Source organism: Pecten maximus, chromosome 5 (assembly GCF_902652985.1).
Source record: "Pecten maximus chromosome 5, xPecMax1.1, whole genome shotgun sequence".
Lineage (NCBI taxonomy): Eukaryota > Metazoa > Mollusca > Bivalvia > Pectinida > Pectinidae > Pecten > Pecten maximus.
The window spans coordinates 16677280-16821458 of record NC_047019.1 but is presented as its reverse complement, the minus strand read 5'-3'; the positions used below and the strand labels follow the sequence as shown (position 1 = coordinate 16821458).

General features: G+C 36.0%; 5 protein-coding genes and 1 long non-coding RNA gene across 8 annotated transcripts in view; 4 read left to right on the top strand and 2 right to left on the bottom strand.

Annotated features, from left to right (window-relative positions):
• Positions 1–2875, top strand: part of LOC117327334 (copine-3-like) — a gene marked incomplete at its 5' end in the record, with an annotated part of 25179 nt that extends 22304 nt beyond the window's left edge. For all 3 annotated transcript variants that reach the window (XM_033884265.1, XM_033884264.1, XM_033884263.1), the window contains 3 exon segments: positions 74–199; positions 432–633; positions 2677–2875. In XM_033884265.1, the coding sequence (XP_033740156.1) occupies positions 74–199; positions 432–633; positions 2677–2804 (456 nt within the window).
• Positions 2876–37474: 34599 nt separating this feature from the next.
• LOC117327333 (potassium voltage-gated channel subfamily KQT member 1-like) lies at positions 37475–90411 on the top strand. Its single transcript, XM_033884262.1, has 16 exons — positions 37475–37777; positions 59351–59896; positions 62084–62487; positions 73090–73180; positions 73902–74028; positions 75051–75129; positions 81517–81613; positions 82991–83119; positions 83656–83766; positions 84047–84142; positions 85026–85248; positions 87214–87343; positions 88298–88373; positions 88739–88833; positions 89435–89537; positions 89758–90411. Exons 3-16 carry the CDS (start codon positions 62168–62170, stop codon positions 89857–89859), a joined length of 1779 nt encoding a protein of 592 aa, XP_033740153.1. The 5' UTR covers positions 37475–37777; positions 59351–59896; positions 62084–62167; the 3' UTR covers positions 89860–90411.
• Positions 39763–40173, bottom strand: LOC117328328 (PE-PGRS family protein PE_PGRS16-like). Its single transcript, XM_033885854.1, has one exon. It carries the CDS (start codon positions 40171–40173, stop codon positions 39763–39765), a length of 411 nt encoding a protein of 136 aa, XP_033741745.1.
• An 11322-nt stretch (positions 90412–101733) lies between the features above and the next one.
• On the top strand, positions 101734–110054 carry LOC117327332. The gene is made up of 5 exons (XR_004532617.1): positions 101734–102080; positions 102829–102991; positions 106882–106982; positions 109068–109144; positions 109714–110054. It is a non-coding gene; the product is annotated as an uncharacterized LOC117327332 (long non-coding RNA).
• A 3326-nt stretch (positions 110055–113380) lies between these two features.
• On the bottom strand, positions 113381–130029 carry LOC117327331 (kinesin-like protein KIF25). Its single transcript, XM_033884261.1, has 13 exons — positions 129885–130029; positions 125942–126130; positions 125282–125524; positions 124853–124941; positions 124487–124529; positions 124126–124178; positions 123116–123190; positions 122550–122699; positions 121928–122089; positions 120463–120632; positions 116961–117122; positions 116069–116224; positions 113381–114400 (listed from the first exon to the last, which is right to left on the bottom strand). Exons 1-13 carry the CDS (start codon positions 129951–129953, stop codon positions 114207–114209), a joined length of 1755 nt encoding a protein of 584 aa, XP_033740152.1. The 5' UTR covers positions 129954–130029; the 3' UTR covers positions 113381–114206.
• On the top strand, positions 125451–143141 carry LOC117327330 (tubulin--tyrosine ligase-like protein 12). The gene is made up of 15 exons (XM_033884260.1): positions 125451–125556; positions 130320–130482; positions 133816–133979; positions 134281–134445; positions 134847–134883; positions 135165–135324; positions 135922–136055; positions 136677–136867; positions 137510–137728; positions 138513–138624; positions 139814–139965; positions 140922–141006; positions 141320–141388; positions 142221–142359; positions 142603–143141. The coding sequence occupies exons 1-15, from the start codon at positions 125540–125542 to the stop codon at positions 142752–142754; spliced, it is 1959 nt and encodes a 652-aa protein (XP_033740151.1). The 5' UTR covers positions 125451–125539; the 3' UTR covers positions 142755–143141.
• Positions 143142–144179: the final 1038 nt, after the last annotated feature.

The window sequence follows — 144179 nt, the reverse complement described above, 5'->3', positions numbered from 1 at the left end:
TTTAAGCCAATGAAAATGATTAAAACAGGCAAGATTAAGTTTTTTTAAATATAAATTGTTCAAAATTCAACAGGATTATTTCAGTGATAGTGCTGGTCTACTCAAGCTCGAGAAAACGGGAAGAAGTTCTGAGCGTCAAAACACACATTTCTTACCATATGTGAAGGAGGTCGGAGACACTGATGGGGACAAAATCTTGGTACGTGTTGATGCATTCTATTTCGCCTGTCCCAACAGACATGTTATGGTAGCGTTTTTATGACATATAACTTTTAACATGTATTGATGTTACATTTCTTTACCTAAGGTGTAATATTTTGTCCGCATTTACTTCTTACGTTACACACTTTGCGTTGGTCAACATATAATATAATATACAGTGCACGAATTATTCTACGACCTTTCATACATGCTTGTTTGTTTGGCTTTAGAAACGTGACGTCATGACTGTGCTGTCCAAACATGTTCTACAGTTTTATAAAAATGTGGAGCCCAACAAGCCGAAGATTCGACGTCACGATCAACTCAACTCTGTTCCATGGGAGGCAATTTTATCAACGCCGACCGTGGAGACAGACGATCAATTAGCAAGATCAAAGTCCAGGATCAGCGCCATGTCTGTCAAACATACGAGTAAGGCGTTCATAACATAGTAAACAAGAGTAAGGCGTTCATAACATAGTAAACAATAGTAAGGCGTTTATAACATAGTAAACACGATTGAGGCGTTCATAACAAAGAAATCAAGAGTAAGGCGTTCATAACATAGTAAACACGATTGAGGCGTTCATAACATAGTAAACACGATTGAGGCGTTCATAACAAAGTAATCAAGAGTAAGGCGTTCATAACATAGTAAACAAGAGTAAGGCGTTCATAACATAGTAAACAAGAGTAAGGCGTTCATAACATAGTAAACACGATTGAGGCGTTCATAACAAAGTAATCAAGAGTAAGGCGTTCATAACATAGTAAACAAGAGTAAGGCGTTCATAACATAGTAAACAAGAGTAAGGCGTTCATAACATAGTAAACAAGAGTAAGGCGTTCATAACAAAGTAAACAAGAGTAAGGCGTTCATAACATAGTTAACACGATTGAGGCGTTCATAACAAAGAAATCAAGAGTAAGGCGTTCATAACATAGTAAACAAGAGTAAGTCGTTTATAACATAGTAAACACGAGTAAGGCGAGAAATGCACTCATAACAAATAGTTAACACTACAATTTAACGTTTAGTATGTATTCGGTGTTTGTATTACTATAAAATAAAATATAAATTCTAGTATATATAAGTATAGTTCTCACATACGCACTCACCACACGCATGCATGTCGCACGCACGGGAGGCCGTCCTTAAATGACCTTAGCTGTTAATAGGACGTTAAACAAAATAAACCAAACCAAACCAAATCAATAGAAGACTCCACTGTAAATGAGATGTACCTTTAGATGGTACGTCAGCCTGTGTTCGATATGTCCACTTGATATATTGAGTGATCATTGACAGTTCAACTTCAAAGTTATTAATCCGAAGCTCAATTACCATGAAAGCTCAGACAAGTTTGATAACAGTAATATTCGCCTATTCCGTTTGGTGCTATGACCCATTTTCTATACTTGACTAATTATTGAAGATTAACATCAAAGACTGTAGTGCATTTAATCAACAAGAAATACCTTACAAGTTTGATAAGCCTTATTATCGTGCTACCCATCTGGAGAATATAGAACATGAGACGGTCGTTATCATATTTCCTTTTAAATTATATTGTAATTATGTATACAAAGACAAAAACAGAGAAACAAAACGTCACTTGCTACATCTGAAATGAATAATAGAATCTTTCCCTGCCTTGGGGGTGTGACAAAGCAATCTCAAGCCGATGGGGAATACATGAATGTCCAACCCGAGGCTTGCCGACGGTTTGACATTCATGAATTTCCCCAATGGTTGATATTTCTTTGTCACACTCCCTAGGTAGGGAATGCTTATTTTTCTGTGACCACTTTAAATAATTACATATCAAATCGGCGGTCAAGGTATGTTAGTAAATATCCTCATTTGAAGAAGTACTCATCACAACCCAAAAAATGCATCCCAATATCATTGCACAAGAAAACAAAGGTAAACAAATTCACAATATTCATTCAAACAGACACTGAAATAAGGCATCAATGATACAATTCTGATGTTAACAACAGTACATATTGTCATTCCATTAAAACTCTGTGTCTCATACACATATTTAACATTAAATGATAACGCGGGAACTGCTAGTGATGTCACTCAAAAAATACTTCCGTAAGTACTTCCGGTTCAGAAGGTTAGCTCATTGACGACTATTCATCTGAATTATAAACACATTATATACTGGTTGGCTGTGTATGTACCACGAAGTATATATCGATAAAGCGTTACCATCGTTATCTAATTTTGTTTGATTTGATTTGTATTGTTTAGATGTCCTCTAAAATCCTTCGGACGGTAACCATTGAGTGCGAGGTGCATGCGTGTAGTGTCTTCTATGTGTGTGTGTGTGTGGGGTGTGTGTGTGGGGGGGGGGGGGGGGGGGGGGGGGGGGGCTTTAGTTTTAGTCTTATAAATTCAGAAACTTAGTGATTCCTATTCATTCCATTCTGGTTGTTACATATTGACTTGAATTTCACTTGTAGAGCCTATGTGTCCCACATGTGGTGCTGCCATCGACGTCAGCAAGACCGGAAAGCCCCACGCCATCCACAACTCAACAGAGCGACACAGCATGTTCAACTCCACATTTTCGCTTGGTGGTACAATCTAACCCAGGAAAGTGATGAAATAGTATTACGATTTATAACAAGATAGAGGGAAAGGAAACTGGTATACAGACAGGAAAAAAAGGAAAAGATTAAAAGCGGAAGTAACGGAAATGCACGATCCAATACAAGACAGAAAGAGGGGGAAATAAAAAAAAATATTTCAAATAATCATGAACTCTTGCACTATTCTCCATCGTGCACTCAGAACTACAACGCATTCATCCGCCTTATTTCTGTGTTTTAGGGTGAAATAAAAATTTTATAGCAAGCGTATTTGCCACATGTATGCATTTGCCGCTCTTCGATGATAGGAAATATAATCTCATTGCCAAGAAAAAGCCTTATACCAGAATCTCCATGACGTAATTGACATCTACTTAATATTTCTTGTCCAATAATGCATTGATATTGCATTTTAAGTAATATCATCATTTTTGCTAGGGACTAGTTGTATGCAATAAGTTATAATTTATAAAACAGAGGTAACTGGAATGTCATCTCTTCTCTTTTGAAAGACATGTAGCGGGTTAATACAGTATAATCATTTGTATAAGTAAATCTGCTGTTAATTTGATATCTACATGTATGTGACTTTGATATTCGACATTTTGTCTGATATTGTAAAATATGAAAAATATAAATTAATCTTTCAGCTACTAATTCTATTTGAATATTTTTGTACATATTTCATATTTTTCATATATATTTGTGTTTTATTAAATTTGTATGCCAATAAATAAAACCTAAAGCTTATGGTTGTTACCTTGATGTTATTGAAAATACAATATTTTTCTCCGTCAATATGAAGCGTAGTGTAATATTGTAGATAGTATTGATTACGAGTGGTAACTTGGTCACTTCCCATACTCAGTTAAGAGCATTAGCTTGGATTTGGCCTAGATCTACATGGCAGGTACCCATGCAGGAGTTGGGAAAGCATATACCTGCTGCATATCACTGCATGTAGTAAGAGACAACTAAATGAGGACTCCCAGAAGAATCGGGGATTTTCTGCCGTGCCTTTTATTTAGGGGACATTGAAGAGAGGAACATGTATTTTCTGTCCCCATTGCAACACTTGGGATCTTAAATCTTTCCTCTCTTTCCTCTATTCTGTCTTTTTTCTTTGACACTCGTCCTCATATGGTCCTGGCTGTTGGTTTCCCATTTACATTCGTCCTCATGTGGCCCTTGCTGTTGGTGTCTCATTGACACTCGTCCTCATATGGCCCTGGCTGTTGGTGTCTCATTGACACTCGTCCTCATATGGCCCTGGCTGTTGGTATCTCATTGACACTCGTCCTCATATGGCCATTGCTGTTGGTGTCTCATTGACACTCGTCCTCATATGGCCATTGCTGTTGGTGTCTCATTGGCACTCGTCCTCATATGGCCCTGGCTGTTGGTGTCTCATTGACACTCGTCCTCATATGGCCCTGGCTGTTGGTGTCTCATTGACACTCGTCCTCATATGGACATTGCTGTTGGTGTCTCATTGACACTCGTCCTCATATGGCCCTGGCTGATGGTGTCTCATTGACACTCGTCCTCATATGGCCCTGGCTGTTGGTGTCTCATTGACACTCGTCCTCATATGGCCCTGGCCGTTGGTGTCTCATTGACACTCGTCCTCATATGGCCCTGGCTGTTGGTGTCCCATTGACACTCGTCCTCATATTGCCCTGGCTGTTGGTGTCTCATTGACACTCGTCCTCATATGGCCCTGGCTGTTGGTGTCACATTGACACTCGTCCTCATATGGCCCTGGCTGTTGGTGTCCCATTGACACTCGTCCTCATATGGCCCTGGCTGTTGGTGTCTCATTGACACTTGTCCTCATATGGCCCTGGCTGTTGGTGTCTCATTCTCATTGACACTTGTACAGATATGGCCCTGGTGATGACGTTAAACAGCCCCTTAAACAAACAAACATGACAGTTGTCGTCGATGAAGCAGATTACGCTGAACTTCCGGAATACCTGATTTAAGTTTCCTCGATTTTCCCACGAATTGTTCTCGTGCTTTTATATTTCCACAAAAATATTTCGTAGTTTGAATTTTCAGAGATGATTGAGACAAAATGAGTCGAAACCCGGCAAGTTGGGGAAATCGTAAAAAATATTATGAAGGAGAGATAAACCAAATTTGCAATTTGATAGGCATTGGAATCAGGTATATGGCAAATATAGAGGACTTCAAAAAGACACTTGCATGAGATAACACCGGACAATCCGATCACAGCTAAGTCAATTTAAACATGTACTTATAAATAGAAGAATATAGGCTGAATACTTGATAAAACAATAAATATCTTCCCCTCTTCAACTCTGCCCCTTCTTCTCGTCCCCTCTGCATTTCTTGCCCTCTTCCTGTAGTGAGGCGAGAGACAACATTATATAAACCAAATAATGTTGTTTTGTTGTTGTCTTATAAAACACCAGATACTATGTACGTTTCACAACTCTGATGGATCATCACATAAAACTCCTGATGGTGTCTTGGTATCGGATAATATCGTAGCATGAAATAGGTCAAGCTTTTTCTACTCTGCTAAAGTGATATTGGTTCTGGCCACACCGAGTCGTGCAGTTTAAGAAACACTGTCAATGTCAACATCCTCCGTTAACCGTATTGACAGACACAATCATATACTCATTCTGTTAGAATGTCGTGACTCTGAACCAGTTTTGGATGATGAGCAAAACATAGAAAATCGAGAATTATTGGACGAAGATATCTCAACTAGCTATGCTAGCAATTACAGCATTACTGTTTTACTTGGAGTTTGATGACGCCTCCACATCGAGGTAATAGTAACTTTATATTACCACAACGAAATGATTGGCTTATCAGGATGCTCATACAATTTGCTAGAAATTATACATAAGCTTTTGCTCTTCATGTTATCATAACATTCTTTTCTAAACGACACTGAAAGTTAAATAAAGGTGACATGCTATATATTGTGTTTTCATATCAACTGGATTGCTTCCTATCCAGTCCTTGCATAAGGAAGCTGTTGAATCTTTAATTGAAACTGATAACCTTATATGATGCATCGTCACAGATACAACAGATACAGTTATACATTATCGGTTGCACAGATGCTGAGGTCGCCTAGGCTCACATTTAAAGTTCCACGTCACCAACAACATTGAAATACATGTTTGTTTGCATGACGTTAAGCGTCCCCGCAACATCCAATTGATGGACATTAGACGGAAATGTCATTAAAAATACTGTAGTTTTGTTATGCTGTGTACATTTGATGTAAGGTTTGCTATTTCTATTTGCCTCTCCCCGATTACAGTTCATGGTAATAATTCCCGTGGGCATTTTTATGGCCGACATCAGATTTTAATGTGAAATATCCCATTTCCCTTCTGTAATAGGAAGTTAGATATATTCGTTTCTCGTTGCTATGTCTGGTGGTTCTGTTGTCACTACCCTAACTCTAATTTTGAGGACATGACATAACCTTATTTTACGTAAATATACATGTCGGGTGTCTTCGATGAAGCAGGAGAACCATTCCAAAATGCATGACCTTATTCTCCTTGTACGTTTTAAAGGGTGGCAGTGGCTATCTATATTTTGTTAATATCTTGTCCTCGCCTTGCAGATTTTGAGTTAGATTTACTCTGTTAAACATAACAACAGTGCAATGGTAAAGCAACTTGATTTGCTAACTGATATCAATTAGGCCTCAATATACTGGACTGTTGGAGTTCGTAACTAGATCACCCGGATACATCTTTTCTGCAGATTGGCCAATGATTGTAGAGAGGAGAGATTCTGAACCCTTAGAACGGAAATATTCCAGAGATTTATCAGTAATACACGGAAGGTTGGCCGCCTGACGGGAAACGTAATTGTTCAATTTACTATTGAGGAGAACGAGAGATTAGAAACTCTTAATCTTACTTGATTCCTGTCACCGGAAACACTCTAATCGGTCCAGACTGCAAGCGATTAGAACCAAACAAACAGAAGAAAACAGCTGAAGTAGAGGTTTGAAGTATGAACTTAAAGTACACATCTGAAGTATGAAGTTAAAGTACACATCTGAAGGTTGAACTTTAAAGTACACAGCTGAAGTAAAGATCTGAAGTACCAAGCTGGAATATAGACCCGAAGTTAACAGCCTGGAGTATGAACTTAAATTACACATCTAAAGTATGCACCTGAAGTACACGTCTGAAGTAGAGGCCTGAAGTATACATCTGGAAAAGAGGCCTGACGTACACATCTCAAGTAGAGGCCTGAAGTACACACCTCAAGTAGAGTCCTGAAGAACACATCTGAAGTAGAGGCTTGAAGTACACATGTCAAGTAGAGGCTTGAAGTACACATGTCCAGTAGAGGCTTGAAGTACACATCTAAAGTATAGGCCTGACGTACACATGTCAAGTAGAGGCTTGAAGAAAGCATCTCAAGTAGAGGCCTTAAGTACACATGTTAATTAGATACTTGAAGCACATATTTCAAGTAGAGGCTTGAAGTACACATCTGGAGTAGAGACCTTAAGAAAATATCTGAATTTTGATGTACATATCTGAAGTATGGACGTGAAGTACACAGCTGGAGTATGGACCAGATGTACATAGTCGAAACTATTTCAACGGATGCGGACATTTAATTATGTTACTTAATACGGCGAAATTTCAACTTGTGCATCAGTAGTAATGCTACCAGGATATTGACCTGGGTTGTCTGCATGACCTCGGACATGGAACGGAAATTTGATATCACAAAGGGGTCGTTAAAACGTTTGACTTGCTGGTGATCAGTCAGGTACGCCATGGTATCCTGGGGTGAATGAAATACATTTGTGTATGCCAAGTAGAAATTACAACTAACGAGTATAATCATTAGGTTGTGTGGATCGTCGTCTTTATCAAGCAATTTTAATTTAAAATTCTTAGCTTGAAATCCTTTTAATACTTCCAAAGATGGAAACACCAATACGTCACGTTAGCATGAATGACAAGAAAATGCGACAGCAAATGCCACGACGAAAGCCTGTAGGATATCTGTTACCATGTTGAGTTTCCCTTTTGTGCTTTCTTCATCGTTTTTTAATATGGTTAGCATGCGTACTAATATAACAGCCATAGAGTACCGTATCGTCGTAGTTTGAAGAGCATGACTTTTTCTATCGTTTTTTTTCATTACCATAAATCAATCTGTATATGTGTCATTTTGGGAGAAATGTCAGACGGACAATTTATGAACTGAGGAAAACTTGAAACATCATCTCTACATCTCGAAACAGTAACCGTTTTGAATCAAACTGAAGAAAATTGCAGTGATGCAAATAATGTACATATATATTTTGTAATTTGTATCAAATAATGTACATGTATCTTTTGAAATTTGTATCAAATAATGTACACGTATCTTTTGTAATTTGTATAAAAAAATGTACATGTATCTTTTGTATTTTGTATCAATTGTTTTAAGAAATATGAATAAAGTATTTCAGTCAAGCCTGCCTTAGAAACCCATTGCGACTTCCGTCTTATCCGACCTATTCAGATTCCCCAACGATTTCCACGACATTCTCCGTAACTGTATAAGCAAGTAACGACCTTGATTTCCAATACCACTTGGCTTTGATGTCTTTATCAAAAGGCAATCATTGCGTTGTTAATCCATTTTCCCGTGTCGATTTTCATGTCGAGAAACATGATATATGTAGTATGTTGATTTGAAAAAAAAACATTCATGTTGCAGAAAATGGAACCAATTAGGTTTCCATGCAAGTTTGTACATATCATAATATGAGAACATAGGTCTCACAACCTTGGAGATAGTAAGGTTAATAAGGGTATAGAGACGTCAAAATGATTATTGGTTTAGGTTCCTGTAAATAAGGCTGTGTTCATTTGAGGACAGTCGTATGGAATTGATTGGGCTTTTTCTTGGGTTCTTGCAATAGTCAGGGTCATACGAGGTCATCAGGTGTTCCAACATGATTACATTAATGTGTATAGTTCCTGTAAAACATTTGATCATCTGTTTTTCTGACCATGATGGTTGGATGATGTCCATTCGACCATGACATACACCAGATACGTATAAACATATCAGAAACCTGAGTCAGGGTCTAGGAATCGAAAACAGAAAATACAATTTGGTTAATGTCATGTGAGAGGTATCTGTTTACGTTGTTCTTGGAATTCTTAGAAATTGATGAGTACTTTTTATCTGAATTGTTTTCCCACTTTTTTGGAATAGTACTGACTTGATCGATAATGTTACCCTAAATGTCCTTATAATAATGACCCTGATCTACGGTGTCTGTCATGACAGGAGTTGGAAATGATAATCAAAATAATTGCCGAACAGTGTTAAGAAAACATTAAGTATCTAGACTTATAACATGATTGATAGTTTTCATTCACTTATATGTATATTAATATGGTTTAAGCACCGTGGATATTTATTGCTATTTGATTCGGGTTTAATCAAAATGTATATGAAGCAATTAAGACATGAAATTTGAAATTTGATATCGACATCCCAAAACGTTCGAATAAACCGTATTCAGTTTGAATAGTGTACAAGTATTCAAACATTTTAATGTATTCAATAAAGTCGACGGTAAAAGATTTGAGATAGCAATTTGTTTGCCCCTTTCTTACTGAATAACCATTTTCAAAAAAGATATCACAGACTTATGGTCAGCTGCTAAAGCACGTGCAAAAACATATGGCTATCTGTTATGCAACTTCCTCCATTTATGGAAAACATGAAACAAATCTTCTCTTATGGGTTATTACCCAAATAATTGCAACATTTCATGCATTGTATTGTTTTACGGTCCATCGACAACAATCTGAGTCTTTTAGGGCAAAACGTATCATGTCAATCCTTTGGTTTGTTTTTGGTTTGTTTTTGTTTAACGTCCTATTAACAGCCAGGGTCATTTAAGGACGGGCCAGGTTTGGAGATGGAGGAAAGCCGGAGAAAAACCACTGGCCTACGGTCAGTACCCGGCAACTGCCCCACGTAGGTTTCGAACTCGCAACCCAGAGGTGGAGGGCTAGTATTAAAGTGTGGGGACACCTTAACCACTCGGCCACCGCGGCCCCAAATCCATGAGAGGGCTACAAGTAATAAAATCTTACACAACTGCCAAAGATGTGTAGATGATTAGTACTAGCTAAAGATTTTGATTACTGTTAATGTACATATATTAGCGTTGATCTTATTTTAGCGATTGAAGCATTAAGCTAAATTATCATTGCGCCAATTGCACTTTCTTTACACCGTTTTTATATAAAAATGATTTTGGCGAGTCAATTTATCAAGGCGCTAACCTATTAAAAATACATGATGATATAGGACGACGAATATGCCTGACGTGTGCTTCCTTTTTCAAACGCTGTAGGGATTATGACTGGCGTTTCGCATTGATTAAGATTGATAACTGGCTCTATCAAAGGAAAAATGACATCACAAAGTAAATTTATTCCGTGCCATATATGATACACGGCACGTGACTGTTTTTTTTGGTTTTGTGGATATAGTATCTATGGATTTGATAGTTGGCATAAGCTATTTTGCTATCAATCATTGAACACAAAGGGCTGCACTCAAGGTCAGCAATGAATTATTTCAATGTCTGATTTTAGATCACTAGTAACTGTTCTTGTTTTCTGCACGCTAACAATCTGCTTTTGATCTATGACAAAAGAGATAGTATGTCTTAAAAGGTCAAGGCCGACTACACATCATTTCACTTACCAAGATACAGTACCTTCCTCTTCACAAGAAAGGAGAGTATCGTATTGAACATCCTTGGTAAGCGAAGAGTACCCTGCATGGGTCATCTCTGGGAGTTGCACCAACTCTAAGGAATCTCTTTCGATGCCAACGTTTAGATTTGGGTTCATTGTCTTGGCTTAACGGTTCTGAACATGGATCTTGAGCAAATTTCGTGGTCTAATAAATAAAAAAAACATCCGAGATGGATTATACATGTAGATAGTGCATTATATGTGTGTTTATTACTCTGGTAACTGGATATCAACAAATTTTGAATTTCTAGATGCTGTCAAAATGGAGATACACAACTGATGATTTAGCATGCGTGGCTGGGGGTAATCATTTAAAACACATTGATAGACTTCCGTACAAAAGGGCCTTATTTTAAGATAGTTTTTATCATCTGAAAAATAATCAAATTAGAAAATTGCAACAATACTCATACTCCTAACAAAAACGTTATCATGACCGAATTAATAAGTTTTACAATATATTCAAAACATTTGTTGATGAACAATTCTTCCTAACAGCATCCGTTACTGGCCCATCACGCGTGAGCACCATCTTCATGTTACCTTATGAGCTGTTTGGAGGACGCAAGCAAACCAAGCAACCTGTTCAAACGAAATTGCAACCAGAAGTAAAGAAGAAATATATCAAAATTTCAAACCTTGTCGTTAAACAGTTTAAGCTAAATACACAAGGATTTACGAACTTATGAGAGGGGTCACACACAAACGACCTAGAAACAGTGCAAAGATGTGCAATCATTTAAAGTTGAATGCAATATATAATACTTAAGGTGTTTTGGTTTTTTATCCAGAGACACATCTGCTTTTATTCTAGAATGTCTAGATGACTTCCATGTGAAATAAATCATCTCATAACTATATATTTACTCAACGACAATAATATGGATAAATCAAACGTCTGTCAGAAAACAAGAATCATTGTAATTCTATTACAAATGGCCCTAACGCCAGTCTGGGATGTAAAGTCGGCCAGACATGTCAGTTTCAGGGAAGCCATAGGAATACAAATCGCAGGCGTCTTCCTGACGAACAAATGTTTCTATACCGTATTGTTGGTGAATCAACATAAGTCTTCGTGGGTAATTTTCTTGGAAAGTGAGAAGGGCATGTTTACACTCTATTTCTCCGTGGACATGTGTACCTTCCCCAGTGTGTATGGTAGATATTCAGACGTGTTTTGGGGACAACATTACAATTCGGTAAAAATAAACCTCCAGTGTTTATTATGCATCTTAGTTTACTCTAACTCCTAAAAACACCTGAAAATGTGCTATACACACTAAAGAAGGTCCAAATATTCAAGGACTGCAACGAATTATCTGGTCCCTGCATTTTGAGACACAATATCGTAACATAAGCAGTAATCTTCATTTTGTATCAGGGATTGGAAGAGCAGTCGTAAATCTCGAACGAAAACAGTTTATGAAGAGATGACTTTTTGAATATCTTCATTACTATTACAACCATCTCCATTTGATATCAGCTACAGTATAACGTGTTATAAAGTCCACGTTCGTGTGATCTTTATTCCGAAGGCGACCATATCATTATTATATTATCTCCATGAAGAGACCACTTTCTAAGGATCTTGAGCGAGCGTCAGTCTCGAACAAAAACACCCTACATCGGTACGATATTGAACACTTTTGAACTGATAATGATATGGTCATATTTTAGAATTTTTTAAGATCTGAAGTTGATTGACAAATCCAGAAATAACCATTATCGTACAAAATACGAGTGAGGAGACGGCATGGCAGTTTCTTTAAACTTGGTATGTCAGAGAAAGACGTATGGCGAAGGATAGCCCTCTTACACGAGGACATTGATGTATATGTTTGCGACTTCGAAAAATAAAATTTATTTGACCCAAAAATAAAAAAAATATGTACAGTGCATATATTTTTATAATATATTTGCAATATAAACTTTACTTATGATCCTACTGGAGAAATTTTCAATTTCAAGCCAAAATTTGCTTTACAATGTCGGAAAATGGCTTTATCAGTCGATAATTATCATGATTCAGCTAAACTCTTGCATTATTTTGTAAAGACATGTTGGTCTCATTTAACTGATACACGTTGTAATCATTATACGACTGAATCGAATAGGAAACATCGTAAAACTTCGAATCGAGTCGAGTCGGCGAACACGAGATTTTATTTGAGCTTATGATAGTACCCTGTACGATGTTGCTATAGTTTTAAAAGGGTGCGGAATGAAGTGCGATTTAGTGCAAAAGACATTTTGGCTCACACCATGTTATTTCATGAAGAAATTGACGCACTCGCGCAAGTTTTTGTCCACGGGATAAAAAGTGCAGGTGGACTTTAACACAACCACGAGGGCATGATCTTGTTGGAGTATGTATACTTCTCTCAGTCAGCGTGTGCACCAAAATCTCAGAACCACTCCCTGCCTGGCTTCCCGTCGACGCACTATTAAACGGATAAAAAATATAGAGAGTACCCCTAGACGTGTGTATGGTTGAGAAGTGTAGTGGTCTATGGATGATTACGTACACACAAGTCAAACGAGGTAAAGAAAAATACAACAACTTTCAAATATATCTTATGAAGCTTCCAATTATTTAAGCAAAGGGATTTGGTGCCAGTTATTTCAATTTATTGAAGACATTCTTCAAAACAAACATAACCAATGTGACAGTGGCAATGCATATTATATTACACATTATGTAGACAAACAATAGGTAGACCTCTGGCAGAAAGACAAAGGAAATGAAAGGAGGAAAAATATAACAAAAAAAACCCCATTCCCAATCTTATATCATAATAGCATATATATTGGCACACGCATGAGTACTTCCTGACACTATCTATCTAAACACGCCCACCACATCATCTGATCAAAGTGAATATCAAACAATAGTTGTTTATATATCACGCTATGAAGTTTATCAACGTGCGCCCAAGAAATTTAATATTGCGAAATCATAAATATCGCTTTAATATATTACAATTATTGTTAATATCATCATTGTATTTTTGTTATTAATTTCACGAGTTATAGACTTGTTATACCTATGCAGACACGTGTAATGCGACCACAGTTATAACTTCTACATTGTAAAATTTTCCTCTCTGCAATACACAGTAGTGTGGGATCCGCGGGGTCACCAAGGCTTCAGCGAACGTTGATGTGTTGAAGGCATGCCGTAGTCTATAGCTCCACTAAAACACTGAGATTCGTTCTTCGCATTTCAAGTTACTGCACCCGTAATCAGGGAATTCATATTTAGGTAGCCGACAGTAGGTAAAATACATATTGTTGTTTACTCAAAGCACGTGACTAAAATAACGTGCAAAGCGGAAGTGGGACCGCCGTAATCCTCTCATTAATGACCAAAATCCAATTACGTCTGATATCTCTCTCATGAAAAGATTAATTACAACGTCGATGGTGCCATGTGAATGGCGAGATGTCTCTTGGAATGAAGTCCTGTAAATGGATGTCGTCCAGTATTGACCCAAAGCGAGCATTAGGCCTTGAGTGTCCGGTATATTGGTTCCTTGTGTGCGACACATGTCAAATGTGACCCTTTGTAACACCTACTTCCCAGACAGGCCTTCTACCGGTCTCAAAGTAGGACGACCATATTGGTCAGTAAAACATATCGTTTATTTTATTGCCGAAATATAATTACGTTGCACGAGACGCTCTCCATTTACCGCATCACGCCCTAAACGGAAGTAACGGGCCAACGGATTAGTGCTTATTTATATTATTCATTTTTAAAAACAAATAATAGGATTTGGTTATATGATGGAGTATATTACTAATGGAAGGCTTAGACATGGAAATAAGAAAAAAACAAAATGTTTGAACGACATTGTTTAAGCAATTGCTTTAGTTTAAACATAGTTTATTGACATAATCTAACAAAGGGATGAGTCAGTAAGTTTTCCTACTTATTATTAACTTCGCATTATTTAATCGAGATAACGTATGTAAGGATTGTATAAAATGCACACAAGATCAAGAACCGTTCAAGGTCATTGAGAGCTAGATACAGACGCGCCATAATTCAATTAATCTGCATCATACTGCTGTTTCGTCCTTCTTGGACTCGTCAATGATGCTAGGGGCACCATACAGCTGTTTCGTCAGTCTAAGAGTCGTCGGTGATACCAAGGAGATCATACAACTGGTCAGTGATGTTAGGGGCATGAGAAAGCTATTGCGTCCGTCTAGGACTGGTCAGTGATGTTAGGGGCATGATAAAGCTATTTCGTCCGTCTAGGACTGGTCAGTGATGTTAGGGACATCATAAAACTCTTTCGTCCGTCTTAAAGGAAGGACTGGTCAGTGATGTTAGGGGCATGATCAAGCTATTTCATCCGTCGAGGACTAGTCAGTGATGTTAGGGTCATCATAGAACTATTTCGTCCTTCTAGGACTGATCAGTGATGCTAGGACATCATAGAGCTGTTTCATCCTTATAGAACTCGTCAGTGATGCTATGGACACCACACAGCTGTTTCATCCTGGACACCATATTCCTGTTAACTGTTTCATCCTTATAGAACTCGTCAGTGATGCTAGGGACACCACACAGTTGTTTCACTCTTATTAAACCCGACAGTGGTGCTATGGACACCATACAGCTATTTCATCCTGGACACCATATAGCTGTTCCACACTTACAGGACTCGTCAGTGATGTTAGGGACACCATACAGCTATTTCATCCTGGACACCATATAGCTGTTCCACACTTACAGGACTCGTCAGTGATGTTAGGGACACCATACAGCTATTTCATCCTGGACACCATATAGCTGTTCCACACTTACAGGACTCGTCAGTGATGTTAGGGACACCATACAGCTATTTCATCCTGGACACCATATAGCTGTTCCACACTTACAGGACTCGTCAGTGATGTTAGGGACACCATACAGCTATTTCATCCTGGACACCATATAGCTGTTTCACACTTACAGGACTCGTCAGTGATGTTAGGGACACCATACAGCTATTTCATCCTGGACACCATATAGCTGTTACACTCGTATAGGACTCGTCAGTGATGCTTAGGGCATATAGTTCTTGTATCCAGGAGGTGACCAAAAAAAGCTCAAAATAGGTCGAAAGAAATATAAAACATAGTATGGGAAGAACGTATAATTGAATCCTATAATTAATTCAATAAGAATAATTTTCAATATTTGATTTTAAATGAACGTTAAGTACATGTGTTTATTCTGAATCGTGTAACAAATAAAATGAATCAAAACATGACAAGTAGGGTACGATAATCCTCGAGGACTAAAAAGTCCACCAGTAGTTTCTACTAACTGTGATATCAAAGGATTGTACAAAATCATTTAATTAAGTCCCTCGGGGACTAAAAAGTCCACAGTAGTTCCTACCAACTGTGATATCAAAGGATTGTACAAAAGACACAGTAGAAACAACAACACCATATACCCAAACATCATCACTGAGCCAGACATCACTTAGGCTATTCACTTACATATATTTACCATTGTATGGCACTGCCACTTTATAACCCTACCAATTCAGTTGCGAGTTCACCAGCTTATGAACTGCCAACTAAAATTTGAATTTGAAAATTTCAAAAAAAAATCGCACAACAAATGAAAAATCGCAGATGGTAAATATAAGCATTGAACGGCTTTCAGTTGGCATTCATAGTCAATATGAATGCCAACTGAAAGCCGTTCAATGCTTAAATATACAGGCATCTCATTTATTGATGACATACATCATGCTTTGACTTATTTGTTTGATAAAATTATCAATCGTTGTTCAGGATGTAGCGTGCTTAATAATCAGAGATATTATAATCATTGTCCAAACACACGAATTGAAATGGTTTAAACATAGAAGCTTCAATTACTAAAACGTTTTTATGTCTTCATATAAAAGTCGGCTGCATTTTTACTTCTCAAGAACGGCTGTAGTGATGAAGTCCAATCTATATACATTCTATTTTTATGAAGCTGATACCATGTCTTCTTTACTTTCGTGTAAAACCGACAATATAAAATGGCCTTGGCCATGCTCATATCCGGCCTTGAATATGATTATAGCGAAAGACTTAAAACTTTGGAACTGATTTTCCTGTATAGCGTTCAGACCATCGCCAGGACAGACCGCGGTTATGCCATTTCGACCACTTACAACATTTATCGACTTCCTCTTTAAAATACCATTAATACATCTGTAACTGTACGATGATCTACGCAACACAGCCCATAAGGTCGTATTAACGGGAGGTGTACGACGGTAGATTAATTACACAATAGAGTGTCACTGTTCCCCTCAAGCCTTTATTGTTATTAAAAGGATTGTGTTTGTTGTCCATACTATTTTATTGACTGAAACACAATCCAATTTTGCCAGGGGATTAATTACGAATATTATCGAGCGAGAGGGAAAAAACGTTTTACAGATCAACATGTGAGAGCGAACCAGCAATCATGGGCGGGTAGGGTTCCATTGTCGGCTAGTACTGCCACAAATCGGCAGTTAATCGACAAGCACGATATTATATTACTGAAGAAAAAAAAGAAATAGCATTGTTTTTTGCTTTTGTTTTTTTCTACTTTGTACCTTACTAGATAGAAATGTACTAGTAGCCATGGAGCAAACTGTTATGTTCATACACAATCGGAAAAAAACTGTTATATTTGAAAACAAAAAACGACAATAGGATCGGGATTCGATGAGGCATGGAAGGACAGAATCACGACAGCATGTGTATAGCGGGCATGCTTCATCATTGTTTGATACAATATGGTGTTTTTCTCGTGTATCTATATAAAAAAATCAAGTTCTGATATTTGATGTGAACCAGACACCTTTTTTTATTGAATAAAGAGCAAAAGTGTATTGCTTCCATTGCTTTTCATTCATATCAAATAATTGGCCTCGACAGGGGAAAAGTGTAATGGAACTTGAGAGGAAAACACGAGGTTTTCGTTTAAGATTATAAAGTACAGCATCGAAAACAGCGATCGGCTTAAGGTAATACCTTGAGAAGCGTTCAAAATATCTACTAACGCATCCGTTGAATACATAATCGTGTTGCATGGAAAAAGACAGAATTTATTCCTTGTGTTATGTTTATTCCATTCAATTATTGACGTTTCTGCCTTTAATGTTTGGTCCAGTGATTCAATGTGTCTGGAAAATCTACAAACCACGAGCTCCGTCCAATGTTAGCTGTACATATCCGTCCAGTTGATGGAAGACCGCATTCCATTGTCGCCTCTTTCCTCGTTAGTAATGTAAACTTCCGTTAAACTGGCTACATGCTGGCTGCCTCCATTGAAGTCTTATCTATATGATGGAAAGTTCTTATACGTTAATGAAGTTGCACGCACTCAAGCATTCAAGAGCGATGTCAAACTGACAGAGTTCTAGGATATGCGTCGTAGTTCCAATGACTTATATAACCCGAGTAAGGGTTCAGATGGCTTTCTCCGGTATCGTAGGGGGGCGCAAAACGCAGCTTGAAGATGGTCGTCCCATTTATCTTAACGCGTAGCTGCAATACACGGTGGTCATGTTTTCGAGAAATGAACGTGCTTCCGCATTGCTGAACACCATTTGTATAGAATGAAATTAATGTATATGGTCTGTACTATGTATTTCATTTGTATGACTGATGCTCTGTAGTATTCAGGTGACATCAGGAACCATCACAAGACATGTCCGTAGTAGGGGGACCGTTATTACATTAACTTATGATTCATCCTCACAGCTGAGGAGGATCCTTCATGTAGTGGTGCTATCCCGAAATGATACAAGGCTTAGATTGAAAATACATTCTAAATCTCAAAATTTAATAATAAACATAATAAATAAACCCTTCGCTTTGGGGGGAAAACGAGGAGTATCCTCTTCAGTTTAAGTAACACATTGGTGGTTGTATTTTACGGTCAGGATTTAGAAACGAGAGAGATTATACCAATTGGTGATTAGGTTGTCCACCAAAACGTAACCAGATATTGTTTTATAGAGCAGCTGTTGCCTAGTTTCCTCTCACAGTCGAAATAATCAGCACTTTTATCCTGAATGTTATTTTGGTAAAGCTTGCTGATCACGATTTTGTAGACTTGTATAGCTAGAAATACAATATGTTACAAAGGCTATTCCTGTTATGTGGTGATCACACGGAGCCCGACATTTCTGTCCCTTCCACTACGGGCAGTGATGCCTGCTTCCTGTCTGCCTGTGCGTCTACAGCACTGTTTCTGGTGACTTTTCCATCTCTCTTTCATGTTCCTCCATATCTATCACGATTCTACTCCTTGTTTCCTTGCTGTCCTTACCAATTTCTTCATATCTGCTTTTACGACACCTGGCAGTGGTAACAATGATTGACCAGTAAAGTACAGGACACTTATTTTCCAAATAATGGCAGATCGAGTTGATTTTTTTTATTTACTGTAGCTACTCTTGTCACTTGGTTATATTTATTTACTACTACATATAAAAGAAAGATTCTAGAATATAAACATCAATCAATACATGTCATGGGTAAGTAAGCTCTTTGCAGCTTTGATTTGCCTGTGTTATATCACCAACGAATCGGACACAGAGTTGAAGATAAGCTGTACCATGTCTGGCTTTACTGAAACATGCCAATATACAAATATCAACGACAGATATCATTGGGGATAACTACGTCATACAACTTTTCTTAAATAATAATCACACGGACATAGCTATATATGACTAGACATGTCCCTGTATACCAATGTAAGATAATAATACCGGAAGTGCAATGTCTATGTCTACTCAAACGTCAACGACGGACAAATAAACTGGAAATGTATCGTCGGTGTTTCCCAAACGTCGACGACTGGTATTGTCTCTGTAACTGTACCGGAAATGTGTCGCCCGTGTCCGCTCCAGTGATTGATAGCGAAATAATAGTATCAAATTGGTATTACTATTTGGTACCGATGGTGTGAAAATGTGACTTCCTATCTGACCCGAGTAAGACCAAGCCAATGTCACGTGTTTGGCTGTCACGTTTAGCACCGATCGAATAACTCGGATGTACGTGTTTTACCTGTCATAATTCACATCTGAGAAGCTTTTACTGCGTTTAGAAATATCTAAAACAAGACAGAATGGTTAAACTAGAGCACGTTAATGCAGAGCCTTATAAACACCTGCAGTGTCATTACCTAATCATTTCATTGATACTGCACCAATTTGCTATGGCTATGTGACCATTTTGAATTAGTAATATCACTGTTGGTAACATCGTCATAATGAATTGATGAAATCACTATATAATGAATTGGTGGTATCTTTTCAATCGTTTTAATACCAGCAGTTGAAGGATAATGTTACTATCTTTACCATCAAAGTTATTTCGTCCGCGAAACATAATAAAAGCCATCAATGCTTCTGACAGATACATCAACTTGATGCAAAGTACAAAAATACATATTACAGTGAACAACACTTTTATAAGCGGAACGAAGTGAGCAGTATCTTCAATGAAGAGAAGCAATACTGAAGCAATGTGACATTAAGCGGAGTAAAGATAACAACGGACCGAGGCGAAGTGCTTTTAAGCGGAATGAGGGGAGACAACACTATAAGTGGATTTACACAATGTAATATGAGATATCGGGCTGGGAACAGAAAAATTAAGCTGACCACAGTTAGACAACATGAAGTGGAAAATATGGAATTTGGTAATCGAGTACCAATGCAATCTGCAGCAGGGCGGAACGGACCTGAAATCTAAGTTCGTTTATCGGAAAATTCGGTATCATTTTTATCGGGTATGGTAAACCGAATTTCAGGCGACATGTGTTAATGATGTGCTGGACGAATGTGTTACTAACTACTAAAATAACTTTGATGATCAATTTCAGAGCCTCACAGGAACGACAGGCATTATTTCATTCCTCCCTGGGGTTCTCATTAAATAGCCGATCCCGTAGGCTTTTTAATCCGCATAATCAAGGAATGAAGACAAATTCCTTATATGAAAATAATTGAGGAATATTGCTAATCACAGCTGAAGGTGATGACTTTGATGCTATTTAAAATTGTTGATCAGGAGAAAAAATATCTTCAAAGTTCATTTCGTGCGGTTGATGGTCATGATCATTGCAACAAAATGAGATTGATGTTTTTGATTGCGGGCAGAATCGCAGTCATTTATTGCTGACTGACGTTCTCACCAAAATGATAAAAATGAATTGGCAATCAACGAGCTTGTCATTGAAGTTCGAATTACATCCCCATCAAACCGAATATAACAAATTTGAATTCAACCATAGGTAAAATGTCAATCTTAACATTTAATTGCTGAAATAAACATAAAAACACAGTCCATGTCGGAGATGTTTCATGTCTGAAGAATCTTCATTTTTGATAACTGAAGAAAATATCTACACACTTATTTCTCGAATCGTGAGGACACGTGATATAAAAACCGCATTCTGGGTCAGATAATAACCGGTAACATTGAGTCAGTACTTTCGGATATCGAGAAAATATATCGTGATGTTGTCTTGTCATTCGGCTAACCTCCGCCGATTCCGGTACCATCAAACGAGGTTTGACGGAATCGGCCGAGATGTGACTGGTGGTTGTCTTGTTCACGGAAAGTGCCGACTGTTGCCGTCACATATCACAAACTGCCAATCGTGCCGCCAATATTTAAATGTCTAACGACACTAAGCTACATGTACGGATAAACTGGTCAACATAAATAATTAGTTTTAAATTGTACCCCTGCTGAATGAGTTTGTGTGTTTTACGTCTCATGGACAATTAGTCATTTAAGGTCAAGCTCCTCTATAAAATAACATTAATTTATCTCTACATAATCATAATCTTTGCTCTTCCTGAAGCGTACAAAGCTTGTTTAGTGACCTCATAACACACTTTGTCACATACTCTATTCTATACACCGACTGATCGAAGGATGATAAATGAGTCGGATCATCATGCTGCTCTTCCAAACCAACCACCTCCATTCGACTCCCAGGTGGTGCTTCATTTTTCTCTACAGAGGCGTCTTCATTTCCTGATTTAGCTATTGACCAAATTGACAAACACAGCATTAGAAGAGCATTTATATGCTCAGATTCACTGTCTGTTCTTCAAAGTATAAAATTCCGTGATATCAAGAATCGAATGCTCAGATATCAAATATATTCGTGACAAATACTTCCAAGTTACAAAGAGAACTTGTTCTCCACTATATATGGCATTGGATCGAATCTTTTTATTACATCGCAATCATCACCGGAGATCTTCCAATTGAGCATCTGTTTTTTGTTTTGATATCGTATCTGCACTGTTTTAACCACCATTAAGTGATTTTAACTCCAATCACCCCAACCATATTAAAATCTCATATACCCCAACTCAATATTGTTTGGACCAAAATGGCCATAACTGTCGACGGGCCGTTAAACAGTCCGTCAATCAAATCAACCTCTATATAACTTGAGACCATCGTTGTTGTTTGTCAAGAAAGTTTCACATCCATATTGTACCGATCATGTCTTCAATAAAATATTTATATATATATTCATCCAGCCTTGGGATGAGACACTTGTCTCATAACAATAGAAAACAGCGACATACAAATTAACCGATAAAATCGATAAAACAACAGAAAAAAAAAAAGAAGAATTTTTTTTCTTCATGGAGACACTTCAAGTACACGCGTCTATAATCATGGGAATCTAGGGTTACGTCACATTCTCGAAATAAGATCTAGATGGTGAGAGCGGAACTACTAGGGCATATCATGATCGACATTGAACATGTCTGACTTCATAACGCACAAAGAAATAAAACATTTCCAAATGAGATCTCTTGGAACCTTGTGTTGTTAATATGACCGTCTGTAGCCGACATGTCATGGAAATCGTGATAATGAGGGTAGAATTGATTAAGTTTTATTTTCCTTTTATTTCAAACAGGCAAAAATATATCAAAACACGAAAAGACAGGAAAGTGACAAAGCGTATTAATGAAAACATGTAAAAGTGACCAAGCGAAATAAGGAGTAAAACAAAATTGTAATTTACGAAACAACCTATTCTAATGGCGAAATATTCAATATGCGCCGTCAGCCAATGCGCATGCATATAACTTAGCACGCGCTTCCCGTCCAAAACAAGCATGCGCATACAGTTTGTACGTACGCTTGTGTGGGCATGAACATGGAAGGAAGATGGACCAGGCTTGAAAATATGAAATATACCGTGTTGTGAGTATAGATAGACATCATTACTATTAATTTTAGAGGTATGAATGTGTAATAGCTAAAACTACAATATCCATACATATTCTAAAACTTAAAAAAAAGGCGGGGAATCGTTGTATGGTAATGACAATTGGGGAGATTATAGGTTTCCTCGCCAGCTGTCTGTCTGTCCATCCTTCCACTCAGTTTTCCGCACTTTTCTTGGTCATGCTTCAAGGTATGTTAGTGAAAATCCGGTATATAACTTCAGTGTGAGTAGCTGCAGATCAAGTTCGAGGTTCACAGTGCTTGGCTGGCCCGAAAAAAATTTTTTGGGCGACTAGAAAATAATTTTCACTGGCCCAAAATGAATATTGGAAGCCCAATTTTCTGTTTATCTGGATATCCCTTCAATAGAAAACATAACTTCTGAAGAATGTTCAGTATAGCTTTATTTTCATTCCTCAATCAATCCCTCTCTGCACATTGCCAAATACACCCTCCTTTCATTCCCATAGTCTTCATCATCACTGTATTCGTCATCACCCACATTTCCAGCTCTCCTGCAGCTTTCTTTTACCTCTATTTTGTTCATACCTTCAAATAAAAGTAATTTCATATTTTACTAACACACTGGTAGCAGCTTTTGTACTTTATTACAGTACGACCATGATAAAATAAAGTCTGGTTTGTTTTATTATTGATCAATGAAAGACTGAACTTGGTTATTATTTTTGTGATATAAATTTATTTAACTGACTTACAGTCAAACAAACTTCGTGATTACTTTTAAGTCAGTAAATCACAACATGACGACCTATAAATCCATCATTATTGATGAGAGAAAGTCGGAGTAATTATAATTATTATATAATTTTTGGGATGCTTAAACTTTTTTGAACAGATGTACATTTGACAAAACGTAAGTACACGAACGCAAATCCAACAAAATGTAAACAACGCCGTGGTTGTGTCCCAGTCGGTAAACTACAACATGACAACATACAAAATGCGTCGTATTAAAACCAGTTGTCGCTATACAAACTAAATTATGAACATGCTTTACTTACTTGGCCGATTTAGCGGGTTTTTTATCTGTCGATGTTGACGGGGGTCGTTTAAAAAAAAAAACAAGCGTCAGCCATGGTTCTCGTTAAGCGTGACTAATGCATACCGCTACAAACAGCTTTCCGATTGGTTGAGATGATTAGCTTCTATCCAATCACGGCGCGGCGCAGTCAGCATTATCTCCCTTTACATGCGTTGATGCAATTATGTAAAACGGACTTGGCTTTGAGTCTTATGATCGCGTAATCAATGAAATCTGAATACTCGTTGGAATCTGATTTCGAATAGTATTTGCAATGGCAACATCGAACGTAGTACTCGCCCAAACATTTTATTTTGGGCTTGTAAATTAATCATTATTGCATTTTTTCATGGCCCAACTAAGGTTTTGATCACTATTACTAATTTTAGTGGGGGCTGGTAGGGTACATCAATTACTGCTTTAGTAATGCCTAGCATGGTTGTTTCTCAAAGAAAAAATCCTGTTTTCAGTTTAAAAACATACTACATTTAAGTTCTCTGCTGATTGAATGGGTCTAGCATGATTTAATGAAAGGAACACAAACTGTGACCTTGTTTTAAGATTTGAAAGATTAGGAAATTTTAACTTAGCTTTCTATAATTATACCATCTCAGATTGGTAGCTTTCTATAACTATACCATCTGAGATTGGTAACTTTCTATAACTACTGTTGGTATACCATCTCAGATTGGTAACTTTCTATAACTATACCATCTGAGATTGGTAACTTTCTATAACTATACCATCTCAGATTGGTAACTTTCTATAACTATACCATCTCAGATTGGTAGCTTTCTATAACTATACCATCTGAGATTGGTAACTTTATATAACTCTACCATCTCCGATCAGTAGCAGTACAGTGGATGTAGATGAATTTTAGTTTCACAACACATTGGAGAGCAGTAAATATACTGGAATTGATTCAATGATAAAACCAGAGGAAACCAATATTAAACATTATAGATCCCAGGAGATGGAGCTGAAATAAATTTACTGCTTGGAGAAGGATGCAGATTACACATTCTGTCAAAACTTCAGACTTCTTATCAAGGAAGTCGGGCAATTTACAAAAACAAAATTTATATCATAACTGAATGAACCTTGTATGATTTGATCATAAGATGTACATGGTATTATATCAATATTACAGTGTATCTTATAATACATATTTATAGTAATACTTCAGTATCATAATACTTCAGTATCATAATAAAAAAATAATACTACAGTATCATGATACATAATAAGTACTACAGTATCATAAAACATAATACTACAGTATCATAAAACATAATACTACAGTATCATGATACATAATAAGTACTACAGTATCATAAAACATAATTCTACAGTATCATAAAACATAATACTACAGTATCATAATACATAATACTACAGTATCATAATACATAATTTATACTACAGTATCATAATACATAATAAATGCTACAGTATCATAATACATAATACTACAGTATTATAATACATAATTAATACTAGTATCATAATACATAATTGATACTACTGTAGCATAATATAGTACTACATTATCATAATATTTCATGTGAATTTCACCTTTTTGCCCTTTTCACATGAAATTCACATGCAAATTTTCATGTGAAATTCATGCGAATTTCATGTGAAGGAATTTTGCCCGTGTACCAGGCAGCTAGTGGAGATGAATATCTGGTGTTCTTGCTACCATTGGTTTAACTTTGTACTGTACGTGTTAGATTGGTTGTCAATTAATCACAGAAAGGAATTTATTTAAAGATGTTGTTCTTTCAAATGAATACACTGGTGAAAAAAAAGATGTATTCATTTAAAAAAAGACAGAGTTTAACATATGCTGATACAAAGTTTAATATAGGTAAATACATCTATAACACTTGCTAGATTGTATTTATTGTCACTATAATGCAATCTGGCTGACAGATTGTTAAGTAGAAGCTACAATGTAACAAAAATATCTGGTGGTTCTTGCCTATCAATAGAAGCTAACAAAAATATTGGGTGGTTCTTGCCTATCAAAAGAAGCTAACAAAAATATCTGGTGGTTCTTACCTATCAATAGAAGTTAACAAGAATATTGGGTGGTTCTTGCCTATCAATAGAAGCTAACAAAAATATCTGGTGGTTCTTGCCTATCAAAAGAAGCTAACAAAAATATCTGGTGGTTCCTGCCTATCAATAGAAGCTAACAAAATATCTGGTGGTTCTTGCCTATCAAAAGAAGCTAACAAAAATATCTGGTGGTTCTTACCTATCAATAGAAGTTAACAAGAATATCTGGTGGTTCTTGCCTATCAATAGAAGCTGATAAAATATCTGGTGGTTCTTGCCTATCTAGAGAAGCTAACAAAAATATCTGGTGGTTCTTGCCTATCAATAGAAGCTAACAAAAATATCTGGTGGTTCTTGCCTATCAATAGAAGCTAACCAAACAATAAAGCACCATCACAGATTTAGACATCAGCAATGACCCGCAGTGTAAACATTCAGCCATTAATTCCAGGATAAAATCTTTTACATGTGTTGTCAGTATGTAAACTAGATACAGATCAGTTTGGGGAGATACCCAGACAACCTGTATGTAAATATACAATTCAACTCTGTACACATGTATCAATTTACGGTTCTATACTCATTGATTGGGATAACGAGTTTTCTCTCTGTTTCCTGCCCGACAGGTAAAAAGCTTAGGTGATTGTCGCAGTACTGTTACGGGTATTGACCCATGTTTTAACTAACAACCTATAATAGCCGGTACCTACACCACTAGGTGCTAAGGATATTGGATACCTACTGTGGATCCCAACGTCGGAGTCTGATTCTGATTCCAGTCAATTTCCCAGCGGTCTATGGCTGAATGAACAGAAACTAAATCACAGATCAGGAAATTAGGATTCATGTTAACAGACTCTGGATGGCTTGTTTTAATCCATGACAACAGTCTGCAAGACGGCTCTGACTCTCAGTAAATGGACATTTTCCTGCTAATTAAGAGATCAAGATAATCTTCAAAGGAAATACATTGCATGAAAAGAATAGGTAAGTACACAATGTTTAATTGATGTACATTATGTATCAGTTCAAATTGCCATAGATCTAGACTCATATTATGTAATATGTATAAAAATGGTTTAGAGTGGCTCAATATTGCCACAAACTTTAAGTCATTTCATGTATTTCAATGGTAGTAAAAAAATATTTGATCAAGCTATATTGTGCTGGTAGTTGATAATGTGTTATGGCAGGAGGCTGGGCAATTTTACAACTCAGTCTGTACATATTTTCATAAGTCTGAGTTCACATGTTTTAATAGTTCATTGTTTGAAGTTTGAGATTTCCAGCAAAAACAATGGAAAAATCCCTGAATCTCACTTCAAAATTATACTTGTCACAAAGGGTTATCAAACTTGTTAAGTTGAAATAATTTAACTTGGCCTCTATACAGAGTTTGAATTAAACTGTTAAGTCTTGGAATATTTGACTTCTTTTAAAGAATACGGATAAAGACAAAAGACTGATACATGTATCATTATTTATTTCATTATCAGTCAATTTCCGTGCTGGACAGAGTCTAAGAAAACAGCTTGAGAGATCTATAAATAGTCTGAAGACTACTACTCCTGCAATGTTTGCTGGATTTTGAGGAAATCTAACTTCTAATATACCATTAAGGCAAAAAAAAAAAAAAATGCTGTCTTTTCACTAACATGCCCCCCAAAAAAGAGTAGGTAGGTTGAAAATACTTTTTATTTCTTTCACTTTTTTTTTTAATCTTAACTTTGATTACCAGGTAAGTAAACACTTTAATATGATGGTATATTTGCATAATATAACATGTAAATGTACATAAAATGATATTTTAAAGACCGTGATTGTTTTACATGATTTATTAAGTAACTAAAGACACTTGAATCACATATGGGTCGTTTTGTACAAGGAAAGCATCTAGGTGATGCTTTTACTGGCATTGCCTAAATCTCTCAAATAGGATCCGCATTTCAGACCGATTCATTTTTTCTATTTTTAGTCAATAAAGACTACAGGATTGGGGGTTAAAATAGGGAGGATCAGGTACTGGGAAATAAATCTATTTTTTCTAGGTCTTAGGACACTAGTTGTGTTTTCAATTAATAGACAGAGAGGTTTATCTTAAAGGATGCAAGAATACTGTCCATGAATGAATTTAAGATTTTATTCATAATTCTTGTGATATTTTGGAGATACATTGTACTATGATTTATGATATGAAAGCTTTGGCCCTCCAGAATAAATGTATGTGAGTACTTAATCAAATGTATACAACAGTCCCAAGACAGAAGAAACTTCTCTAACATTTGAAATACTAATTAAGTATTGTTTTGAGAGATTTCAACCAAATTTGTATGAGTACCTGTATTGATGAGCTGACAGTGGAATATGGAGGCATGTTATAAGAATGAAATCTGAGTCACCTACAAAAACCTGTTGTGCCTTGAGATTGCTTAAGAACTGAATCACAAAATAATCACTGATCATTTTAAGGGCCATCCTACTTCCGCAGTGCTGCACACAATCACCATAATGTCAAAGGATAATTAGGATAATTCATGAAAATCCCCACTCATTCAGCAGTAAATAATGATGGTATTCATTTCACTAACAATTACGATAATGATTTGGCTGACAATGGTGTTACCTGTAAGTTTGATCAGGTGGCATCATTTGTGTCTCCTGTCAATGTTAGTCAAGGAATAGTCCTCAGAAGCTAATGGAGAGACAAAACTAGCTAGCAAGTAACTAAATGCTCATCGCTGCAGGTAAAAATATAGGTTTTGTTAGTTTGATTTCTATATTTCACTGGCAAAAATGCAATAAATCAGAATCATTCACAATCATATGGAGGAATTAGCATACTTTATAGCATATACTTTCCTGATCTCCTATATGTATAATTGCTAGGAAAGTATTTGGTCACATTGTCAAACCTGGAAAAAAAAAACACTGCTCGTGACAAACCATTAAATATATCTTGATTATTTTTTTTATATGGTAAACATTTATTAATGCTACTGTTTCAATGTTGAAAGCCGAATGTCTGAACCACTGGGAAGCGACACTTTATGCAGTTTTGCAGACATTTCATAACAGCAGGTATATATGTCTTGTGAGGGAACACAGCAGGAATTAGATTAGAGTAATTGCAAGTTCAGAGATGGTGACATTTGGATACAACATCTTCTGTAATTACTTTCTAACTTAAGCCCATTGTGTCGGGTGATTCTCCTGTCATACATATTGGTAAATTCTGATGAAAATTTCAAGACGAAATAAATCTAGATTTTTTTTATAGCAAAAACACAATGATATTAATTAGAAAGTATTGCTTTCTGCTGATTGTTTATTATGAAAAGTCCATTTGTTGAAGTTTCGTGATGATGAAGCTGATGAGAGCCGGTGTTTAATATCGCAAAATCTGTATCTGATGGGACTGGTGGCTGATTATATCAAGGAAGAGATAGCACCACAATTGTTAATGAACATGGAGTGGTTGCTAGGGAATGGTATCTGTTTCCAGGTCTATATCAATCCTATTGACTGATTTTATTAGGCCAGTCTAAAACAAATATATATATTGTCAAACTCCCATCATAAGGGATTTTAACTTCCATTTATATGTTATGAAGGTAGTGTGATAATGTAGAGATCAGTATTTCCGTGCACGCATATTAATTACCAGGAAATTCAGCATCCGGTAGGAGCCGTTATATGTGACAGACATTTCACCAACTAATTAAGTAAAAAAGTCAGTGAGGTTCAGTGCAGGTCATTATAGGATAGTGCTAAAAACGACAAAGGTATCTAAAATTTATTTTTGAGCATTACACAAAAACAAAATATTCATGATATTTGACATGCTACTGAAATTGGTTTAATTTTTCACATCAATGAATCCATTTTAGATACACTATCTGGTGATATGGTATTGTAAACAACTTTGTGAGTCGTTACGGAGTACCTGTGCATTATATAACCAGTAGCTAAGGGGGTCCTGTTACTTATCCAGTAGCATGCATATGTTAGAATAAAGGATTATTGTAGGTTTTCTTGCAAATTACAATTGATTCTAAATGTTATCTCAAGTCAATGGGGCCATGAAGGAACTTCAAGACTTTATTATGTGAAAGTAATTGAGAATATATCTTATATAGCATTTTACTTTTTGCATATATGTGCAGCAGCCAATACAGATTTGTTAATTAATTACTATGTCCCCAATAGCTCTGGAGATTTCATATTAGGTTGACAATACTGAACACTGTATTAAAAACACTTTTCATGACAAAAGGCCATTATGTAAAGCAACATAAAAAATCTAGAAATTGCATGCTATAATGTATATATAAATATATGATATTTTCTATTTTGAAGTTAAACTCATTTATTTGAAAAAGCAATTTCATTTCAGAATATTTTATTGTGTACAACAGAAATTAAGCAAAAGGTCCTGGATTGCTTCTACAGAAAGAATTTATTGTTGTAACTTTACAGCTTGTTAAAGATAGGAATCACAAGAAAACAGTATAGTTTCTGTATTGAATAAAGAGGCAAACTATGTTTCATGTCAGAAGGTCTCCTAGTTCATGTAAACTTGTAAGTATTGCATGCCAATGGCTATAATTTTATACTATGATAAAAATGGAAAAAAAAAAAGATAATGATAAAAAACTACGGAAGTAAATGAGACAGGAGAATGTTTCATGATACAATCACAGAGATATGCTTTTTATAAAAATACTTTGGAACAAGAGAGAGGTCCAATTTGTTATAATTTTTACCATGATGTATATCCGTAAGTGGTTGGATCTTCCTCATCAGTAAGATGAAAATCACATCCTCTCCAGGGAGATAACTAGCATCCTTATTTATTGATATAGCTGTTTTATGGGGAGAAATAATTAGGACAGGCTGTGTGGAGATTACGAATGCAATGGAGAGTGGGGCAAGGGAGGGGGAGAAATGGGTTACTGAAAGGAGGAGGACGTCCCAGCAGGAAAGGGAGGGGTCAAGCAAAGGTATTTATACAAGTTACACAAAAGTGCATAATTATGACATAAATAAATGTAATAAATCATAATTTATTCTAATCATTTAGAATGAGAGCCAGGGTCATCAGGTATAGTCTTAGGTGGGTCTGAGTAAAGAAAAGGTGGTCAAACATATGGGAGGGGTTGGGGGTGGAGGTGGTTATTAAATTTCATCAAGGGAGCCTAGGGAAAGGGGTTCCATAATGGGTAGTAATATAGCTGCGTGGGGAGGAGCATCAGTTAAAGACACACAGGCAGGAATCTGGTAAAAGAGGTGGAGGTGGAAGCATACTGGCTGGTAATTCATGAAGGGATCCTGTGGGAGGGGGGAGGGGGGAGGGAGAGAATATAGTTTTATATAACCGGAGTAGAGAGCGCTATGTCAGTTGAGAGTAGAAGACAGAGTGCAGACCTAGCTCTATCACAGGTGTATCTACAAATAAAATTGAGCTTTATAATTTGGTCTCTTGGATATAATATAATTATGTTCAATTCTAGAACCCAGCTTTCAAACTAGGGGGAGATAATCTAGTGCTGGACTTATAAAAATTATGGCTTGTGGCCAGTTTATTTAAAGACATGAATTTATAATCACATCTATAAAGACATTTAAGCATTGAACTGCTTTCAGTCGGAAGTTATGGGCTGATGAATGCCAAATGAACAAAGGCAAAATGAAGGGCACTATTGCTTCATGTTGAATTTGCCTTAATGTCCAGTTGGCATTCATCAGCCCATAACTTTCAACTGAAAGCAGTTCAATGCTTATATTTACATTTGACAACAATTTTTAAAGACTTTATCTAGGAATTTCGCTCCTACGATGAATAAACAAATTATCGTCAAAGACGGAACAGCCTTTTCAACAGCCATCTTTCGTTATCGCCGACATGACAATTATGACGTCACTATAATAATGACCTCATAATAAAGATTTGGAAGTTATTGACTCTTAACCTTCAAGTGATCTTGATAAAGTTATATAGTGGGGCTGCAGTGTAAATGTAAATATTTTTCAATGATCATGATTAGTATTGATTACCTTACACTTGATATACCAGTATTACTGAGTAAGTGATAGATTTGATATTGGAATTGTGGAGCTTAGGATATTTGAAGATATATTTTCACATTAAAATCTGCATTAGTGTGAAATATGAAAGCAAGCTAGAAAATTTTATTGATACCCTTAAAATCTCTAAAGAATCAATGCCATGATTTTTCCAGATTCAGTGTGATAATTTTATGAGATACGCACAGCTGCTCAAACCACTGATTACATTTACTTTCTGTCATTAATAATTAATACTGAAGCCAAACAGATAATATCACGAACATTATTTTTGTCATATAGAGCATTGATTAATTATGAAGCCAGTTATATTGAGATCGAGATATGTTGCTATGGCTACTATAACACCACTTGGATTCACAAATGATTGCAACTGGTCAGTTAACATTGTCCATGTTTGTCCTCTGTTTTCAGTTAATGGAGGTCCTAGTTGTCCTATTTATGATCTGTTCCATCTTAGTGAGGTCCATGTTTTTAGATCACCTGCCTGTAGGGCAACGTAAGCTTATATTGTGGCATGTCGCCTGTCTTTTTAGGTCACCTGAAACGAGGTATCAAGTGACCTATATTCCAATCGCCTTTTGGCCTTCTTCATCTGTCATCCGTCCTGCGTCCGTAAACAATTAATACTTTCAACTTCTTCCCCAAAACCACTGAACCTAATTCAATGAAATTTACTGTGGGATGTCGTCTGTCTTTTGTCCTCCCGGGGTCATTTATTTTTTAAAACAACTTCTTCTCAATAACCAAAAGCCTCTGGTTCTGATATTAGGACTGTAGCTTGCTGGGATGAAGGGCTATCATGTTTGTTCAAATGAATGACCATGACTTACAAGGTCACATTGGGCATACAGGGCTAAACAATTTAATTGACTACTTCTCAATAACCATGATACCCAGAGATCTGATATTGGGCCAGTAGCTGACTGGGATGAAGGGCTACCAAGTTTGTTCAAATGAATGACCTTGACTTACATTCAAGTCAAATGGGTCATACAGGTTTAATTTTTTTTTTTTTACTTCTTCTTCAGTAACCAAGAAGCCAATAGACCTGATATTGGGCTTATAGCTGGCTGGGATGAAGGGCTACCAAATTTGTTCATATGAAAGAGTAATGACCATGACTTACATTCATGGTCGTAGGGGTCATATTTGAATGAAGTGGTTATTAATTAGCTTAGCACTTGCATAAATGACCTAGAACATGCATGCAACCTCAGAGCAGAAGCAGGTGAGTGATACAGGTCCATTGGGCCTCATGTTTGCCATGAAGTCAAGATTTCGAACAATTTATATTCAAAATTAATTGGTAAAGCAATGGTTGTTTACACTTCCTTACAACAGCTCAGAACAGTTGGGGGCGGGGGAAGGACTGCCGGGGCTGACCAGACAGATTTATTTTAATTTAGGTATTAACTCGGACATACACTGGGCATCAGCTATAAAATTGAAGACTCTCATACTATTTGCTCAGTTTATGCCATTACACAGCATTCATTCTCCTTCATCTGTCTGGTGTTCATCAACATTTCATTTCAATTGCTACTACTCCTGAAAGACTGATTGGATTTTGATCAAATTCAGTCTGGAGCATTATTAGAAGGAGACTCAAAGTTGTGTAACAGAGGATCTGACTACCTTAAGGGCAGAGGGGCAGAACCAAAAGGGGAAATTTAGTGATGAATGTTAAAATTGCTTTGTAAAAATTACATGGAAATTGAAGTGTAGGCCCTATGGGTCTTTTGTTTATTTTGTAAAATGAAAAAACCAAAGCATAATGAATGTTGCATATATTCAAAAAACTCCATACCCATGTTGCTCAACTGTGTACAGGTTATATTTTATATTTATGCTGAATATTATCTTTTACTAAATCTCATAGAATGTTCTGACACTGAACAGGATAATGATGTTTAATTTGCTTAACAAGTAAATATAAAGTTGTGTAATCCTTCATAGTGAGTAAGTGTTATACAATCCTCGATTATTGTTGCTATTGTAATGTCTCTGGCTCTGAATTATTTCTTTGCTGCCAAGTTACATTGTTGCCTTAGTTTTATTTGGCAATCAGTTATGTTGATTCTGGAAACTCCCAAAGAAAATATGTATTGTTGTACACCTTGTAATGTACTTAGATTAGTTTGTATAGGGTCATCACTAATCAGTAAAATTACGTCATTAGGTCATCATATCATGTGTATCAAACAGCAATGACATCAGCACTTCATGTGTAATCTAATCAGTAATTAGGTCATCATATCATGTGTATCAAACAGTAATGACATCAGCACTTCATGTGTAATCTAATCAGTAATTGGGTCATCAACATTTCATGTATAGTCAATATGTTTATATGAATAACCAATATATATAGTATATTAATCTGAGATCTGTGGTCAACTGATCACTGATCATGCCCCCCCCCCCCCCCCCCCCCCCCTCCCCTCCCTGACACACACTCCCTCTCCCTCCCACCTTTCCTCCACTGCACGTTATAGAAGATCCAATTAAATAAATGAGTCATCCTATTTCTGAAATAGATTGTCTTATTAAAATCACAACTGCATAGGACATTATGCCAAACACTTTTTAAAACAAAAGTTGAATTCATAATGATTATGAAACCTTTTTGCACTAGAAAATGTACACTGATACACCACAGGTCCATTAGATCCCTGGGTTATTGCTTTATCAGCACAGGATACACCCTAATGTTGTTTCATCCACATCTTTTAAGACTTGTATGGTATTTGTCTTCATTTACTTTGTCAGAGAAGAATGAGAGCCTTGTCGTTTGACTGAACTATAGTGGAACTTATAATGATACCACACTGCTTGGACGACAATCCAATGACAAGCATTCAGGATGAAGCTTTGTAGGGCCACTATACAGGTGATTTTGTAGGGGCCACCACAGTCAATTTTGATTGACGAACTAATTAGACGTCCCACAATCGTTTATCTTCATTGAAAAAATGTCTCTATACATACAGTTCTTAAAATACTTATTACGATGCTTCTCATTGAACAAAATTATAGTGTTATAGATTTCTGTAGAAATATACCACAATCAGGGGACACAGGTAATTCAGTAAAAAATCAACATTATAAGAAATGATTTCAGAATTCTTAATCACTCAAGATCATAAGCTAATTGTTTACATACAATTTTTTTATCAAGAAATGTCTTTAATTGTTAATCATATTATTTTTATTTCCACAGAGATCTGTCGAGGTCTATAGATATATATCCTAGCCTTTGTAGCACTGGTAATTAATTATGTCATTCTAATAATATTTCCACAGAGGTCTGAGGTCTATAGATAAAATTATATTCTAGCCTTTGTAGTACTGGTAATTACTTATGTCATTTTTATTTCCACAGAGGTCTGAGATCTATATATATATCCTAGCCTTTGTAGTACTGGTAATTTTCTCATTGTGTATCTCTCTGGTCTGTTGTCCTGAACACCATTGTCTCATTAAACGATGCCAAAGTGGTCCATATCTCCTGGATATATTACTGTGATGGCTAGCCCTAGCTTGTCTGGAAGTTTTGTAGATGAAGTGATTGAGTATAAATATTTAGAACTCACTCCATAAACAGACAAGGAGTTCATCCTCCATCTGTGTAAAGTCGAGGATTTGAAGTGAATAGCAGCTCTCCACATGTTTAGTCTCTAAAAGACCCTTATTATCCAATTTTTGAACCTCTGGATGAAAATTCCCATCTGAAAAGATTTATTTTGATAACAATTTAATGTGTGGTTTAAACACAGCAGGAGATGAAATACAAATGAGAGGGTTTGACTTTATACTCTTTAAATATACAGGTGCCCTATATATATATACCCATGGTGTCCATAGCCAGTTTGTTGGTACTTAGCTATAGAGATTATCTCCAAATCCAGAAGGCCTTCACAGGGTGATACACTGTTATGTGCAGATGTGCAATAGGAATTTGAAAAGTTTCTGAGGTCAAAATCAAGGTTACTGATGTTACTAAAAATAGAAATATGTACATAACAGTCTTTAGATGATTTAAAAAGTTCCTATAAAGGTCAAGGTTGTTATTACTGAAAATAAAACCAGCAATATCCTGTGATTAAATCTCATAATACAGAAAGCCAAAATGTCAGAGATTTCAGGTGAATATAAACCATGTTACATTCCTAAATCCAAAATGATCGCTTTAGGTTTTGTTGGTGCGTATAGGTGAGATTCACATTCTCGGGCAATCAGCCGGGGCTTTTCTTGACCCGTCAGCACTCAAGTCGGACCAGATGATTCTGTGATTAAACCTAATGATATGTATAAAATATGTACTCGTGTCATGCTGCCTTCCCTTATAAATTTCCGATAGTTATTGCTGACATAGTGAGGTAGTCATTAATTACTTGTTGTAAGGATCTATATGTCATTGGGTGCTGACAGGACAACATCAGGCCATAACGTCTCAAGTCTGCTATCCTATCCTGATTCTATTGAATGATGAAAATACAAAAAAAAAATTATGAAACAGTTTTCCATTAAGAGAACTTTTATTGTGTATGTAGATGTTTTAAAATACCTGGTTTCAATTCATTTTCCAAATCAGCTGATCAGAGTCAATGACACAGGTGACCAATGCAATACCATCTGTTTTTTTTTTGTTATTTGTAATATGTAGTTTCTTGGTCTGAAAGAGGGAAATTTGGTGTAAATCAAAGGTAATACTCCTCCAGTGCCATGCAGTTATATAGATTGATGGACAGGTCGCAAAACTGATATTGATTTCAATAGAATACGAATCATAGGTGTTTTAACAATGTTTTCATAAGTGAGGCAAGGGTTTCCAAGATGCTGTAATAAGCAGTTTAGGCACACATGTTGAAAATTTAGGTATATTGTGTACTTCAATAGGGGCCGTGGTGGTTAAGTGGTTAAGGTGTCCCAGCACTTTAACACTAGCCCTCCACTTCTTGGTTGCGAGTTTGAAACCCATGTGGGGCAGTTGCCTGGTACTGACCGTAGGTTGGTGGTCCGCTTAAAACCTATACCTTCAAAACCTGAGGCACGTCCTTAAATGACCCTGGCTGTTAATAGGACATTTAACGAAATAAACCAAATAAATCAAAGTGTACAAGTAATTCAAATTGTCACTAATGTTTCATTTCTGTAAGTTTCAGAAAATAAAATAATCGGTGAGTGGTACAGGCCACATGGGACTTTTGTGCAAATGGTGCTAACTACATGGTAAAAATAATATACTGAACATGACATACATGTAGAAGCATCTAATGAATGACATTTTATCATGTTATATACAGAACAACATAGCACTCTCCATATTGGCTCTCTCTAATATCATTTGGTACTGTCAGTCCAGTGACTCTTCCTTCACATAGGCACTGAGCAGTGGATGTCTGGTAGTGTTAGCAGGGTGGTGGATTTAGGTCTGCAAAATTTATCTACATGATTCAGAGTGTGACAAAGTAAAGATATTCAGGCTCATCATGCATTTGCTGCATTGTACGAAGTAGATAGATGAGTCAATGGAGATGCTTGCTGTCTATGTAATGTGAGGTATTGTCACAAGGGAACATGTGTCCACATGGAACTGATTGATCAGTGAAGGTTGGACCGCAATACTCGTTTACAGTGTGCTGTGTTTACTAGTGTTAACGCTGGCATAGGTTGGGGACGTCAGATTCAGCATCAGGTAAGTTCATTACCTATTCTTGTCAGCATATCTTACGTAAAGGCATTTTAGCACTTACTTTGACGGATATACATGCCAGAATTATTTGCGTCCAGAAAGCAGTTTACTAGATCATTAATATATATCATAACTGATAGTCGATACAAGATCTAGTGTAATATGATACTTATGGTTTATTTTAGTACATATATATATAGCTGCACATCAGATAAGTACCTGTATACCGAAGTTTAACCCCTAATCAGCTCTTGTAGATATACCTATTATTGTTTATATATTATTTATTGTCTCCATCTCTGGAACTCTCAGTCCATCCATTATCAACTTTCCATCTTTCTTACCTCTGTCATTCCCCTACTGTTCCTCCATGTCCACCTTTGTCTGTCCATATCCACCTGTCTGTCCTTCCCCTACTTTTCCTCCATATTCATCTGTCTGTCCATCCCCTTCTGTTTCTCCATGTCCTTCTGTCTGTCCATATCCTTCTGCCTGTCCATCCCCTAATCACCTGCCTGTCCATCCTCTACTGTTTCTCCATATCCACCTCTGTCTGTCCATCCCCTACTGTTTCCCCTTTCCACTTCTGTCTGTCCATCCCCGACTGTTCCTCCATATCCACCTCTGTCTGTCCATCCTCTACTGTTCCTCCATATCCACCTCTGTTTGTCCCTCCCCTACTGTTCCTCCATATCCACCTCTGTCTGTCCATCCTCTACTGTTCCTCCATATCCACCTCTCTGTCCATCCCCTACTGTTTCCCCTTTCCACTTCTGTCTGTCCATCCCCGACTGTTCCTCCATATCCACCTCTGTCTGTCCATCCCCTACTGTTCCTCCATATCCACCTATGTTTGTCCATCCCGACTGTTCCTCCATATCCACCTCTGTCTGTCCATCCTCTACTGTTCCTCCATATCCACCTCTGTCTGTCCATCCCCTACTGTTCCTCCATATCCACTTCTGCCTGTCCATCCCCCACTGTTCCTCCATATCCACGTGTCTGTCCATCTCCTACTATTCCTCCATATCCTCCTCTGTCTGTTCATCCCTTACTGTTCCTCCATATCCACCTCTGCCTGTCCTTCCCCTACTGTTCCTCCATATCCACCTATGTTTGTCCATCCCGACTGTTCCTCCATATCCACCTCTGTCATTCCCCTCCTGTTCCCCCATATCCACCTCTGTCTGTCCATCCCCTACTGTTCCTCGATATCCACCTGTCTGTCCATCTCCTACTATTCCTCCATATCCTCCTCTGTCTGTTCATCCCTTACTGTTCCTCCATATCCACCTCTATCTGTCCTTCCCCTACTGTTCCTCCATATCCACCTATGTTTGTCCATCCCCTACTGTTCCTTCATATCCACCTCTGCCTGTCCATCCCCCACTGTTCCTCCATATCCACATCTGTTTGTCAATCCCCTACTGTTCCTCCATATCCACCTGTCTTTTCATATCCACCTCTGTCTGTCCATCCCCCACTTTTCCTCCATATCCACTTCTGTCTGTCCATCCCCCACTGTTTCTCCATATACACCTCTGTCTGTCCACCTCCACCTCTATCTGTCCAGCCCCTACTGTTCCTCGATATCCACTTCTGTCTGTCCATCCCCCACTGTTTCTCCATATCCACCTCTGTTTGTCCATCCCCTACTATTCTTCCATATCCACTTCTGTCTGTCCATCCCCCACTGTTTCTCCATATCCACCTCTGTTTGTCCATCCCCTAATGTTCCTCCATATCCTCCTCTGTCTGTTCATCCCCTACTGTTCCTCCATATCCACCTTTGTCTGTCCATCCCCTACTGTTCCTCCATATCCACCTGTCTGTCCATCCCCTACTGTTCCTCCATATCCACCTGTCTGTCCATCCCCTACTGTTCCTCCATATCCATCTCTGTCTGTCTATCCCCCACTATTCCTCCATATCCACCTGTCTGTCCATCTCCTACTATTCCTCCATATCCTCCTCTGTCTGTCCATCCCCTACTGTTCCTCCATATCCACCTCTGCCTGTCCATCCCCCACTGTTCCTCCATATCCACATCTGTTTGTCCATCCCCTACTGTTCCTCCATATCCACCTCTGTCTGTCCATATCCAAGTCTGTCTGTCCATCCCCTACTGTTCCTCCATATCCACCTGTCTTTTCATATCCACCTGTCTGTCCATCCCCTACTATTCTTCCATATCCACCTCTGTCTGTCCATCCCCTACTTTTCCTCCATATCCACTTCTGTCTGTCCATATCCACCTCTGTCTGTCCAGCCCCTACTGTTCCTCCATATCCACCTCTGTTTTCATATCCACCTGTCTGTCCATCCCCTACTGTTCCTCCATATCCACCTCTGCCTGTCCATCCCCCACTGTTCCTCCATATCCACATCTGTTTGTCCATCCCCTACTGTTCCTCCATATCCACCTCTGTCTGTCCATATCCACGTCTGTCTGTCCAGCCCCTACTGTTCCTCCATATCCTCCTCTGTCTGTTCATCCCCGACTGTTCCTCCATATCCACCTGTCTGTCAATCCCCTACTGTTCCTCCATATCCACCTGTCTGTCCATCCCCTACTGTTCCTCCATATCCACCTGTCTGTCCATCCCCTACTGTTCCTCCATATCCATCTCTGTCTGTCTATCCCCCACTACTCCTCCATATCCACCTGTCTGTCCATCTCCTACTATTCCTCCATATCCTCCTCTGTCTGTCCATCCCCTACTGTTCCTCCATATCCACCTCTGCCTGTCCATCCCCCACTGTTCCTCCATATCCACCTCTGTCTGTCCATCCCCTACTTTTCCTCCATATCCACTTCTGTCTGTCCATATCCACCTCTGCCTGTCCACCCCCCACTGTTCCTCCATATCCACCTCTGTCTGTCCATCCCCTACTTTTCCTCCATATCCACTTCTGTCTGTCCATATCCACCTCTGTCTGTCCAGCCCCTACTGTTCCTCCATATCCACCTCTGTTTTCATATCCACCTGTCTGTCCATCCCCTACTATTCTTCCATATCCACCTCTGTCTGTCCATCCCCTACTGTTCCTCCATATCCACCTATCTGTCCATCCCCTACTGTTCCTCCATATCCACCTCTGCCTGTCCATCCCCCACTGTTCCTCCATATCCACATCTGTTTGTCCATCCCCTACTGTTCCTCCATATCCACCTGTCTGTCCATATCCACGTCTGTCTGTCCAGCCCCTACTGTTCCTCCATATCCACCTGTCTTTTCATATCCACCTGTCTGTCCATCCCCTACTATTCTTCCATATCCACCTCTGTCTGTCCACCCCCCACTTTTCCTCCATATCCACTTCTGTCTGTCCATCCCCCACTGTTCCTCCATATCCACCTCTGTCTGTCCATATCCACCTCTGTTTGTCCAGCCCCTACTGTTCCTCCATATCCACTTCTGTCTGTCCATCCCCCGTTGTTTCTCCATATCCACCTCTGTTTGTCCATCCCCTACTATTCTTCCATATCCACTTCTGTCTGTCCATCCCCCACCTTTCCTCCATATCCTCCTCTGTCTGTTCATCCCCTACTGTTCCTCCATATCCTCCTTTGTCTGTCCATCCCCTACTGTTCCTCCATATCCACCTGTCTGTCCAGCCCCTACTGTTCCTCCATATATGCCTCTGTCTGTCCATCTCCACCTCTATCTGTCCAGCCCCTACTGTTCCTCCATCTTCACCTCTATCTGTCCAGCCCCTACTGTTCCTCCATCTCCACCTTTATCTGTCCATCCCCTACTGTTCCTCCATATCCACCTGTTTGTCCATCCTCTACTGTTCCTCCATATCCACCTGTCTGTCCATCCCCCACCTTTCCTCCATATCCTCCTCTGTCTGTTCATCCCCTACTGTTCCTCCATATCCACCTCTATCTGTCTATCCCCCACTGTTCCTCCATATCCACCTGTCTGTCCATCTCCTACTATTCCTCCATATCCATCTCTGTCTGTTCAATCCCTACTGTTCCTCAATATCCACCTTTGTCTGTCCATCCCCTACTGTTGCTCCATATCGAACTCTGCCTGTCCATCCCCCACTGTTCCTCCATATCCACCTCTGTTTGTTCATCTGCTATTGTTCCTCCATATCCACCTCTGTCTGTCCATATCCACCTCTGTCTGATCAGCCCCTACTGTTCCTCCATATCCACCTCTGTCTGTCCATATCCACCTCTGTCTGATCAGCCCCTACTGTTCCTCCATATCCACTTCTGTCTGTCCATCCCCCACTGTTTCTCCATATCCATCTCTGTCTGTCTATCCCCCACTATTCCTCCATATCCACCTGTCTGTCCATCTCCTACTATTCCTCCATATCCTCCTCTGTCTGTCCATCCCCTACTGTTCCTCCATATCCACCTCTGCCTGTCCATCCCCCACTGTTCCTCCATATCCACCTCTGTCTGTCCATCCCCTACTTTTCCTCCATATCCACTTCTGTCTGTCCATATCCACCTCTGCCTGTCCATCCCCCACTGTTCCTCCATATCCACCTCTGTCTGTCCATCCCCTACTTTTCCTCCATATCCACTTCTGTCTGTCCATATCCACCTCTGTCTGTCCAGCCCCTACTGTTCCTCCATATCCACCTCTGTTTTCATATCCACCTGTCTGTCCATCCCCTACTATTCTTCCATATCCACCTCTGTCTGTCCATCCCCTACTGTTCCTCCATATCCACCTATCTGTCCATCCCCTACTGTTCCTCCATATCCACCTCTGCCTGTCCATCCCCCACTGTTCCTCCATATCCACATCTGTTTGTCCATCCCCTACTGTTCCTCCATATCCACCTCTGTCTGTCCATATCCACGTCTGTCTGTCCAGCCCCTACTGTTCCTCCATATCCACCTCTGTCTTTTCATATCCACTTGTCTGTCCATCCCCTACTATTCTTCCATATCCACCTCTGTCTGTCCATCCCCCACTTTTCCTCCATATCCACTTCTGTCTGTCCATCCCCCACTGTTCCTCCATATCCACCTCTGTCTGTCCATATCCACCTCTGTTTGTCCAGCCCCTACTGTTCCTCCATATCCACTTCTGTCTGTCCATCCCCCGTTGTTTCTCCATATCCACCTCTGTTTGTCCATCCCCTACTATTCTTCCATATCCACTTCTGTCTGTCCATCCCCCACCTTTCCTCCATATCCTCCTCTGTCTGTTCATCCCCTACTGTTCCTCCATATCCTCCTTTGTCTGTCCATCCCCTACTGTTCCTCCATATCCACCTGTCTGTCCAGCCCCTACTGTTCCTCCATATATGCCTCTGTCTGTCCATCTCCACCTCTATCTGTCCAGCCCCTACTGTTCCTCCATCTTCACCTCTATCTGTCCAGCCCCTACTGTTCCTCCATCTCCACCTTTATCTTTCCATCCCCTACTGTTCCTCCATATCCACCTCTGTTTGTCCATCCTCTACTGTTCCTCCATATCCACCTGTCTGTCCATCCCCCACCTTTCCTCCATATCCTCCTCTGTCTGTTCATCCCCTACTGTTCCTCCATATCCACCTCTATCTGTCTATCCCCCACTGTTCCTCCATATCCACCTGTCTGTCCATCTCCTACTATTCCTCCATATCCATCTCTGTCTGTTCAATCCCTACTGTTCCTCAATATCCACCTTTGTCTGTCCATCCCCTACTGTTGCTCCATATCGAACTCTGCCTGTCCATCCCCCACTGTTCCTCCATATCCACCTCTGTTTGTTCATCCGCTATTGTTCCTCCGTATCCACCTCTGTCTGTCCATATCCACCTCTGTCTGATCAGCCCCTACTGTTCCTCCATATCCACCTCTGTCTGTCCATATCCACCTCTGTCTGATCAGCCCCTACTGTTCCTCCATATCCACTTCTGTCTGTCCATCCCCCACTGTTTCTCCATATCCATCTCTGTCTGTCTATCCCCCACTATTCCTCCATATCCACCTGTCTGTCCATCTCCTACTATTCCTCCATATCCTCCTCTGTCTGTCCATCCCCTACTGTTCCTCCATATCCACCTCTGTCTGTCCATCCCCCACTGTTCCTCCATATCCACCTCTGTCTGTCCATCCCCTACTTTTCCTCCATATCCACTTCTGTCTGTCCATATCCACCTCTGTCTGTCCAGCCCCTACTGTTCCTCCATATCCACCTCTGTTTTCATATCCACCTGTCTGTCCATCCCCTACTATTCTTCCATATCCACCTCTGTCTGTCCATCCCCTACTGTTCCTCCATATCCACCTATCTGTCCATCCCCTACTGTTCCTCCATATCCACCTCTGCCTGTCCATCCCCCACTGTTCCTCCATATCCACATCTGTTTGTCCATCCCCTACTGTTCCTCCATATCCACCTCTGTCTGTCCATATCCACGTCTGTCTGTCCAGCCCCTACTGTTCCTCCATATCCACCTCTGTCTTTTCATATCCACCTGTCTGTCCATCCCCTACTATTCTTCCATATCCACCTCTGTCTGTCCATCCCCCACTTTTCCTCCATATCCACTTCTGTCTGTCCATCCCCCACTGTTCCTCCATATCCACCTCTGTCTGTCCATATCCACCTCTGTTTGTCCAGCCCCCACTGTTCCTCCATATCCACTTCTGTCTGTCCATCCCCCGTTGTTTCTCCATATCCACCTCTGTTTGTCCATCCCCTACTATTCTTCCATATCCACTTCTGTCTGTCCATCCCCCACCTTTCCTCCATATCCTCCTCTGTCTGTTCATCCCCTACTGTTCCTCCATATCCTCCTTTGTCTGTCCATCCCCTACTGTTCCTCCATATCCACCTGTCTGTCCAGCCCCTACTGTTCCTCCATATATGCCTCTGTCTGTCCATCTCCACCTCTATCTGTCCAGCCCCTACTGTTCCTCCATCTTCACCTCTATCTGTCCATCCCCTACTGTTCCTCCATATCCACCTCTGTTTGTCCATCCTCTACTGTTCCTCCATATCCACCTGTCTGTCCATCCCCCACCTTTCCTCCATATCCTCCTCTGTCTGTTCATCCCCTACTGTTCCTCCATATCCACCTCTATCTGTCTATCCCCCACTGTTCCTCCAAATCCACCTGTCTGTCCATCTCCTACTATTCCTCCATATCCATCTCTGTCTGTTCAATCCCTACTGTTCCTCAATATCCACCTTTGTCTGTCCATCCCCTACTGTTGCTCCATATCGAACTCTGCCTGTCCATCCCCCACTGTTCCTCCATATCCACCTCTGTTTGTTCATCCGCTATTGTTCCTCCATATCTACCTCTGTCTGTCCATATCCACCTCTGTCTGATCAGCCCCTACTGTTCCTCCATATCCACCTCTGTCTGTCCATATCCACCTCTGTCTGATCAGCCCCTACTGTTCCTCCATATCCACTTCTGTCTGTCCATCCCCCACTGTTTCTCCATATCCATCTCTGTCTGTCCATCCCCTACTGTTCTTCCATATCCACCTCTGTCTGTCCATCCCCCACCTTTCCGCCATATCCTCCTCTGTCTGTTCATCCCCCACCTTTCCGCCATATCCACCTCTGTCTGTCCATATCCACCTCTGTCTGATCAGCCCCCACTGTTCCTCCATATCCACCTGTCTGTCCATCTCCTACTGTTCCTCCATATCCACCTCTGTCTGTCCATCCCCTACTGTTCCTCCATATCCACCTCTGTCTGTCCATCCCCCACCTTTCCGCCATATCCTCCTCTGTCTGTTCATCCCCTACTGTTCCTTCATATCCACCTGTCTGTCCATCCTCTACTGTTTCCCCTTTCCACTTCTGTCTGTCCATCCCCTAATGTTCCTCCATATCAACCTCTGTCTGTCCATCCTGTACTGTTCCTCCATATCCATCTCTGTCTGTCCATATCCACCTCTGTTTGTCCATCCCCTACTGTTCCTCCATATCCTCCTCTGTCTGTCCATCCCCTACTGTTCCTCCATATCCACCTCTGTCTGTCCATCCCCTACTGTTCCTCCATATCCACCTCTGTCTGTCCATCCCCTTCAACTTGATATATTAAAAAATTTCACAATATTTGAACTTCAAATGAGTGATTAAAGGGATGGAGTCAATGGTTGTAGCATATAGTGAAATAAATAGTTGTGTGAGACCTATAACCTTGGCCTTTAAGGACAGGGTTAAGGCAATTATCAATAAATATCTTCTTATGAATCATAAGACCTGCCCAATGGGTGATTGTAGATGTATGGATTTATTGGTGACATTCTTGCCCATTAGTCACTGGTGTAAGTTATGTTGATCAGGTGAAACATCTTCCATATCGCCTAAAATAATGGTTCTGATACTGTTATTGCATACCTTGGTGATGTGATGTATGGCTGCCGTATGTATAGATTCTTGATGGATGATATTGGCAATTCTCAGCCTGAGCAAGTATATTTAGCCAGCTTCAGTTACTAAACAGTTGAGTGATACAGGCCATATAGGCCTTTTGTGCTAATTAAGCTCTTGAGATGTTTATTCAAAGTTCTCAATTACAGAGGAAGAATTGATTGATAAATAGGTGTCCTGACCTTGTTCGTGCAAGTATGTGCCGAAGAATTCATATAAATACAACTTGAGGTCTTGTTGAGGAAGACTTTATATATAAATAGAAGCCTTAATTATACAGGATCATACAGACTGAACTGTGAGAGGGACATTGTGAGGAGAAGATGGACATAGGAATTGATTATCATTCATGGAATAAAAGAGTTAGGTAAAGAGTAATGGGTGTGATTATAGGAATTAGTTAAATGTACAGAAGGGAACAATGAGACATGGGGAAGGCTGGGAACTTATAGGAGGAGAAGGGGTACATGTAAGTGACATGGGGAAGAATAGGAACTTATAGGAGGAGTAAGGGGCAAGTGACATGGGGAAGTATAGGAACTTATAGGAGGAGAAGGGGTAAGTGACATGGGGAAGTATAGGAACTTATAGGAGGAGAAGGGGTAAGTGACATGGCGAAGTATAGGAACTTATAGGAGGAGAAGGGGTAAGTGACATGGGGAAGTATAGGAACTTATAGGAGGAGAAGGGGTAAGTGACATGGGGAAGGCTGGGAACTTATAGGAGGAGAAGGGGTAAGTGACATGGGGAAGGCTGGGAACTTATAGGAGGAGAAGGGGTAAGTGACATGGGGAAGTATAGGAACTTATAGGAGGAGAAGGGGTAAGTGACATGGCGAAGTATAGGAACTTATAGGAGGAGAAGGGGTAAGTGACATGGGGAAGTATAGGAACTTATAGTAGGAGAAGGGGTTAGTGACATGGCGAAGTATAGGAACTTATAGGAGGAGAAGGGGTAAGTGACATGGCGAAGTATAGGAACTTATAGGAGGAGAAGGGGTAAGTGACATGGGGAAGGCTGGGAACTTATAGGAGGAGAAGGGGTAAGTGACATGGGGAAGTATAGGAACTTATAGGAGGAGAAGGGGTAAGTGACATGGGGAAGTATAGGAACTTATAGGAGGAGAAGGGGTAAGTGACATGGGGAAGTATAGGAACTTATAGGAGGAGAAGGGGTAAGTGACATGGGGAAGTATAGGAACTTATAGGAGAAGGGGTAAGTGACATGGGGAAGTATAGGAACTTATAGGAGGAGAAAGGGTAAGTGACAGTGGGAATGCTGGGAACTTATAGGAGTAGGGGTAAGTGACATGGGGAAGGCTGGGAACTTATAAGAGGAGTAGGGGCAAGTGACATGGGGAAGGCTGGGAACTTATAGGAGGAGAAGGGGTAAGTGACATGGGGAAGTATAGAAACTTATAGGAGTAGAAGGGGTAAGTGACATGGGGAAGTATAGGAACTTATAGGAGGAGAAAGGGTAAGTGACATGGGGAAGGCTGGGAACTTATAGGAGGAGAAGGGGTAAGTGACATGGGGAAGTATAGGAACTTATAGGAGGAGAAGGGGTAAGTGACATGGGGAAGTATAGGAACTTATAGGAGGAGAAAGGGTAAGTGACATGGGGAAGGCTGGGAACTTTTAGGAGGAGAAGGGGTAAGTGACATGGGGAAGTATAGGAACTTATAGGAGGAGAAGGGGTAAGTGACATGGGGAAGGCTGGGAACTTATAGGAGTAGGTGTAAGTGACATGGGGAAGTATAGGAACTTATAGGAGTAGGGGCAGGTGACATAAGGAAGGCTGGGAGTTAGGGTAAGTGACATGGCGGCACTTGCTGGGAATAGGAGGAGTTAGGGGCAAAAGACCTAGGGAATGCTGGGAACTTATACGAGTAGGGGTAAGTGATATTGGGAAGGCTGGGAACTCATAGGAGTAGGGGCAAGTGACATACAGAAGGCTCTAGGAAGTCTCCATGGGGTCAACAGGATCAGATATGTATACATGTTCCATTTTAATTATTCCCATTCAGATGTCTATACAAAATTTCGTAGAATTTGTATTCATCTTTTGGTGAACAATATTGACTGAAAAAGTCAATGTTTTATTAATTTATTAACTTTTTGAAAATTTGAAAACTAGGTGAAAACAAGAAATATCTTTAAAAAAGATAAACGGCATAGTAATGCTGGTGGTTATAAACGAACTAATTAATAAATGCGCAGTTTCAGCACGGATAACAAAATTATATCATTTTGAATCATTTTTGGTGATAATAAGACTGCATTTGAATCAGGAATATGATTTTATTAATGTGTCATTTGAATAGATATATCCACTTATTCAGCTTGCATTCAATCTTAATTTTTTTTTCGTCTTTAACTGCATATCTGCATATCTGCATTTTGCATTTACCGCTACATTGACCAATCACATACTTCATGTTGACCAGTAACGCCACCTGTCGCGTCATATCTGGGGCCAAAAGAATATTAGACAGCTATGCCGAAAAAGTGAAATTCTAGCTGTACATGAAGCTGACAATGGTGTGAAATTGAAGGTTACTCTATGTCCGTTGTGTATATTGTATAACCAGGGTGTTCTGGAGATAAGCACTGTGTAAGTGTTATACCACTCTCTCTTGATAGGTTCTACAGAGCCATAGCCACTACAGCTGCCTGGGTATAGTCTGGGCTACTGACTGATCAGCCACATACAGCAAACACCATAATCAAAATTTCTCAAATTCAAATGATTTAACTTTAAATGGAAGAATGCTATTTAATTTAAGTGGTTTGGATGCTTACAATACACACAAGATATAAACCATGCCAAAGTTTATTCATGAGCAATGCTTGAAATATTTTTGTAGATTTTTGTTTTACAAGCTGACAAAGAAAGAACTTGTTTTAGAAATGCAATTGGTTTGTTTAAATGTGACTAGCACCCACAATAAAATCATAACTCTGTCCAACTCATGAAGAATCTAATGCTTTTGTTCCATTAACTTGAATTATATGCTTCATAATGGAGCTATATACAATAGCACAAAAAATAAAACATGATCTTTAAATAAACTGTGAAGTAGACTTAGAAGAAAGTTGTGTGGAAAATCAAATGTATAGAAAGTCTGCTCTAGTTTTGTTCTTTCTTCAGGAAAATTGATTTTATCTGCAGGTTCACACTTAAGTTAGTAAGTGTAACTAATAATCACTTTGTGGGTCCATGTGTCCACCTGTTTATGCAAAAGCTTTAATGTACAAAATGTATTTTGTACTTGGACAGATTTCTGGACGGATTTAGTTCTTAACCACACCATATGATAAGATTCGGTGATCATATGTCAGAGTTACAACACAAAATTTACCACTTTCAAAATGAAAACAAAAAACAAAAAAACTTGTGTACAAGCTTTGATAATGTCATGAACTGCAGGTTAGATTTATTTTATTGACAGAGTGGTTTGGGTAAATCTAAGTGAGCCCCTGCTCACTTTAGCTTTTATTTAGGTATATACAACTGTGTTGTGATTAATCATGAAATGTTTATTTAGGAGGCTGAGATGGCATTTCAGTGGTACATCGGATGCTAATGTTAGTCTCTGAGGTTGATAAAAGGTGTTCTCTTTAATCCTGGCTCAATGTAGAACAACATCTATAAAAGTAAATTCCATCTTGTAATTAAGTCTTGCAGAACTTGAGGACTGCTCTGGCTAATTGGAAGTCTGATGGTAGCTAGCTGTCTGACAACATGAATATTGACAGCAAAACATGCAGGGTTTAATGTTGTTATGTTGTACTTTTCATCCATTAACATGTTCTGCAGTCGCTATCAATACTCTTCTACAGAATTGCTTTCATGATTTTGACTTCTATTTGGTTGTTCATTGGTAACCTTGGTTAATACTAGCCACAGTATACCATGCCCTCAGCTAAACAGGACACCAGCCCATTGAGTGTAATCAAGACTAGTAAGCCAGAAGTGCAGGGTTTGATTCCTTTAGAGGAGGCATTGAAAGAAATATATAATTGGTTGGAGTCCATGGATCCCAAATTTGAGTCTGGCCTGTCTGGTCATTGCTCTCCAGTTACATTTGGTGCTAGTAATTGGTCAAGATGTGCGGTCAAACATGATTTGGTTCAAAACTCTTTATCTGACATGCCAGGGTACAATAGAATGGAACTTAACATGTTCTATTTTTTGTGTAAATGTATTAGACAAATTTGAGGACTATTGTGGATCTAAATTGGGTACTATAGTGAGTGGCACATCTTAATTTCTGTTCTTAGGGCATGCTCTGTACTTGTTCTAAATATTAGGACACTAAGAAGATTGTTACCATGTTCAAGAATAACAGCGTTCTTCTTGTCCAAAAAAACCCTTCATCTGTACCTGTAAAATAATGAGGGGACTTCTCGTCAAGGCAACCAGGGCATTGAATGCTCTATGGTAACCCTTGTTAATATTAGTCACAGTACTATCTTTAATTAGCAATCATTAATCCCCTACCAGTAAAACTGAGGGACTATATATAGGTTTCGTCCTGTTCATCTGGCAATGTCTGTCTGTTGGTCTGTCCACTCAGTTTTCCAAACTTTTCTCAGCAAATGTTGGTGAAAGTTGGTATTTCACTTCAGTATGAGTAGCTACAGATCAAGTTCCAGTTTCAGGTTTTTGGGTCAAGGTCAAGGTTACTGTTACTATTTTAAGCAGGGGCTGGTGGGGACATGTTTTGCTTTAGCAATACATTGTACTCTTAGAATGCTTGTTTTTAATTAAGAATTAAATTATAAGAATCTAATTGATGTTAACAACAATTGATAGAAGAACACACAGTTCTTACTGTTTTCAGTGGTGATACAGGCTCAATGGTTATGTGGTTTTCAATTACAAGGTACAATTAGTATAGCTATAGCTTTTCACAGAAGAGATGTGTGCTAAACAGTTAAACAGCAAGGATTAACTGTTTAACTTTAACCATTACTAATTCAGAAAAGCATTGCTTTTGTAGACGGAAATGAAACATAAATCAACAGAAAAAAAATGACACATTAATTAAAACGCATTCACAGTTTACACAGCGTCCATTATAATACATTGGTGCCTGTAATCGCACTCGCAGATGGAAAGAAATTCAATTGTATTATGTAAATGATCCCATTCACTGGAATGTTTGCTAAGATTTTATTTCCAATATCGATACTGACACTGAGAGTGAATTATGCAGTCAATCCATTTTAGGTTGTGAAAATTTGTTGATTCTGTGATATTTGTATTTCGTGACATGTTCTATCAGGAGTTGATGTTTTTCATCTGAAATGGTAAATACGTTTTAAAGTGGGACATAGCATCCCTAAAAATGGGACATAGCATCTCTGTATCATCAATGGATAATCTTATTGCTCCATAATATATACCCTCCAATTTGAGTCTGAATTTCGATGCCCATGTTAATTACTTCCGAATGTGGTTTTATTTTTCCCAATGAATCAAGTTATCAGAATTACTTAAATCTTTAAAATCTCATACTTTCTAAAAGTAAAGACATAAAATCAAGTAAGCTATCAGGAATTAATCTAGCTTTTAATTAAGGGAACAAACAGTTTTAGAAAAATCATGGAAATATTGTTGCCGTAAAAAATGTATAAATTAGGAATAAATATGGAGGAAAAAATCATGCATTTTTCTGTTAATAAATAAATGCTACTTGAATATAATCTTGTAAGTTTCCGTTTTCTTTGATACTTGAATTTTTCATTTTTTTCAATCCATTAGCGTAAAATAGGTAGACAAACTATGCCCCTTGAAATTCTGCTGCTTTCCAGAATGTCTTTTGTGACACTTGACCATCTATTTTTTTATTTTAAGAATAAGCTTTGATTTTTTGGCATTATCTTATTTTCATCAAGCATAGTTTTTAATAGCATCAATGATTGAATATTGAATAAATAAGAATGGTCTGAGTTCTGTAACCTGATGTTGGTTCCTTCATTAGAACACAAGCATCATGGCCGAGGAAATGCTTCATACTGCCGACTTTTTGGGGAACTTCAAGTTGAAAATAGGTGAATTTCTGTCCTTTTTTGCAGAGGGGAATTTAGTGCTGTTAAATGGTCATAAAATAGACCTAGATTCAAGGTCTCTGCCTATACTCCTCAAATATTGAGAAACTAATACGTGTAATGATGTTTTATAACTGTTGTCAAAGGTATTATATATAGCAGCACAGTTTTATCTCTTTATCCTACATTTCTTGTCGAGATGCTACAGTAATCTAAGAAGGAAAAGGTCCAATAATAGGACGTTCACTTCAACCATATAAGGCTATGTAATTTTGCTAAGGAGAGAACCTTGTTGTTTTCTTCAGTGGTGAATGAATTCAAGGTCATTGTCACTCAATATGTGAATTACTTTCAAATTGAATTTTCTTTTCCAGATGCTTATTACTGTAAGCACAAACATGATTACACAAAGCTATAAGATAAAGATAACTGAATCTTTTTTAAATGAATTCAATCAAATGTCAAGGTCACCTGAAATGGAATTTTTTGGAATGAATTGTCTCTCCCCATGCTAAACTAATATAGATTTTGCACAAAGCATAAACTTGGTCTGTACATGTAGGTTACTTAATGAGAAGTCAGGAACTGCCCTATTGATGTTAGGAATAAGGTTCATCAAAGGTCAAGGTTACAAGAAGATACCAATTACTAAAAATAGAATTTTCTGTTTAGTTCCCTAACTTTTGAGCAAATATTATTCCAAACCAACTTTATGTGATTGAAACAAAAGTATCGATGAAATTCACGAATACAAATTTGGAAAGTAATTGAAATGAGGAATAAAAACCTCTAGCCCTACAAGGGAACTTTTCACTAACCTGAGCTAATAAGGTAGCAATATACTCCCACTTTTATACAGGGCTACCATTTCTACATTATGTGTTATCAATATAAAAATGGTATCTATGTGGGCGGAAAATTGTTTTTAGTTTTTTAGTTTTATGAATGCTCTGTTGATCGATACACCATACAGAGATATGTTTGGTTAATTAGTTATCAAACCCATGGCATTGAGAGACAATTCAAAATTCTACAGAATTTTTTCTTGCTCTTTGAACAACTCATAAAATCCATTGTCATGATTTCAAGATTTTATTGGTTCTTGGTTCTCTCAAACACTAAAATATGAGTAACACAAAGACATCAATACCAAGTACAAAAATAATCATGACAAGATTGAAAGTACACACAATGCATTGAAATAACAAAATACATAAGATAAGTTTGAAAAACTAAATTCAAATCAATATCACAATTTTTCTCCATGCATGATAGTATATATCTTTGACAGAAGGATTTGTAATCTGCGGACATACAGCAGCCTTATATGGAAACCTGACAATGGAGACCGCAAAATTTAGTGGCTTTGCTGCTGGTGCTGTGACAAACATGGATTTCTTTCTAACTGAAATCGTATAGAGTGCTTTCCTGACAAAAACAGCTCTCTTCTAGCTCGGAAAGAAATTGAATTATCAATGGGATATATTTGACCGATTTCCCTTGTCGATATTAAACAGGGTGAATATGGCCCTGCTGCGAAATTTTAAACAGTGAAGAGAGTGTTAGGATAGTGAAGACAATTACAGAATGTGATGATGAATTTTGATCGGTAGTGTTGACTGGATATAATAATTGGATGTGGTGTACATTATCAGACTCATATGGATGAGAAAATTTATTTGGGGTAAAACTTGTTATATGACATTAAGCTATGTCATCTTGTCCTATCTCAGGCTGCTGACGACATCATTCTCTCTCTGACAGGTTATTTTCTTCAAGTAGATTGATGTTATTTCCCATGAAGGCATTTCTGCTGATTTAGTATGACATTTCTTTCATCTGCATTCAATATAGCTAGCAAAATGTGTTTGCCATTTTCTATCATCTGTGTGGAAAATTAAATCAAAATGACTCCATTATGCATTTTTTTTTGTCTAGAGGTCTCATTTCTCTTTTGTGATAATTTTTTGTTTTTGTTTTTGTTTTTTTGAAAATTTATCCTGGTCATCCCCTGCGAAATGTAATTTATGAACTCAGGAACGTTCATGAACTGTTCATGAATTGGAGATGGAAAGTTCATGAGATAGTTCATGAATAGTTCATGAAACTACAGTACTGACTCTGTTACGAGAAGGACTATTTTGCTCATGCTCAGGAGCTAAAACTAGGGACATTAACAGCTTTTTAACAACTTTTTAAAAGAGTTATTGCCCTTGACAGCATTTGTCTTTGCAGAGATCTGTATGATCCTCATTCTGTTTTTTGAACAGGTTATCAATTATGATATGAATAATTCTGCCTTCTAAAGTAATATTTTGTTCTGATATGATTCTTGTTACATTTCCATATTGTTATGCATGTTGATTCCAGTATGTTTGACATAACAAGGTTTTCATATATGGTGCTGCCCAACTTAATTGGGATTTCCTATTACACCATCATTTTTGGAGTTGGTGGCTGTAGCTGTGCCCATTCTATGTATTGTGTATTGATAAATATATATCAAACTTTATTAAGATACTCTAATTACCTCAAGATCATTTACAATTTTGTTAACCAGTGTTCATTTTAGATTTGTTAAAAGGGGGGCCATTGGGCCCCCTTGGGTTGAAAAACTGGGGTCATTGGCCAAAAAAGTAGGGCCAAGGTAAAATAACATGAAAAATAATCATCCTTACCACTGTTATAAATTGTTTTGTTTTGTTTTTCTTCTAAATCTTCACATGCACATCAAAAATTCAAACGTCAGGCAATATCACTTCAAGAAACATTTAATAAAAGTAATTTAGCATTACCAGTATAATTTTTTTTTCTTAATCTTCACATTCACATCAAAATTCACACAATATCAGTCAATTTCACATCCAGGAACAATGAACTCATCAAAAAGAGAAAGCCATTTGCTCTGAAACACTCGGCCCGATGTCGATGATTCTGTTTGGTCAACCAGCTTAGATTCAGTAACTTCAATGTCGGATTGCTCCGTATTTTTTGCTGAAGCACCGCCCGATTGCTTTGTGGAATCATTGATCGTTCCGTCATTGTTACTATCTGACCGTTGACTCACCGAAAAATAGTGTAATACAGTTCGTTTTTTACTTTTCACGGACCCCTCACACGGCGTTTTTCTTTTTCCCGAAGACATTTTTGTTATGTTTACTTCTGAAACAACCGAACCAATCAAAATCATTGTTAGGTTACATGTCTCTATCGACCAATCAAATACATTGTGTTTCACTCGAGGCGCGTTTGGCATGAAAACCAAGAAAACAACAGTGGAGATCGGTTATACGGCAGATATTATTGACTATCGCTAAGAAATGGTCCATTTTTTGTTGTTGCGCCCGAGGACCCGGTGAAACATAATTTTATGCACCTAGTGATAAAATATAGCGCCAATGGCGTGTTGGCGCAGCCTAAAATGAACACTGGATAACCATTAATATATGGGACAGTTATTTTGGCATTACATTTATGACGTATCACATGTGTAGGTACTAAATATCTGTATATTCTATTCATTTTTTGTGGCGTCTGAAAAAGGTGACATATAGGTATCACTATGTCTGCGGCGTCGGTGACATCAGTGGCGTCGTCCGCACAATGGTTTCAGTGCGATAACTTGAGTTTCATTGGGCTGATCAAACTCGAACTTTGTATAGTGCTTCCTTACCAAATGCTTAGGATTGCTTATCATGTTCAAAGGTCAAAGGTTAAGGTCACTTACTATTAATAGAAAATTGGTTTCCATACAATAACTTGAGTTCCCTTGGACCAATCAAACTCAAACTTTGTTAGTGCTTCCTTATCAAAACTATTTGCTTGAGATTGCTTTTCAGGTTTGAAGGTCAAAGTCACTGTAAATCAATAGAAACTTTATCCAGTTCCTTTTGGGTCAATCAACCTAAAACTTCTGTATGAACACAACTTAAATTTTGCATTAAACATTGTTTTGATTTTCAGAGCAGATCAGTTTGACTGCTGCGTAGGCAACACATCCACTTCCGACACATCCACTTCCGTGGAATTCTTGTTTAAGATTAATTGCAAATTTTAAAAGATGATCGTATCTACGCTATAAGCTGATATGAGTCCGAGTGTTATATGCTATAAACCATTACAATATGTCTCCATTTTTGTATTTACGGCTCTAGATCTTGTCCTAGAAGAAGCCCACTGTTTGGGTGAAAACAGTCTATGTTTCCTAATAAAGAAGCTTGTTGCAAATAACTCCTATACTAATTACATAATATTTGATGACATAATATTTAGGTTCAGCAGAAATTACATGCATGGATTAGGATATAGTATTGATACAGCTCAGCAGTGACAGCTCATGTATCTGGAAGCTATCGGGATTTAATGATATCGGTGGTAAAATTTTATTATTTAGCCAATATGGTGAGCTATGGAGGAAAATGATGACTGGTAACCAGCCGTTATTATTTCATTTCACAGTGTTTGCCAATTAGAACATTACGTGGGAGTTATTACCAGGTATAGCACTCTACACACTCCCTGTCGCCATGACTCTACACACTCCCTGTCGCCATGACTCTACACACTCCCTGTCACCATGACTCTACACACTCCCTGTCACCATGACTCTACACACTCCCTGTCACCATGACTCTACACACTCCCTGTCACCATGACTCTACACACTCCCTGTCACCATGACTCTACACACTCCCTGTCACCATGACTCTACACACTCCCTGTCACCATGACTCTACACACTCCCTGTCACCAGCTATAGCTCTTAGTGGAAAGGGCCAGTTTTGACAGGAAAAAAATAATGAAAGGCTAGTTAATATCATTAATGATTTTTACGGAATTCAAATTATTTTTTGGTCTTTGTATAATATTATGGATATGTACATGAATACAGTTCGCTTTTAACATATTTTGACAAAATTGGGTGGGGGTGGGGTGATGTTGGCCGACAAAATTGGGTGGGGCTGGGGTGATGTTGGCCGACAAAATTGGGTGGGGGTGGGGTGATGTTGGCCGACAAAATTGGGTGGGGCTGGGGTGATGTTGGCCGTTAAGCATTAAATACAGGTAATGTACAAGTATATAACCTGATATCTTATTTGTCCAATTGTGACATAAAAAGCAGAATTAGATGTTTTTATTCTGTTCCATAACATATGCAGTTGTGTATTGTACTTAAAAATGTTCCAGTAATTGTAGTGCTCAATGTTTCACTTGGTCATATTGTGCATACATGCCATGTGATATATTTGAATGTCCATATCATGTAACACTGCCATTCTGTCCTCCTTTGTGATCCCTCCTACATTTCACATTTGAAATTTTTCAGTTGATAAAATTACAAGGATTTATGTCAACCCTAAGCATATTTATTGAAGCTCATATTTCCAGATAAGTTTATATATAATCCTGACCACTATTCAAGGTCATATATATCAAATGAGAGGAGATTTCCAAATGACTTGACACTGTGAGTTGAATAGAGCATAAAATACCATCACTTTTATTACAGCCTGATTCCTAAGGTGTTGTAGATCTGATAATTTGACATCTGTCGTTTTCGCTTCAAATTTTTTCCATCAATGGTTAATACTGATATTGATATTTACCCACCGGATGTTCTACATTCAGTTCAAATTACACGCAAAGAGAATCAGGACGGATTGTCTCCCCTGATCGTTATCTAGTTTCATTATATATTGATGAGATTTTGACAGCAGGTGATGAACACAAATTAAGCACTAATTGGTGATGTGAGTACTGTCAGGTTTTACTCATGCAGCTTATACTGTTTGTATATATATATAGTGCTATATACAATGTAATGATCACTAAATAACTCATTATAGTCATGCCAATGCAACACACTCTACCATGCCCAACTAATGTAACACAGCTAGTGGTTATATTATTTTGATGTTCCTGCTGGGGACCATGGCCTTTACACATTACTTTGACCCTGAATTAAAGGTTTAAACCAGAGTTTGACCCCCAGATCACTTAATATGTCAAACCCCTGTGCTGGAGACTGCATCTTTGAACCCTATAGTTTACTAGACTTGTTTTACTGAAGTACTAAAGAGAAATTTTGCCTAGCCGAGTTGTGAGGAAGCAGCTAGTATTCCTTGGTAAACAACAATGGTTGTGGAGCATAGTTGGATATTTTTTCAGGATCCTGCAATGTAACATTGGGTGCCAGTCTGGAAGAAACCTCAGTTGTCAGCATCGTCTGTAGATCGTTTAACCAAGTTGATGATACCAATGAAGATACATGTATATACATTTCATATTTGACGTGCGAGTTCCTTGTCACCAGAATTTTTCATTAGTACTGCATTTTCCGACCTAGTAACATAACCTTTGACCTACTTTTAAAAAAACCTTCACCTTGGCCACAGTATCTTTACTGACTGCTGGGGATCAAATCTTGAACCCTGGCCCAGCTTATATCATAATTACTAGACCCTGTATGTATGCTCTTCCGACTGAAGTAATGAGAAATTCTCCATGAGTCTGTTGGAAGCAGCAATTACATTTTATTACATGTATAGTTTTAAGTATTATGATTCGTGCACCTCCGGTTCATATCATTGTCAGTGATCATGCTACGGAAGAATGGAGAAAACAATTATATTAATTGTAAAACAGTCCCCTGGTAAAAGCCACTAAAATCAGGTCGAGAGGTAATAGAAGTAGGTTATAAACTTTCCAAAGTCATTGCCTATACATTTACAGTAACGTCGGAGGCTAAAAATACCCTAATTACCACCTTGGTAGCAGTTTTCCCATCTTGGACATTAATAACACAACTTCCTCTCCAACAATAATAACACAACTTCCTCTCCAACAATTATATCGTTCTGTTATGAAGATTGCAGCATCAATTAAGAGAAGATTGGCAGGCATGACAGACAATTTCACAGTGTAACTAAAATATGTGTAAACTGTCCCTTCCTGTATTGGCACATGTTCTATACAGTTAGGGACCTGATTTGATTCCAATAGAGCACAGCCTTAATGATTAGTATATATATGTGTTGTCCCTGCTGATCCTTCTTTTCACCTGTGTTTATCAAAACAGACAGTATTGATTGTAGCAGTATTGTCACTCTGCTCGCCAGACCATCACCATTGATTTGTTATGCCTCGGTTGTGTGTTTCAGATTCCAGGATTTCATGATTAGAGAAGGGCCAGCTTATGTTCAGTAAAGTACAGAGGAATGACAACCTGAATCTTTGATCTTCACCAGAAATGTCCAGCACATGACGAAAAGGAATTCTGGTACTGTAGCTGACTCGGCCAGTCTGTCTCTTGTTTGAGGAAGCATGTTTTCTGTTAGATAAATGCTGACTTAATTGTATGTTATATAGATGCTGATTAATTGGATAGGGACTTTTGTGTTAATTGGGTGGAATATCACCATCTCGTTACTGTGAATTGGTATTCATACTGTATGAATAGGTGACACCGGGTGATTTCATGAAAAGAACTGGTGTACTTCCTATGAAGCATTAAGGTAGACAAATGGAAATTACTCAGTGATGCTGAAGGATACAGGTGTGGTGGAAGGCTCGAATTGTTTTTCATCATAAACTTGTTTTATATTGTGATACTGATAGGACAGAATGGCTGATAAAAGGCCGTAATTTGCCCATTGCTTGTCAATAAAGATCAACTGTCGGATCATCAGCCAGAGGTCTCCAATACAGTAAGTATTGTCAGCACCATTTTGATCTGGTGTATGTAAAAACGATGACTAAACTCCGGGTAAAACTTATTAATACATTGAACTTAAGGTTGGCAGGTGTTGATGATGAAGATGAGTAAAATTGTTGATATATTCCACGTATTTTTATACTGGCTTTAAAAATTGTAGGTAGGTTGTTTTCCTATATACACACAGAGGTGTTCTAGATGGCAAGCACCTGAAGACTCGGGCAGAAGTGATAATGAAGTAACACAAATGTCTGTGACGCCGGAGCCATTACTGCTTTCTCAGCAAAATCTGAAAATAAAATAAAGCACATGTTGTAGAATGTTTTATATTTCATCTGTAATTGTCCTTCAATGATCAAAGAATATCTTTTAATTGTGAACTCAGTTTGTCTAGAGGTATAGGGAATTACTCGCAGTATAGCTTCCTTTTCTTAATGTAAACAAAATGTGGAGAATTTTATGTTATAACTCCCCGAGACAGAAACATATCAGTTTTTTTTTCTTAAAATGAGTTGCCTTGATCTTTGATCATGGTTTCAGAAGTTAAAACTGTGTTAAATATATACAAATATTTTCTTCCAAAACACCCATAATATTGTCAACAGTAACAGTTTTTTATTACTGGTAAAAATAGTTTCATTGTGTCACTAGTATTGTCAAATAAATGATTTTTATAGAGGAAAAATACTTAAAACATAAGAAGAGGGAATAATTTCTTTTAAAAGTCATATCAGGAATAATGATAGTTGGTTATAGTTTAAATACTATGATAGTTATCTCAAGTCTAAAGGTAGCCATAACCATGAGGTAAACCATGGCTGGATAAATATGTAGATGTGCAATAATATAGATTACATCTAAAACTGGGACAACTTTTCTAAAAAAAAAAAAATATCCTGCAACTTGCTAGGAAGGATCAAGAGCAATCAAATAAGTTCTAACAAAATTGCATGAATACCTTGACCAGTTTTCAAAATCTAATATCCGAAAATCCTTAAACTAAAGTTCTTCGAAAATCTGAGAAAACCAGTGTCTGGTCGACATGAAATGACTTCAAATTAAATAACTTCGACAACATTGTCTGTAAACAGGAAATACTGAGTGACACTGATCAAATTTGTTTTCATTTGGTTCTATTGTGTCCCTATACATGTTATGGCCAGTCATAGGACATCGGGAAGGGCCAAGCTAAAGGAAGGCATTTGTAAGGGTGCTTGGATTGATTCTGATAAATCCCTACTGCCAAATTAACCATGAAATGTGATCGCTCTACGACATGAGATATTGACAGCTCATGAACTGAGGTAGTAAATAGATTTAGTAAATAAGTTCTCCTTTCTCCATGTTGTCTACGGTACAAATACCACATGCTTCCCTAGAAGTGTAGGTAGTTATTGTATAGCGGAGACTGCAGGCAAATCATGTTTTGTTGAGAGGTGCATCTGTTACTTTACTCTTATAGGAATGCAGGATACAGGTTTATATATCATCTAAGATATAATGTTGATGTATATCTAGTTAATAGTTTATTTAGTTTCAGATTGAATGTTTTCAAATCAGTTTTAAAAAAAGTTACTTTTTAATGGTTTTTTTTTTAAATGGTGATGCGCTTTGCAGTTTATCATTTATATTGGTAAACTGACTGACTACATTTGACATGTACAGTAAACATCATGATTTGATTGAAGACTATCCATTGCTTTAGTGTTTCAAGTTTGGTTGCATTTAAAGGTGAGGGTAACTGTTACTATTGTAAGAGGAAGGGGTAATGAAAAATACGTACCCTGTCCGCGCTGGTGTTCGACCTCTCCCTCTCAAGGCAAACATCCTACCACTAGACTAAAGGGAAATTCCTGCTAGTCTGAGCTAGTAAAGTGACATTATACTCTACTTTTACACTATAAATAGAAAATTAGTTGATGCACAATATCCAAAGAGTTCTAAGGTTCAATTAATTGCACTTAGACATTGATTATCCAGTGCTTCCTCAAAGAAAGCACTTGCTTGGGATAACTTTTCAGGCGTGAAGATCAAAGGTCAAGGTTGCTGTTACTATGTTATTTGCACAATATCTTGAATTCTGTAATGTAACACTCATTCCTGGTTTAGAGGCAAACACATTGCGGGGTCCCCTTCCTGGTGTGTCAGTGCTCTAGCATATTTCTATTTTGTTTTGTAGCTCTGGTAGTTGAAAACAAGAAAAGAACAACGATGACTTGAAGGTCAACAGGGAACTACAATCAAGATTCACTAAAATCAAGATATGGATCAGAGTGAAGGAGATGAGACGAGGAAGTGTTTCATTCCAAAAGTTGAAATGCGCACAGGATTATTTCGTGGCAGTAAAAACAAGAGTAACTCCTACACTGTTCCCAATGCCTATACCGATACCCAAGGCTCAACTATACCAAATTACAATGCTACATACTTAGATCCCAAGACAACATACCAGACGTATGAGAAAGGTGACATACGTTCCACCATTCCCCTGTACGGACATGCCCGCAGTAGTGTACAGGCTCAGCTTTATAACTTCCTTGAGAGACCCACCGGCTGGAAGTGCTTCATCTATCATTTTACTGTGTAAGTACATCATTAGCAAATATTAAAATCATAGAAATAATTTAGTAAATATTATTTATTGTTAATGTCAAAAGAACTCTATATCATGAAGTTTTATTTGGAGCATATGTTATTTCGCAATTCATTTGTCAATTATTTGCCAAAGCAGTCACTTGTTTATACATATAATAATTACTGCAGCTGAATTTTATTTGACAGTCAAATTTCGTTTATTTGTGAGGAAAACGTTTGTGTTGTTGACTGATTGGCTGTATATACCCTAATTGATGATCAAGGTTACTTGAGACTGACCAATGGGAGATCTGAACACATCATCTTCTCAACCTCAGGTCAGATATGCTGTGGGTTTTTTTACTGTCAAAAACATATGCTGAAGAGTGTGCTACTTTTACAAAATGAAGGGAAAAAGTTACAAATGTCTTCTAACTTTTAAAAGAAATGCTTGAAATATTTCCCCAATCTATGCAAGAGGCAAAGGAGGCTGACAATTAAAATGACAGTTAATATGATGACTGTTGGTCTTTTGATTATTCGGAAGATGTTTTTATTAAACATTCTATCATACAAATGTATTTACTCTCTGTGAACTTTAATGTGAGTCAAGGTCATTCTTTTGAACAGAATTATTTGTTAGATTTTAAATCATCGTTGTGCACCTATTAAAACTGTGGTTCTCACAGAGCATTCAAATTTTTTACACCAGTCCGGAAAGCTCTGTGAATTAATATCCAATGGACCACTTTTTGATGCCATGGATCGACTAGTCTTTTTAATCCTGATTGATCATATACAAGACAACATAGTATTGTATAGTTGTGATTCATCATGTGCAAGGTAAATACTGTAAACCCTTGATATATGAAGGTATGTAGGAGGTAATTATGATGCAGCATTAGCAAAAATAGTCTACAGTGTAGATGCTGAAAACACACAGAATCACTCTGTATCATATTAAACATGTAAAAGGCCCATAGTAATCTGGTAATTCCATCATATATCAGTTTGACAATATATAGAACAATTTTTACAAGAGGATTGCATTGTTGTTGAAGATGTTTTCTCTGTGATTTCGTATTAGAGAAAGCCAAACAGACATCCGTTCACATCAGAAGTAACTTCAGTAATGAGAAAACAATTTGCCAGACTGTGTAATCAGGTGTTCATGTTGGCACAGTCCTGACTTGTCTTCATACAATTATTTGATCTGCTATTTTGAAAACTTGGATGTGTTGGAAGGGATAGTTGAACCTTCTAATCAAGGGTTAATGGGAGGGGTACGTGGAAGGAAAACTCTTCCAAACTATTATTTGCCTGCCTGTTTGAGCCTCATTAAAGTAAAAAGGCATACTGGGTGGTTTTTATAAGTTTTGCACATTGAGTACAATATTTATGATTAAAATTCATCACATCATCAAACTGTTGGATACATTATTTTGTGAAATAGAGGTTATTTGATGAATGCAATTTTTTTCTTCAATATTTTTGAATTACTGGCTGGTAATTGTAAAAACATCATGCTTGTTTATAACAAAATTTATAAGAATTTTCAAAATTTAAATGGTGTTTGACTAGTGTGAAAATCCATGTCATGTACATGGCCCTGGGTACCTGAAATACAGTGCTTCCCCAAGGTGTTTTGGGAAAATCCAAGAGACAAAATTTGGAATATTTTTCATGTACATTATGTTAAAAAATGACATGCTAATAATTGCTTTTTGACATTCATTCTGATCAGTTATATAATGCAGTGTCAGACTGTGTGTGAATTCTAGCTTGAACATGATGGCGTACACCTTTGACACTTGACTGTCTATTTTGATTTATTTATTTTCTGTAAAATTTGCTGTTATATTTTACGGATTTTTTGTATGATGGACATTTCTTTTTTTTGAAAGTTTTATATGCATATAAGCGGGAGTCAGTGTTTTAGTCTATGCAAATACACGGGATTAAAAAACAAAGATAAAGAAGAAAAAAATCGGGACCTGAGAATTTAATGCAAATAAGCGGGATATTCAAATAACCGATATGCAAATAAGTGGGCTCCTCTGTATATATATTTCTTTTTTGAGAAAAATGCATATGGAATAGGGTCATTTTGCCCACCCAGTTTAGTTTTATTGGCTGGAAAACACTGAAATTTCAATACCTTTATTGCAATCAGCATAAACAAAAATCATAGTTTCAACAAGTCAAATCAGAAGGTTTACCACCTACATGACTATCAATGACTACAGACAGAGTTCTGAGGACTAGTAGTATAGTTACTGGTTTGCCTCCTACGTGATTCTGCCTATACTGCTTGGGTTTATCTCGCCAACTGTAGTAAGTTTTTTGTTGGCGTTAGTTACTTATAGTTACTGGTTTATCAACTACATGACTCCACCTATAGCTAGGTTTCGTCTCATCAAGTATGTCAGTGCATGTTCTCTCGGCTTTAGTTAGTTACTGATTTATCACTTCATGGCCGCTTACTCCTAGGTTTAATCTCACCAACTATAGTCAGTGTTCTGTTGCAGTAACAAGACATTTGCATTTTCCTCTCCTGTAACAGTAACATTGCCAGGTGTTTAGGTACCACCCTCCTCCAACCAACCAATACAGCTGGGTTTTTTTTTTTTTCTTGTTTTACTGTTGCTGTATTATTTAACCTAACCAAAGGAAAATCACTACTATACATTTACGTCTTGCAAATGTTCGCTTTCACCCCTGATTAATCAACCCACAGTAATCACTTTTCTCTAACATGCATGCGTATGTGTGCACGCGTATGTGTGCACGCGTATGTGTGCACGCAAAGATAGCCTATGAACCCCTGAACAAGTTTAGTTCATTTTCCCAACACAGCATCAATCAAATTATACACTGCATAGATTTTGGTGATATTTGATCAATTTCATAAAAGGTCAAAGGTCACATTTGAAAGAAAAAAACAGTTGGTTACAAGATATATCCTGCACCCCTGGACAGAATTAATTCAGTGTAAACTCCCACTCACTTTGCTTTTATTGATAAAGATGGAGTATATCTACATATGTATATGAGCCATGTGAGTGCTGGCTCACTAAATAGATTTCATTTCTGTGCAGTTTGTTGTTAAATGTCTTTTTATTGATAAAATCTAAACAAGGTTTCACTCGACTCATTATCATCTCAGCCATCTAACAGATAAAACCCATGTTATACTTGCAAGGATTTCCAGCTTCCCTTTTAATTTGTGGACGGCAGTAACCGCTCTGATACCTAACATTACTAGGCCCTTGACCACAACAGAACTGGTCACCAAGCTGTATAATTATAAGTGGACACTATTGATTTCACATGTTATCGTATGATATGAGACAGGAATGGTCATCGAGCCATGGGAATAGACAAGTGTCACATATTTCCTTCCCTGTTCAGGGTGGTGTTAAGCCTCTCTGATAAAGCTTTCCGGCCCTTGTGGGATACTAAGGTGGATATTACACACAGTGTATTTATATCATATATTACAGTATTTCCTGTTGGATGGAGTGATCATCCTGTATGGCTTTGATATCACAGTTTGTTGCTATCACAGTTTGCTGTTTTTTATAACCTAAGCATATATTAACCTTAGCCAGTCTTATTTTCAAGTCCATTTTTACTGATTTCAATTTTCAAGTTTTCAATTTTTAATTATTAAAATTAGAAGAAAAAAAATGCTATCAATTGTTCCACCAAATAACCACCACATTTACTCTTTAAGTGCACCAATACATTCAATTTCTTCTAAGAAAGAGTATGAATGCATTAATTTAATTTGAAAGATGTTCCCTACCTTATTCAGATCAACTAAAGACTGTTCCAGTGAAGGAGGTACCAGTGTTTCTATTAACAATTTTTTCTTAAGTAATGAGTAAAAAAAAAACAATCAGTAAAGGAAAATAATTTCCAAAGGAAAGTAATCAGTAACATGAAGTTGTCAAAAAGGGAAATAATCAGTAAAGAAAAAAAATCAGTCAAGGGAATTAATTGGTAAAGGAAAATTATCAATCAAGGGAAATGATTATAAAGGGAAGTAATCAGTAAAGGGAAGTAATCAGAAAAGAAAAAAAAGTCAAGGAAAGTAATGAAAAAGAGAAATAATCAGTCAAGGGAAGTAATCAGTAAAGAGAAATGATCAGTCAAGGGAAGTAATCAGTAAAGGGAAATAATCAGTCAAGGGAAGTATTTATCAGTAAAGGGAAGTAATCAGTAAAGGGATATAATCAGTCAAGGGAAGTAATCAGTAAAGTGAAGCAATCAGTCAAGGGAAGTAATCAGTAAAGGGAAGTAATCAGTAAAGGGAAATAATAATAAAGTTGAGTAATCAAAAAGGAAATTAATTAGTAAAGGAAGTAATCATAAAGCAATATAATCAGTAAAGGGAAGTAATCACAAAGGGAAATAATCAGTCAAATGTAGTAATCAGTAGAGGGAAGGAATAGAGTTTGTTTTATGTCCTTACTAATGTTAAGGTCACAATGCCATCAAACCAAAATGACATGTAAATAAGTATTCAAGGGAAGTTTGCAATAAAATTTAAAGCCTTTTACATATTTTTTTGTTTAGATAGGCCAGCAGAAATTAACATGCAGGATGATGATATTGGAATTGAAAATTTGTGGTGATTGCAAAAATCTGAGTCACGCTATCTTTTCTGTTGAAAGGTTAAAGTGTCTTCAGACATAATATGTCATTTGAGATCTAAGAGTAATGTCTTCTCTTCAAGACAAGGCATGATAATCAGGCTAATGGACAGCATATAGATGTCCTGTTTGCATGCCAACCAGCAGTCATGGCTGAAGGTTTCAGCATTATTTTTCTATCGGGCAATATGTGTTCAGCTTAGATGCAGTTGGTTCAGTGAATAATTGCTTTGCGGATATATGACTTTGAAAAATGGATATAAAGGTTACCATAATTCAGACAAATGGAATAAAGACTGGCATCTGACATTAGTGAACATGACATATGAAATCCTTTACATTGCCATTGAATGTGACTGATTTATCATAAATACCTGTGTATTGTTGCCATGGTGATCGAGGTATTCTGAATGACATAACTTGATGCTGAGTAAAAAATTATATCATTCCAGAAATACACAGATTTTTGCTTATCAAATTTCAACAAATCATTTCAATTTGGGACATCCACCACGTTTGCCATTTTGCATAGAATGTTTGGGATGAGATTTGTCAGTTTGTATTGATAATACAGGTACCTGGAAAAAATGTTGATCTTCAGCACAAACATGCAATGTGATTATGTGTAAAAAGTACAATATTGGAACAAAATGACTCTATGGAATAGTGAATGATGATCAAAGTACTATTCATTTGACAAACGATACATTACAGAAATCCAAATCGTGCAAGGACAGCTTTTAATTGCTGTTTGTGATAAAGATAAATATTCTTCTAAAGAAATTTTAGAAATTCTGAATAAGAGTGTATAATATATGCATGATATATCCCACCTTTGTGAGGATATTAAATTGTATTAGGGAATGACCCCAAGTCTCCAAAACCCTTAGAGTTACAGTTCATCAAACTTTGTTAAGGGAATAAAATACTTTAAACTGTTAAAAGGTTAAAAGAATGCACACATTCTTCAAGCTCTAATTAAAGTGTGAAAATAATATTACCTCTGAAATAAATGTTTTCTGAGCATGACGTGAAATTAATCCTTAAATCTTGACACTGAATGTGAGGTAATTACATTCTCCACCATCAATTAAATATTGATTTAATAATTTGCTGATATTCATGAACAGACTCCAGGAAACCAAATTTTTTTTTCTTTTAAGAATAAAAAAAACCCCATAAAGCATAGACACTTTCCAACGGACATGTCTGGATGCATCAGCTCTCTGGTGAGAGTAGTCTATGCTGCAGTCGCTGATATCTTTTATTCAACACATTAAAATTTATGTAGTCAAGTCACACAGGAGATGACAACATAACATCTTTAATGTTAAAAATGGCTGCATTAAATCTGTCAGTGGTACTCTAACAGCACAATTTGAAATCTCCCACAAATTGGTAATATGGACAAAATTCAAAATAGGGTGTCTTGTGAGATGAATGGAATATTGGATATCTTATCTTTTTACTCTCAAATAAGGTCTCAAAATGTTAGAAGCCGTCATCTGCAAAGAAATTTATGGGTTAATTTCAACATGCTAATTTTGTCTAGAAATAGCTAGAGAATTTATACAAAATCAATACTTTGTACACCAATATATTGGGTGTTACACATGAGATTGTAAATATTATACTGAAAATGGGGGATGTTCCTGTGATTATTATACTACACATCTTAAGTAATTTATAAAATAAAGTAATGAAGCAGTTTTAAGTTGCTCTGAAAATAATATTTGAAAGTTTAGCAATTCCCCTACATTTGAAGATATGGTCATTTAATTACTATAAATCATGGGCCCCTGAACCCGTAAATGACTCAAATTGTCAATTGGCCAAAAAACAATACAATACCATAAAATATCTCAGAACAGTTGGCCCTGACCATCTTCAATTGTTGAGGGGCTGTAAAACAATACAATACCACTGAACAGCTTAGGTTTATGATATTAATGCCAAAACATCACACCAAGCTTGCACTTTCAAATTCAAAAGCTGGTGTGTACATGATATATATCTCAGGATCTCCTGGACAGATGTTTAAAAATTGGTTTCTTTTTAGGGTTTGGTTCAGTTTAGTTTTGTTTAACACCCTTTAAACATCTTAGGTCATTTTAGGATAGCTCCTTTTAGATGAATGGGTTATCTGTGTGAGCCTCCATTCACTTTATATTTATTTTTTGCTCAATATGTCTGAAATAGTTTTTTTCTTGTTTGCTTTTTGTGAAAGAAAAATGTGTCAGTAGTATGGTGTAATTTTGATGTGAGTTATTGAGGAGCTTATTTTGTACTGGATCCTAATCATATCACCATATACCAAGATTATATACAGTATCGTTGGATGGCTAATTGTTTAATTTACCTATACATGCATAAGCTCAAATATCACAAGGCATCTGCTGGACAGCTCTGGCCTGACGCTCAAAAACCTGAACTAAACACTCCCATTATGCAGCACAGTTGCACTACAACCCTCAGACAAGAAACCTTTAGATGTCTATGACACCACACATTGATACAGTCAAGACAGGACATTTATAAATGGACATATGAGTTTTTTTTCCAGTTTGGTCCTTGAATTCAGTGTTCCATATATCTAATTAACCTATTCCACAGTTATATGTGGGAACTAATTTAAGCTGGACTCAACAGTTCCTCATTGACACCTTGGACAGCCAGTTCATTATGGACACATTGGACAGCCAGTTCATTACGGACACATTCGAAAGGACAGTTCCATTTGGATGAGCTAGTTCCACATGGACACCCCCATGCCAGTAGGCCCTACTTTTTCTCTGGCATTTGGACAGCAGTTGAACCCACCAGGAACTGTTAAAGCATGTAGCTGTTCAGTAAGATAAGATATTGATTGTCATGAATCATGATTAGGATATTGTTTAGGGCCAGTGTCTCCTCATCTGTTACTATTGACTTCAACAAGTGGCATTTAAGTATAGAGAGCGCCTGTAGCGTAACTTAAGTACAGTCCATTCAAGGCTAGCCTTGCCTCTAGGGTGGCAGCACACACACTGTGTCCTTTTAATATTATGGATATCCTGCTCAAGTGTCAAACATTATCGATAAACTTAAAATGATTTTATATTAATTTCCCCAGCTTTAAATATGGCTTTTAAATATGGTATTTCATATCAGATGTACCTTATGGTAAGGTGGAATCCATCTTTCAACCATCTGTTGACTTGTGTTGACCGTCTCTGATGAACAGGACAATTAGATTTATAGAAGTCATATGATAAGGTGACTGAGTGCATTCAGAATCCTACAGATCGATTCTTACTGCAGATTAATTTCTAAAGCCAATAATAGTTGAACAATCACTATGGGGGAGGTAATTGGCCCCTCCTCTGTCAGTCATTTTGTCACATACATATATCATATATGCTTAAGGAGGACCTAATTGATTGACACCTCATTGATCATTCTGTCTTGTCAATCACAAGTCATCCTGGAAACATCTCAATCCTATTTTATCTAGCTAGGATTTTTGTGATTGGGAAGTGTTATATATGATTTTTAAAATCAGTTTCTGCAGTCTGTACATCTTGAATTTCAAAATTTAATTAAGAAAGGTTATAAATCATGTTATAGAACTCTGTTCAATCTGAATGACATTTCACTCAGGCACTTCAATTCCTGGAATGACATTATACACCTACCACATGGACCTTTTCAAAAGGTGATTAATATTGATCTTATATGAAATGTCACTGAAGCTATTGAATTGATTTACCTAATGTTCAATAGAAAGAACTTGAAAACATGATTTATATTATAGAAATATATATTTTACATACATGTAGATAGTATAGCACATCACAAAGATGTAATTAACCTCACTGATTATACTTATTATTGTTAAGAGTTAATTATTTCCTTGACACTTTTTTATATGATCTTTTGTTATAGTTTAAATCTTACATAATATCTGTGATTATGTAAAAGTTGTCTCCCTTACAAAGGAAGGTCAAAGGAATGCAGTATATCCCCTTAAACTAACAAAGTGTCAGTCCTGTTAATTTGTTACAGATGTCATGTTCATCTAGCAGACTAGCATATAGCCATGCAAAACCTAATATTATTAGTATGACTCCACAAATCAGGAATTATTCTGTGTGATATTTAACATGGCATGTATGTGTTAGCTTATTGTTGATGATGATGATGATGGTGGTGGTGGTGATGGTGGTGGTGGTGGTGATGATGGTGGTGGTGGTGGTGGTGGTGATGGTGGTGGTGGTGGTGGGGATGGTGGTGGTGATGGTGGTGGTGGTGGTGGGGATGGATGATGATGATGGTGGTGGTGGTGGTGATGGTGGTGGTGGTGGTGATGATGGTGGTGGTGGTGATGGTGATGGTGGTGATGATGATGGTGGGTGGTGGTGGTGGTGGTGATGGTGGTGGTGGTCGTGGTGGGGATGGATGATGATGATGGTGGTGGTGGTGGATAGGTGAGTGAGGGTGATGTGATGTGATGTGGTGTGGTGGTGGTGGTGTGGTGGTGGTGGATGATGATGTGGGTGATGTGGTGGTGGTGGTGGTGGGTGTGATGTGTGGTGGTGGTGGGGTGGGGATGATTGATGTGTTGGTGGTGGTGGTGGTGTGTGTGTGGTGGTGGTGGTGTGTGGGATGGATGATGTGATGTGGTGGTGGTGTGGTGGTGGTGTATTGTGATGGTTTGTTTGTGGTTGGTGGTGTTGTGGTGGTGGTGTGTTGTGGTGGTGTGGTGGTGTGTGGTTGGTGGTGGATGGTTGGATGAGATGTGGTGGTTGGTGGTGTGTGGTGGTGTAGTGTGGTGGTGTGTGGTGGTGGTGTGTTTGTGGTTGTTTGTTGTGGTGATGTTGATGGTGTGTGGTGGTGGTGGTGGTGGTGGTGGTGGTGTGTGATGGTGGTGGTGGTGGTGGTGTGATGGATGATGATGATGGTGGTGGTGGTGGTGGTGGTGGTGATGATGATGGATGATGATGGTGGTGGTGGTTGTGGTGGTGGTGGTGGTGGTGATGATGATGGATGATGATGGTGGTGGTGGTGGGTGGTGGTGGTGATGATGATGATGGATGATGATGGTGGTGGTGTTGGTGATGGATGATGATGGTGGTGATGATGATGATGATGGATGATGATGGTGGTGGTGGTGGGTGGTGGTGGTGATGATGATGATGGATGATGGATGATGATGGTGGTGGTGGTGGTGGTGATGATGATGATGATGATGATTATGGATAGCTTATCTTTGTGTAATTATGACCATATAGCCATATCCTGTGGCAGACAGATAAGATCAGTATTGTACACATTAAATCATTGCTCCAAAACAAACAGTGTTTTAATGGCTGCTGAAGGCTGTGATCCACTACAGTAAAGATGCTATCAATACTCTCGGGTCGTAAAACCTTACATAGGCCATAGTATTTCAGTACATGTACATGGCTTTAACATACAGGAACGAAATCGCTTCAAATAATACATTTCAAATAATAGGTACCCTTATACATAAACATTATTTTGAAGATCAACTTGAAATATACCCAAATTCAAGGTAAATATTGATTAATCCTTAATTACATTGCTTAAAATATAATTTATATATTTCCATATCAATCTTTTTGCAACAATATTATGGAGGAAGAATCTTTTGCAGTACATGTATATATTAAACATAGAACATTCTGAAACTTTATTAATATGCAGGATATATAACAGTTTATAAATACATCCCCCCTATATATATTTTTTATTTCCTGTTTAAAAGTCTGGTTTTGTAGTAAATGTACAAAATTTAGAAGTCTGTATAAATAACCCTGCTAGAAATTGAACCAGAGACCTAGCTCTTGCTTATAATGATTTACCAAATGAGCTGAAGAGAAATTATTAGAAATTATTGCTCATTTAACCAATTATGCCTAATTATAATGGTGTGTACAAATATATGTTACAGGTTCATGATGGTCCTCATCTGCCTTATCTTCAGTGTCTTATCCACTATTGATCAGTACTCTGGCTTTGCTATGGAAACACTTTACTATATGGTGAGTATACTGTTTCTAATGTTGCAAAGGGAGATAATCACACTCAGAGAAAATGTATAACTATATAGATTAATGTACAATACCCAATTAATAAACACAAATAAGTTGTCTTGTAACTCAATTAGTCTTTTGTTTAATTACTAAAAAAAAAAAGAAATTTGGCCATAACTTTTTTCTGCTGTAAATGATTCAGGATTCTATTATTCAATTATCAGATTTAGATCTGTTCTTGCATTAAATAAATTATGAATATATTAATAAAATTAAATTTTGTCGACACTTGTAGCTGAATATAATTGTCTTAATGTACATATTTGCCAACCTTAAGGTAAGGAAGACATAATTTGTTTATCCTAAGTGTCTCTTTTTTTAAAGAGGAAGATTTAGAAGAAAAACAATGAATAAAAACTCTTCTATTGTTAATATAAAAAATCCAATTGTTCTGGCATATAGAGCAGCTTAAAATATGTTGCCTTTAAGTGTATCAAGAGTTCTAGATCTACAGGTATTCTTTTCTGAAGCTTGAAACTTGCACAATCTGATCCCCAAGGCCCATTGAATTCCATGGAATAAAGCAACATAAATGAAGAGAATTCTGAAGCTTATTCAGTAATCTTATGAATCATTAATTGATGCTTCAGTATATAAAAATTCATGATGATATACAAATTCATGTTGTTGACTTTGATTGTAAAATTGTTCTTCTTTTCTTTTTTTTCAGGAAATTGTTTTGGTTAGTTTCTTTGGTGTAGAATATGCTGTGCGGCTTTGGTCAGCTGGATGTCGTAGTAAATACATGGGATTAAAGGGTAGAATTAAGTTTGCCAGGAAACCTATATCTATAATAGGTAGGTTCAACTAAGACATTGATACCTTTCTGAGAGATCAGGTTTATGCTAGCTACCCTACAATGCACTAGCTGATTAATGTATATTGATTTGATCAGTTCTTCTACCATGTAATTTAGTCTGTTATCAGATAGAAAACACTCTGAACAAAAGACCAAGGTTAAATTTCTTCACTACTAATGTCTTTTAATTGGTCCTAAATCTACAAGTTAGTGGCCAATGTTGGCCAAAAACTTCAACCACATGACAGCTAAAGAGGTTGGAGGAAACTGGGAACAGGATATTCCTCAAGACTATAATTTTGTATGTTAATCATAAGCATATCCAAAAAAGTTGCTCTCCAGGGAAAAAAATCTCATCTCACAGACTTCCCTATAGTTGAATTGCATATACATTGTAATCAGTAGTACATATACCTTATAAGGTCATAATTAGAAGAAATGTTCAAATCTTGCCAGATGTGCTTCACAATTAAGGTTTTCCCATGAAGTCAATTACTATTTTAGAATGGTTGCTTAAGCCCTGTTCCTAAGCTCAACCATCTGATGATGGTCGTCTGTTCAAAACACTTTTGTCCATCGTGCCTGGTTGGTTGTCTGGTGGTCTCAAACAATTCTTGTTTGTGATATTTCTCAGAAAGTGCTCCAGGGATTCTTTCGTAAATGCCATAAGTTAGTTTCCAATGGTTTGCTACATGTTACATTTTGTGACAGGTTATTAAGCAGCCTGGCCAAGAGAAGACCATGCACATTGTGTTTCAAGAATCAAAGTTTGGTAGTAACTGTCTATCTTCCTTGAGCAATTTTGATCAAACTTCACATGATGATAAAGGGCAATAATATCTCAGACAAGGTCAGGGTTAGGCATTTTGGGTCAAGGTCAAGGTCACTGTTACTATTTTAAGCAGAGGGCTGGTGGGGGACATTTATTGCTTTAGCAAACCCATGCAGTATGCTTGTTTTACTAACATTATGTTGTGTATACATCCTGGCTGTACTTTTCCATTTTGTTTTTAATTTCAGATCTTATAGTGGTAGTAGCTTCAATAGGCGTGTTTAGTGTGGGTTCCGAGGGACAAGTTTTTGCTACCTCAGCTATACGGTAAGTTGTTGGACTGTAGTCAATATTAATTGTATGTAAAATTGAATATAAGATATATACATATACATGTACAATATTGTGTCTCAAGGGTCATTCCAGAATAGTATAAATGATTGTCAGAATGATATTGTTTCAACATTTTTTAATAACACAATGAAATTTTAGTTTAACATAAATTTGGCAGGTTGATAAATTGTATGCATCACAAAATAAAATTAAACTTTTATTAGCGCATTCTGATTACATGTATTTAGTGAATATTTACAGTGTGGAAATCTTTAAAATAAGATTACCACTCAAATAATATCAGATGAAGACTTTTCCAACTTTCTCCAAACAGTTGAAACACCATTGCTTTATTTTGACAAAACCCTAACATACTCATGTATAATCCTCGGAATCTAACAGATGTTGAGGAGTAATCTCTCGGTAGACAGACAACATCAGGTAATGTAAACATGGTATTTACCCCGACAGCAGAGGGAGCCGCTACATTCGTCGTACGTCAACATACAAGTCTATGGTTCAGTAGTCTGTTGTGTCTCCATGTATTTACATGGACATGTTGTCGGGATTTACAATGTAGATGGAATGATTTCAACTTAACATGCGGTTTAACATTTGTTTCTCCACAGAGTTTGTTATTCTAAACATTTTCATTAAGATACCTTGGGAATGAACAAAACAACAAGAATTGGAATGTGACTAGTAATCTAGGCATTGATTTTCCACTGGGATTTTCTTTACATCTGAATTTCACAGTAGGATGAACAACTTTGAAATGAAACACCAATGAGAATTATTGCTAATGACATATCTGTGTCACAAATTGGAAATAATGGATTTCAGTAATGCATTTTTAATCATTTAAAAGTTGTGTTTAATAAATACAATTGCTGTACTTTACTTTCTGTGCAGTAAACACATTCCTTAATCCTCTAATGGCCCAGAGTGTTGTGAGGATGTTAAATCTCCTACAAAAAAGTGATTCTAGTGAACACATTTTAAATGTGACAAGGGATGTGATTACATCATTGTGAATAGGCTGTTAAATGCAACTCTAGCATTTTCTCCCGTTAGCATGTTGTATTAAGAGTGTACATATAGGTCTCTCTGCAGCTCAGTTGCTGCAAAAGCAGCCACCTTTCATTTTACCTTTATTCAATTACTTTGCATCGTATCAGAAAAAGCTGTTGCAGAGTTATTTTAATGCAGCAAATTGATAGCACTCTTTTGATGGGTCAGTATTAAAATACATGATAACATCATAGGTCATGATGTTTGGTTTCTGTATCGTTGAAATTATTAGACTAAAATTGATAACTTCTCTTATGTTCCACTTGTAAAAAAAAAAAAGGTTTGAAAAGCTTAAATCTTAATTTAATGAATTGCTATTTGTAGACCCTCACCAGAACCTGACTTACCTCTTCAGACATATTCGCAAACACTGATTTGGAAATGACTTTTAATTCGCGAATGATGAGCTAATAAAAATAATAGATCCATGGACCCCCGCAAGTTTCCTATATCGGTTACCAATAGCTTGGTCACCATCTCAAGGCATTATTTTCGTACGAATAAACGTGAAGGATTTGAATTAATAATTGACTCTCCTCAAATATTAATAAATCCCACACGAAATGTAAGTGATTTACAATATATGAACTTTGACATATCCTGTAACCAATTGAGCTACTTAATTGGTTACGTGTGATAGACAGATTCATTTGCCTCTACATTTTATGAACTTCAGTGTAAACTACATTTTCTGCCTATTTCTTTGACTCGGAAGGCATGATAACTATAGGCCCTCTGCCATTCCCTCTAGTTTTTTTAAGGTTGGAAACCAGACGTTACTAGTGATTTTCTAAATGCACTTTGTGTAGTTAATTTGGAAATCAACACACCTGCAAGCCTGTAAAATATGTGTGTGCAAAATGTGGTTCTGATAAAAAATACTTTCCTGTCATCATTAATCTGAATAAAAGCAAGGTCTTGAAAAAAGCAGAAAAATTAAAATTAATGTCAAAATACAGTGTATCCACTAAGGAATCCATTAAATTCTATATCTGTAATATTTAGAATATCAATATTTCATGTGAACTTTATATACTGATATAAAATCGTACCAATTTGTATTAAGCCTAGAGCAAAAGTGAAATTGGGACTTTGGGATGAATCTTTCTCGGGACATCTCACAGCATGTGCGTTGCACAAGACTGTGTGAGGCTTGTCATCCTAGAATTTCCTTCTGTGTCCTTGACCTTGGGGATCAACTTATGGCATGGTGAGATGTCGGTACTGATCGGAGTAACACTTAATCCTATTTATTTCCCCATTTCACTGTGTAGCTCTGTCTTACTGTTGGTGTCTGTCGATGGGTAATTTTAACAGTCCATTTGTTTGTAACACAATTCCACTTTTCAAGGATTTAAATAAGATTAGATACAAATTACATTCTACTTGGAAGCCTAAAATAAAATAAAACTGAAAGAAGCCTTTAACTAGCAGTGACAATTAATGTCATACAAGGTTTTGTGTAAACCACAATGGAAATAATAGTTTTTATTAATGTCAGTAATTAACCTAAGGAAACATGAAATATTTTGCAAGCTTGATGTCAAAGTCTTAATTAAACTGGGTTTAGGATTAAGTACTGTATTTATCCCTAAATGAGCCCCTCACAGGCAACAAGTAGACTAGTCTTCTTTTCACCTTGCAGAATCATCGATGTTAAAGTAGTAAGCTATAAAACTGGTCTACAAATAAGCCCTCCCCAAACTTAATTCTAAATTCTTAGACTTGGAGAGGATGCTTAAAAGTATTTGAGGATAAATATGGTAGCTATTTTGGTTCATGGGTGTGTAAGGCTTTTTTTAAAGGACATATATTTAAAACATTGCAAGGAAGAATGACATGGGGCTATTCATAGACATTAATCAACTACAACAGTTAAGGTATGTTCTGTGATAACTATGACAGAAAACAAGAAGCCTAGCATGCTCCTGAAGCTAGAGTGCTGGTATATTGAAAAATTGCTGGTAGTGGATTTACATCATCTTTCTTTATTAGCTTTACATCAAAGAAGTCCTTCACTTGACTAGATACGAATCTCCATTTACTAGGACAAACTGAAACCATTGCGCAGCAAGCTAATGAACCCAAAATGATCATATGTTACACAACACGTAGGATTTTTTGGCATCAACAGTATAAAAAAGCCATCACTGTGTTTAAATTGAGACCAAATTTCATTTAGATTTGTAAAAGTGGTCCACAATGGTTCATTATTCCTTATTGGAGACTATATTACACCCAGGAGACCTTAGTTTTTTCTTCAGACTGCCGCTCCCAATGTTTTTGAATGATTTATACAGAAACAATTGACTCATCATCTATCCAAATATAGAGTTAATGTCCCCAGCCTTGTTTTGTGAACTTTGACCATTTCTGTTGGTATATATGTTTTGCATGTGTTTTGGGGTGATCACTGATGTAAAGTAGCTAGGTACCCCACAGAAAATTTCATTCAATTTATTTTTCCAGTGGAAATAGTCAATGAGTATCACTGGAAATTCCAGTGGAAATACCACTGGAATCAGGTGGTCAATTGCGATGAAATATTCTTTGGGGTAGACTAAACGTTTATGAAATTGGCCATAAGCAAATTTCAGGTTAAGAAAAGAAAATGTGTTTTCATTTCTTTTCTAAAATAAGTGGGGGTCATCAGGGAGGTGCATTTAGACATGTGTAGCTGATCGGAAACTCACTGATTTAATGTCTGTCTTATGTAATTCTGTAGCTGTTAAAAGCCTCTGCCAAGGCTAACTCTCTTAGGACTACAATCATCTATGGTCTATAGCTGTATGCATAACTTACTTAATTCTTATTGAAGAGAATATACCGGAAGGATCTACGAAAATGTACTGGGGTCTTTCTCATTAAAAGTACTGTGTTGAAATATGATTTTGCTCATTATCAGTGGTTCACCAGGTGAATTTATGTATATAATTTTGGAAAGAACAGATTGTGAATGCATCATCATCATATTAACCTATTGAAACTAAATAATGAGCTAAAATAAGTGAATGATAAAATTGATATTCCTACAGTACACAATATTTCACCCACCATCATCAGAAAAATTTTAAGAATTGAAGTTTGTTACCACTATTTCTTGAAAATAGCTGGAGGGATGTTACTCAAACTTTACATGTAGGTTTCACTTGTCACTGTCATCAGATAATTAAGAGAAAAGGAAGAAAGATGGAAAATTTAGAGAAAAGATCAGTCAGACATATAACCAATATAGAACATTCAATGGTGGGTACCTACCATTGGGCACCTAAGATCCCTCTGGGATCTCTTGGTTTTTAAGCTCACCTAACTTCAATTAGATATTTCCTCCATGGCAATGAGTTGCGCAGCCATACAAATCTTGCTTGATGAAATTGAAGGGATTTTACAATGATTAATGTAATCTTTGTTAGGATTCGGAAGAAAGACGTAACATTTTAACTGTCAGTTTAGAAATAGGCTAGCATATTGATTTTTGGAGAAAAAAAGATTGTTGACAGAATAATTCCAGTTTTGAGTGTTAGGTGATATTGTATGTGGCGTCAGTCTTCAAATTACATCAATAAGGATATATAAAAACCATGGAATTTTACAACACAATCATGGAATGACAGTCATCAATCTGGTGCTTGTAGTAATGACAAGGCGCAGTAGGCATAAAACATGGGTTGTCATATACATTGCCAAGAATAGACACAAGTGGAATTCTGTCTTGATCAAATGTGACCTCCCACTGGAATTAATGACGTCTTTTCTGACTGTCAAGCTGAGTGTACTTTAAATCGGCGCCGTTCTTTGTCATAGCAAACCAGACGAGAGCTGTTTGTCTAAAAGAATACACGACTGCCGATAACAAGGTTTTTTTTCTTGAATTTAGATATCTTTGATGCAGCTCATTCAGTGAAAGGTTTGGAGACGGAATGAATTATAGCTCTTTAGAAATCTACCTTTTCCCATTCCCAAGAAAAATCTCAAGGTCTCTTGGCTTTTTGTGTAGATCTTAAGACTCATGAATACTGCATCATCTTGTCTGACAATTGCTGTCTTTCAATGTTTGATTATCAATATGTTCAGTTATTGTTAGATATACACAAATAAAAGCTAAAAGAATTTGTTAAGGTATAACACACGTCAATCTGTCAAGTGCAACTTTTTTTTCCAGCTTATCAGATAATAACATTATCATCGATGTCAATCCATATGTTCTGTAAACCTTTCGATGATTTCAAGAACTAGTTTGTTTTTGTTGAAACCTGGGCCCAGTTGTTCAAACAGTGATCAGCCTATAATCACAGTTAAACCAAAATTTCAAAACTCTGATAAAATAATTTGATGGTGAAACTAGCTTTACAAAATTTTATGAAACTCTAACACTGGTGAATCTCTGCCTAAGTTTAAGGAATACTCCTACAAAGGTTTTGAAGGAAAGGGAAAAGGACATTTTCATTTGTCAAATGATAAAGGGATGTAAGTAATTACCTTTTGAACAACTGGACCATGATGGACATATATGTATGTTTAACATACTACATTTTGGACTGAATAAGATTTTCAAGATAGTCATCAGCTGCCATTTTCAATTTTCATTATAATATATTTACCATTGTATGGCACTGCCACTATATAACCCTACCAATTCAGTTGCGAGTTCACCAGCTTATGAACTGCCAACTGAAAATTTCAAAAATAAATTGCATGACAAATAAAAAATCGCAGATGGTAAATATAAGCATTGAACGGCTTTCAGTTGGCATTCATAGTCAATATGAATGCCAACTGGACAGAGGCAAATTCAACATGAAGCGCGCTATGGAATTTGCCTCTGTCGAGTTGGCATTCATATTGACTATGAATGCCAACTGAAAGCCGTTCAATGCTTAAATATACCTGCTTATATAGTTTCTTAATTACTGCTATTTCTCATGGACTTCTGAAGGAACATATGTTGTATATCTGCAGGTTATTTGACTGTTAGATTAGAAACAAGCATTGTTCAAACACTAATAAAAATGTCACCAAAGCAGATTTTGATTAATAATCATTAATGTGTTATAGGACTGCGGCCTGAGGTTCTTGTTGTGGGAATCGTCAGCTTAATGAGACATATTGTAGCATTAGAATCTCCAACATTGGAACAATTACCAAAACTCAATAAAACATGGTTCAAAATCATCATCCTTCTATAATATATACAAATAAACTGTTACGTGCATTATTTTGTTTTTTTCTTCAAAATATTTCATTATCAAGCTGAGTGTAAGGTATGTGAAGTGCATTTGAATATAATAAACAAAAAATTGTTTTTTTCAGGGGGGTGCGGTTTTTACAGATTTTACGAATGTTACATGTAGATAGACAAGGTGGCACGTGGAGACTGTTAGGGTCTGTCATATATTTACACCGACAGGTAAGTTTAAACTGTCTTAACACAGATTGTTAGGGTCTGTCATATATTTACACCGACAGGTAAGTTTAACTGTCATATCACAGATTGTTAGGGTCTGTCATATATTTACACCGACAGGTAAGTTTAACTGTCTTATCACAGATTGTTAGGGTCTGTCATATATTTACACCGACAGGTAAGTTTAACTGTCTTATCACAGATTGTTAGGGTCTGTCATATATTTACACCGACAGGTAAGTTTAACTGTCATATCACAGATTGTTAGGGTCTGTCCTATATTTACACCGACAGGTAAGTTTAAACTGTCTTATCACAGATTGTTAGTGTCTGTCATATAGTTGCGATTAAATAAATTATATTTAAAAAATGAGGTTTTAATATCACTTTTCAGCGTTTTATAAGGAAAATAAAATGAAAAACTCAACAATTCCAACAATCTGTCATGTGTAAAAAATCTTTTTCTATTAGCCAATTTTTCTGATCTCTCTGCAGGCAAGCCTCTTCAAACTGTCTTATCACAGACTGTCTTGATAATGTTGAAAAAGCATACAATTCTATTTTGTATACATATTCTTTATTAAAGAAATGATCTTAAACTTCATGAAAAAAATTACATAAAGAAAGTTAAATTGATCACGATGCCTGAGGCCAGTGTTATGAATATCACTTAACTTAAGGAAATTCTGAAACTTTATAACATTTAAATTTGAATATTTGAAATTTAAGGAAAGTCCTTAAATTAACTAATTTCCCTAGGAAAGCATTACAGAAATTAAGGATGGTTCCCGAACTAAGATTTTCTCTTAAGTTCTGTAATGCTTCCATATGGAAAATTTTAATTCAAGGAATTTCCTTCAATTCTGTAAGCTAAGAAATATTGATGAAACCAGGGTCTGGGTTGGTGAATCCTGTGAGAGATGGTATCATTTTAGGGGGGTTTGAATTTAACCTCCATTTTCAGGAGCCTCTTATTTTGTACTTGTAGGGCAGTTAAATATCACTTATTAACATATTCAAACTATTGTACATCTTGGTGAAGAGGTGACATCTAAATTGTTGAGGTATTTGAGGTCTAAATTTTGGAACAAATTATCCGAGGTTGTTTGGAAATCCTCAGAGTGTTGTATGAACACAATTAAAAAGTTACCTTGCTAAAGTAATAATCTTACTTATAAGTTTAACATTTTCAAAATTCCTGAAGCTGCACTTAAAATTTGCATTTATCACATCAGGTATTAATATTTATATAATGCATTCTACGAAAAAAGGAAAATGTGTACCTATCTATGTTGGAAAAATGTCAAATTAAGCATGTTGAGGTTAACAACCACGTCATCCTGCATATTAATTAATATTTGATGTTTTTATTTTCCCCAGGAGTTAATTACAACATTGTACATTGGATTTCTGGGCCTTATATTTTCCTCCTACTTTGTATATCTCGCGGAAAGAGATGAAAGCCGAGATGACTTTTCCAGCTATGCAGATGCTCTTTGGTGGGGTGTTGTAAGTATATTTTGTATGCAGGTTCCCTTATTTGTGGATGTTTCAAAAATTTGCCCATTTGGTAGATATGAAAACTGGCCCTTTGTCACTAGAATATCAAAATTGTAAATAAAATTGGGATTTATATTTTGGTCTCTGGGATATGTCTGACTAACTAGGGGGAGATAATCTAGTATTAGAATCTAGCTGTGCAATTCTTGACAATTTTTAAGCTGGTGGCCAGTCTTAGATATGTATGAATGGTAGATTTGGTAGATAATTACACAACCTCCTTGGTGGAACTGTACACTAAATAGTTAGACTTTTTGATATACCATGAAGTAAAATTTGTTAGTTCATTAATCCAGCAATATGTGTATACATGTACGCATATTGTCAAAATCTACATATACCCACACACCATTACATCATATATGGGGTGTGGTTTTTTATTTACAATATAATGCTAGTGAAAAGTATATATAACACCTAGGATTGTATTTGAATGTAAAATTATACTAAAACAGGAGTGTTGTATAGTTGGTCTTCCCTTTCAGATAACTGTGATGACTATAGGTTATGGTGACAAGGTACCACAGACGTGGATGGGTAAAATTGTTGCTTCCTGTTTTGCTGTTTTCGCTATATCCTTCTTTGCTCTCCCTGCTGTAAGTATATTGATTATACCAGATATTATGGATATAACTTAAAATTGTCTTATCATTTCTTGTATGGCGACATTTTGTATGAGAGATATTTTTAACATGTTTTTAGAGGATCATACATAAGTAGAGTATAAAAAATTCCCTTGAAATTACTTACATATTATTTTATATGAATTTTTCAAGATAAAGAAAATATTCGAATGGAACTTTTTAGTTGGTCATTGCATGATATTATTTGTTATTTTGGGATCTTGGTGGTGAAGATCAGGTTTGATATTTGTAGGGTATTTTGGGATCAGGGTTTGCCCTGAAGGTACAACAGAAACAACGACAGAAACATTTCAACCGACAGATCCCAGCAGCAGCAACACTTATACAGGTAAGTGTCTCCTATTTATTGCAATGGGAGGGGCTACATAATGATACATTGAGCTTTGTCTTGGCTTTGTGTCGGTTTGTCTGTTTGTAGAATGAAGCTTATCTACAAGATGTCTTATGAAAATCCCCCCAAGCTCGAACCCCCTCCAAAAAAAGTAATGTTCATATATTTACAATGTAGTATGATTACATCACATTTTAGAAGTTAGTTGCCACATCCTTAAAGAAAAATCCCTGTTTACTACATTTGAAATAAAAAAAAATTGAAACAAAACCTACATAGTATCATAACAGCAAGTTCTACACTTCCCATTGGATTTTGGTGGTCACTTGTAGCAAAAGGTCACATATTTTTTATATAATTTTAATGTCATATGATGTTGTTAGTTTTGTCAACATCTATATCGTCATTTAAGATATGTCATTACAATACCACAAAAGGTTTTGTTCATACACCACTGTATCATATATATCGCATCAAAATTTACATCTGATCAGAATTTGATGGTCAAGGGCAAACGGTCACTCTTGATCACTTTTGAAATATAAGGCTCATTTACATGGTATCTCGGTCACTCATGCTGTGGGACCAATTAACACAACAGATTTCGTTAACTTTTACACTAATGTATCAGGATAAGCATCAAGTTCTATATCCAAGTAGATTTGCTTGTAATCAGTCAAGGGATTAAGGTCACACTTGCATGACCACTTTCAAAATGTTTTGGTTATTGCATTTTAGGTAACAACACATATGGTTCCTTTGATAGGCAAATGCAAGTGTGTATGTTCAACCCTCTTTTTTTTGGTTTTTGTTTTTGTAAATTTGTCCGACATAAATTTTCTTCTCGACTTCAATTTTTACATTGTGCTTTGTCAAACAGTGTGTTTGGAGATGCTATGCTGCGGACCCAACATCAAACTCTGAAGCAACCTGGAAAATTCATATCCATGACTCGTCCAATGAGGAGACTATGCTAGCCCGCATGGCCAGACGTGCCAGCCTCACATTACGCAAGCGACGGTCATCGCGCATGGACTCCATTTCCATTGGTAATCACATCCACAGGGAGAGCCTCACCAGTTTCTACCAGGAAGACAAAATTGGTAAAACTCCGGCACACATTGCCAATGGTACTCTTCCTTACTAGAATGTGGAAATGGCCTTTCATATACCTGTGGATGAAGTCTTGCTTGAGGCAAAATTCTTTTGTATTTTATAATATTTGTTCATTTCCTTTAAAACATATTTATCTGTCCATCTTGAATTATGTGCCTATATTCTTCTGTATTGAAGCAACATTGGGCCTCCTGTTTTCCTGGATACAGAGCCACGGTCGTTTTCAATGCCTATAATGTGAAAAGGGAAACAATCTCTCAATATACATCTACACACAATGCTTTTAAAGTATTCCTTTCTCAAAGGAAATGAAATACACAATTTTTTTCCCATTTTGATACATGTGTAGATCTAAAGCAAAATTTATTTTTCTTGATTAAGTAGTATAAATATTGCCTAGCTTGTTCTTTTCATTTGAATCATTAAAGGATGCTCACATTGTCATGTTATATAGATTCTGGCACATATTCATTTAATGTTATTAATGAAAATTCCACATCATATTGCCGAATATGTTGTTCGTGTTTTTGTGTTTTAATTTAGTTTTTTTGATTGGTCTGATTGGTGTGGTACATATAGATGTTTGAGATTGGTAGATTGAGTAATGGAGTTCTATAATTGGTGGGTATAACACAGGTCATTGATTGGTTGATATAATTGAGTTCTGTAATTTGTGGGTATGATACAGGTCAATGATTGGTTGATACAATGGAGTTCTGTAATTGGTGAGTATGATACCGATCAGTGATTGGTTGATATGATGGAGTTCTGTAATTGGTGGGTATAATACAGGTCAGTGATTGGTTGATATGATGGAGTTCTGTAATTGGTTGGTATAATACAGGTCTGTGATTGGTTGATATAATGAAGTTCTGTAATTGGTGGGTATAATACAGGTCAATGATTGGTTGATATAATTGAGTTCTGTAATTAGTGGGTATGATACAGGTAAGTGGTTGGTTGATATGATTGAGTTCTGTAATTGGTGAGTATGATACAGGTCAGTGATTGGTTGATACAATGGAGTACTGTAATTGGTGAGTATAATACATGTCGGTGATTGGTTGATATGATGGAATTCTGTAATTGTTGGGTATAATACAGGTCTGTGATTGGTTAATATGATGGAGTTCTGTAATTGGTGGGTATAATACAGGTCTGTGATTGGTTGATATAATGGAGGTCTGTAATTGGTGGGTATGATAAAGGTCTGTGATTTGTTGATATGATGAGTTCTATAATTGATGGTAATAATACAGGTCTGTGATTGGTTGATACAATGGAGTTCTGTAATTGGTGAGTATGATACCGATCAGTGATTGGTTGATATGATGGAGTTCTGTAATTGGTGGGTATAATACAGGTCAGTGATTGGTTGATATGATGGAGTTCTGTAATTGGTTGGTATAATACAGGTCTGTGATTGGTTGATATAATGAAGTTCTGTAATTGGTGGGTATAATACAAGTCAATGATTGGTTGATATAATTGAGTTCTGTAATTAGTGGGTATGATACAGGTAAGTGGTTGGTTGATATGATTGAGTTCTGTAATTGGTGGGTATGATACAGGTCAATGATTGGTTGATACAATGGAGAACTATAATTGGTGAGTATGATACCGATCAGTGATTGGTTGATATGATGGAGTTCTGTAATTGGTGGGTATAGTACATGTCGGTGATTGGTTGATATGATGGAATTCTGTAATTGGTGGGTATAATACAGGTCTGTGATTGGTTGATATGATGGAGGTCTGTAATTGGTTGGTATGATAAAGGTCTGTGATTTGTTGATATGATGAGTTCTATAATTGATGGTTATAATACAGGTCTGTGATTGGTTGATAAATGCATGTCTGTATAATAAGCATGCATGTCTATAATTAACATTAATGATACAAGATTTTGAATGACGTTAGAAATGCAGAGGTATGTTATTCATATGTTACAGGGACTCCTCGCAGTCACAGACGGGACAGTTCACGTCCTACCGTTATGGCCAACCATCCTAGTGTTGGAAGTAATGACCAGTACGAGGACGCAATAGAATATGACCTAGACGATGTGGAGAAAGTTGTGCAGTATGTGTACAGGTGTTCTGTCGTTTTGAACTAACATTTCTTACTTACAAAATCATATCCCTCACTTTTTTGTCAATCAGATGATTTCATATGACCGTCGTCATTGCACTTGTTTTCAAACAATAACTTCTAATTGATTTTGTCTTAGTTTACAAGTTCATGCACTCTAAGAAAAATACAAAATTTATTTTGATGATCATATATTTAGTTTCTTTCAATATATATACTGTAATGTTATTCTTAAAGGTGTACGTTTTTCGTTCTTATTGACTTAAAAGTGAGGGACAATTGCAAATTCAATGTTACAGTGAATACTTGAAATATACAACCATTGTTGTCAAGGGCTATTGTTCACTTTATAATACATATCAAACATTCTATATAAAGGGAATGGACCCTACCTTATGGGTAAAATGCAAAACTGGCTAGTATCGGAAATATTTCAAGTTTTCACTGTAAAATATTTATTAACAATACTGACATTTCGAGATTAGCTTTTTCATATTAAAAAGAAATTATTTATATGTCAAAGTAAAAATTCTTTAATATGACTGTTCATATATTCAAATAGGAATCGTTTAGAAAGAATCATTTAACTTTGAATCAAAATCATTGATATATTAAACATGATGATATTTTGAGAATATTATAACATGTAAAACATGTATATAATATTCTACCCAATTTAATTTGCTATGTATAGTTGTCTGTATGGGAGGCATGGAAAACCATTGTTATGTAAGTAATTTACCATTGTTTCTTGTGATCTGGCACTGGTTTCCATATTATTCAATAACTAAGATTGACGGCATGCACAGTATTTGATCACTTTGCTGAGTTAGAATCATTAACAAAAACATAACGACATCGAAGCAAAATCTAATAAAAAAAAACCTCAAAATTAATAAGACATGGACAAATTATATTAACAATTCCTGTGTTATACATTTTCAGATTAACAGATGCTCACAAAACAGCTATACGGGTACTGCGAAAAATTAAATACTTTGTTGCCAGACGAAAGTTTCAGGTGAGCGCAAGTTTGACTTATTTCTTTTGGTTACTCAAAGTAGCACATGTTCGGAAATGGCTCAGTTGTCTAAAATGCTTTAATGGCCTTACTTATATATCCACTTTGTTGTTGTCATCGTTGTTGATGTAGTTTCCACTGTCCTATGTCAGTTTCAACTTTTCAACCTCAAGTTGTCTGCTGAAGTGCACATTCTCATTACAATCTTTTCTGCAACAAAAGAGGGAAGAAGTTTATCAGCAAATAAGCTTTTGCCTAATAAGAAGAAACAAATAATTTTATTCGCAAAAACCAATTTCTGTCTTAATTGTTCTTTCTATTGCAAGTAATGATATTGAATATTCTTTTAATGATATATTTTCCAGCAAGCAAGGAAACCATATGATGTTCGAGATGTTATTGAGCAATATTCTCAAGGTCATCTTAATATGATGGTCAGAATCAAAGAGTTACAACGAAGGTAATATTGCCTATCAGGAAAACTTAACATTTAAACATGGACTTCCACATAATTGTTCATAACAATAACAGCAGTAAGTATTTAGAGACAACAAGGAAAAAGCGATGGAAGGGAGTTTGAAGCATACTTGTACTTTTTGTGATCTTCGTTAGCAATTATCTTGCAGTGCTATTAAAAACAGGTTTGAAGAGTTGTCATTATGACCATACTTCCCACTTCACTATGGGTGTTATGGGAACAGACTCTCTCATTATGACTTGTATTTTCGGTGCCTTGTATAAATTATAACTTATATGGTCCAAGAGGAAGCAATTGCTGTAAAGGTTAGTTTGACCGATGGCTCCAGTTTTACGGTTTTCCCAAATGTTTGAAGCCAAGAGGGAGGATATGATTAACCTCGTGACCCTAGTTGTCCAATAATGATATTTTTAGGCTGTCCAATTTTCGCAATTTTGTTCTACCTCGAAAACGGCGAAAATGTTTTTTTTTCTTTTCTAGGAGTTTTTAAATATTTTCATTAGCTATATGCTCCGAACTTGTTCATGTTGTTTTTTATGTTAGAATTTTTTAACTTTCGCATTACAATATTTCTACTGAACAGGTTAGACCAGACACTAGGCAAGCCAGGGACGCTATACTCCAACTGTTACAAAGATAGGGAAAGGATGACAATTGGTGCTAGAATTGTCCGCATGGAGACACAGGTATTCATTGAAAATCGTTTTCATGAAATGTTGAGTTTAAGAAAAAATCTTTAGTAAAGTACAATGGTGAACTTGGAAAATTAGCTATTCATGAAAACATTCATTTCCAAAGGCATTTGCTAACAAAAGTTATTGTCTAAAAATAAGTCAATATGGGATAATACGTACACTTACAATGACGTAATATACTAACACAACACGTGTCCTTTTAATTCTTCAGATGCAGAAAACGGACCAGAAGCTAGACCAGGTGATATTTCTTCTTAACACCTGGCTTAAGTCGAAACCAGTGAATACAGACGCGTTAGAGGATGAAGTATGATTAGTTAAGTGTAGCAAATTATTTACTGCGTTTCCATGGCAGCAAAATTCCTTTATTTTCTTTAACAGTTTGAGAGCTACCAGCCTTGCATTTTAATCAATTCAGTTCAGCATAATGGTTCTTGTAAAAAGTAATGAAGCAAGGAAATCACATATAGGTGTGGTTACATAATATACAAGGAAGTTACCACTTTTAGGTATTTTAATACAATCTTTTGTATTTTAGTAGGAATGTCAAGTGCAATAAACGAAAATGATTTTATAAATTTAGATAATGTAGAGTACTTAAAAGACACCCGTATTTATACATTTTTCTATATAAAATGGGAAAGTGCAATTGATGTGTTGTTCATTCCAAAATGACATATTTCATCATTCTTTTATTACACATTCGTTTCTTATACATTGCATGGCATGTACATGCGTAACATTTAAAATTTGTTATGTTCCCTTCCGAAATAAAGTTATTTATCAATATTATTTATTATGATACCAAACCATGTTACCCCAAATTTGTTGTAATAATTATATATACATGTATATGCGTTATGGTACATATATGTATATATACATATGTGATGTGTTCTGCACAAACAAAATATCATATAATAATACTTTTTATGTGCTATTATACATATATTTATGTGTTATTGTGTTCTGCCCAAATTCATTATATACATTATATATTATGTGCATTATGATACATTTACATATATGTTTCCTCCATGAATGAGTTTGTTTTTACACATAGTATATTCGTTTTAATATACATAATACAAGGGTCATTCAATAAATTCTATTATTTGATGACTCTTGTGCAAACAGGCAACGCATAACAAAACCTAGTACACCGCAAATGTATGTCAATAACAATGTAAAGGTAAATAGAAAACACAACCCGACCAGAAGTAAGCAGTCAATTAATGACAGTGACGAATGATATACAAATTTTAATGCTTAAGAATATTGAAACTAAATGTGATTTACTTGAGAACTGTTTTCAAACGGACAAGTAAATTTAAGGATGGCGGAATTGTTATGAAGAGGCCAATTTTTTCAGCATAAAAAAACCCAGAATATTGCTGCTGTGATAGCATTGGTTGAGAAAGATGGTCATTACACAGTTTCCGAGATAGCTGTATGGTTGGCATTTCAGAAGACAGCACACGCCAAATATATAATACTTAAATTAACCTAGACTGGTCACCAGACCCTAAGTTCTTTTTGTTAACAATTGCCAAGCTAAATCCTAAAACTAGATTATCTGCCCCTAATTTGAAACTTAGAATCAGACATATCCTAGGGATCAAAATCATAAAGCTCAATTTTATTTATGATTTTAATATTCTAGAGACGGGGTCAGTCTATAATTAAACCAAAAGTTAAATTGGAGTGTAGGTGCTGTAATATTCCAGTGTTTTGTCAGTACACAAAAGGGATTATTAACTACCCTACAGCGTTTACGTCATAGAGGCGCGATTGCGAAAGTACGTTTCTAGCAAGGGGGATACTTTGAAGAATTATTTACAGGAAGATGAACTATATAAGGACATACCTCTAATTTATGACACTAATAAGAAGACTTTATTGAATGGCCACCGTTATTGTATGCGTTATGATACAACCAAATTATTATATACTTTCTTTCCAAACAAAGTATGGATATATTTTTTATCATTTTCTTTCTGCCAAAGCTCCCGATACGACTGTCAATGGAACTTCCAATTGATAGAAACGTGGAGTTGTGCAATTGTTTTATTTTTGAATGGATAACAAACTGGCTGCCTTAGTCTCTGTACTGACCAAAACATCTAGTCTATAATGCAACAGTGACATGCTTTAGAATTCTATTGAAGACAAGAAACTGAATAGCACATTTATGAATATGAATTACCATTTTTAGATAGAATCAATGTCGAAATAATGCATGAATATAAAGTTGTGCCATATTGCTGTTTGTTCTCTCGACAGTTGCATCACCAATTTAGATCAGATGACAGTTATGGTCTCTTCTTAGGCCAAGACAGTTATAATAATTTTCTTGAAGTGTCCATACTTTGTGAGAGTTGACACATATTGGGTATATATTAAATCGAACCATTGGTTAGTCGTATTATCTTTCGCTTCGTATTTGGTTTTGATTTCCGAGTCTTTTTATTTCCCTCTGTCAGGAGGTTGTAAACGTGATCTCTGCAATATACTGGCTACATGCCCCTAGGTTTTATAAAAAGTTTTTTTTTGTTTCTTTTTTTCAATGAAAAGTTTTATTCATACATCGCACAACACGAAAGTGTTAAGGAAATATCAGTTTTGCTCTGTGTCCCATGGCAAGGAAAAACTTACTCCACTCCTTTTCCATATAATGTATAAATACCTTAAATACTGCGAGCTTTGTTTGCTTTATATACGTACAGATGACAATGACACAGAATCATGGCAAAATATTTGGGCTCACCTTTGTGGGTGGCCTTCAATATTATTTTATTAAAATGAACTTAAAAACACAAATATACATATAAAAAGCAAAGGTGAGCGGCAAAATTATGCCAAAATGGCCGGTATGTTCGGATATCGGTCATCCGCCACCCGTCACTTTAGTTATTTTTTTCCAAATATGTACTCATCAAAGTTTCTTAAAGATGGCGACAGTGAAAAAAATTTCTGATGGAGATGTGGGCACTAATGACCAATCAGGTTTGACCTTTAACCGCTGACCCGTATGTAATACCAAATAAGGTAGAATGGGCGGACCCCAAGCTATATATCCGAAAGATTGGTGATGTGAGCAAAAATGTGTTTGTAAGCAAACTTTTATTTGTAGTTCCATGTCTTACCAATATCTTAGATGACTAATACAATTGTAATAATCAGTTGGCCCACTAAAAATTCTTATATTAGATTATCTCCCCTAGTATGAAGCGTTCACATCTTAGAGACCAAAATGTTTGTTTCTGGTAAAACTTACGCTTTATGATAAATGTGTGTGCTTAAATATGAAATGCTAATACATGTATTTATGAAAGCATGCGATCCTGATATAAAACGCAACGTACTTTAAATTTAGAAGCAAATCTGTAAAAAATATATCTCACTCATCTGAATTTTGCACATCTGCAAATGCGTTTCATGTATTATATTTATGTTAAAGAACAGAAAGGGAAAACTTTTTATCAGTTTTTACTAGTTATGAACAATACTTTCGACCAGTTTTGCAGTCATTTTTCTGGGATCGAGGTTGTGATTTCTGTTGTTAATTGACACCAGGAGGTGGTGGTTATCGAATCAATTGAAAACTAATCGAATCTTTTTTTCTTGTTTTCTTTTTACTCAACATGACAGACATATTTGAACATTTTCTGATAACAATGCATTAAGTCTTATTTTATAGACACACAATACGTTTTATGATTCATCATATGTGTTTTATGTTAACGTAACATGATAAATTGTATAGAATATTAATTGCATATGATAAATCGATGATCTCATTTTCTTCAGGATTCTCGTATACATTGCATTACCCTTATTTTTGATCATGTGACAATATTTTTTATGTATGTGTGTGCGTGTGTCAATAATAAAATGAAATAAAGAAATTGTTCTTGCTACCCTTTTGTGTAGACGTTTTTAAGGTACCGATATAAGATATTTATATTTTCAATGTTTCTTAAATGCAGAAAATAATACTTAAGATACACTTGTATCCTTGTGCAAGCTAAAAGTACATTTGGCGGCGGTTAAATGTTCGCGAGGTTGGTTTACAGTATGTCTTCAATGAACAAGTTAATCACTTATACGTCTAGGTTATGCTCATTTTTTAGTGTTAAAAGTTCTAATTAAATATGATTGGCGACGTTTAATTGCACATGCTAGAATAGCATTGGTTATACAGGTCATTAAAGAGGAACAGTTACGATAGAAACACAATGAAATACCCAGGCGTTTGTCTGAGATGATGCCGATGATAAATGCTTTTTTATACAATGAAGTATCTGATAAAACCCCATCCATTCCATTTCCTTATGCTCGTGATCTTACCATCCTGCTCAAACCTGCCGCGACCACTCGGAAGTCCCTTGTGTGAACTTGTCACTCGCCTACACCAAGAGCGTATCAAAGTCGTTGTGTGAACATGTCACTCTCCTACAACTCAAAACTCCTTGTGTGAACATGTCACTCTCCTACAACCCAAAACTCCTTGTGTGAAATTGTCACTCGCCTACAGCAAGTAGATTGTACATATTAAAGTTGTTGTGTGAACTTGTCACTCGCCTACAACTCAAACTTCTTGTGTGTTAGTCTTACACGTAAATCGTAGTAAATGTCAGTTTGACATGCAAATATTCTGCTTTTGGTTAAAAGTATTGAAAAGTTATTACAAACTTGCATTTTCCCTATGTGGCTATGCTAATCGTTTGATATTGTTGAACATATAGACCATATAGACATGCATATATACCAAGATGATTTATGCCTCTTCAGAAATTTTCGTATCCTGTAGAATGTAACAGGAAGGCTAAAGAGGCAATTTAACACATTCGGGAAAAGTTTCCCTCCATTTTTCCAGAGGCAGTTTATCCTACAAACCCAATGCTCTTTAATGCAGATCAGTTAACCTGGCAATATGTTTTCTCTGACCTAGATTTCGCTGTTGAAATATAGACAAGAAAGATTAATAGATGACGGTACAGTATCGGCTACGTCTGTGTAATACGATGTACCTAGTTGATGTTTGTGAGTCCATACACCACTTGTAAGTCCTTTTCATTACCGTTTAAATGTTGCATGTCAATGATACTTTACATCCCACCAAACCATATACATATCTGTGTATACTACGATGGAGTTGTTAGTAATCAGCACAGACGTCTTTGTAAAAATTGTTATATTCACTATTTTTTCACTAATGTAAATAGACACATTTCGGTACTGAATAAAACCAAACCAATGTAACAATACCGAAACTCTAAATTCATATTTCTCTAAACGAACGTGAAATAGACATGAACTTAACCAGTGCCATGTAAAGATGTGTAATTTTTAAATTGACCGTATATTCCTTATCACAGATTGTCTAATTTCTATTTGTAGGGGCTACGTAATAGTTGTTTTTCCTCTATCGCTATTGTAAGAATAAACTTACTCTGCAGTTTTCCTGCGCTTCTTTTTGTATTTTTGTAATAATATAATATAATCTGTCTCGTTTCCTGAAATCATCAATTTTGTATTCATTGGGTCATGTGTAACAATTTGATACATGAACATGTAGCCCGTTGTTCAAAAATATACCTACATATGTATTATTGTTGCTGCAGTTTTATTTTGTTAATATGTTGTTCTCAGTTAACGTGGATTTACAATAACACAGAACTTGTTTTATATCATTGAGAGAATTGGTCATTGATCCTGAAGAACACGTGATTTGCCGTACAGTTTCTGTTGAGGTAATGCCTATCTATATATTCGATATATTTTTTGTGTTTACAAAAACTGTAAGTTGTGCATACAACTGGTATGTATGTTGTGTTTACAACAGATATGTACATTGTCTTCATAAATGGCGTAATTTTTTTTATATCAAGTGTGTGAGTTGTGTTAAGAAAAGACATGTGTTGCCATATATTTACAACAGGTTTGTAAATTATTTTTACGATACATATTTGTAAGTTGTTAAATTCGTAGGTTGTGTTTTTTATTATTAGGTGTGAGTTAGGCAAGTTAAAAGTGAATAAGTCGCAGGCATTTTGATTTCATTTTCACGTTTATCATATAAATTTAAAATATTTTTCCTGTTGTCTTTCCTCTCTGAATAAATGGTTAATAGAATCTTACGAGGCATGCAAAGTGCTGGCCAGCCAAACTCTATCACGAGGTTTGGAATCACTATACACGGTACAGGCCCATGTATGATTTTTATTTTCATAAAAAAAATTATGTCTTGCTAAATGTTTTCATCGCGTTATCATCAATGTCCCATGAAATGTGCTTCGAAATTGATGACGTCACTAATTTGCAGCGTAGTCACGCTACATAAATACTGACGTTGCGTTATTGAGAGCAGCGTCTTAGCGCGTGCTAGCTGTCGTTTCCCTACCCCGTATGAGGTCGATTTAACCCATCCTTAGTTTTTGTGCAATTCATTCTCTCTCTGTGCAGTTCACTCATGAAAATGGCAACATATATATCTGTATTTTTGTTTTGATGTCCTCTTGGTTCTTTATTGTGTTTGCATTTTTTTGTTTTGTATTTAGTGATTGTATACAAGAACTTTGAAATCAAAATATATTCTGTCATGGAATTTACATGTATAATCAAACATATGCTATTTATGTAATGCACATAAGTGTTATTTGGAGGTAATAAACAGTTTTACTGTTACAACTTATATGTTTGAAAGATTAAACCTTTCAAAAAGATACGTATATTTTTTTCTGAATATGCTTCTTATACCACTATAATTGTATTTATGTTGCAACAATGATCAAAGATTTATTCATCATTACTTTAGCAACGCTTAAGGATATACAGTGGGTGTAGATGATGAATTTTAATACGAATATCATATCAAAATATATTACACGTGAAATATATTATTCAGGACTCTCCTCTCTAATACATATTTTATTAAATACTCATTGGGATTTAAGAACGGTTTCGACTGTAGGTTGCACTTTTGTTGGATATCGGTTATAATTTCTGTTTTTAATTTTAATTAAGTAGCAAAAGTATATCAATTGAAAATAATTCGAGAATCGTTTCAAAGTTTGAATTTAATATCGTAATGAAATTATATATACTTTGCAGTACGATGTAGCAGAAGGGAATCAAGAAGCGTAAGCACGGATTTGTCATTGACACCTTGCACTTTCTCCTTTACCAGTGTGAATAAGGTTTACTGTTAATCGAACTGTCTAGTCATTTATTGGAAATCAATTTCAGGAAGCCATTAGTGGTAGATCAGTAACTCCAGACCTATCGTTAACCAGGGGAGATAATTAGAACACTGACCGATCCGCGATCTAAAGAATGACAGTAGATAACTAGGCTAGTGGTTATAGTTCACGTATCAATGTTAGGTCATAATGATAGGGATAATGTCCTTAGGGGGAATTGTTCCAAGTGATCACTCTGATAACGTCTGCGTGAATTCCAGAAATATCAAAGAAATTCTCAGCGGTACCAGTTTAATGGCAATAGTGTGCGATTCTTTGTATAAAGTTGCATCGCCACACACACGAACATTGATTGACGATGCATTACCTGTGTGGCATCTCTTATTCGTTTTTACCCATCCGTCAAGTTGTGAATCGGCATTTACATGTTTAATCAATTTGCAAGTACATGTATTTCTGAAATGTCAAAAATACATTTTTTTTCAAGAAATGTTTAATTCGCTGGTGGATATTGCCTTCCCCACAACGCCGTCACGTTAACTTCTTTAAAAGGTAAAATGTCGAGATATGTGTATGTCAATCATACACCCAGAGATATCATAATTCATGTTTCAAGTATATACTTGCTTCATATTCATTTTCGCGGTATATTGAATGACGAAAGTTCAGCGAATATTACGAATTGTTCAGTACTTTATTTTGGCTTCATACGCAATCCATTGCCATTTGTTGACAAGTTATCGTATACTTCAATAAGACGTCAACCAGTTATCGTATACCTACTTAGATGTTATTAACAGTTAACCAGTTTTCAAATTCCCCACTAAGACGTTAACCAGTTATCGTATTCCCCACTTAGACGTTAACCAGTTACCGTATACCCCACTTGGACGTTAACCAGTTAACGTACACCCCACTTATACGTTAACAAGTTACCGTATACCTCACTTAGACATTAACCAGTTATCGTATACCCCACTTAGACCAAGTAGATATTTCCTCATTTACCCGACGTCTATTCAGCTTGAAGTAGCACATATTCATGGAGTATTTGGTGAAGTTTGTAACAGAAATATGACGCATGGAGTGCTAGCATGTGCGCGAGTAATGTTCTCTAATGATATACTAGGAAATATATGTAAAAGAGAAAGACTGATAAAGATATATGTTTGATTGTTGTATTGTACTGTTTCTCGTTAATTGATCAAACAATGCATTGCGTTGGATTGCATTTGCTTGACAAAGCAGAATGCCGACCATGTAGCGTATTTATCATTTGAACACGTATTTACTATAGCAATTAACTTATTGACTGTACCAATCAAAAGTTCAGAGATTTGTTGTGATAACTGGTTTTGAAGCTACAAGAGGCTTTGTTATTTGTAAGACTGGTACTATATCAAGGCACAAAAGGAATACAAATGTTCATATTTTGGAAAACGTAATTTTGATGAGAAATGACAGAATAGCTTTTTCAGTGTCTCCTTTTATACTTAATTTATATTTGAGAAAAGTGTCTTTACTAAATATATGATTTGAACATTAACACTCAACAGAAATTCATGAATGAGACATCTACGTATATCTTTAAAACTATATCGTTCTAATTGATGTAGTCATTATTTTGTTCGACATGCTGTACAAAACTTGTTTTCGCGGTGTTTCCGTACCATTCAAATTTTTGGCGGCGATATATTTCAGCAATTTAGTCATAAAATGCCTACTGTATTGGTGATTGAAAATATTTTCTAAATTTTAATCGCCAGCGGAGTACGCGAATATTAATTACACGCCAAAATAAGTTTGTTTACAGTAGGTAAATAGGTTCTACGTATTGTCCTTATTATTTTTTTTTAACTTTGTTAATGTTGCCATTACATACCATGACGCACCGAAATGCAGGGTATCTGTATGACGTAAACCAATGTTTCGAGTTAAGATATCATATGCTCATCTGGGAAAAATGCCACTGAACTTATGCCATGGCAAGGTGTCCAACGCCTATTCATATTAGCTGATTTATTCTCTGCTTTGGGACAAATAACACAAGGTGAAAATATTATAACTCAGAATAGAAATGAATGTTCTCCACTTCAGGACCATGGGCGTGATTAATAATGAAAGATGCAATTACCTAAAGAATTGAGCATTGCCTTCCTACATTATGGGATAGGGGTTGTAGAAATGTGAATTATTTAAAGAATTAAGGTTGGCGGTGTTCTCCAATTTCAAACGGGTGGGCTTTATACTGAAATTGATATTTTAATAAAGAATGCGAAATCGATATTTTTATCTTTGGGCAGTTGACGGAGTTTAATGTTGGAAAAAGAAGGACATTCTTTCAAAAAAGGGATTAAGAGCAATAAATCTAACGGAAGAAAATTAGTTTGGTTAAAATACAGGTTCATTTCGATAAATATTTACCATATCCTAGACTTGAGCTATTTCAATGTTGTGTACATATGCGTGCCCACCTGATGTCAAATTTATTTGAACTAAAATAGTTTATTTACAGTTTCTTACTTCTGTTGTTTGATTCGTTAGAAGTCCATTGCTGTCGTCAAACATTTGTCTAACACAAAATAAATGAGCATTACAGGTCGTGTGAACATTACAGTGTATTTATATTGTTTCTTAAGATTATGTGATTATTGTATTTGCAAAGAAAACCAATGATAAATCAATAAAAAATATATATACTACTTGGAGTTATCTTTCGTTGACTCTCGGCTCTCCTCTCGATCATCTGTTTTTATATCCCCGTAACGAAGTTAGGGGGGTATACTGGAATCAGGTTGTCTGTCCGTCCGTCCGTCCGTCCGTCCGTCCGTCCGTCCGTCTAGACACGTTTTATCCGGACAACTCCTCCTAAACTGATGGGCCGATTCCAATGAAACTTCACACAAATATAGAGGACCATGTGTAGATGTGCATGCCACTTTCGTTTTCTCAAAATTATGGTTGCTATTGCAACTGGTCACTATAAACAGGCTTTCCGATAAGAACCTTAACTTTAACTTTGTCCGGACAACTCCTCCTAAACCGAAGGGCCGATTTCAATGAAATTTCACACAAATATAGAGGACCATGTGTAGATGTGCATGTCACTTTCTTTTTCTAAAAATTATGGTTGCTATGGCAACTGGTCACTATAAACAGGTTTTCCGATAAGAACCATAACTTTAAGTTTGTCCGGACAACTCCTCCTAAACCGATGGGCCGATTTCAATGAAACTTCACACAAATATAGAGGACCATGTGTAGATGTGCATGCCACTTTCTTTCTCTCAAAATTATGGTTTCTATGGCAACTGGTCACTATATTACTGTGTTTTCTTAGCCTCTAATTAAGAGTTCCAATTCACCATTGACTCGTGCAGATTGCGGGGGTATTAGTCAGCCATCCTTGGCGACAGTTCTAGTTATCAATGCATTTGCTCGCGTCTTTTCAATGTGTAGTGATTTCTTGATGTTTTACTACTTGAGCCGAAAATATTTCAGATTTGTGACCCAAAGACTGGCATTATCTCTGGAAAAATTTCTGTTATTTCACATTAGCTTACATATATGATAACGTAACATAATGGCACCAAGGTAAAACGAATGTTTAGGTGTCAAGTCCGAACTGTTTCTCCGGAAAATCTCTGTATATGACAGGTATAGTACGTATTTTATCATTATGGAATAAAAAAAAAAGCAGTAAGTGTTTAGCAAGTGGATGGTTAATAGTTTATCCATTAGAAAAGGAAAAAACTAGAAGCGAGGTCTAAACAGGCGAAAGTGCACATCAACATCAAACTAAAACTTTCCGTGACAGATATCGATTTTGACGGGGAAAGTAACAACACAGGGTTTCGAGAGATTCAGGTTGATGAAGACCATAGGTTAGGGTCGACATCATATCTCATTTGTAAACATCGCATTTCCTTTTGCGATATGAAGTGTACATAATCGATAATTGTTGATATTCCTTGTGGCTCTGTTGTACAACCCTACCATGTAGCCCTCATTTTGACTTAGATTTGTATCACGGGTGTCGCCGATGAGGCAAAAGACTTACTCTTTCAGAACATCTGGGTCTAGTTCAAAAAGTGATTAGCTTAACACTTGATTAGTGAAAATTTCATTTCCCCTTTTCTTCAAAACCGTTGTTATGTTTTCTTTAAAATATACAGTTGGGAAAAGACTGACGAGTGACGAGTTTCATTGAAAACATCAAGTTTGCTTTTACCACAAATTATCTTTTAGGGAATTTGTTGTTAACTCATTATTAGCCTAATAAGTAGGCTCTTATTTTTTAAGTCAAAATGTCAAACGTCAACTTTAGCCATATGAATTTTTTTTTCTTTATGATAGTATGGGGGTATATTGCCAAAATACTTGTTTTCTTTTGAATGATACTTCTTCTGATATATATCTACTCATTTCGCATTGCCAATAGTCGTTTTCATTTTGAAGACAAGATAAACGTTTTAGACCATCTTATCTACAATGTATGCGTAATCCTAAACGCATAAGTGGATTTCAATCAAAATTTGGTAGAGCTACCCATTTCTTAAATAAATGTGGTTGAACCCCTTGGAGTCAGTGGAGTGGATCCCCGAAGCGTAAATTAGCTTAAATTTCGTTTAAAATGCTGTGCCTAAAATCCTGAGCTTTAGTAAACATATATCGGGAGAGTGCGATCATACATAAAGGATGTTGCGTCGACCCCCAGAATGAGAGGGACAGGACCCAAAAGGCGACTTTCGCTCAACTTTTGCTTGAGAACGTTTCACCTCCCAAACGCACGAATTCAGTTCAGCAAAATTTGACGTGACACATAACTAGAGTATAAAACACTGATTCTTACCTTTACCAGTGCTAATGCTGTGTTTTGTCTTTATAACAAACCATCCCAAAAGACTAGACAGGAAAATCGACTTGTCAATTTACTTTAAAAGGAGCGAGATCTTTTCAAAGTACATCTGAATTGCAAAACGAGAAATTCGTATCTCATGCGTATAAGGCTTACAGACGATAACGGGGAAAATGACACTAGGCAATGTTCGACTGACTCGGGTAGCGTTGGATATTTGCCCACATCCTTTTCTCCGATTGCCACGGATGTTGCTAGGTAACATATTGATATGATTGTACCAAACTATTCTGATGTGTCGATAACGACTTAACCATTAGATATTCCACTATTGACATCAGCCCATAAACTTGAGAACACGGATACTTCGGTAAATATTTACCGTGCAATTGAGGAAGCCGTGCATGAAAAACTACAATAATTGGATGTTAAATCATTTTCAGTACCAGCCGTCCTACCTCGAGTAACAAAGTGAGTATGTTACAATGTAGTTTTCATTGTTCATTATCATTAATTCAAACTAAGGTAGCATTGCTTAAGTGAAATTTTCTTCTAAGCCGAGATGAGTTATATGAAAACGATTGCTACCTTCCATTTTCTATATATGCTTATATTACCAAATGTTTTATTTATTGTAGGCAAGTGATTTATAGTGCACATAATGTTTACTGTATTTTTTAACTGATGAAAATGTAACCAGATATATTTTCTGCAACTTATTTGAAATTTATTTGTGATATTTTTTCGATGATAACTTTTAACTACGTATGACATGAATGTCAAAGTTTTACTCAAAAGGTTGATTATTTACTACTTTATAATCATGAAGTCTTTTAAATGTGCTAGCATTAATGATATTCTACTACTTTAATATATATAAGTAAGAAGTGGATTTTTTCATGCCTCTATGACTATTTAGAGATAATATAAAGGCTTAGGTAAAATACAAATATCTTATTTCCATAATAACGGTTTACGTACATTTTTTCTCTTTAATTTAAGAGCATATTGAATAACTTTAAAGCATATTCAACAACTATATGGCATATACACAAAATCTGCCTCATCGACATTCTACTTAAATCAGATAAGGAATTGAAAAGGTGTAGGAAAATACATTTAACGTTAAGGCATATGTATATTTTAAACTTTGAAGAATCGCCAAGGACCCTAGATTTGTTGTCTTGAATTTTAATTGATTATATAAATATTTCATTAGAGTCCAATAAGATGGAGAGGGAAAGATCAAATATCCTGCTAAGCGACAGAGACAGTTGTGAATGACCGTCCTTAATGGCCGAGCGTGAGGCTCGATCATCGAGGAAATCATCCCGCGCTCAGGATCACAAACCCGTACATCTAGTTATACAGATAGATTACTGGTGAGTATCACACACGTTTCCTGGATGTTTTAACGTTTAATTGATAAAACCCTGGCTGATGATAAATGTAAATCACTCCTTTAAATTGTTTATATATCATTCTACCATGTTTGCTATGCAACGCGAGTTTTGATTGGTTTAAAACCATGTATTATTTTCCAATAACCCACGCTCGTGCCAATAATACACGGTCGGGAGTCACGGCTGTAACAATTTTATATATCTAATATTCACCCGTTTTATAAAAGGTAACCATAGCCGAGTGGGCTAATGGGTTAGACTTTCAAAATCTTTTTATCACGACGCGAGTTCGAATCCTACGGATTTTTTTTTTTTTCTTTTTTCTTTTTTTTTTTTTTTTATCAAAATCAATGCCATATGATAGATGCTCTTGATCGTAGTACTGTATTGCCTGTATATTTCATCAACAAATAATGCAATACTCAAGAAATAAATTACAAGGTTTTCTCGGGATTTCTTTGCTGTTTTTCTATTAGAAATAGGTCGATCTCAGAAATAAACAGTACATGGTAGAATAGAAATAATCAACTTTGACTCGTGTATTGTTGCAGGATATACAACTCGGACTCGGATATTTTGCAATTTTAATTAATAACTCAGGCCTGCGGCCTTCATTATTAATTCAATTGCAAAATATCCTCGTCCTCGTTGTATATCCTGCAATAATACACGAATCATCGTTAATTATTTCTTAAATACCGAATTTCACGTGTTAAGGAAACAGGCTGATATTTCTCTATCTGTTTCTTGATCTCAATTATTGTTTATAATAATCAGTGCATTGTTTATTGTGATAATGAAATAAAATAAAGCTAATATCAAGTGTTGATCAAATTTTTTACAAATTTACAAATTAGCAAAAACTTAAATACTGCTTACATCATCGGTGTGGTGATTTAATTTTTGTTTTGGCCAATCAAGACTATCTTTCTATTCATTGCATTAAAGTCCGCCGATTTTTCGGTCCAAAGGTGGCTATTTTTATGCATTTCTGCAATAATCATGCAAGCAACACCATCCAGGTAGCAATAGAAAAGCCGTGAAATTGTGTTGAGCAGCCCATTCAAAGTCTTGTTTTGAAGCGTAACGTCATTAGGGAAGGATGTCAAAAGATTTTACTACCGATTCCCGCGCTTTTTAATTTTGTTGTTGTTGAAAATGTATGATACACTCGTTTTAACTGTGCTCACACTCAAGAAAAATCCAATATTTGATCATGCGTGTGAAATAGTTATTAAACAGGAAGCGATTCACTATCCTCTATGCGCATCACTTCAGAACTATAGGGTAATGGCGTCGATTTTATTAGCGGAATGTTGCGCATGTAATTTCAGGATGGAAAGAGAAATTCGCTACATATGCTGCCATAAAATAATGTTCATTATTTGACATGCGCTTTGCATATTACTTGATCAATGTTTAAAAATTTGCTCATTGGTGTGCATACCATCGTTTGAGATTGCTGGGTGGTAAACGATATACAGAAGCATTGTAAGCTGGCATCTTGAATTCAGAGACACCAGTACTGACTCAGAATAAAAACACTGATTATTTCATAACATTTTCAAACTAACCAATATCCCAAAATCACCAATTTCATTAGTACAAGGGTTGATGCACTTTCATGTTGAAATTTGACACTTGTTGAAATCCGGCATATTTATGCTTTATATATTACTAAATTCATGTCTAAAAGTGGAATTTATCTGTATGTCTTTCATATATATATTCAGTTTAATATGTAATATGCGGATAATCAACACAAACGTCTGACAAACAAGATGGCATTTGTGCGTTTCCCGTTCTAAAGTATTGCTAGAAATTTCCTAAAATAGAAACAAATTTATATTAATAACTGGGATATCGTGTAAAATGATAAAACTTTATTTATATCTCTCAGCATTTAATCATCAGAGCACTTTTACGTTCTGAAAATAGCTAACGGCGTGACATCAGCTTTATGTGTTAGGTGATCTTGTGTATTTCACGATATCCAGTTGCGTAGTGTATTTAACGACATTAGATATCAGAGGCAGGCAGTTCAGTGTTAATTGTTACATTTACTCTTTATTTAAGTGGTTTTTTTTAGAAATGACTTCCTGGATGGCCATTCATTTGGATGCTGAACCATTGTCCTCTTTATTGGTTTAATCTTCACATTTTCCCTACCTTGAGACCCAATATACCGGCTACTATGTGGTATTCTCGTTTCGTGGTCACACTTGTCATTTTTGTGACTTCCACTTTGGCTCTCTAGTCCCTGTCCAGAATTTCTCCTGGAAAAATTGCAGGTTATATAATCTGGGTTTTAAACTTGGATGCCACTCCTCTGTTTTCTTCAGAAGAAATTCACCTGATTAGCCATTGGTCAGTTATTCCCTGACACATGTCAAGGAGGTAGGTTTATGACTTGTATTTTGCAATGATATTGTCCAAGGGTCCAGACATTGAACGTGAACGTGGTCCCTTGTGTACGAGGGTGAAATGGTTAGTACGGATGACTTTGTCTTGATTTCTAATTGATGAAACCGAAAGCATTGCATACTGATCGAAAAGGCAATACCATTAACTAAAATATCTTAGCATTACCAAGAACGTGGTATTCTATTGCAGATAATTAATTTTGATGGTTAATGAAACAGAACAATACTGCAAACCTGTTAACCTAAGATAAAAACAAAACACAACAAAACACAAAAACCGAAAACAAAAAACAAACAAACAAAAAAATCTTACTACATGTATTCAGATTTCATATACAACTGTACATTATTTAAACCGTTTTATTTTGTCATTGCATTTGATCTCAGAAGGTTTATTTTCAATATGACTTTGAAATCATTCCTTAGAAATGTATATGCGCCTGACTGATATCCAATGATATGGTACTGTAGATCGATCTAGCTCTAACAAGCTGTTCATTTTATTTGATGGTCAATAATATATAGAGCACTTGACACCAAATTATGACCCCCGCATAACACTATCTGGTTGTAGTGTTAAAGCCTTACCACTAATACCTGATTTTATGGGTGGTAACAGTTCATGGCATTACGACGTGTATCCGCGATCTCAAACAGTGCTGAGAACAAAGCAAACAAGGAAAGTACAGATGTACTCCTGTACACATCTCTGGATTTATAGCGCGGGAGAATCGAGGTGTGAGGCGATCACTTTACACTATACATACTATACATTCTGTGATCGAACATTGGTATTGGGGCTCTGGCATTGGCTGGGCGATAAGATGTAATATGATGTCCAAGTTAACTTTTGTTTTACGATATACAGTATATGAAGTCTAGAAATGATTCAAAGTCATGTCATTTTACGTTTCCGTACTCCTGCATACAACATATCATCAATAAAATGCCATAGTGAGTACATGAAGTCCTATATTAATTTACCATCCAGAGCTTGACATTAAATTCCATACCTTCATATTCAGCCGTTAACATCAACAAACATAGTAACCTGGATGAGGAGTAACCTCTTTAGGGTAGACATTATAGCTTTTATTATACATTGCACGTATAGAAAAGAAAGAAGTTGTTACTGTTTTGTCACAGACGTTGAATTTTAAGTATATTTGATTTCATTTTGATTTCATTCTTACGAAGATACGTCTATTTCAGATCACATGAGCTTGTTCGTGATATAATAGAATACATCACACGTATCAACCATTCAGTTCGATTGCGCCTTTTTCTGGCATGACGTGCTTCTTTTGCAATTGGTATCTCAGCGGTGTTTTGTCGCTTGGATTTCCAAGCCAATGATATATCTAGCTAACATTGTATATGTACCCTCCGTTTCTTGCTATGTAAGTTATGTGGTTTTTAATTGTATTCACCTTTATTCACTTACAGATATGTCTGACCAGAGCATGGACAAACGTTCATCATGTTTAAATTAGCAGTCCTGGCTAGGTTCCCTGACTCTGACGTCACCGGGACATATTCAGTAAAAGGTAAATCAACTATTTCACATGCATAAGATGACTTATTGCTTTGTATTCTACCAAGTCCAATGTACATGTATATGGATTTTAAATTATACTCAGATTCGCTTTGTACACTACCAAGTATATGAACTTTAAATTATAATCAGATTCGCTTTTAACTCTACGAAGTATGACTTTTAAATCATACTTAGATTCGCTTTGTGCTCTACCAAGTATATAACTTTTAAATCATACTTAGATTCGCTTTGTGCTTTACCAAGAATATATAACTTAAATCATACTCAGATTCGCTTTGTGCTCTACCAAGTATATAACTTTTAAATCATACTCAGATTCGCTTTGTACTCTACCAAGTATAGTGTATATAACTTTTAAATCATACTTAGATTCGCTTTGTGCTTTACCAAGAATATATAACTTAAATCATACTCAGATTCGCTTTGTGCTCTACCAAGTATATAACTTTTAAATCATACGCAGCTTCGCTTTGTACTCTACCACATGTATCATATTCAGATTCAATTTGTACACTACGAAATATATGACTTTTAAATTATACATAGATTCGCTTTGTGCTCTATTATTTATATTAACTTTAAATTATAATCAAACTCGCTTTGTACTCTACCAAGCAAATGACTTTTAAATCATACCCAGTTTCACTTTGTACTCTACCAAGAATATGACTTTTAAATTATACAGTGTACTAAGATTCGCTTTGTACTCTACCAAGAAAAATGGCTTTTAGATTATACACAGCTCTATGGAAACAGTTTCCATAATTTGATCAATACAAAACATAAAAAGTCATTCAACTCAACTGAAGTAAGTGCGACATACATTATTGAATTGTTTAGTTTCTGTTGATCAAAATAAAAATGAACATATACTTCCTAATATTAAGTACAATTTGTAACTCATACAGAGTCCACAGCGAGCTATAGTTTACAGTTCTCATTATCATATGAGTAAATTACGATTTTGGTCGATGTCAAATACAAAGAAACTCATTGAAGATACAGCCTTCTGGAAGACAATATATAGTCGCGCTAGTGTATCAAATAATGATGTAGTTTCTCCCATGACTAGACAGAGAAATCGATATTATAGCTCTGGACTAGATGACGAAATATTAATATATACAATCTCTTTATTAGTGAGGTACCCCTACATCAATTTGTTTTCCCCCATTTAAGGGGCCGCGGTGGCCGAGTGGTTAAGGTGTCCCGACACTTTAACGCCAGCCCTCCACCTCTGGGTTGCGAGTTCGAAACCTACGTGGGGCAGTTGCCAGGTACTGACCGTAGGCTTGTGGTTTTTCTCCGAGTACTCCGGCTTTCCTCCGCCTCCAAACCTGCCATGTCCTGAAATGACCCTGGCTGTTAATAGGACGTTAAACAAAAACAAACCAAACCCCATTTAACCTTCCAGTGATTACTTGTACCACATTAACATCGTATATCAAGCGTTATATACAATATGTTCGATGAAAATGAATGAAAAATAAGCCAATGTAAACAACGTTAAATCATAGGTTCATTTTCATCTCTTTCAATTTCACCTTCGCAAGGCATGCTTATATACAGCATATTCAGGAAAAGTCATTTCCATAAGCAAGAAAAAGCAACTCAACATTAAACACAAGGGACTACTGTAATGGCATTGACTAATCTGCTATTTCGATCATGTTAGTGGCTATATCAATATATTTAAATTGCTGTTAATGTCATAACAGAATCTAGTTGAGTAGTGGTGATCTAAAGATAAATACCATGGGAAAGGTAATCGATGATATGTTCATCAGGGCGATAATGGGGTATTATCTTGTCTGATTAAATCGAGATAAACCCAGTAGATCCTGTCTCTCTGGGAAAACCACACATCCTATTAACCGTTCCAGATACAACATTATCTGTTGTTATAGGAATCCGTAGACCCTTCCGGGAGACCATTGTCATTGTCAAATATATGTAGAATGTTTTAACACTTAAACAGCTCGATGAAATACTTCCCGCAATCCTGTTTTTTTTTGTGTGTGTGTTTTTTTATCTAATTAACTTTTATTTAATTCTTGGTTTTGTTTTGTTTCAGACTCCTTTGAAATTTATGTTAACGGACAAGAAATGTTTTCAAAACTCAGGTCTAAAGCATTTCCAGAAGTCGATGAGGTATATATTCATCGGGTATACATTGAATATATGCCAGTTTTTGTCAAATGTCCATGTTTACGGTAGTGATATATATCCAAATCTTACCAAATACCAAATTTATAGATATATAAACAACGTTGAAGATCATGCCATAATACTCTGATTTGTTTTTTATATGTATTTTGCTTTCTTTTCTCTCCGTCTGGATGTCTAACGAGTCCTACAAAGATTGAAAAGCTATATAATGCAGTTTATATTCACTATCAGGCATTCAATGCATTTATTTCAGGCCGTTTCTTATATTCAGGCTGTAATTCAATTACTTTAAACGTACATATTCAGTGGTAAGCTTATTTTACTGCTTTTTGCGCTTGGCGCATTGTACTAAATTGCTATTGCACTAATTGCACTTTCTATATGGCGTTTCTATATAAAATCATTTTTGCGCTCAAATTCAGAATGCACTAAAATTTGAGTGCGCCAAATAAAGTACGTCTACATTTTTGTTTCTATCATTCAAATGCTAATACAATTGTAAATTGATAATCAAGATATATTATTAACTACAAACGTTTGTCTATTTTCAGGTATTGGATGATATTCAATATACATTCTGCAAAAACATGAACAAAAGGCGTAGATCCTCCCTATGTACAGTTTTATAGATCAACAGACAGTAACATCTGACGAGAAGCTACAGAAGTTGTGTAAACAGAATATCATATTAAGTGTATTATGAGCTTGCTTGTAAAATCAATAGTGTGGAGTAGCTTTCAGGGCCATTATACTCAGAATGACTGTACCTAACCAAAATCCCTGTACCAAGGCGGGTTAGTATACGATATTGAGTGTCAATAGCACTATAGTCCGAAGTGTGTGTGTTTTATACAGCTAATGGTTTCTACAATAAAATATCTGAAAATGTTAACGAAATTGTACATTTGTAATTTGAACTCAAAACCGACAAACGAATGGAATACATAAATAAAAAGATTTACACGATGACTAATGAACAAGTACAAAGATCATAAGACCAGGTGTTTCGCTGGGTAAGCGTCTTCCGCTTCATCGACGACACCCGCCATGTAAATATAGGAAAGGTTGCTCAACGGACACGGAACAACCAAGCTTATCAACGAGCATTAACTTATACCAGGGCTGTGACAGCCGAACCACCATGCATATCAACGAGCAACTACTAACACGGGGCGATGACAACGGAACTACCGGCTTCCCAACAAGCAACTACTTATACCAGAACGATAACAACCAATACATATACTAGCAACTGTAGGTATCAAGACTAGAAATCTTGAGATCTCTACTAAGGTAAGCCTTTAATAAAAAAAAAACTAATTTTGTTGCTCAAATTCATTTTTTTTCTTCACATCTTCGGCAAAGAGTACATAATTTCGGCAGTTGGCAATATTGTACCTGTAATCAATTTAGGTTGAAATGTAGACACATGAGATATGGGAAAATATAAGATTTATTTCTCTAATCTCCAGTTGTTCAAAAGGTGATTAGCTTATTCACTTGGTTAGCGTAAATTTAATTTCTCATTTGTTGCAAAACCGGTGAGTATATCACCTTTAAATTATGCCAGTTGGAAGAGAATTAAGAATTACAGAATTTCATGAAGTTTTGTCAAGTTAGTTCTACCAGAATTTATTATATCAGGATTTGAAAAATGTTGTTAAAATGTGATTAGCCTAATCACCTTTTGAACAACTGGGTCTAGTTGGGACTTGGCGATCATTTGAATCCGTATTGAGAATTATACAGTTTATTAAATTGTAGGACTGTGGCATTTCCCCATTCAGATATCGGAAGTTCTGTAGAACGATTTCGAGTTTCTTCAGTCGCCATTTTAGGCCCCTAGCAATATCACTGATGATTCTTAGAAGTTTAATGATACCGCCATAGTTTAATTACTCTCTATATTGAAGGTGTTAATACCATGTGTCTTTTGTTCAAGTCTTCGAGATTGCAGGTATAGACACTGCTATGCTGATTTAATTATTCCTCGCGAGCTTTACTGTAAACTGTATGTCAAGTTCAAATTCATTTGAATAACGACATATTTCAGACCATTTAATATGTCCATTAAGTTTATTTGAAATCCGATATTGGAGATCATGTAATTTATTGAATAGTGGGACTAATGCATCTTACTACATCTACGTTAAGATATTTCTTTAGACGGCCTTTGTGGAATTTTCTCCGTCCCCTCTTCGATATCAACATTTTCGTCCCTTATCATTGACGAGTCCAAGAAGGAAGGAACAGCTGTACAATGCAGTTAAAAACATGCTTAGCTCTACATTATATGTACTGTATTGAAATGTGCTAATCCTTTGGTGCCAATTTTGCGATTGAAATTGGAGTGCTATAACTCGGAGATGTCAGTCGAAAATAGCAGTGTTGACAGGTATATGTATACACCATATGCATGGTGACTTATTTTAGAACATGTTATGTACTACCGGTTTCTACAATGGACAAATCATTACAGGTGATACATGTTCCATGTACTCTAGCATTCGTGAGGGTTTTGACTTTGATGTTATCAATTTAATCCACTTCAAATTACTGTTGGGGAGTTCTGTTTCAGACCTAGTTTATCGACTGTCGGCGAGTTCAGTTTCGGACATATTTATCAACTGTTGGGGCGTTTTGTTTTAGACCTTCAAAAATGTAATTAATTTATTGACAGTTGGGGCTTCTGATTTGGTCACAGTTCTCTCTTCGTGTGTACCGTTTTGGATCAAGTTTAATTAATCTTGGGACATTCTGTTTCAGACCTAGTTTATTGACTGTTTGGTGCGTTGTGTTTTGGACCTAGTTTATCGACTGTTTGGGGCGTTGTGTTTTGGACCTAGTTTATCGACTGTTTGGGGCGTTGTGTTTTGGACCTAGTTTATCGACTATTTGGTGCGATGTGTTTTGGACCTAGTTTATCGACTGTTTGGGGCGTTGTGTTTTGGACCTAGTTTATCAACTGTTGGGGCGTTGTGTTTTGGACCTAGTTTATCAACTGTTTGGTGCGTTGTGTTTTGGACCTAGTTTATCGACTGTTTGGGGCGTTGTGTTTTGGACCTAGTTTATCGACTGTTTGGGGCGTTGTGTTTTGGACCTATTTTATCAACTGTTGGGGCGTTGTGTTTTGGACCTAGTTTATCGACTGTTTGGTGCGTTGTGTTTTGGACCTAGTTTATCGACTGTTTAGGGCGTTGTGTTTTGGACCTAGTTTATCAACTGTTTGGGGCGTTGTGTTTTGGACCTAGTTTATCGACTGTTTGGTGCGATGTGTTTTGGACCTAGTTTATCGACTGTTTGGTGCGTTGTGTTTTGGACCTAGTTTATCGACTGTTTGGGGCGTTGTGTTTTGGACCTAGTTTATCGACTGTTTGGGGCGTTGTGTTTTGGACCTAGTTTATCGACTGTTTGGTGCGTTGTGTTTTGGACCTAGTTTATCGACTGTTTGGTGCGTTGTGTTTTGGACCTAGTTTATCGACTATTTGGGGCGTTGTGTTTTGGACCTAGTTTATCAACTGTTGGGGCGTTGTGTTTTGGACCTAGTTTATCGACTGTTTGGTGCGTTGTGTTTTGGACCTAGTTTATCGACTGTTTGGGGCGTTGTGTTTTGGACCTAGTTTATCGACTGTTTGGGGCGTTGTGTTTTGGACCTAGTTTATCAACTGTTGGGGCGTTGTGTTTTGGACCTAGTTTATCGACTGTTTGGTGCGTTGTGTTTTGGACCTAGTTTATCGACTGTTTAGGGCGTTGTGTTTTGGACCTAGTTTATCGACTGTTTGGGGCGTTGTGTTTTGGACCTAGTTTATCGACTGTTTGGGGCGTTGTGTTTTGGACCTAGTTTATCGACTGTTTGGTGCGATGTGTTTTGGACCTAGTTTATCGACTGTTTGGTGCGTTGTGTTTCAGACCTAGTTTATCGACTGTTTGGGGCGTTGTGTTTCAGACCTAGTTTATCAACTGTTGGGGTGTTCTGTTTTGGACCTAGTTTTTTTTTTTATTTCTCTTGGGTTGATAAAACATTTGGTCCCCTTTATCTAAAGGTGCTCCTCATAAGATTTTGTTTAAAATCCTCTGGTCTTCTGATTATTCCTCTATAATTACATTTCCCGTTTTGAACCCCTTCTGTCTCTGTATGTCCACTTACCCAACACACGATGAATTCTCCCAACCATCAGTTTGGTTTTTGATGAGTTAAAAAAATCAATTAACACAATATTTTGTTCACTAGTTTCATTTATAGATTCATAAATCATCATATGAAATATACATAAAATGTATTTATCATGACAAACAAAATATCACAGTCAACATTATTTTGGACGGATTTAACACAATATAGCTTTGTCTTTTCATAGAAGAAATTGAACACTTCCATCTTGACAGAAATGTGAAAACTGCTATGACATGAACAATTATCTTAGCAGTATTGATATCGCAAGAACACTTTTGGAACAGAATCGATAGAGCAAGAACACTTTTGGAACAGAATCGATAGAGCAAGAACACTTTTCTGAACAGTGTCTATATAGCATTAACATTTTTCTGAACAGTATCGATATAGCAGGAACACAATTGATACAATTTATTGAAGTGCACATACAAATCTTCTATCCATGCTTAATTTTCTAAAATATCTGAAGAATAACCATATGTCACTACTACAGTACATGTATATTCGACTCCTTCAGCTATCTTATATAAGACTGATGAAGTTATCTTTACTTGTTTCTCATTTCTTATAAAGCTAGAGTAAGAATTATTTTGACAATACCTTATACACCACAGCAATCTTACCAATCCATTGATAACATAATGTCAAATTCATTATCCCTTCTTAAGTTTTGAAGTCCAAACAGTTTCTTGTATCACATACAGCTGTGTAATGAATTGAATTAAAGACTAAATTGTCCCTGCTAAGGCAGGAATTCAATTGTTTCCATCAAGTTCCATGAACTCTACTGCCATTTCCTGTAAGATGGTACAACTTGGAATGCAAGTGTTCAAAAAAGTTTCTGAATCACCAAAAGGTAAAAACAATGAGCTATGTTTTTCCTGTTCTTGGTCGCTGTGTGTTATCAGCAATGACTTTCTCGGCTGAGGAGGGGAGTCGGCGCTTGGTTGGTCCTCGTGCTACCTGCCTGGCACGTGTACCGAAGCCCAGACATTGCAGTGACTCTGTGATGTAACGCTGGGAGGGCGACACGCAGAGCAGCACTAGTAACTTGGCATCTCCACCTAAACAAGGCAAATATAGAATGCATGTCAATATTGCCTAGCATTCTGACGTACATGTATGCTTGAGAATGAAGTCATGGCAAGCCTACATAGGCAGCAAATGAAAAATTAACTGCCCAGAATTCATAAAGCCTACTCATGCGATCATAGTCATTCAGTCACTGGGCTATACAGTAAACTCCACATTTCACGAAGTCGGATTTAACGATATACCGCATTTCACGAAGTCTTTAAAAATCCCCTACTGAGCCTCTATATAAACCTTTGTAAATTAATCCTGTATTCACGAAGTCGCTATGTACGAACTATCGCTTTGTGCGATATGGTCTGGGGGTCCCCGCGGGATAATTTACCTGTATGTACGAACTGTGAAAACAGTTCATTAACCCTACCCGATATAAATCGCTGTAAAAACAAGTCACTGTTCATTTGTTTGTCACTTTATACACGAAGGAAGGTGTCAAAATGGCTACTCCGAAAAAGAGAAATATATTGGATCTTCAAACGAAACACCAAATTTTGATTGATGTCGACAAAGGAATTCAATCGAAAAAAAACATAGCGGAGGCTTATGGCATACCGCAAAACTCGTTGAGTACGTTGTTGAAAAATCGGGCACAAATAGAGAAAGCTTTTAATACTGGAACTTTCAGTCCAAAACGCAAGTATTTACGGACAGCAAACCACTCAGATATTGAGGAAGCGCTTTTTAAATGGTTCCACAATGTGCGTGATAAAAATATTCCCGTCAATGGACCAATACTTTCCGCGAAAGCAGAGGATCTTGCGAAAGATCTCGGATACAGTGACTTCAAATCCTCGAATGGTTTCATTGAACGTTTCAAAAAAAGAAGGGATATTTCAAGCAAAGTGAGTTCTGGGGAAAGTTCCTCCGTTTCCGAGGAAACTGTGGATGAGTGGAAAAATAAAGTTGGTGACATCATTTCTAATTACACTCTAGACAATGTGTTTAATGCCGACGTGATTCAATGCATGCGTTTAGCTTACGTTGTGTTAATAACAATTTGTAAATAATAATTAAAATGTAACACAAGTTTAACAAAATGTCCAGTGATTGTTGTTTTTAAATACTGATCATACAGTTAGTGTTTACACATTTACGCTAGGCCTAGCTAGCCAGCTGGTGAACGGTATATATATCGAGACTAATTTTAGACAGGGAGGACTGGTCGTGTTTCACGAAGTCCGGTTTCTACGAAGTTGTTTTCATGGTCCGACTGACTTCTTGAAAACCGGAGTTTACTGTATATATATGGATGGTCAGAATCTACATATGCATTAAATGTCGCCAGATCAAAATGGAGGACATGACGTATGTGAAAAAGTGAAATACAACAAGCTATTGTTTTGCTATTGTGAAACAATGGAATGTCTCATCATCAATTATACCAATCAATTCAAATACCTGACAACATTTTCTTAAATTTTGTGTATTTCAAAAATGTTTCCAAACTTTTATATCTATTTTAGTCTCTTACTCATTTAACTGTATATTTTCATGCTTAGACATATTCAAGAATATTTGTGTTGTCACATGGCAATAAAATTGAAATAATAATTTAAAACTGCTATATCTAACATATAACAATGTCCCATTTTTTGTCCCCATTCCTCTCCTGTGATATTTGACATTTAGATGTGACGTACCTATTGAGTCCTGAAGGAGATGAGTAAGACGACTATTTCGGTAAGGAACATGGCCTCTATGCTCTGACAAAGCACCTAGGACATCAGCCAGGGCGGACAGACTCTTGTTGATGTGGGAAGCTTCCCTCAGAGCAGCTCCTGTCACACCACTCATCCCTGTACACAGTATATACAGCAAAATGTGGATCATGTCAATCATGTAAAGGTGAGCAGTATATTACTGGTATATATATCATACCATTGTTAACAGTTATAAACATTATTTCTTAGCTGGTTCAATTTCTTCTTGACAAAATCCTGAATATCAGCTCTGATAGAAACACATATAGTGTAATGGATCATTTTATTAATTGCCATATTAATGTAACCCTGGTAAATACTAGCCGCAATATACCGCTCAGCTAGAGAGATCTTTTCTTTAGCTCGATCGGTTGAGCGCAAGACTATAGTAAGCCAGAGGTCCCGGGTTTTTGGTCCCTAGCGGAGGCAGTGGTTTAAATTTATATAATTCCTGCGCTCTGTTACATTAAGAAAGAATATTATATGAACGATATGAAATGACATGGGTTTTGTCAATTAAGGACTAGTCTACTGTACAGTGGGAGGTACCTTACAACAAAATAATCAAAGATCTCCGACACACAAACATAGGGAATGCTACAAATAAGCCCCCTTCCCTATTTTTGGCCAATCTTTTTTTCATTTTGGTGGTGGTGGTGGTGGTGGTGATGGAGGTATTTGTGGTACAATAAAGTAAGCTAGACATTTAAATCAGGTCACACCAAAGATAGCTATAATATTTTTTTTTTGCAAAGAAAAATTACCAATAAAAATGATGTTATAAATAAGTAACTCGACATTAATGAAGAGAGTTAGTACTGATTGCACTTACCAACACATTCACTACCAGCAAGGTCCACCAACTGTAACTTGGTCCTAATGACTGCCTGGCTGTCGGATGATGGCGGTTCAGGACCTGGGCCACTTATCATTGACATCGGAACAGACAGAGATCGTCCCCTGGCATCTCTACTTGTTGTCTGCTGCATAGCCCCTTCAGTATAAAACAAAAACAATCAATACCTAGAATGTTAACATGGTGTGTACAATAATACCTAGAATGTTTACAAGTTGTGTACAATAATACCTAGAATGTTTACATGGTGTGTACAATAATACCTAGAATGTTAACATGGTGTGTACAATAATACCTAGAATGTTTACATGTTGTTTACAATAATACCTAGAATGTTAACATAGTGTGTACAATAATACCTAGAATGTTTACAATAATACCTAGAATGTTTACAAGTTGTGTACAATAATACCTAGAATGTTTACAAGTTGTGTACAATAATACCTAGAATGTTTACAATAATACCTAGAATGTTAACATGGTGTGTACAATAATACCTAGAATGTTTACAATAATACATTTGTACCTAGAATGTTTACAAGTTGTGTACAATAATACCTAGAATGTTAACATGGTGTGTACAATAATACCTAGAATGTTTACAATAATACCTAGAATGTTTACATGGTGTGTACAATAATACCTAGAATGTTTACATGGTGTGTACAATAATACCTAGAATGTTTACATGGTGTGTACAATAATACCTAGAATGTTTACATGGTGTGTACAATAATACCTAGAATGTTTACATGGTGTGTACAATAATATCTAGAATGTTAACATGGTGTGTACAATAATACCTAGAATGTTTACATGGTGTGTACAATAATACCTAGAATGTTTACATGGTGTGTACAATAATACCTAGAATGTTTACATGGTGTGTACAATAATACCTAGAATGTTTACATGTTAATTTGTAATCGTTTGTACAATAACACCTAGAATGTTTACATGGTGTGTACAATAACACCTAGAATGTTAACATGGTGTGTACAATAATACCTAGAATGTTTACATGGTGTGTAAAATAATACCTAGAATGTTAACATGGTGTGTACAATAATACCTAGAATGTTTACATGGTGTGTACAATAATACCTAGAATGTTTACATGGTGTGTACAATAATACCTAGAATGTTTACATCGTGTGTACAATAATACCTAGAATTTTAACATGGTGTGTACAATTATACCTAGAATGTTTACATGTTGTGTACAATAATACCTAGAATGTTTACAAGGTGTGTACAATAATACCTAGAATGTTAACATGGTGTGTACAATAATACCTAGAATGTTAACATGGTGTGTACAATAATACCTAGAATGTTAACATAGTGTGTACAATAATACCTAGAATGTTTACAATAATACCTAGAATGTTTACAAGTTGTCATTATTTTGTACAGTAATGTTTCATATCAGGAGCTGGAACAGAAATGTTTACATTACCATCTATAGGCTGCCTCAGTGTATTTCAATTTTATTCTCATTCAATAAATCTCTACACAGTTTTCTCTTAAACATTAAATTCAATGTGACTCGTAGCATTTTTGCATTTATGATCGTAAAACATGTCCTACAGTATCATTAAAGAAGAACTTGCCAGCTGTGGTAGTTTTCATAAGATTACTTTTTTTGATTCACATTTCCATTTTGAACAAATTACGTATATTATGCTAATTCAATTAAATCACAAACAACATTTTTCTGCTAAATTGATGTTATATATCCACTGTATACCTGAAAGTCCAACAGGAGAAGCTACTGCTATGCACTGTGTACTGCTAATTGGAAGCATTGACACACACAAAAATTATATCAATAAACAATTACATGACCTTGAATGCAGATCATGCATACTTTCCCATGTATCTACTTCATGGTCCATATTTTGAAATTCTAGCTTACTGTAATTCACCTGATATAAACTCCCTATTTTTCACATTTTCACTGCAATTTAGGCCCCTACTCAGAGATAAGCCAATCACCGACTTTTGTGCTGCAGGTAAATGCAGAAGCCACTAGATATTGAAGCCTGCCTCAATAAGTGGTAGTTGAACACTTTAACAACCCAATTTATTGTACTGGAGAACTTAAGTCTTTGATTGTGTAGCCTTAATACACAATGTAGTTGCTATTCACTATACACTCTAAATAAAAGCATATCAAATGTAACATCCAACAGCAAGTTAGGAGTGACATGATATCACCAGGCTGAATATAAAACTAATAATATATATAATAATATACCCTGTATATAAAACTAATACTATATAATAATATACCCTGTATATAAAAGTAATACTATATAATAATATACCCTGTATATAAAACTAATACTATATAATAATATACCCTGTATATAAAACTAATACTATATAATAATATACCCTGTATATAAAACTAATACTATATAATAATATACCCTGTATATAAAACTAATAATATACAATAATATATGCACTAACATTTAAAAAAAAGTTATTTCTTGGTGGTAAGAGTTCTGTTTGTACTTCGTTACGTACACCATAAATAAACCAATATTTCATATTCATATGAACATTTTTGGTGATGACCACAGGTCACCTCGATCTAAGAGAAATTAATGACATCAGATAATAACAATATTAACAGTGTTAATTAAACTGTGATATAAACCAAAACGTGACATTAAGTGATGTGATAATAAGTGGAATGTATTTGTATTAAACTGTTTAAAACAAACGGGTCATAGAAATCACAAGGGATCACAATCCAGTTTGGAGAATAGAGACATGTACTTTCACAAACTTTAGTCAGAGAAAGGGTGTGACATAACGTCTGGATGGGCACAGCTTGCTTTGGAAACAGAGACATATTTTAACACACACTGTAGTCTTGGCAAAAGATTTGACTGCATGGACACAGTACAGAGTATCAAATTACTCACAAATCCGAAAAACATTGGGAATTCCACTAAATGACCACTAAAAGTGAATTTTAATACCCATGATTTTTCTTCTCCAATTTAACAATCAATTGGTTGGATTACACATTCAAAGCACTGTGTGTATACATATGTGAGCGTGATCTTTATTATATAATGTAAGATTGAATGCCAATCAGTGAGTGAGACTGACTACAATGTATATAATTATACTAATTATTTATTGCATAAAATAAGTAATTACTGTGTAGTTAATTATATTATTTACTGTATAAAAACGTAAAGTGAAACTATGAGAAGACTGAGTAGTATGAGCCTAACTTATCAATGCCTGACTATTAGTTTTAGTAATAGTGTTAGTTTTACAATTTTCTAAAAATATTATGAGTAAATTAATAGCTTTGTGAAAATGAAAACAAAACAAAGTGAATGGCATATTATAATGCCTTACATTAATAGCAATTACTGACAGTTTATCTTCTACATTTCACATCTGTTTCTTATTAAAACCCAAATACACTGAACTTTTGTGAAGTACTTACCGTCCTGTGTGGAAGGTTTAGAGAAGAAGCTAGGAGCCTGGGAGTTTACGGTCAGAGTGACCACTAAGTGAGATCGACTAGAATGGTCATGGACAAGAGTGGACGATTCACGTCTAGCTTTCAATCCCCGCTGGACTAGACACATGACATCATATACATTGTCTACTTCCCTGTGGATAGACGACAATAAATTACAAATGAAAATCTGGATGACGTAAACTGACCGGGCAAAACACAATTTTAAGGAGGCAGTTTTCTACCATACTAAAGATTGAAGTTTTCTCATACATTTAGTTAAGTAATTGTAGGTGAAAGATATTCACAACACTGCTGCTTCCCTCGCAGGAATAGAGTTAAACACAAACTTTACCTAGTAATGTCAAGTTTCGTAGTATCCATAATTTGCTTAATCACCATAAAGTCTGTATGATATTCCGTAAATGATTGGTGTGCTGAGATGTTCACATTGTGGTCTAATTACATATATACAATGTTTGGTTAATGGACTTTTATTACATTTTTACCAGTGAAATATCAAAAATTATTCATTCTATAAAAGTGATATTTATATATCATATTTATCACGAGTGAAAAATATCACTTTTGCTGATTTGACCAATCAAATTAATGATGAGAAAATACCAAAATAATTGACCAATCAGAAAGCCCGACATATATCTCAGCACCTGGACAGGGGGAACTACATTTTTTGTTTACAAATTATCGCTGTAGGCCTAGTTAGCATACTGGGTAGGTTTTTCGTTGATAAAAAATGTAATAAACAGAATATCTAACAGTGTCTTCAGTAATACCAAATATATTTCACTCGTGTGGCTAATATTTAGATATTTTTCACTCGTGCTGCGCACTCGTGAAAAATATCAAAATATTAGCCCCACAAATATATTTGGTATTACTGAAAACACTGTTAGATATCCTCTATATACTTAAAAAACTTTAAAGTGAAATGTTGACAACAATGATTAGTAGCAATCTACATAACAATGTAGTCTCACTTTTGTGACTTTTCATTGCAGGTCAGACAATAACAGGGCTGTAACTCTGTATCTGATCAAGGATGATGTTCCAATTTTAATATACACGTAACAATCTGCCATTCCTAGAGGTATTCACAAAATTCAGAAATTTTGTGTGACAGTATATGAGATGTATCCTAGACTTGACAAACAGACTAACAGATTGACTCAGCGAGTGAAAACATACTATTTCAATCTACGCACACAGCTGAGAGACTTACAATCAACCGACAGACCACTGGTAAGGGGTACTATTACAAGTATAACATAAGAGGCCACTGGTCAGTTGGTTTAATTATTATGACGTTTCGCTGACCGTGACAGAGCATATCATAATTTTCTCGCTGTGTCAACCTCTAACATTGTTGGAGTATATATGGTAAGGGGATACAATAGGACTGTCTATATGGCAGTTATTAGTGACCTACTTGAATGTGATGGTGGGTAGGTTGATAGAGTTATCTACCCCTGTGCTGATATCGTGTTTTGTATTGGCATCACTGCTAAGGAGGTCCCGAATGTCGTTGTTATATATCTCTACAACAGAGACCTCTATGGTATGATGTCTCTCTGGTTTCTCCGATATCAACCTTGTAAAATTGAAACAAACAAAACACAAATTAAACATGCAAATCACTATCACTATTTGTTAAGTGATTAAGTTATTTTTAACTGGGCATAACACAACAATTACAGAGATTTAAAGTGAACAACCCACAATCTTCAAATACAATTGTATATTTTGAGGTTTAAACACCCAATTCATGTACCAATATAAATAGGAAAATTATAAAGTATACTATCTAATTATTTCATCAATTAGCTTCTAAATTCTTACATTTGTTGATCTACTTAACACAATGTATAAATAAACACTTATTTAGTTAAACTTCAAAAAACAAATCATTTTACACTCTGCAGATTGTATAATGACTGGATTCCACATTTTCCTTTAGTCATCTCTCCAAGATGTTGATATATCACAACAAGTATTGGATAATATATTTGGATATTGGATAATTACTTTGACCGCCTTTTCTACCTCCATACCTGAAGAGCTCTCTAGCTGCACGAGGGATGACTCCCTCCTCTGGGTGTGGCTCCAGTGATGCATTATAGTCCTCATTCTTGTGACTACCCAGCATTGTATGAGTCTTACCACTACCTGTCTGGCCATACGCCATGATACAGATATTGTACCTGTCAAAATCATACAAACAATTTAGAGCTGATATCGCTTCTTTTTCAAAGTAAAACTCCTACAACATCTGACAAACAAGTCGTGTAGCATCTTTAAGAGATAATTATGTTGATTGTCTTTAAGGATGCAGTTTAATTGCAGTTTAATTCATTTTGGCTCAACTGCAGCTAAGTCCCAATTTGTTTTAAAAAGTACTATTATCTTGTGTCTTTTGTACAATTCCGTATCCCTTGTTTGGATTTTCTCTAATTTTCTTATCCCAGGTTTGAATTCCCTCCATCATCCTCTGGCACAAAAAAAACTGTTCAGAAAAAAAAAAATCCTTGCAATAAGCATTAAATTCAACAACTTTATAGCCCCCCCCCCCCCCCCCATACTTGAAGCAGTAACCTGAGTAGGTACAGGATATACATACCCATCCAATAACGATGTCAACATAGGCTGTACCTCGTAAAACACATTCTCTTGGCTCTCTTTAGGATCATACACTCTGAGGAAAGAAGAAAATCACACTAATTGTCAACATGTAATCATACATTCAAAGTGCTTTACTGAAAAATAAAAGGTACTTTACAGAATATCACCAGACTTTAAAGATATAGGAATGTTATTTCAACATCAGGTACAACAGTCAATCTAAATAGTAATAGTTTTTCTAAAGCCTTTTGATCTGTGTAATATGATGAATTATAAGCTCAACAAAACAAGAGACAATTGTAGTAAAATTAATGTTTTGTTTTACCCAAAAAGTCCTTGCAAGTGAAATGTGCCAGCAATCATACTGCACATATGATTAATGTGAAAAATAAATATAACATAACTTGTGTAAAGTGATCTTTCTAAGGATCACACAATTTTGGCTCCCAAAATAACAGTGGATATACTCTACATCATTTGAAATACACCTTACTTAAATAAAGTATATGGTATGCAACATATTGCTTAAGTGCCATCCAGCATCTCTGTTATATTTCATTTACCTCCAGTTACATGTATCATGTATAGTAAGAAGTTAAAGCCTAGACAATTAATTTGGTCTTACACTTCAATCTGAAGTCAGAAGTGGTATAGCCTAAAACCTATACTGCCTTATTTCATTGAGATTATACCTTCAACAAGTCATAAATTATCTGGTATGTGACCATAAAGAATTTTGGATGGATGATTGACCTTTGACCTCAATATGACCATGAGCTTTGATGTACAAGTCCACAAGTTATGTTCACTGTCTTGCCATGTCTTGCATACTAGATTATCAAATAAAATTTCACTGGCCTTTACTTTCAGCAAGTGAAGAGTTATGTCACGTACTGGACAAATGTCTTGGATAACCGAATTTACAACAAACAATTGATATTTTCTTTGGGATAGCTGTACAGTATCAGAAAATTTAATGTGACATTTCATATAGTATATGTGACTTACCTTTCAAATTCAAACACTTTGTTATGTTTAGCTGTCCGTACGCATGCATTTTCCTTACAAAAACAAATAACAGTGTAATTACTCGTCAGATGACAACAGTATAAACATTTTATGAAAAATAAATAAGTGGCTTCTCATTTTTTTTTTTTTTAAAGGAAAAAAATTAATGGAACTTTCTTTTACTGATAAATTAGTCAGAATTATTCACAGATTGCTTGGAGGAGTGGAAGAGGTGTAGATGAGCACTTAAAGAGTTCTCCAAGTTAAAGAAGGCTATTGCACTCAGACACAGCTCTCCAGGTAAAACAATGAAGGCTGCTATATATTAGAAACTAACTTCTCAATACCTATATATACTTACATCATCAACATAATGTACAACCACCTCAGATTTCGTTCCAATTCTAAAACATGCATTAATGTAATGGATTAATATTGCCAGATCTATGTACAGTATATAATGTACAGGTATATAATTTTCATGAAACATGTAAAGTACATTAAAATACTATCACACTTCAAAGTTCCTGTTTTCATGTTTTATTTTAAAAAAATTGAAATAATCTTAATTTCTAAATATTCTAATTTTTTTTTTTATATTAGTTTCTTAACAATTATCTAAATTATTTTTTAGTCAGTTGTATTATACATCAATTGCGGTATATGATCTCAGATAATTTGTTGTTTTGGGAGTTTGATAAATATATATAAACGAGACTATGCATACCTGCCAAGTGTTGACGGGTCCTCTAAACCTGTATCAAACTCCATCAATGGTCTTAGTCGACAGTGAACTCGTATATTACCCCTAAGTTCCTAGAAAATAATAAGGAAAGTTTCAGTTCACCGCAAATTTCTCTCTAAGCTTATTCGTTACCAACTTAGGGAAATATGTTTTTTTCTTAATCACAGGAACTGAAAGTTATAGACAGGAAAACACATGGCATCTTTGATGGGCTAATGAAATAATTTTTGTTTACATCAACCTTTAAAAAATATGTTGAATTGTATCGTCTAATGAAAATTAATGGAACTTTAACTCAATTTGAGTGAATCATTCCTTGTAAATTCTGAAAACCCTAAGAAATAACCACTTCCTTAAAAAAATGTAAAAGTGAAAAACATTTTAAACAGTAACAGCAAGTCTTGTGTGTACCATGAGTGTATTATGAAGTTCCTGTCGCCGTTTCTTCTCTTTGGCATGCCGATCTGTGATATCTTGGAGCGCTGTGTTCATTTGCTCAATCTTATCTTGTAGGACGGAAAGACTAGATGTTTGAGATTGGAACATGTGACGGTGTCGATGGATCACTGTTGAAGCACGATCAATCTGAGAACCAAAATCCTGTGGCATATTTATGGCAATCTTGTGGACATCCGACAAATCTTCTCGCAGTCTCTGCAAAATTATGAAATGATAGTATTGGATCAGTACGAGATTATATTCTATCACATCTGGCCATGCATGGCTAAAAACAGACACCAGTAAATTCCATCACTCAATCTTTCATTTTGTATTTTTTGGAGGCTGATTTAGAGAGACTTTTTACATATGTGTACATTGGCATGTTAGTACTACCACCATTTGTATGGTCCAAGGCATCAAGGCCACCAAGCTTATAGAAAATATATATAATTTCAAGATGATAAAATTACATTAGAGTTGTAGCTAATGATTATTATTACATAAAACTTCAAGAGTACCATTGTGGCAAAACAATAATATACATGTACTGTATAGACATACTTGTCAAAACAATATTAAGTAATATATATTAATTTAATACAAAAGAATCATGATATGTTGAAGGCTTACATTAACATCATGTTTCAATTTTGTTGCATATTGAGCGATGGATTTCCTGAACTTTTGTTCCGAGTCAAACTGGTTCTGTAGCCCCGACATATCCTCCCTGTTTGTCTGTAGTGTTCCTCTAAGCTGGGCCAACTTTAGATACAGCATCGCATTTTCTGTTTCCAATGTTGATATTCGCTCATCCTTCGTCTGAAATCATATTTTGACTCATTGTGAACAAGAAAATTTACAATTCTCATGATGCAATCATATGAACAGGTATCAACATATTCAAATGTACCGAAACAAAAACATAACTCTTAAGGCCTATAGGCTTTAATGCTTAGGTTTGGAATAATATATGTTCAATCATCAATGTCTTCAGGATAAAGGCTGATGTTTGACAAATGATAACAAAGGTCAAATGAATAATCAATTTATTGATCAATATGACATTTTGTAATTTGCATGCCTTTAAAAATATAATTACTATCTACATAAATGTATTTATATATATAAGTAAAGTTGTCAGTTCCTGTAAAGTGCTTCCATCTTAATTGGCAGAAATGTTAGAATTTCAAGCTTTTTCATGTTTATACAATGGCATCCAACAAGATCTCAAGGGCTGTGGTATAGATCTGTCTTTGCTGAGATTTGGAAAATTTCAATAAAAAAACACCACATAATTTGTGAAGTCATATATAGAAATATATGAACCATTTTGTTATTGATTTATTCACACAAGTAAGCACTAGATGTAAGCAGTAAGTATATGTACCGCTATCTACTGGCATGACTTTGAGTACAGTAAACTACACTCGCTTTGTGGATATTGACAGTATAACATATATTTACATACTAATTCAATTTTAGAATTATAACTGAAATCTTGTAACAGCATGGCACAAATAGTCATCTGAACATGTGTTGTATATTGAAAAATTATTTAGGTAAATATTAACTCATTTGCTTGACTTCAATTTTCAATTTATCAATTCATTGATTACTGTGTTTGAAGTATGGTGTAGCGAGAATTTCAAGTCTTGAACATGACTTGATGAACGTTCTAAATTAAAAAATTATCAAAATGAATTTGTTTGAAAAATAACACAAGTTCCACAGCAATATTATATAGAGAATCGATCACACTATTTCAGAAGTTATAAAACTACAAATAACAATTAATGGCTGAATGTTAAATTAAGTGAATATCACAAGTCTTTTTGCATTTGTTTTTAGATAATCCGGATTTCCGTTTTCCGTCTTTGAAAAAAAAATACGTAGGCGTATTGCATAGTAAACGTAGCCATGTGTACATATGTAACAGCTGATTTCAATCAGATTGACTTAACATGAACTTAACACCGTCTCAGTAGTTCGTCACAATCGAAAATTTGATCGTGAATTCGGTATTTGCAAATTCTTTCAAAATACTTCCAGGTAAAGGAAAAAAATGCATATGGTCTCTAGATATACACACACCAAAGATTAATAGATCCTATATTGGGTCCATTCTCTCGTAAAAATATCGATTCGGGTCCACTATCGGCCATTTCGGTAATTCAACTCTAACGACAATCGGGCCGCGATTCGCAAATGAAAAATTAATTTAAAATTCGTAAACCTCTAATATTTTACATATGATACAATTAGGCATTGAAAAACATATATGTGGGTCAATTCTCTGAAAATAATGCCAATTTATATTATAATTGAGCCCCATTTTTCTTCGTTTCGGTATTTCCAAGTCTGCTTCACCTGTGGTCCGTTTCAGTAAATATTCTCGACTTTGCAGAAATAAAAACAAGCTATATAATTGTTCATTTTAAACATGACAACTGCCGACCCGACGTATCTAAAAGTGTTATTGTTGATATCATCTTAATATATTGCCGTAGTTATCTGTCACTTCGATTGTAAACCCCCTGCCAAAGGCATGGAAGAATCGACCAATCAAATTGGTTTAACGTTTGATTTCCGTAATCTTGCAGTTACCTCCCTTACAACAGTAAATACGTTCCAAGTATCGCCTACAACAACCAATCCCGTGCACATGGCAAACAAGATATTATCATTTGCATTTGATTTATTGGTCGTTTTCGTCAAAGGAAAATGGAATATGGAAATCGATGACAATGTTAACGCTATGACCAGTCACCCCGACCACAAATGCCACCTAGTATCTACCTTTCTCGCAAACATGTACTGTACGCAGTACAGCAACCTATAGTATGATACAATGTATCGTCTCGTATGCCATTATTGATATATTTCTTTCTCTAAATTATAGAAATATTCATCTAGTTGATAATGATGTAACATTCTAGAATATATATAATACACATTTAAGTAAATCGCGGACATATTTGCAGACCGATGCTATAATGTCAGCCGTTTTGGAATGAACACGGAAGAGCAAAACTTTCTAAACATCCGGAGACGAATGCGCCTGCGCAATATTTGTTTACATAAATATATTGACCTGGAGTTATTCGTAAAGTTCAGGTTCATTTAGTCTTCACATTTCGCTAGCGTTATGCATTTCTCAAATCGTATGCATCTTGAAAACATCTACTGAATACATTTCAACATTTTTGGTAAAACTACTACATAAAACGAAGATGTTTTTGCAAGTAAATTATTTGAAGCGTAAGGCAATGGGGGCAGCCATATCTGAAAGGAGCAGGTCAGTGTGGCTTGTAAATACATGTACAAAATGTACATGTATATATATAGTGTTAAATACGTTCTCATGAAGTGGTTACTCCGCTGAATTATAGGTGGGTTCGTTGATGCAGTTTGTACGACATGGCGATAAATATGGTGATTGTCGTTCAGCTAAAGGAGCAGGCCAGTGTGGCTTGTATATAGTGTTGAATGTGGTAACTGTCAAAACTGATGGAGTAGGTCACGATCAGTATGGCTTGTATATAAAATTGTAGTGTTAAATACGGTAATTGTCACTCCGCTGATGGAGCTTAATTGTCAGTGTGGATTGTATACGTAAATACAGAAATTTTAACTCAGCTGATGGAGTACTAGGTCAGTGTATATCTTGTATATAGTGTTAAATGTGGTAATTTAACTATCACGCACCTGATGGAGCAGCTCATGCCAGTGTAGTTAATATTAGTTATTGCTACCTACGTTGATTGTCCCTCAGCTAATGGAGCAAGTCAGTGTGACTTGTATAGTGTTAAATATGGTTATATTGTCACTCAGCTGATGGAGCAGGTCAGTGTGGCTTGTACAGTGTTAAATATGGTTATATTGTCACTCAGCTGATGGAGCAGGTCAGTGTGGCTTGTATATGCATATGTATATACACAATTACGTATACATGTAGTGTTAAATACAGTGATTGACACTCAGCTGATGGTCTCTATATGTCATTCAGCAGATGAGGCATGCTTCTTTGCCTCAAATGGTAGAGTTGGGGATGATCACACCAAAGATTTGCCCTCGTCCCGTGTAGGTGCTTTTCCTCAGCAGGGATATGTGACATGTATTTCCCCTGTACTTTCACACAAGGCACAAGCTGAATATGTCATGCATCATTCAGCTTTTCATATTTATTTTGCAATATATTTACAACTGTACATGATTGGATCCTGTATAGTTTTGTCACAGAGGTATGTCTAGTCTTATATTAGAAAAAAAATAGAAATACCTTAAAATAAAGACTTCTAATGCTATAGTCCAAGATATTTCTGGCTATTTTTTTAATATTAGACCAGACATGCCACTGTGGTGTAGTCCAAATGTAAAGAACAATAATGTATAGACCTAAACGTCCATAAATCTACCTTCCTGAAAAATTATACACGTGTGTTCAAATGAAAGTTGTCAATTAAATCCCATAACTGTGTAGTACACATCGACTATATTTGTTAGATACGTGTACAGTAGATCTACATACTTTTTTCGTATTAAATTACGTGACATAATAAATATTTGTCATTACCCGCATATCCTTTTCATAATGTTTGATTTTGTCAGCGTAAAAGTGACTTCTGTCGATACCCAGGGGCATGTTGACATCTTCTGCTGTCACTTGCTCTAAAAACGTCTAAAAACGCGTCTGAACACAACAAATACTCGGAACAAAAGTATGATGAAGTCCGAGAGTTTCCGATTTTCATGTAAACTTCAACTATTAACGTTAAGTAATTACTTTATCACAGACCCTAAAAATTCTGATACTGAAATTCTGAAAATTTCGATAAACATATAGAGTCTTAAAAATTACTCGATTTTACTTTTACCAGATAACTTAGAAAGATCGTAAATTGTATGATTGCGGATATTTAATCCCGGTTCGCACTTTAAACTAGTCACTCTATCGAAACTTCCGGGAGAATAAAAACGTGTGTTCCTACTTTACTTTTCATTCCCATAGAAAAAAGACTTTCTCCGTCACCACGATGTCCGAGAATTCAGTAAATGGTGAAGAAACTGGTGAACACTTTGAAAGGTTTTTAGAACAGCATTTAAATCAACTTCAGGCATCAGGCGTTCCAAGTACACATTGGAAGTCTCTATACGTTAAACTGAAAGAAGACGTAAGTTTGGGCATGATGCGTACAGTACTGCTTCAGTATAGATTACACTTTGTCACATTATCAGCTGATCATAAATAATTATATGACATTAAAAATTAATATGATCTCGAATTTGTGTTTTACAAATAAATACTCAGAATGCTAGAAGAGTGTATAATACGAATTTTATGAACACTGTTTTGCAATCAATTTTAAGCTGATGATAACAGTTAGGCATTTACATGTATGACCGGGGTTCGAACACTGGACATCCGAACATTAGCCAGATGCATTACCAATTGAGATACCTGGTTGCCAATGATTGACCCGGTCCAGTTCTCCTACACTCTTCCCTCCCTTTTAAAGTCTTTATCCCCAAAGACCTGACAACTCAGGTTCGGGTATACATTGTATCCCCTTGTCAAGTATTCATATCACCTCACTTGAAACAAGGTTTAGTCACAGGCGCCAAATGTAAGAGGAGTGGAAAAATGGACGGCCATACCGGTGTTCGAACCTGGGACGTCCAAATACTAGTCGGATGCTCAACCAATTGAGCTACCTGGTCGCTGATGATCAACCTGGTCCAGTTCCGCTATACACAAACATGTACTACAGTTGAGTGTAAGCTAACCATTACACCTAGTGCACTAGTAGTGCACTACGTTTAAACTAGTAGTGCACTACATTTAAACTAGTAGTGCACTACATTTAAACTACAGGTAAACTAGTAGTGCACTACACCCTAAGAGGTGATGAACAGCAAAACCCCCATACAGGTAATGGGCGGTACCCAAGGCTACCTGTGATTTTTACCTGTACTGTATATACATGTACATGTATAGGGCTATCTAGCAGTTATATTCAAAGAGTTATTAAAAAAGTTTTGGGAGTTTAGTTTGATGTTATATTTCAACCTTCAATCTATTCTTGTTAATTATATACTGTAACTAAGTTAAGACAAATTTACTTTATAAATCCTTTAACTAAATAAAATGGTTCAAGCCAATTAAGTTTCATTTATCTTTTGGTACTTTATATTTTGTATTGATTGATTAGTTATATATTTCACATGTTTAATTCCAGTAATTTTGTTTTCATCACATGAAAGTAAATGTATATAATAAAACATCTGAAAACAATTAGCTTTACCTGAACATTTTCAATTTGATACATTTAATTTATATTGTAGTTTAATTTCAGATTAAATTAAGCAGCATGATATATATTCATAATTTCATTTTTGATTTGATATTATGCTCATTAAAACCTAATTCAGCCCATAATATATGTTGTACATTTTATGTGTATACATATGTACATCCAATGCTTAAAGTCAGAAACCTGAACAGAAAAAGAAATTAATTAAACAATGATTTAACATGTACAGAAAGAGATTCTTTGAATGTACTGGTAATTAAATTGATCATAACAGTTCTACATTTCAAAATTTTAAGTTTATAAAAGGTATATGTTACTTGTAATACACCTTCCATCTTCCTTTACTGAAATAGTTGAAATTTCTGTACATATATACCCGTGTGCAGGTATCTAATATTTTTACTTTGAAGATCTAACATATTGGATCTGATCCCAGGTATATCTCTGGACATGTATCAGTTAAAGGTAACACAGAATGAAATAATGGCCTGAGGGAACAATTAATGTCCTTTTTGTTATGAAATACCTCAATTTTTCAATTTCAATTCAGTTTTAATTTAACTTTAGGCCTTACAGCCCATCAGTATAAATACATACACGTATAGTGGCAAACTTGGGGAGGGGGAGGGCAACAGTTTTAAGATTAAATAACACACGTACATGTTCATGTATCTGGAGCTGTACTTGTCATACAACACTTGAATGATACAACACTTGTATACTTGTAATTTCATAATTTGCTTTTATATAGTTACCTGCTAACAAATGTATTATATACACATATGGATCATGTGGACCTTAAGCCAAAGTTTTTTTTTACAGTGCACCTTAATATGTTTTTTGCAATATTGTTTAAAAGCTAAATTTTGGGATACATTTTGATCAGCATTTAGTGTTTCCCTATTGCATCAAGAAAATGATTGTTCTTTACCTTAAAATGTATACTGATGGGAATTTTACCTCTTCTTGTAATTAAAGAAATTCAGCATATATTTATTGAATAATTTTATTGTGAAGAAAATGTATATAGAAATTAATTATTTTTGATGATTCGCCAAAAAAAAAACTTTAATTTTTTGAAAAACATCCACAGGTAGATATTATATATGGGTAATGTTAGATACTAATTACAGGTAGGTAAGGCAGGGGAGCCTGGCACAGCATGCTATAAATGGACCCCTGGGGGGTAATTGGGGACTTGACAAAAGTATAGCCAGGTGTTAAACAGGCACACCTTAAGACTGATCCTCATCTGATACATATCATATAAAAATTGTTGGATAAATCAGAGACCTATACAGTGTATATAGTATATAGGTCTCTGGATAAAATAATAAACATTAAAATATATGTACTTATACAGTGTACTTATTAATAAGAAAAAAATCTTACAAACAGTCATCAAGGCCTAAGGTAGAGTTAATCATTAATATAACATGTATATTAATGACATCTGAAAAAAAACAATGAAAAACATCCAAGTTTTGAAATTAGGAAGATAAACCTTAATTTTGCACTATAATGAAATCTTTTTTTAAACAATTAATGATAAAAAAAACACTACAAATCCAATTGATTGAGTTTTAATTCCTCTTGTGCAATATGTCATCTAAGAACCACAGCCAATTTTATTTTTAGCTAACATTTTATCAACATTGAATATATATGGTAAAGTCAGGATGACAAATATAAGGCAGTCAATTTTACACAGGTCTGTAAATGTAACAACTACAGGTATCTAACACAGGTGTCCCAGTGGCACTGCCCATTACCTGTATAGGGGGATTTGTGGTCACACCTGACTGGACGTAGTGCACTACTAGTTTACCTGTAGCTTAAATATAGTGCACTACTATTTTAAACGTAGTGCACTAGGGTGTAAAGGTTAGCTTACACTCAACTGTACTTAAGCAATGTTTATAGGGATGCCTGTAATAAAATGATCAGAAAAAAAAGTTAATATTTAATTACCAAATACTGTATAGTATACTGTCAATTACCGCTCTACCTATGCATATATATAGGTGGTGTCTACATTTAGGTACAGCATAATATGGAATCTATTTTATATAATGGATATATCGAATATCTGCATGAATTTAATTATAAATATTGCATACTCTAGGGATTATAAACATGTATATATGTATCCTTCTAACAAAAATAATTAGAAAAACAAATAATTTTCTTTAGATTTATGATGCTGGGGAATCCTTTAAAATGCTGTGCTATGAAATGGAAAGTGATGATGAGGAAACAGAGAACAAAGACATCGGACAGGATGGAGAAGAAGAAATAACTAACTACAAATGGATGATTGAGGCAACTAAAGATGTTCAGAAAGACGATTCAAATAAGTCAGTACATAAAGGATATATTTTGTTATAGAGGTTGTGTTTAATAGGCCATGTCTGCTACTGTACATGTGTTTCACTGAAATTTCTAGATCTTTGGAATTGTCATCAATCAAATGAGTAATCAAATTGAGAATTGTGATTTAGTAACTTATAACTTATAGATATAAATTTCATTCATTGATTAGAAACCATATTGAAAGAGAATATGTATTTCTCATCAGCCATGATTAATCTTTGTACAAATGAAGAAAATGTATACCAAAATTATTGCAGTAATCAATAAACGAGAAATATTTTTCAGTATATTTCTAATCGACCATGCCTGGACATACAGAGCAGAAGAAGCTAGACAACATTTGAAGACTATTCCAGGTTTGCTGCAGAGGATGGCTTCCCTCATGGCAGTTAAGGTCAATGGAAGGTCAAATTCACAAATAGAGGAGGACATCCTGACAGAAATGTGGAAGTAAGTTTAGTATTGATATTGCCAGCAACACTTAATCATTATTGTACAATTATTGTATGTGTCATTTCCAAAATGACAGTGTTGACTTGTCTTTTTGTTAATTTTGAAGAAGAACTTTAAATTAGTTGAAATTTTGTTAAATGTGAGTTCTGATCACTGTATATACCTTGTGAAATTTATATAGTATATTGCTTTTGATAAATGAAGAATGTAGATGTGTACAGTCATGTCTAGTAAAAAAAAAAAACTTGTCATCTTGGAGATAAAACAGGAGTGAGCATGGTTGTGTACTTCGATTGATTGTTACACTATGATTTCTATTATTATGTTAAATGGATATGCAAATAGTCATAAAATTATTCCTTAGATTTCCCTTGATACATAGTGTAATTTACTTACAGATTTAACCAGACATACAGCTTTGGGCATTTTGAAAGGGTGAGCTTAAATTGATTTTATATTGGTATAGCTTATTTGTAGTCTGAGGTTAAGAATTGATTATTAATTAAATAATAATATCATGTTTAAGAATTAGTTATAAAGTAGCTTACATATGTTTGTCCTATCAAACAGAATCCAGATACAATACAGATTATTTTATGTAGATAATTTACAGTGGTAGCTTGAGGTGTTTCTGTACAATGATTGATATATCGTTAATTTAAAGCACCATTTTTGGGATGTTGTAGGTGGTACTCTACCTGTTTTGTTGATTACAGGGAGATAAGGCGGCCATGCCGGTCTGGTATGTAATGGATGAGTTTGGTTCAAGAATACAACACTCCGAGACTCCAAACTGCCGGACGGTGCCTTTTTACTGGAGGGAAACAAAGATGACATATACACTGATGTGGCTCAAGGAGGATGTTGATGATGGAGGTATAATTGATAAAACAGAAAGTCACATGATCATCAATATCATAAAACAATGTCACATGATCTGTTTGTTCAAAATGGCTGATGTTTACATTAAGTCTGTACAATCTTTCTAAACTCTGTGAGACTGTTACCTTTCCTTTTATCTCTGATAAAAACAAAATGTCCAAACACAAGATGTAGCTCTGGTACTGGATTGTGTTTGGTTTTCTGGATAACAGATGAGTAGATGTGTGCCTCGCACACACTTGGCTTTGGGACCGACTCACAAAACAATGAACTCAAAATTATAATATTTGGTAAGGTCCCATCTTCTCACAATGGCGAGTTGCCAGCCAAGGGGAAATTGTACCTTTTGACCCAGGATCCCATAAACCTGCTGACAGGGAATTAAACACAAATTTCTGAGATAAGCATGTCACGGAAATTTAAGCCATCCACACAATGACTTCGAAATAACATGTCAGTACCTATATATTTTATCATTTACCTTCTGTTCTTAACAGAGATAAAAATCTTAATATATACAAATCTTCAGTAACGCACCACAAACAAATTTAAGTAAATCATAATTCAAGCTCTCTTTTGTATTTATTTCAGATGAAATAACAAGAGATTATGTTGAGAAAGAGGAAGATGATGACATAAAAAAAGCAAGACTGTTATCATGGGAACCTTGTGACATGAAAACTATAAGCTATAAACAGGAAGAACCAGATGTAGAGTACTTTTCAGTGAGTGAATTACCAATGTTCTAGCAAAATAGTATTTAGATGAAATACGGTAAAGATCCTGTCCTCTTGTTTTACCACATTTATCAAACTATGAGCCCTGATTGCTACCGTAATGGATCCATGTCTATTGTAACTCATTAAAATGTTAAACAAAAGCTAATTCATTGTCTGCAATCTACCTCTTATTTTTAGTAAAACTTTATGCTTTGGTCCTTTTGCTTATCAAAGAGTAATTACAGTAATTTTAAATTTATGAAGAAATGAATTTGTCATGGATTTTTTTTTAACAATTTAAAGACATTTGGTATGTTGTAAATGGACATGAAAGCTAATTGGATTAATACTCAAACAGAATTAAGGTTTTATTGAATAAACCAATTGAGATACTGAACATTTCAGTTAAGTGTATGGCTGTTGCCAACCTGTATAAAAGTAAGCATTGGATATCTCCCTCTGATGGGGTTTAAATCTGGAATATAGTTTTAAAACATTTAAACGAAATTTAATAATTTTGAAAGAAACATTTATAATGTCGTCAAATAACGCAAAATAAATGTTAGAATTTATTACTGAAGAAAACTGTAGATTCTTGATGCAAAAATGAATTTTTGTTTGTTTTAGAAATATGCAATGAATGAAACATTACCTAACCCTGACACACCTTTTCCTGGTCTACCTAAGGACAGGAATGTCCGTATATTTGTGGAGTACGGCTCGCTGAGGGACCATCTCACTGACAAGCGGTTTGAAATTGTTGAAACACAGGAGGAAGCAGATGTAATATGGACATTTAAATCCTGGAAAGACTACAAGTAAATATACATGCTCCATGTTTAAATTAAAGTTGCTGGAAAGAAACCATATACTATGACATATTTGCATGATAGGGGGACTATAATGGTCATTGTTTCCGGCCCTCCATTATTCTTCCATCTTTTCTGCACTATATCTTGTCAGAGCTCTCCTACATTACTCATTACTGGAACTTCACACTTGGAACATATATGTTCACATACATTTGTATATAGGTGAGGCAGTGTGTCATGTTTCAAACTTAGAGTCGATTTGACCTAAATTTTGACCTTTGACCCACGTCAAAGAAAAAAGTTTGTCAATTCTTGGCACATATATTTCAAGTTCAGTGATCAATGAGAGGGATTGTTATTTGATGAATCGTATTGTTTGATAGATGTTTTTGTATCATTTCTCCAACTTACAACCTGTACCTATTGCTATTGTCAAAAAATACTGTCCTCTGTCCCCTAAAAGCTGCCACGCGTGCAGATGAGAATATACATAGCAGAACTCACATTCTCAATACTTTGTATAGCAGTGCATTCATTTTATTTTGTATGTGTTGGAGTGGGGGAATGGGAGGAGGTGGAGTATAATAGCCAACATATGGCTGACAATTCTCATTTGTGATTTGTAAAGGAAGGATATTCTTTGTGTAGGAAGCTGAGTGAAGAAACACCTGGGAAAATGATTAACCAGTTTCCACGCGAGTCTGTTTTGACAGTCAAAGACCTGCTTGCGGTGGTGTGTCGGCGAGTGAGTAAAGGAGTGGAGGATCCTGACACATTAGAACGGGATCCCGATTGGCTGCCTATCACATACAACCTGAAAACAGAACTGGACAAGTTCGCGTCATACTTCCAGCACCGAGAAGAAAAGTAAGGTATTAGGTCTGCTGTCCTCATACTTATAATAGAAACTTTGAATCAAAGTTAAACATTTATATTCCACCATGTTGTAAAAATGGTTTTAAGTTTCATGTATAAAGTAGCATATTCACATGCAATAAATATCTTAACTTAATTTATATTACAGCTCCTTCATCCACCATCCCATCTCCCTATAAATAATGTTACAATTTATGTTTATATGATGTAAACTATTTTTGTTTTTGTTTTTTTGTTGTTTTTTTTTGAAATACAAAGAATATGGATCATAAAGACACATAGCCATCAATATAAATTTTGCTCTTGATACAATGAAACCTGAATTTACTGACACTGTATGGGACTGAGTCAATGTTAAGTCATTTTTTGGCAATAACGGAGGAGCATGGTGCCATTTTAGTGGATATTGTTGGATCTTGCATGATGTTGTTAAAGTCAGTAATCGGTATAGTCAGGTTTCACTGTATCAGTATCCTGATTAAAATTTAGATCATGTTCACAATATATCAATCAAAAGTAATATGTCTAAAGTTTGTGTTTATGAAATAACCCAAATAACAAAAGATTATTTTAAGAATGCCAAGAATGTGAAAAATCTATTTTGATTATCTACAACACTTTCTCCTTGTGAATATCTTAGTTTATAGTTTGTTGGTAATCAGACTAAATATGATCTACTTTTTCTTCAAAGTCATCTTTGGTATTAAACATAGATAATATAATTAATGCATGTGACCATGTACACATATACACGTTGTAATAATTTATGTTACAGAGGGTTAGACAATCACTGGATCTGTAAACCGTGGAATCTGGCCAGGGGTCTTGACATGCACATCTCAAACAATCTCAACCAAATCACACGCCTCCCTGACTCTGGACCAAAGGTAAGTATTTGTCTTGAATAGCGAACCAAGCCAAAGCTCTTTTTGACGTAAGAGTTATCTCCCATATAACGTACCTGAATTTTGAATGTCTCTGCATGTCATTCAAATTCTGCATTTTTTGGTGATTTTGATGAATAAGATTCTGATGTTGTTTATCATGATAAAGCATTATACTAATTATATTTTTTTCCAAGTCGGTTTCTGATATATAGGGTTCTTAAAACCAAGGGTAGGCTTTCAATACACCAATTCCGGACCTAATATTGTATATCTGACTAAATTCATGTTATTGGGTGAAGATTAATAAAATCTATTCCCTGTAAGTGATCGAGATCCGGTTATCTCAGTCTCGGGCTAAGATTCTGTAACATCCTCGGCTAACGCCTCGGTTAGGATTATGTTACAGAATCTTAGCCCTCGACTGAGATAACCCGATCTCGATCACTTACAGGTAATAGATTTTATTAATCTTCACCCTATAACATGAATTTTTCTCGCACCTCTTACATATATCTAGTTGTATAATAACAACCCATCTATATATGCGTTTAGAGTGTAAGAGTATCCCGTCTGGGGCCTCCCGGTTCAAAGCCGATTAACCACTTCATCTGCACTTCGAATTCAGTCCTTTCGCGTAAAAATATAGTTCGGTTATATCAAAGAAGAAAAACAATGATCAATCAGTATATATTATTTTAATAATAAACAACAACCAACCAAACAATGCATAGTAATTAATACATGACAAAAACAGTTTGAATGCACATATTTCTAATAAATTCGAGAGTATTACGTCACTTGCGCGGATGAATACATGAATGGGTTAAAATTCCGCCAAAACTCACGTAAAGGTACCAGACAGATCGGACGAGATAGAAAAATCTAGCACTGGGTATCACGTGAGATTTCCCTGTCCGAGGTGCGGACGAGATTGAAAAATCTAGCACTGGGTATCACGTGAGATTTCCCTGTCCGAGATGCGAGAAAAGTTGTTCTTAGGACTCTGGGTCCGTGGGTTCATCCAATTTACTGGTCTCAGATCGAGCTAGACCTTAGATCAATTACAGTTCAGTTTTGGTATATTATGAGTGAATCTGGCATCACATCTCTTATCTGACTGGAGCTTTTATGAATCATATTTGATTTTGGTAGTTCATCAGTTAAACTCCTTTTACAATTACTTTAACAGGTAGCCTGCAAGTATGTAGAGGATCCTGTGCTGTTTTTCCGTGAGGAGGTCGGCAATGTGAAGTTTGATGTCCGATATGTTGTGCTGCTATCTAGTGTTAAACCCCTCAAACTTTTTGTATATCGGGTGTTCTGGCTTAGATTCGCAAACAAGTAAGTTGGGTTGGTAGCTCACCAATAAGCTCAATATGCATATACTACTAAGTACCTCATTACTGACATTAAATACAGTGTTTGTTCTGATACCAATTCAAATGTACAAAATAATCTATCTTACAACAACTGGTAATTAAGTAACCAGCAAAAACCAGCGTAGTTGGGCAGGTGGTCACATTACCATTCAGGTCTAGTCAGAGAATCAAAGCCTGGCTATAGATAAAAGGTGAAAGGCTATGTGTTACCAAGTATGTAGAGGATCCTGTGCTGTTTTTCTGTGAGGAGGTCGGCAATGTGAAGTTTGATGTCCGATACGTTGTGCTACTCTCTAGTGTTAAACCCCTCAAACTTTTTGTATATCAATTCTATACAAAACAGTGGAATGTCGCATTTCAAACAGCCATTACCTCTAAAATGCTGTGTGTCTCCATCTCGTATCTGAACTTTTGCATGACCAAAAAGTTAAGGTGTCCCAAAACAGCAATCTTCTGTGCAGGAAATAAATGAATACTGAAATAGCATATTCATAGTATTGTAGGTAACACACTTTCCTTTCACAAAGATAGTCGGGGTCCAATTTTCCTTATGGAACATTAAATGGTAGGAGTCACCTGCAGGATTTTGTTTTCACTTACTAATGTTACCTCCCATCATGAACTCCCCTGCATGTTAACACACTGGCCAATCTGCAGAGTGATTGATCTAAGCGGACAACTTGTACCTCGTAGTACAAACTGTGGTTGAGGAAAGTTGAGGAAAACACCCTATTCTGCAATTTACAGTTTTTGTGAATACAACCTAGGTTTACTTTGTAAAATAAAGCTAATGTGAAAATAAATTTATGTACAGTGTACTTTGTAAAATAAAGCTAATGTGAAAATATCTTTATATTGATATGTTTTCTGGGTTCAGAATAAGTATGAATTATTTGTGTTTGTTTTCTCTATTAACAGAGCTTTTTCCTTGGACCACTTTGATGAATACGAGAAACACTTCACAGTTATGAATTATGTAGAAGGTGGGATCAACTTAAAACAGGTAAATATTCAAAAATATTCATTATGAATTATAAAAAATGAACTGTAAAATATCTGCTTCCTTCAATAGAACCTAAACATGATTATGTTACTGGAATTATATAAAAAAAAACTACAAAACTTTGTAACTTCCAGTAATGGCAAATAAAAAGGTGATTTATTCTTTTATTGTTTGATATTTAAACAGTAATGAAATGAAATTATGATGAAATTTTTAATTGTGTAGAAAATTCAATCATATATAACCGGAATGTGTTAATCTGTTTATTTTTAAATGATTTTTATTTTCCAATTTTACTGTGATATTTTTCAAGATCCACTACGATGACTTCATCCCCATGTTTGAGAAACAGTATCCAGCTTTTCCCTGGAATGGAGTAGAGGTTTGTAAAGAAAGACAATTTATTACATTTGAAAACGGTGAAGTGCTTTCTTTATAGATTAGGTGATGTGTCTGATTGTGTGGTTTTTGATAGTTTCAAGATCGAAAGAGAATCTGTCTAATTATGTGGTATTTGATACTTTCAAGGTCGAAAGAGAATCAATGTTTATGCTTTTATGAAAGCAAATCCACTCAAACAAATGTTCCCACTAGCTGCTAAGACACTTAGAGTATAATTATATATAATGGCATGGCTATTTTGTGTTATACGTGACCAACCTGAGCTGAAACTTTTACGCAAAATTTGCCGAAATTGATATGCAGCTCAACAGCAAGACTCATCTCCATAGTTAGCCATGATACATATGAACCATTGACCAAGTTACTTCTGTCCATTGTACTAGAATAGTGATTTATAGGCTTGTAAAATATCACTGGATATGCTGTTCATATGAACCTTAATTGTCAAAATTTCTTTTGATTCCTTATTAGGGCACATATTGGATGATGTACATTTTTAGTATTTCATCTGTTGTACAAAATAAAGAAGTTATTAACACCATTCAGTAAGAATTGAAAGTTGAATACAGTAAAGCCAAAAATGATTTAAAATAAATCTTACAGCTGTTTCATCCTTTTGAACTCAACACTGATACTCAATTTCTAAAGTGTAAGTACCTTGATAAGGAGTTGTAATAGGCTGCATTATAATTCAATAAATTTTCCTTTTTTTTCAGTATTGGATTTCAACAAAAAATACATCAAGCACATATGTATACATATTTTGAACTGTACCACCTCTAAGGTTAATTCAAACATCCTTTATGTTGTAGGAGAGCATATTCCAGATGTTTCGCGAGATGTTCCAGGGAGCTACATCTCTACCTCCTCCCCAGGGGATCGCCCATAACCCTCAGTCACGGGCGTTGTATGCTGCTGATCTACTGCTGAGATGGTCTACAGACCAAAAAGGTTCGTACTTTTACATTTCAAGAGGTTGGATACAAACTTTTTGCGAAGGAATTTTATCTATTATTTTTGAGAGCTTACCAGTTTTCTACAAACCACAACATTTCATTTTTGCATTATGTGTGAGGTGCAAGTCATATGAACATTTTATTGCAGAAAACTAAAAAAATCAGCAAAACCTTAATATCTATAAAAGGTATGATTCCTAGCATTATTGTATAAAAATACTGGTTATTTCTGTTTCAGGTGATAAGGTGATACGCCCAGTGTTGTGTGAGGTGAACTTCATGCCAGATTGTGACAGGGCCGTGAAATATCACCCTTTCTTCTCAAATGATGTATTTAGTACGCTCTTCCTTGATGATACTGAGAGCAAGTATGTGACACAGCTTCTCTAAGGAACTCGACATTCAGAATTCTGAAATGGAGGACAAGGAATTAAAAGAATATACAAGAACAAGATTCCTTCTTTTACTACTGAAAAGAAGTATTTTATTTCTTAGAGAAAGACAAAAGCTGGAAAGTAAAAGGAATTTCAAACAACACCAAATCATACCTGAACGCATTATGTCTGTCCCCTTGTGGAGGACTTTGTGGATGTCAGAACTGAAGGAAAAACTTTCTTGATTGACTATGAAGACACTCCAATCACCTACTAATCATCCACCACAGGGGAGGTTACTCTGATGCTGTCAGAAAATTGACAGTTAATGTTAAGTGACAAGCAATTGAGAAAATTTGAGTAATTTGCAACTGTAGTGTATTGCCGTACTCTCTGAAATGGAGCCGCGGTGGCCGAGTGGTTAAGGTGTACAGACACTTTAACACTAGCCCTCCACCACTGGGTTGCGAGTTCGAAACCTACGTGGGGCAGTTGTCAGGTACTGACCGTAGGTCGGTGGTTTTTCTCCGGGTACTCCGGCTTTCCTCCACCTCCAAAACCTGGCACGTCCTTAAATGACCCTGGCTGTTAATAGGACGTTAAACAAAAACAAACCAAACTCTGAAATGGAAACAAAATATGGTTTGAGTGTTCTTTGTGTTCTTTAGTGTTTGCAGATCATAGCTTGGGAGGATAAAAGATAAAAATACACTTTGATGGAAAGTTAGCTAACCTCAAGATATCCCTTTGAGTTTCGTAGTAGTGAAGTTGTATGGTCATATTCTCTTCTGAAAAAGTGATATCATTGCCAGGGCTAGAGTTTAAAGAAAGAAACCCAATCATCACCAGGGCAAGAGTTTAAAAGAAGAAACTATATAGTTTGAAGGTTGCATCAAACAAGATTTTTTTGAATGAATACATGTGGACGTTTCTGTAAAGAGACCACACCTGAACAGTTGTAAGTGCAATATTGCAATAATGGATGTTTTATGTGAGATGAATGTTGATTTTTTTTAGAAAATCTTTGTTTTGATAATGTTTTATTAGTACAAATCATTTTTACCTTAGGCATGTAGAAAGACATGTCCTTGTATTGGAGGCTTAAATAATAGGTGATACTGTAAATATATATCTAGAAATTAGGTGACTTAGCAGAGTGCTTCATTAATATATACATAATGTATATGTATTTGGTGTACCTACAGACATGTGGACTATGGACTATATGGAAGGTTTTGTTATAGTTATAGATATATATGGTGTCTATGGAAGATTTGACTGTAGATTTATTTAGTGATCTTAATGGAAGGCTTAACAGGAGTTATAGACAGGTGATCTTAATGAAAGGTTAATGAAAGGTTTTCACAGTAATTTCCCCTTTACTAGAGAGAAGCAATGAGGTAATGTCACAGTTATTTCCCCTTTACGAGAAAGAAGAAAT

Excerpts from the sequence above, each read along its gene's own strand:
- LOC117328328 (XM_033885854.1), bottom strand. The coding sequence starts at position 40,173 with ATGGACAAACAGATGTGGATATGGAGGAACAGTGGGGGATGGACAGGC.
- LOC117327333 (XM_033884262.1), top strand. The coding sequence starts at position 62,168 with ATGGATCAGAGTGAAGGAGATGAGACGAGGAAGTGTTTCATTCCAAAA. Across the intron at positions 83,767-84,046 it reads CCTTCTTTGCTCTCCCTGCT|GGTATTTTGGGATCAGGGTT; the intron begins GTAAGTATATTG and ends TGATATTTGTAG. Across the intron at positions 88,374-88,738 it reads TTGCCAGACGAAAGTTTCAG|CAAGCAAGGAAACCATATGA; the intron begins GTGAGCGCAAGT and ends TATATTTTCCAG.
- LOC117327330 (XM_033884260.1), top strand. Across the intron at positions 141,389-142,220 it reads TTCCCTGGAATGGAGTAGAG|GAGAGCATATTCCAGATGTT; the intron begins GTTTGTAAAGAA and ends TTTATGTTGTAG. Across the intron at positions 142,360-142,602 it reads ATGGTCTACAGACCAAAAAG|GTGATAAGGTGATACGCCCA; the intron begins GTTCGTACTTTT and ends TTTCTGTTTCAG.
- LOC117327331 (XM_033884261.1), bottom strand. The coding sequence starts at position 129,953 with ATGCCCCTGGGTATCGACAGAAGTCACTTTTACGCTGACAAAATCAAA. Across the intron at positions 124,530-124,852 it reads GACCCGTCAACACTTGGCAG|AATTGGAACGAAATCTGAGG; the intron begins GTATGCATAGTC and ends TGCATGTTTTAG. Across the intron at positions 122,700-123,115 it reads TTGACATCGTTATTGGATGG|GTACAATATCTGTATCATGG; the intron begins GTATGTATATCC and ends TGATTTTGACAG.